Raw genomic sequence first — 142,251 nt, 5'->3', positions numbered from 1 at the left:
CGGTGTGGAGCGGTAATTTTATATATTATTAGGGTTTAACTGTTTTAATTTCCGCTTTTGGTTGAGGTGGTTCTCTCGCGTGTGGAATTTCAGCATATGGTATCGGGGAGCTAGGGTGAATTATTCATTCTTATAGCCAAAAAGGCATTCGACTATGGTGTGTATTATTAAGGTATAAAATCATTGATTGGACGGAATTAAATTATTGGAATTGGGTATTACTGGGTTTTAATGGCTGAAACTTGAAAATTTGGGATGTAATTCTGCTATTGTACCGACAAAGATCAGAACTTTTCAGTGTGGAGTGGTAATTTCGCTTTACCAGGGTTTAAGGGTTTTTAATTTCATGTTATTAGGCTTCTGGTTGAGATGGTTTGCTCATAAGTTGGGTTTCGTCACATGGTATGAGGAGGCTTGTGTATTATCCACTCTTTAGGTCCAAAAGGCGTTTGAGTGAGGGTTATTTTTTGGTTGAGATGGTCTTCTCACAAGTTTTGACTGCGTTATAGCATGAGCTGGTATAACAATTAGAAATCTAGGTTTAATCTGTTGTATAAGGATTTTATGCTTTTATGGTGAAATGGAGCTATTGTTCTTGTTTGAAACCAACAAAGACGAGGACTTTAGGTGGTTCTGATAATTTTGACTTAAATTTTTAGGACTCGGTTTTGATTTACTCTGACAGGAGTTAGGTTAGATGATCTTGCTCAAGTTGGGGAGAGTGTTTTTATTCCAGTGAATCGGGAATCAGTGTGAGTGTGTTCTATGATAGCGCTTACAAAAAATCTAACATACACTATGAGAATGTATCCCATATTGGATGTGGCATGTTGCTCATGACATATTACGCAACCATGTTGCTCATTTGTATATATATTCTATGTTAGGTACAAGAATCAAACCGCCTTCTTTTAGCCCCTAAATAATAACAGAATCATGCTCCCATTGCATTGGTTTATTTTGGTTGTTCTGAACATTATTTGGAGCTTAGGTCCCTTTAATGCATGCATATCGAATAAGATAATCGTAGAAAGACACTGAAGGACTTATAGATTCCTTGCAAGTGTTTGGTGCTGTATCTTGAGTCCACAGCAAACAGTGAAGTAAAGAAAATATATGTTGGTCTGAGAGGAAGATTAGAGCTTTCACAGCATTCTTGTGCTAACTAATACACAATTACCACTTTGTGCTAAGCACAGGATTAACTATTAAGGCATTCTTGTGTCTCCAATGCAATAACACGTTATTATGAACTTGACTCAGATGTTAAGATGTGAAGTTTGATAGCAAGCCTTACTAAATAGATTGCCGAGGCTGAGAGATTTGCCTCTTGGAAAAGCAGTCCTTTCTTCATCTTTCATTGGCAATTTGATATGCATTATGTGGTCCTTCGCATATTTCAGCGTAGTCCACGTAAATTAATTTCAACTGTACTTCTTTATAGGATGCCGTTTTGCCCTTAACTGGCTATTGCCTTAATTACTCATAACAGTTGGGACAATGTAGCTCTGAACTCTGCTTTGTGAATCTTATAGTCCAAGTTAGGGAGCATCTTTTAAAGTCTTCATAGACATACTATCGTCGGCAGGTTTCAAGATGAAACAAATTTTATATATTGGTTTATGTCACTTTGTCTCCGACCTTCTAAAAGCAAGTATTCCTTTCTCATGGTTCATCCGTTAGATATGTGGGAAGTTATCTTTTTCCGTTGTCTTAAAATTGGTGTGCTAGATGTGTTTTTCATTCATTAGGAATGCTATCCTTACTCTCTGTATGTTTAGAAAAGGCGTGAATGGCAGATTACTTTTGCAACAGGGTTATCTGTGAATATCAGTACATTACAGATGCTCCACACTTAGAATACTACGTATTTCATAAAATAGTTGTTGGTGGTATAGGTAACTTGTAGTGCATGTGGCATCTGACATAAACTTGGTTTTGTAAAATTTGCTCTGGATGCGCTTAGGCTCAATTTGTAGTGACTAGTGAGGTATAGCCCAAAACGCCACAAGATGCTTTCACTGCAGCTTGTACATAATGTGCAGTTAGCACTTCTATGCGATTAAAATATTTTTTTCTTCAGTTTCATACTTAAATACTTGTAAAACTATCCCTTTTTAACTTTTAACCCCATTATCCTTCTTTTCAAACTACCCTTTTACATGTTTTAAAATTTAAATGCCGAATTAGTGTGTCTCGTGTGCACTGCCTTTGCTTTGTGCCTTGCGCCTCATCTCCATAGGCCTCTGTTGCCTTTGTGTCACACCTTTTCAAAACTAAGGACAGGAACTTCTTGTGTGTTTCAGTATTTAAACGTCCTTGAACCTTTTGATACTTATTGTAAGTTCTCATTTTTCTCACAGATTATAAGAAAAAGATTGATGAGTGCAAGCTCAAAATAGAAACTGCAAGATCTGAAGTTGTTGGTGATGAAGATATAGACCGTCTTCAGAAAGACCTTGACGAGGAGTTAAAAAGAGAAGAGTTGCTTCGAGAGGAGCTCAGATAAGTACACTGCTTTGATTACCCTTGTCTATATGTCTGTTTCCAAGGGATTGATTTTTATCTTTTATTGAAACACAGCGCTTGTTGCCGAGATAGATGAGTTAGATGAACAACGGGTTTCAATAGAAAAACAAAGACAACGGCTGAAGAAACTTGAGGAAGAAGAAGAAAAAGAACAGTAAGTTTTGGATAGAAATGTACTGAATTCTGAAGTTTATAAAGCTCTTCTTGAACACACAAACTTATAGGAGTCGGTCTTACCTGTGAGACAAATCAATCAACTGTATAATTAAAGTCGAATGCATTAGTATTTTTGGGTAATAATTAGACTCACTTACATACAGTGATCATTTTACATTTATAAGCATGTTACTTTGTGTAGCAGTTATGAATATACATTTAGTTATCTACCAGGTTTTTTCTATTGAACTTGCTGTATGATTTCCCTTTACTGATTGGTTACTTTTTATGTAAGTTACCCATTCCTAATTTAGAACTTTGTGCTTTTGCAGGAGGAAGCTTTCATTCTATGCATCCGTGACGAAGATCATTCCTGATCTAGAGAGCAACTCAAAAATTTGTGGCCGTATCCTTGTTTATGCTTTAGCATTACTATCTCCTTACAAGTGTTAACATAATTTGTTTAGGCATGTGCTAACCCATTCTCCCTTTACCTGTTAAAATGTCCTCCGTTTGCTTGTTAAAATAGCTCATGTTGTATTAATGTGTATGGGTTTCCTCCTATATTGAGAAACCGTATTGTCAAGGCCCATATGCAAATCTTCAGAGGAAAGTACTAGTGCATGACCAAATTGGGTACAATATTTCTTTGTGTGTCTTATCTACAGTCTCATATATACAGGGGTATTCAGTTGCATAATCGTTAAGTTCCTTGGATGAGTATTGCTGACCCCTGCCTTATGGTTTCTCAGGATTATTCTGCTATTGTCAATTAGTTTTCGGACAGAACCTTCTCTTTGTAGGTGTGACCTGACCTATTCTCTGTGGGACTTGCATTTTACCCATTCCATGTTTTTGCCTCTTCTGTAACAGACAACTTTGTGTAATGTTACTGGCAAATGTGTTAATCCTTGATCTGGTACATAGATATTGTCAATCGAGATAAGAAAGTGGTGAAGAAGTTTGAATTTGATCCAGCGAAAGAAGATGCTTTCGACATTTGCAACAAGACTTGGAAGATGATAGATCAGTAACTAGGTCGAAATGTAGCTATGTAAGATAGTATGATTGTACCACGTTGAATTCAGTTCTGCATATCTGCGTTCTGTGTCATTTCTTTGATTGTGGTTTTGACTGATTTTGTTTCTCCATGTATTTCAAACTTTCATGTTTGAGTTCTGACTGAAAAATTCATTTTCGGAGCTTGTTGAAAGATTTTCTGAGATATAACATGAGGCAAACTCTTACATTTCGATTAGTTTCTGATTACACGACATTCAATTTCTGTCTGACATTAACGGTAGCTCTAGAATCCAGTTGTGGAGAAATAACTAATTTAAACTATAAACGCATACTCTTACGTTTGATCAGAATGCTATGACAACCTGTAAATTTGTAATATTGATTGTTGAATCTCAGGGATGTTGTGACCTTCAATTAAACACCTGCCTACTCTGCTTAAGTACTTCAGTTGGTGTAAATGATGTTAGATTCTTTGGAAGTCCTGCAGAGCAAACCGGGAGAGCCGCATCAGCAAATGAGTTGATCAGAAACTGAGAGGAAGCACACACAGCTGGAATTGATGTCCCTTTGTAAGCTCTGCAGACATGGGCAACGAAGTTCCGGTAGTCCTGCAACTAAACAACGTTAATTTGGAGACTTGGGTGGGAAGATGAAGAAACAAGAGATGTGGTGTAGGGTTTCAACTTGAAGCAGTACCTCTCGGAGTGGCTGATTGTTCACCACCACCCAAGGGACATATGCATGAGGTGGGTTTAGCTGTTTAGTTTCATATGCATTCTGTATTTCAAGCTGCATCAACATCCAAAATGTTTTGAACATAGTTGACATTAAAACCTTAACAATTTCATTTAGAATCAACGCGTAGAGAGCTCAGGTAAATGGTAGGATAGGTAGGACTTCTATATACGCAGCCTTCCCCGTCAACAGATAAATCTTATTCATGTTAGAGTGTATTTGTTTCTTTTTACAAGCATTTATGTTATGTTACTACATTTGACTGCATATGTGATGGGGAATTTGAAAAACATAGTGAATTGGATCGAACAGAAGGAAATGTATCAACAGAAAAGGGAAAGAAAGAGGGAAGACAAACCCTTCGACCATTTCCCTGATTGTAACAGTCAAAGATAGGCTGAGAGTTTAATGATACTCGACCGAAACAGCTTTGCCACTCTGCTTCTCTCTGTTGATAGGCCAGACTCTCAATGCATTGGATCAAGAAGTAGTGTTTGTACTGTCATACAATATACACAGCTTTTCATCAAAAATTTCAAATTTCAAAGGAATGTTGCACAAGAGTTTTTATGAGACAGTGGGGTAATGTCAACTAAGTCTTGATTACAGTTGATTCGCGCAATGTTGCTTGGTTCAGTTTTCTTTTAAGAAAAAACACAGCATAAATACGCGGTTTTATACAAGAATTTCTGCAAACTGAATGACATCTTGCTTATACTTCCTCCATTCCAATAAATTCTATACATTTGTTGAATATATGTGACTATGTGAGCTACTCGTATTTTTATCAAATGTACAGAATTGATTGGAATGGAGATTCTTTTAGAAAAAATATCTTTCTCAAGTTGATCCCAAGGATGTAAAGTAAATGAGGAAGTGACATAAGTACAGAGGGTAGGTTCTTACAGGTTCAGGGTATGCATTAACTGCACAAGCTTCAACAGTATTCAGCAAGCACTCTCCTGACCCATGCTGTACCAACATAATGAAAAAGGCAACAAAAAAAACAAGATTAAGACTATGAACTTTTATACATGTAAAGCGGTTTTACACAAACTTTGTAAAACGGTTATTTTTACAATTACCTGACAGTGGAAATAACCAGAAGGGTCCAAAGCAGCATTACCCCAAGGAACCAACCGAAGATTAACTATGTTAATGAGGTCATAACTGAACAGTTTAACCAAATCATGAGCTATAAAATAAGAGCAAAATGGGCAAAGTGCTTCATAATACACTGTGAGATCGACTTTCGGAGAAGAGTCGTAAACTTGAGCATAACATGAAGAAGAAGAGTGGTAATGAAGGAAAAATATAACGTGGAGTAGAAGAAAGATTTGGAGAGAATGATGGTGGTGTTGTAGAGAAGCCATTGTTGATTGTTGTTATTCTTGGTGTAATGTTGGAAGTTTAATGTGCTTTGGGATTGCAAAGAAGTGAAGAACTACTTGGTTTTCAAGGTAGGAACATAGATGTGCTTTAAATGCTTATTTCAGTGGTGTTGGGCATTTGGCATAGGCATGAGAGTATGAGACATGTACCATGTTTCATTTCAATTGCTTGGGCTAGAGGCGGTAATCGGATCACTGGGGTCGATTTAAGATGCGCCGGGTTATTTTGTGGTCTTGTTTTGTTGGATTTGTATATCTAGTCCGGTTAAGTTATCATCAAATAACAGGTAGAGTAAATTTTGGTAAGATCTGACATTGATCATTTTTGTATGTTATCAAATACGATGAAGTTACTCGTGTAAAAGCCAAAAAATATTTTACCCTATAGAAAAATTAAATATTCATTGAAGTAGGGTCGAATGAAACCAATTTAAAAGAATAAAGTTAAGAAGAAACACGTCATTTCCAATGTCGTTTCTCTGGTGTTTTTATCAAAAAATCAAAATACACCAAGTGAAAAGACGCGTTTCTTCTTAAGATCATCTCGCCATTTCGCTACATAAGTTTCATCTGACACGATTCTACTTATTTTTTACTTTAAAACCCCAATTTTTTTTTTAAAAAAAAAAATCAAGATAATGTTATGAAATATTATTGTATGGATGTTCATATCTTGAAATATTCTAGAGTGTATTATCTTATGGAAACTCTACCTCATTGTAATATGTATGTATATATACCTTCATAATGAAATAAGAATACAGTTTTGTCTCTCCTTTCTTATCTCTACCTTCTCTCTAGGGGCTTGCCTGGAATGGATGAAATAGTTATGGGGTAAATTTTAATTGGGTGGAGAAGTTAATTACTTGGTAATGAGTTCCTTGAAAATAAGTTGGCATAGGGTGGGTAATGTATTACCTCTTCATGAGGGTAATAGATTCGGTAAGATTCGGTAATTGAATAATTACTTCCATAGCAAACATGAAAAACGCACCGTACATTCCCTCTTTTACCCCCCAATGCAAGCAAGCCCACAATTATCTCGTCTCTTTATTTCACAACAGAAAAAACCGTGAATGAAATAGTAGCTCCGATTCGGATTCTTTTCCCTTTTCACACTTCACCCACCTTCAACTTAATCACCATTCACCACCTTCATTTCTCACACAAATACACAAACACTTTCCTCTCTCTCTCCTCTTTGCCTTCCTCTCCACGCCATTACCTTCATTCCTTCGTCTTCTCAATTCACGGTAATCAGCGTACGATTAACGAACTTACGAACGAACATTTTCAGTAAATCTCACACAAATTCATCAATCAAACAAATACGGAGTACTATTTCACTCGTAATTTGATTAATTTGATTAATTTTTTGTGTATTTGCAGGGAATTTGAAGAGGAGTGGAGCGAAGTACTATATGCTTCCTCTCAAACGACCGCTGGAAGGAGCACGTGACGCTGACATGGACGCCGAAGAAGTTACCGTTACTCCCGCCGCCATGGGAATCGGAGATGGTGAAGTTAACGGCGGAAGCAACATACCGTCGGAGAACAACAAACCGTCGGAGAACAACAAACCGTCGGAGGTTAACAAAGCGTCGGAAATTGACGAGGATTTACACAGTCGTCAGCTCGCTGTGTACGGTCGTGAGACGATGCGTCGTCTTTTTGCCTCGAATGTTATTGTTTCAGGATTGCAAGGCCTCGGTGCTGAAATCGGTAATTTCTTTGATTTCTGCGTTTTTTTATACGTTGATTTTGTTTTGACATATTGTTGTTTTTGAAAATCTGTGTATCTGATGAATGCAACATTTAGTTTGTCCTTAGTTTAATTGATGCTTCTAGCTTTGTAGCGATTCGCTTGAGTAGCACAATTAATTTCTTTTGATTGTGTATGGATTTTTGTGGTGAGAAGTATAATAATCTAACGTAAAGAATCAAATGAATCGGAGGAAGTATGATTGTTACAGCTTTCGGTATGTGATGTGATGTGATGTGTTTGATATTTTGTTTTGTTTGAGGCGAGATTGTTTGTCAAACGAGAGTAGTGATGTGATGTGTTTGATATTTCTGCGGAGTTGTGACGATAGAAACAACAAATGGATACTCCTAAGTTAAAACATCTTACGGAAGTGATTGGACATTGTTTTCGTGGTTTTGTTGTTTATTTTGGAGTGTCCGTGTCTTTTGGCGTAGGATAGATGCTATGCATGTAGGAGTTTTTAGTTATACAGAGTACATAGCTATTGCAACACATGAAATGGTCTGAAAAAACTTGCTGGAATTGAAGTGAGAATGAAGCATTCATCGCTTAAATGTTTATCACGTGTAAGTTAGAGTTGAATAAAATAGTGCTACTGTCGATTTTTAGGCTGGTTGTGGAAGATTGAAGTTGAATAAAATAGTTCTAAGTTCGTCGCTTAGAAATTGTGATGCATGTAGGAGTTTTTTTGTTTACACAGAGTAGATAACTCATTACTCATGTAAGCTACTATGGTATGGTACCATGGTGTATTGTCATATTGAAAATAAGTCATGGTTTAGCAGGATTTTTACACTTATTGGGGAAGATTGACATTGTAAGACTGCTAATCTTCTCTGATCTTTGCGAGTTCACTGAATAACTGAGTCATTTCAGGGACTGTTCTAAATTTGAATTCTAATGTTAGAGATGATTTCTATGGTTAACTGTTGTATAATAACTATTCAAAATCAGGGTTGCCTAATTCCATAAGTATAGGTAACATCGACTACATAACACACACTTTAATAGAGCATCTGGTACATTGATTTTAATTATACACTGTTATACAAAAACTTATGAACAAGTTTGTGGTTTGCAGTTTTGAGCGAATTCAGCAATCCGAATTATGTAGGTGTCCTGATATTGAAATGGATGCAGTCTGCTGTTTTTAATTATCTTCATTGAGTTATATAAATGATTTGATTCGTGGTGAAGTCTAGAATTTGTGTATGATTTCTGTGTTGTTTCAGGTGCTTGCTCTTGAAATATGTTGGCTATCGGCTTATTGGATTTCATGTTAGAGTGCCTGTTAATGTTAATTAGCTTGCTTCACGAGTTCTACTGTCCTCTATTTGAATACTTTTATGGCGAAGAGCTGTGAAGCATTAATTTTCTAAAAATCTGATTGTTGTATGAAACCAAGTTGTAGTTCATATAGTCTGGCTGCTCTGCTGCTCCATTTATTTTCTGCAGATAAGCATGGGGCTATGAAATATTGACTGGTTTCTTTCATTAGAAAATAGAAACTATGTAAAAAAAAGAATTTACTAATGCTAAACTTCTGTTTAAGTGAACCATGAACTGCTATTCACAGTATTCAGTATCGGCTAGTATATAGGTTATTAATGCGATGCTTCTTGAAATTTGCAGCAAAGAATCTTATCCTTGCTGGAGTTAAGTCTGTGACATTGCATGATGAAGGAGTTGTAGACCTGTGGGATTTGTCCAGCAACTTCATATTTTCAGAGGAAGATGTAGGAAAGAATCGTGCTCGGGTGTCTCTTCAGAAGCTACAAGAACTGAATAATTCTGTATCAGTTTCTACATTAACCACTGAGTTGACCAAAGAAATGCTTGCTGAATTTCAGGTTAACTATACTAAACTGCGTGCTCACCGTGTATTTACTTGTGCAGAATGCTATTTGACTGTTCTGGTCTATGAGATGAACAGTAATTTGGTCCATTTGTTACTTGCTACTGTACTACATTAGTCATTGTTAGAAGTGATCAAGAGAACAGAAATGTTATTGACTTATTGGAGAAAATTATAATTATACAATCGTCCAATCTTGGAATATTACAAATAGGAGGCTTGTGATTTTACATGATTTTAACAAGTTTCCTGTAAGTTAGAGTTTAGAGTAATTTAACTCAAATTATTAGCTAATCTGAAAAGAAATAGTATGTGAAATGTTGTAGTGTTAACTAACATATCTCCAGCACATCCACACAATAAAGGTAGCTGAACCACAAATTTTTACAACTTCCTAATTCTCTGCGCCTTTTCATTGTACCAACATCTCCCCCCTTCTTTAGTATGTTCTTGTATTTACATTTTCCTCTTCTACCTTGGTTATTTTTTAAACAATTGGCAAATTAGATAGATTTGATGATCTGATCCTCATTTAGATAATTATTATGTAGTGTAACTGTAGTTCAGAACTAGAAATAACTGTCCTTCTACACTCATTATTGCAGGCTGCCGTGTTCACTAATATTAGCTTGGATAAAGCAGTTGACTTTGATGAATATTGCCGCAACCATCAGCCTCCAATTGCTTTCATCAAGGCTGAAGTACGTGGCCTATTTGGTAGTATCTTCTGCGACTTTGGTCCTGCGTTTACTGTTGTTGATGTGGATGGTAACGATCCATACTCAGGGATAATTGCATCCATCAGTAATGATAACCCCGCTCTTATTACTTGTGTGGATGATGAGAGGCTTGAGTTTCAAGATGGCGATCTTGTCGTGTTCTCAGAAGTGTGCGGTATGACCGAATTAAACGACGGGAAGCCTAGAAAGGTTAAGAGTGCTCGGCCTTATTCTTTTACTCTTGATGAAGATACTACCAATTTTACCCCATATGAGAAAGGTGGTATCGTAACCCAGGTGAAACAGCCAAAGGTGTTGAATTTTAGATCATTACGGGAAGCACTAACAGACCCTGGTGATTTTCTGCTAAGTGACTTCGCCAAGTTTGACAGGCCACCTCTACTTCATCTAGCTTTCCAGGCATTGGACAAGTTTGTGTCAGAATTGGGTAGATTTCCTTTGGCTGGATCTGAGGAAGATGCTCAAAAATTAGTCTCTTTTGTTTCCGAAATTAATGATAGTTCATCTGATGGGAGACTTGAAGGTATTGATCAGAAGGTTCTTCGTCACTTCGCTTTCGGTGCAAAGGCTGTTTTGAACCCAATGGCTGCATTGTTTGGTGGCATTGTTGGCCAAGAAGTTATAAAGGCATGCTCTGGGAAGTTCCACCCACTCTTCCAGGTAAATCTTCAAAAAGATCTTGCTTGTAAATGAACTTAGAATCGCTGTAGAGATAGTTGGAACAGCAATCACTGTTTCTGACGGTTTTTTCTTAAGAATTACTCAGTGATTGCTATGATTATGCGCCCATTTGTGTGTATCTTTCCTCTTTTCTCTGTTTCTCTCACACCCAGAAAAGTGTGGTTCAATACATCAAATTATATCGCTGCTCATAGCTTGCCTGCTCTAAAATAGCCGTATCTGATGTAGCAGACTAGCAGGCACTGGTCTTCTACTCTGATTTGCATATTGCTGATGTCTTCTACTCTATTTATTGTTTGCTGGCAAGTGACGCTTGATAAAACCAAATACCAAACTCGAACCTTCAATTAGTAGTTGCTAGCCTCACGCTCCCTTACATCTGAAGCTTGTTGGTCTTACTTGAATGACAGGCAGAAAGAGGGGCTTTGAGGGAAAAGGGAGGGGGAAGGTCTTTCCTAATAGAATCCTCTTGTTTCTTGAGTTGTTTGCTTTGATGTTTGTTCCCTAGTTGCAACCCTTTTAAAATTTGTTGCTTTGCATTTCCAGTTCCACATTCCTTTTGAAGAAATTCGTGACAGTTCTTTAAATTTCAACATTTCTGAATCATATGCTGTCATCTGGTGCTTTTTTGCAGTTTTACTACTTCGACTCTGTGGAATCCCTTCCATCAGAGCCAGTAGATCCAAGTGATTTCAAACCCTTGAACAGTCGTTATGATGCTCAAATTTCTGTTTTCGGAGCCAAGCTTCAGAAAAAGCTTGAGGAGGCAAAATTGTTTGTGGTCGGCTCTGGTGCTCTGGGTTGTGAATTCCTAAAAAATCTTGCTTTGATGGGAGTTTCTTGTGGCAGTGAAGGGAAGTTAACTATTACCGATGATGATGTCATAGAGAAGAGTAACCTTAGCAGACAATTTCTTTTCCGTGATTGGAATATCGGGCAGTCAAAGTCAACTGTTGCTGCTACAGCAGCTGCTTCAATGAATCCCCGGCTTCGTATTGAAGCTCTTCAAAATCGTGCAAGCCCTGAGACTGAGAATGTTTTTGATGACACATTTTGGGAGAATCTCAGTGTTGTAATCAATGCACTTGATAACGTCAATGCTAGGCTCTACATTGATCAGAGGTGTGTATATTTCCAAAAACCTCTTCTGGAATCTGGAACCCTTGGGGCTAAGTGCAATACTCAGATGGTCATACCTCATCTGACTGAAAACTATGGGGCTTCACGTGATCCACCTGAGAAACAAGCACCCATGTGTACTTTACACTCTTTTCCACACAATATTGACCATTGCTTGACGTGGGCACGTTCAGAGTTTGAGGGACTCCTTGAAAAGACACCTGCTGAAGTAAATGCCTATCTGAGCAACCCTGGTGAATATGCAGCTGCCATGACAAAAGCTGGTGATGCACAGGCTAGGGATACTCTTGAGCGTGTTATCGAGTGCCTTGACACAGAGAGATGTGAGACATTCCAGGATTGCATCACGTGGGCTCGGTTAAGGTACATTTTTAGAGTTTTATGATTTAGGTCAATCGATGAGTGTTTTATCCTATATGTCTTGATATTTTACTTCTAGTATTTATGTAATTTGTCCACTGTCTAGGTTTGAAGACTATTTCTACAACCGTGTAAAGCAGTTGACATTTACATTTCCTGAGGATGCTGTGACTAGTTCTGGTGCATCATTCTGGTCAGCTCCAAAACGTTTCCCGCGCCCATTGCAGTTCTCTGTTGATGACCAGAGCCATCTCCTCTTTGTGACTGCAGCATCTATACTGCGTGCAGACACGTTTGGTATCCCTATACCTGACTGGGTGAAATCACCACAAAAAATGATGGATGCTGTTGGTAGGGTGATTGTTCCTGATTTTAAACCGAAGAAAGATGTGAAGATAGTTACTGACGAAAAAGAAACAAACCTTTCTAATGCTTCAATAGACGATGGTGAGGTGATTGAACAACTCATTGCCAGGTTAGAAAATTGCAGGAAACAACTTTCTAAAGGCTACAAGATGTGTCCAGTACAATTTGAGAAGGTATGTATTATTTAATCTTGGTTAGAAGATTGCAACTCTGTATAGTAAATATTAACTCTTAAGCGTTCCGTCATATTCTCTACGACATGTCTGCATGTGTCTTGCCACGAGTTTTAAAGCGACCATGTTTAGGCAATTGCCTTACCTTGGCAGAGTTTGGTACACCATATCTAATATCTATATGTTGTTTGACTGCGCATATTTTGTAAACTGGCATTTCCTTCCAATATTTGTTTATGCTCTTTAATTCTGTGCAAAATACATGTGGTTTTGATTGTGATTTCCTTCCAATACGTGTGGTTATGTTCTAATTTTGTACAAAATACACACAGTATTTTATGAACTGTCATCTCCTTCCAATATTTTATTGCTCCGTATCAGACAAGACAAATATTCCTTTTTTACTTGACTGATGTATACCACCAAAACATATGTGGTTTGATTGCTAATGGTGGTTTTTTTCAGGATGATGATACAAACTACCACATGGATATGATTGCTGGACTTGCCAACATGAGGGCTAGAAACTACAGCATCCCGGAAGTTGACAAACTGAAGGCCAAGTTCATTGCCGGGAGGATCATACCAGCCATTGCGACATCCACTGCCATGGCGACAGGTCTAGTCTGTCTTGAGCTCTACAAAGTCTTGGATGGAGGACATAACGTGGAGGCTTACCGCAACACTTTTGCTAATCTGGCACTTCCTCTCTTCTCAATGGCTGAGCCAGTCCCACCAAAAGTGATCAAGCACCGAGACATGAGCTGGACAGTTTGGGACCGTTGGATCCTGAAGGACAATCCAACATTGAAAGAGCTTCTGGATTGGCTCCGAAACAAAGGGCTCAACGCTTACAGTGTCTCATATGGCAGTTGCTTGCTGTACAATAGCATGTTCCCGAGACACAGAGACAGAATGGACAAGAAGCTGGTTGATCTTGCTAGGGATGTTGCTAAAGCGGAGCTCCCGACTAATCGTAGGCATTTTGATGTGGTGGTTGCTTGCGAAGATGACGAGGATAATGATGTCGATATTCCCCAGGTCTCAGTTTACTTCAAGTAGTTGTATTTCCTGCTCGTCGTACGGGAGCAAGGATCTTTGAATAGTACTAATAGAAGCAACAATCATGCAGTTTCAGTGAGGTTGTTAGCAATCATAACTTTCAGATAATATGTGCCGAGTTTTCCATTTTCGCCATTGTTTTACCACTGGCTAGGTTTGATATCTCTGATTCACGGTGCTCATTAGAACAGACTCGACACTTTTAAGTGTCATGGACTCGTAATCTTCACCCATGACTCGATATATACTGGAACATTTATGACCAGGTCCGGGTCAGGGGTTGAGCCTACGTTAACTCATATCTCGACTCGAATCCAACAAGAGTTGTATTGGCTTGTTGCCTACCAATAGTCTAACCTGGCCTAAGTTGTTCACATGTTCTGCCGGTAAGCCCATTTAACAATGCAAAATTAGCCAGTAAATGAAATCGAAAATTAGCCAGTAAATGCAACACATTTCCGAAAACTTAGGAAGGTTTTGGCTCGTGTCTAGCTCAAGTGTGCATTTGATCACCTCAACATCCTCATTGTCTCCGACACCCACGGCCACCCGATCCCATCACCTTCAAATTCAACACTCCCACAATTTCGCCACTAGTTACCGACCACAATATCCTCATTGACTTTTATAGGGTATATACATTCTTCTGCAACGATCACTACAAATTATTTGCATGCCGTCGATGTTAACTCCTTGTGGTTGAGTACGATCGGAGTGTGTTATGTAACCTTGGGAGAGGTAGTTAGCCTATATCAAATTAATACGGTCGTACGCATACCTTTTAATTAGACCTATCAAACGGGTCAAACGGACGGGTTACAAGTCAGGTACTTTTGGGTTCGGGTGTATTTCGGGTCGGGTAAAATACGGGTCGGTGTGCGGTTTTGGATCGGGTTTCAGGTGAAAAACGGGTCGATCACCAACTTCTCCTAGCATTTTTAAAAACTTCTTTTATGCCGTAATTCTTACCATTTATATGTTTTGTCTCATGTTGCTCATCTTAATCAACTTAATTGTCACCATTCTCGCCATCACCACCACCACCACCATCGTCATCAACATTATTACCTTCACTAACTCGCTAAGTACAAAACTAGGAAAGTGGGACTCAAAAAAGATGGCAATGATAACGTAGCATACGGTTCGAGGTGATAATACGGTGGCAGACTGGCAGTGATGCATGACATACGATTGAGGTAGTAGATGGCAATACGGGGTTTAAGATCATGACATGGCAATGTTGATTTGGATAACACGCAGTTCGAAGTGATGAGGAGGCACTGTTAACGTGGAATGCGATTCGACATAATACGGCAAAAGTAACGACGTGACACACACTTCGAGGTGATGATGTGGCATGTGATCCAAAGTGATGAGGTGGCAGTGATGACGTGGAATGTCATGATAGTGATGACATGCCACAAATTTCGAGGTTCAGGTTGAAAAACCCGGGTTGTTTGCAGGTTATTTACGGGTCGGGTTAAGGTCAGTTTTCGGGTTAAGACATGTATTAACATGTCTACTTGTTATTTAGGGAAGAAATCGAATACGGTAACTCATGAAGTGAACCCAAGACACGTGGTAGAAAAATTGGGAGAAAAAGAATCATGGCCTTACGACCTCCCAAACGACACAAATTTTAGTGTATAATATACACTTCAATTTGATCCGTTCCGGAGGTCGTACCGGTCCACGTTTCTATTTCTCCCGGTTTTTCTTCCACGTGTCCGAGGTCATTACAGGAGTTAACGTATTCGATTTCAGCCTAAAGAACGAGTATTATTCCATTTTTCACGATTATCCGAGATTCGACGAATACCGGTTTAACGCATACCAGCACCTCCAAATGTTTTCCGTTGCTCATCAAATTTTGTGTGGCCGATTTACCTGATCCGAGAAACCTTCTCTGTGATTTCCGTAGAATTTTGTTCTACGATCTAGGAATCTCGAAAACCGTGTATTCTATACTTCAATTTGATCCGTTTCGGAGGTCGTACTGGACCACGTTTCTTTTTCTCCCAGTTTTTACTCACCGCGTATCTGAGGTCACTTAAAGAGTTAACCAATTCGATTTCAGTCCCAAATAACGAGTATTATTTCATTTTTCGTGATTATCCGAGGTTCGAAGAAATGTTGGTTTATCGCATACCGGCACCCCAAATGTTCTTTGTTGCACCTCAAATTTTGTGTGGCCGCTTTATCTGACCCGAAGAACCTACAGTATGATTTCCGGATAATTTTATTCTAGGACCCTCGAATCTCGAAAACCGTGCATTATACACTTCAATTTGAGCTGTTCAAGAGGTAGTACCGGACCACGTTTCTTTTTCTCCCGATTTTTCTACCACGTGTCCGAGGTCATTAAAGGAGTTAACCTATTCGATTTCAGCTCCACATAACGAGTATTAATCCATTTTTCGGGATTATCCGAGATTCAAAGAATGCTGGTTTATCGCATACCAACACTTCCAAATGTCCTCTGTTGTCCTCAAATTTTGTGTGGCCGATTTACCTGATCCGAGGAACCTTCTGTATGATTTTCGTACAATTGTTTTTCGGGACCCGTAAATCTCGAAAACCATGTCTTATTCACTTTAGTTTGAGCCGTACGAAAGGTCGTACTGGACCATGTTTCTTTTTCTCCCGGTTTTTACCATGTGTCCGAGATCATTTTAGGAGTTAACCAATTCGATTTCAGGCCTAAATAACGAATATTAATCCATTTTACACGATTATCCTAGGTTCGACGAATGCTGGTACATATCTAAGTATTACTCTTGTTATTTAAGACGATGTTGCAAAAATCTGCTTAATTTGCTTTACGAGGCATATGATTATACTAATTTGATTTGAAATCTTCGACTGTTAATTACATTAAGTACGATGAAGTTTCGTACATCCGACTCCTCTATCAGAGGATTCTATATTTCTAGTAGATATCGCTACATGCAGCTTGTTTTTATATCCGACTAAATACCAAGATACAAAAACCAGTAAACTGTTGATTAATGCGTTACCAACAAATTTGGATCATTTCCATCTTCTTTCCTCTTTATTTCACCTCAATGATTTGGTAAGACGAAGAAAAATAACGATTAGAGGTAACAGCGGGAAAGGGAAATTTTGAGAACTCATAGTTACTGGGTTGCCAATTTAAGCCAACTTTTTGGCACTATAGTTCGCTGTTTATCAAAAGGCTTATACTTGATAAAATAGATATCTAAATTCACACATTCGACTGTGGCCCAATACAATAGGCCGTCGGTCCACAGCGTTGGTCGCAGCCCATTTTTAACAATGATCATGTCAATTAATTATCGATACAGAAACGGTCTTATAAAAGACTTGCTGCTGTATCGAAAGGCAACAAAGAGATAACACCCCTTGACCAATTCCAGCTGGGTTTTTCATTATAAGAGGTGGTCAAATGCAGGCTGGATCGGACATGGGCCGGGCTAGAATGATTTTTTTGGCCCACAGACATGCGGATTAGGGGGTTTTGGGCGGGTTAATAGGCTGGGCCTTTGTAAATTTTGCAAAATACGTTGTCCAAGCCCCGCTTTGTTAGCAAGCGGGACAGGACGGGCCTAACGGGTCGTCCCGTCCATGAACAGCTCTTATATTGGGACTACAATGTGGTCGATGATGATAAGCTCAGCAAAAAAAAAAGGAATAAATATAAACATGGAAAAGAGGAGACAATTAATGACATAAATATAGACCCAAACCACAAAAGTGGTTGATGCATAAAATTAATCGAAGTTTCATAAGTCTAAAGGAGGCCACCATTTATCCGGTGACCTAAACAGATAATTTCCTGTACCACAAAATAAGACGGCGGAATTGACACCTTGTGAACACCAAAACTTTATATATCCGCTAAAACATGAATTCCTGACTCCAGACTCTTTTCGACACCGACACGACCTGTAACCACAATGACGCTGACAGCACAGGCGACGACACATGGAGTATTCGACCCATAGAGATATGGCATATGACTTCATTTGCTTCACGATGAAACCATGATGCGGCCAATCATACCTTGAGTCCACATTGCAGTGTCTTTCAGCAGGGGATCCTCAGACTCCAGGCATTCATGGATGAACTCGATGTAGAATGAACACTCCTTCAGGAATATCTTTGCGTTTGGACCAAGTGAATCCGCAAGATCTCCCAATACTGCTATGGCAGCTTTTGTCACGCCTTCATCCCTGCAGTACAGGTTGAGAAGAGACATCAGAGAACGCCGAGTATGGTATGAAAGTAATGACACATCTTTAGGTGTGTGCCGTCAGAAGTCCTTGGTACGACTTTTAATTAATTAGAGGGCTATTTGGTTAGTCTCGTGTTTAACATCTCATGCAAGTCTTACAGTTTTCGTGTGAGAGAAAAGGAGAAGGAAAGATGGCGTACCTTTGTTTATCCCGGAAGACAAATTCAAGGAACTGCAAAAGATGTTTAGCATGAGGAACAAGCAGGTCCGTCTTCGCATCCTTAAAACCCTGCAGGATTCCCGAGTAAGCTTCAAAGATACTGCGTCTTAGAAGATTTCCATACTCCATGATCTCATCATCACTCGTGTCCATCTGAGCACACACCTCAGATGCACTCTGCATCATGGGAATAGCATAGGCGAGGTACTTTTCAAATTGTGGTCCGATGGCAAGAGCAATATCGCCAAAACATGAAAATATTGGCGGTTTGACTGAACGATGGAGTTCCCCGCTAGAGAGGTCCTTGAGAAGGAGAGCCATAATCCCATCACAGAATGGCAAGATTTTTTCCTCTAGTGCTCGGCAGATGTCACCAATTACCCCAACTGTGATCGAACAAACCTGGTACTCCTCGAGGTTTTGCAGACCCATTTCCAAATACTTGTAAAAATCAGGCATGTACTTCGCAAACCCGGGTCCGGTTGGATATGCCAATGCACCAATAGCAAGCATTGCCTCTTCATGGACAGTCGCACTACGACCAGCAAAGATTTTGAGGATCAACAGCATGATAGAATCAGAAGAATTGAGAATTATCTGCTTTGTGTCATCGGTATTAAGTTTCTGGATGATGACCTGAAGAACACCACATATAAGGGCTTGCAAATCTGCTTGCTTTTCTTTTTCAATTTGAAGCTCAAATGACTGTGACAGTTTGCTCAGCATAACATTAAGCAGTTGTTCAATAATTTGAGCAGTGTCGGGCATTTTGGCACACCTAACTGTCTCATTCAAAGTTTCATACGCAGCAGAACGCAATTTTGTGTCAGTGGCATCTGTTCTGTCAGCTGTTGCCATAAGAGAAGCTATAATATCACGAATAAAAGGTGTCAGGTCAAAGGAACTTGACTCGACATCCTCAAAACCCTGCGCAAGGTAATAGATAGCTCCGCAGATCTTCTCAGCCACATTTGGAGCATCCTTAAGACTCTCAAGAAGAACACCCAAAACTGGCTGAATGTTGGCAGCAGTGACCACAGAAAACCCAGAAACTGGAGAGTGCAGCAGCTCAAATATACGGCTCAACGTCCAAGCAGTGGTGTCCCTAACATGATTGTTTTGATCTTTGGTTGCTTTGAGTAAAAATTCCAAGCCTGAATGAACCAAAGGAGCGAGTGTCTCAACCTTGGGGCCATCAAGGATTGACCCAAAGGCAAATGTAGCTGACTCACGGCAACGCCATTCTTGACTCGATATGTTTGCTTCCACAAAAGGCATAACAAGTGGCACGACAGAATCTCCAACAGTCCTCGCAACCAAACCCAAACATGTCCCACCAGCCATGGATATATTCCAATTACTGTCATCCTGATCTTCATCCTCCTCTTGCTTTAATAAGGTTTCCAACAACATTGGCACCAAATATGCCAAGACCTTCTGAATGAAGCGAGAATGAGGAGCTTCAGACTGATCGCTATCCTCGCCATACGATTCCTGAATCTCAATCTCTTCATCACATATGGAGCTCCAGAATTCGATGGCCTGGAGAGCAACAGGCTCTTGGTCACCTTTAACAGCATTAGACGTAAGTTCATAAAGAGCTTGCATATAGGGTTCAAGCACTTCATAATACATTGATGCAATCGCGACGAGACACTCATAAGCTGCCTGCCTTATCTCTACCTCCTGAGAGGTCGCAGTATCACAAACCACCTTCATGATATAATTTCGCTCCATCTCATTCTCAAAATTGGTTTGGGCAAAAGCAAGAGCATTATATAGAGCCCTAGTAGCAGCAAGGCGAATCTCAGCGGTATTTTGAGCAAGATTCATACCCTGAGCTACAGCTGTTAGCACAGCATTCACTTCATTTTGCTCAAGCTCTTGATGGGATATCTCCTCACAAACGAACCCAAGGGTCTCCAAAGTTGCCTGCTTCAACGACGGCGGGCTATCTGGTTGTGTCATGTTAACAAGCAGTGAAGGAATCAAATCTGGCCACTGTTTCTTTGGAATCTCAATTGCGGCAACTTTAGCAATAACTTGCGCTGACGTGTGCCAAGCTTCCTGTACCTGGGATCTAAGTGTCCTGACAAGTGACTCCTTGATCTGAGACTTCACATTAGCATCTATTGCCACCCACTGTTGAGCTAAGTGTTCTTTCGTCGAAGCATCTTTCGCATCTAACGAGTTCTTCAGTACTATACCAGCAAGTCTACGTGACTCAATTGGCTTTCCATCATTTGATAGCTCGATGGCCAAGGACAGCAGAAAACCGGATGTGTTCTGCTCTTGGAATTGTTTCAAACCCGCCTCAGCCTCTGTTCTGATTTTTGCATCAGGAGATTGAGCAGACAAGAGATATGAAGTAATATCCAATGCCATTTTCTTTAAAATCTGCGTACAGACCCTCAATTAGTAAAAATTTACAGATTAAACAAACACATGTAACTAATAATCAATGCAATGCTAACAAAAATTTAGCTTAGTATGCGGCAGTCATGCCAGCCGAATAATATGTTGAATAAAACATGCCAAAGGTAGAACCAATTTGAACCACAACATAAACACGTAAACAGAAAAGTAGGGAAACATAGGTTTGGAAAAGAAGGGAACAACCAACGCCATTTTCCCAGAACAGCACGCACGCTACTAAACAGAAAAAACAACAAATCTTAAACTCGTAACTTCTGAACACAGCACAGCGGTGAAATCAAATACACAAATGAATCAGTTAAGTGGAACCCTTCAACTAGAATTCAATAACAAATATGAATAACCACAGACAACTTTCGCAATTGTTTATTCGAGCGAAATAGAGCACCAGAGGCCAAACTATGGTTTATAACATGCCAATTACAGGCAGATGCCGAACTAAGAGGACTAGCAGTAGCAGGGGCAGTATCCATGAAGAGAAATTTGGAACTTTTAGATAAAAAGTTCGAAACTTTTTCAGATTTACATGATTGCAGTATTACTGCACGCCTCAACTACAAATTCCAACTCCGACACTAGTACCGTACATAGTTAACATAGCACCAAAACCCTAAATTTGGTGAAATCAATCGATCAAACAAAACCCAACAATCAACTAATTCCACTAACAACACAGTAAACAAACAATCAATCAATCAAAAACCCTAAATAATCCGACAAGTGTAACGGTAACAAAAACCCTCAAACATGCATAAAACCCACAAAAATCAAAACCCTAAAACTAGAAATAATCACAAAAAAACACAAATTCAAAACCCTAAAACTAAATCAGATCTATAATCAAACACAAGAAAAACATAGAACACAAATTCAATTACAAATCAAACAAAACCAAACATAAAAATAACAAATAGATAAAACAGTGAGAAAAATTACCTAAGATGTTTAGGGTTTATAAACAGCAGAATAACGACTTCGATTGTTGTTCTTCCCCAAATCTCTGCTCTTCTCTGCTGTATATGTGAAGCAAAAGCAAGGAACTTGAAGGATCAACAATGGAAGAAAGAGAAAACAAAAATTAGGGTTTTGTAGAGGGAGATGAATGGAGAAAAGGGTAAGTGATGGAATTTCGAAAGAGATGAAGAAGCGGGAGAAATAAAGAGAGCAAGTGAGTTGAGTTGCAGGAAATGCGGTAGAGAGAGGAAGTAGAAACCCTAATTTTTTGAATTTTGGGGAACGTGTGTGAGAAGTGGAGAAGGGAGTTTTTGTGATTTTGAAAACTGTTTTTATGGGTTTTGTGAATGTGATTGAATGGGCCTCTTGTGCACTTTGAACTTTGATGATCATGATTTGGTTCATTGAATGTAAATTAGGGATTAACATCAAATCAAATCAAATCACCAATGATTTGGATCAAGTTTTATAATTTATATTTATATATAAATAATTATCCGGGGAAGTGGTAAACTAGTCCCTTAAGTTTGCATCAATGTGAGAATAACCCCTTAACTTTATTTTGGTGTAAATAATCTCCATAACTTTGCTCTAAAGTGAAATCAAGCCCCCTTCTACTTTTTCGGTCAAAATCTCGCTGGATTGCCAATTTCTCACCAATATCTCATATGTTGTACGTATTATGTATAATTTTCACCCTTTCTACTCTATATACTTATACAAATGCATGTATCCGCAAGATTTATACGCCTTATTTTAGCACATTATCCAACAATTCATATGTCCTACCACTTCTTCGAAGTGTCTTGCATAAGATTATACACCCGTTTCAAGGTGCCTTTTACACCTAATCGATTCATTCAAGATAATATTCTTTTAGCACACGAGATTTTCAACTCGTTTAAACGTAAAAAGGGCAAAGGAGGTTGGATTGCAATCAAACTTGATATGGAGAAAGCATACGTGATTTGGAATGGAATTTTATCGAGGAAACTTTTAAGCAAATGGGTTTTAATGCTAAGTGGATTTCATGGATTATGATATGTATAAACACTGTTTCTTACTCAGTGTTAGTAAATGGAACACCGGGAGACGTTTTTAGACCCACTCGAGGTATTCGACAAGGAGACCCACTTTCGCCATATATATTTATTATGTGCGCCGAGATTTTAGCAAGATCTCTACAAAAAAATAGTGATGTTAGTTCTAGTGATATTGGTATTAGAATTGGATCCGGGGTGGAGAAAATTCCGTTTCTCACTTTTGCGGATGACACTATCATTTTCGCTAAAGCCTCTAACCAGAGTTGTAGAACTATTAAGTCTATTTTGGATAAATTTTGCACGATTTCCGGACAATTTGTTAATTTTGACAAATCCACTTTTCAATGCACTAGAAATATTGAGCGTTCTCTTCGTGAATCCTTTAGAGGCATTCTTCATATGAACGAGGAAGCTCATTTGGGTAAGTATTTAGGATGTCCTATAATTGATAGCAGAGTGACTAAAAATACTTTCGAGAACATTATTCAATCCTCTTGCACTCAATTATCGAAATGGAAAGCGAATTCTCTATCTCAAGCAGGTAGACTAGTTCTTGTTAATGCTAATTTAGCCGCGAAGGGAACTTTTCAGATGCAAAGCTTCCTCCTCCCTTCATCGATCCATAATAGATTAGATAAAATTAATAGAGACTTTCTTTGGAATAAAAATACTTCCCAGCATTCTCCTAATTTGGTTGGTTGGCAAAAAGTTTGTTTACCAAAGTCGGTTGGTGGTTTAGGATTAAATCTTCAAGCTGACTAATAAAGCTCTTCAAATGAAACTTTTATGGAAAATTCTTATGGATAAGGAAAGTATTTGGGTCAAAGTGGTATCTAAAAAATATTTGAGAAATTGTTCGCTCTTTGATCATAAGCCTAATTCAGCCTCTTCTTGGCAATGGCGTAAACTAATGAGTCTTCGGACTCTATTTAGAAAAGGACTGAGATGGCAGGTAGGTAATGGTAGAAACATTAAGTTTTGGTCTGATAATTGAGTTTTTTCACACCCACTTACAAGCACTATGGTTGATGATGATAGTAACCGCGATCTTAATCTTTTGGTTAAATATTTCATAACCTCAGACAAGCAATGGGATGTTTGTAAATTATCCAATTTAGTGAATAACGATATTGTTAATCAGATTACTAACATTCCAGTGCCACATAATGATATTCCAGATACCCTTATTTGGGGGTTGTCCGTAGATGGAAATTTTTCTACCAAAACAGCAACTTGGTTAGCGCAAGGTTTGTTCGATCAAGCTCTTGTCAAATGTGAATTTCAGTGGATTTGGAAATTGAATATTCCTCCTAAATTGAAATTTTTTCTTTGGAAAGCCAGTGTTGACGGCCTTCCAACGAAAAGTAGACTTCTCAAGAGTCATATTGATGTCCCACCTCATTGTGTTCTGTGCAACAATCCTATTGAAAACAAAGATCATTTCTTTTACGAATGTCCCTTGATTGGGCCTGTCATCCAAAACCTGAACATTATTAGTTTTAACGAGTTTTTGTCAAATTATGATAATATTAAAAGTCAAAGTTTTCTAAATAAACTTAATTATCTCAAAGATTTAATTCCAAAAGATGATTTCATTAAGATTATTTTTATTTGGTGGAATGCATGGTTTCATAGAAATGATATTATATTTAATAATGTTAATTTAAGTATCAGCAAACTTATTACTTTATGTAATAATAGCACTAAGACCTGGAATGTGACTAGATTTAAGGATCTCAACAATCCCGAGATAGAAGAGTCAGCTAGAAACAACTCTAGTAAGGAAGAAATTTGGTGGGAAAAACCTAGAAACGGTTTCCTAAAGCTAAATTTTGACGGATCAAGAATAGAAGGTAATAAAGCTTCTTTATGATATTCTATAAGAGATCACAATGGTAAAGTCGTTTTGTTGGGAGCAAAAAAGTGCGGATCCAATAGTATCCTTGTTGCGGAAGCTCTCGCTTTAAAAGAAGGAATTTTAGCAGCTAAATACTTAGGAATCTCAAAGTTAATTGTGGAGGGTGATAATTTATGTGTTATTAACTCAATTCGAGGTACTTGGCAAATTCCTTGGGAAATTTCTAGTATTATCAAGGATGTGAAATTAGACCTTCATTTTTTCGATGAAGTGATAATTAAACATTACTTTCGTGAAGTCAACAAGGTTGCTGACTTCATGGCTACTATTGGACATTCATGTCCAAATCTTTCGAGGTGGTTTGATAGCCGGTGGCTTCAACTTACCTCCCTCATTCGAAAGGATGAGATAAGTTGGTCCTACCCTAGAGGATCAACCTAGTTTCTTTACCTAATCAAAAAAAAAAAAAAAAAAAAAAATAATATGTCCTACCACTTCTACCTCTGACTTTCTCTCTCCCTGGCGTCTTGTCTATCACCCAGAACACTCAACACCAACATTATCACTTCTTTTTTCCTTTTCTCAACTTTGCCAAATAAATAAATTTATTCTTAAAGAATCGAGCGAGGAGAGTTTCATTGTTGAAGATGATTCAGAGATTTAGACTAAATGATATGTCATTCTATTCTCAAAGAGGCGATAACAGTCTATGGTTTCCTTGTTTTCCCCGAGCTAGTTGTTTACGCACATAACAATTTAATTTTGTAAAAGTTGCACCCGAATCTCAGTGTTAAATTATGAGCAATTATACATAATATTGGTGAGATATTGGTGAGAAATTAACAATCCGGCGAGATTTTGACCGGAAAAGTGAAAGAGGCTTGATTTCACTTTATTACAAAGTTATGGGGGTTGTTTACACCAAAATAAAGTTAAGGGGGTTATTCTCACATTGATGCAAACTTAAGGGGCTAGTTTACCACTTCCCCGAATAATTATCGTTTTTGTTACTTTAATCTTGTTATTAAATTTTGATTTGCGGTTTAGGTAGGTATTGGTGTTCATTCCGTAGTTCAAATCAAAAAGTGAATTGGCTGGACCGGCCCAATTTTATCTGGATCACGGTCCATTTGTTTACGTTAATTTGTGTTTTGGTCATGTTCCTGATGAAATCGAATGGCTGAATTATTTTGTCTCAGAGGAAACTTTAGGTAAAAAAGTTGGTTGGCTTGGATTGTCGGATATAGGATGAATAAATTCAACTAAAACTTGAAGTAATAAGTTAACAACACGGTACTTTATTTGGTCCACATTAGTTCGTTTCATGCATTTTTGGGTCTAGGCCAGAACATATCAAAATAAATATGAAGTATGGTTCAATATGTTACCCTAATTTTTATATTTAGTTAATAAGTGCAGTCATGTCCAGTCCTGAATCGATGAATATTCTTTTATGTAGGTACGATAATGAGTTTTTTTAAAAGGTACTATGTCACTAATTCGGGATTTGACTAACTGAAAAGATTTTGCACTCGAATTGCGTTCTGCTGCATATTGAACCATAATTCATATTTATTTTGATATGTTAAAGTGACATGAAAATAACAAAGATTAGTAGATTTCTTATAAATTTCTATGATAGGTTGAAAGTTTATATCCCTTTTTCTTATATTATTATATTGTCGCTTGTATATTTGAGACTAGCAAGATTAGAAAAGTAGCCATAGGACATTTGAGAGATTAGACCTTAAACCTTATTTTTATTAAATTTTAAAATCAAAATAAATACGAATATTAAAATGGCTTAATGAAAAAGTCTTATGTCCAATAATTACCACCAATCCAACCCATATCTTACATAATGATATCGCCAGAAGCCCACAATCCAACCCATTTTTCACGTATTGTTATGAGTGAGTATATCTAATACGGAGTATAATTAATCCACCACATAAAATTATACGGATTACGAAATACGAAGTATCATATATGTACTCAAACTCAGGACTACTAGCTCGTCATTGCTAAAAACCGACGCTGTTTTATTACGAGTCCAGAGTCTCCAACAGATATATGTTCATTATTTATGACAATTAAATAAAGTGAGACATATAAAAGGATTCATTTGAAAAAAAAAAACCATAGGTGTACTTGGATGGTCCTGCACTGTGTGGGAGATGCAATTCGTATATGCAATGTTAAATTGAAATGAGCATTTAAGTGATACATTCATGTCATGGAAAATTGACAACTATTAACTCAAACCAAAGATGTTAAAAACTGCTACTTGAATTGGACCATTCAATATTTCAATCAACATCTCAAGATATACCCATTTGTCCGGATATCCAACATGCCCAACATAGTGACAGTTGGTGTGACAACTGATAAAACTGATAAACCATCTCAACCAAACATTATGATCAAGACACAAATACACAATCAATAATCAATAATTCTTAGTAAAGTTAATCCTACAAATCTCAAAAACAAATGCCTTTGCCCTTTCATCATAACATGCTAATAAATGCAAATTAATGTTGCTTCTCAAGATTATCTGACATACTTCCCGTCCAATTATTTACTTACCTTTTCTAATATTTGTAACGTGTATTTTGACTAATGGTAAACAAATCATTGGAATGGAAGGAATACATCACATCCACAAAACTAAGCACGAACAATGTTTAGTTATATTTAACCATAAAATTAAAAATGACAAACTCAATGTTTATTGACGAGAATCCAAGTTATCTATAATGATAACATAGTATGCCAGAAGATTACTGAGGGTTTGGGGGACGGCCGTTGGCGGCAGCAACTCGAGAACCAAATTCTAGCACCTCTTTGCTCGTGTCGTCCTTGTGCACAATAACTTCTATGAAGCATAGACTATCCTTCTGCGGTCCAGTCGCGGTTTGAATAGCATTCACAAGCTCCTCTTCACAAAAAACCTAATTACACTCTCAAACTTTAAGAACTAAACTAGCTGACGTATATAATAAACTAAAAATCCTTATATAATTTAGTTTAGAATCAACCTTGGTTGTCCAACATTTGCCTTCACCATTATGAATAGCGTCCACAAGAGCAGTATAGTTCCAGTTCTTAATAACATTGTATGGACCGTCATGAATCTCGACTTCAACCGTGTATCCACCGTTGTTGATCAGGAAAATGATGCTTTTCTGTTCACATCTTATCATAGTAGAAATGTCTTGGACTGTCATCTACAATACTCACCAATTACGCGACGACGTAAATTAGATACTTAAATTATGCTAGCAATTAGGATCAACAAAGGGTCAATTAACTTTTTAGTTCTTACCTGGAAACTACCATCACCAATGAATGCAAGCACTCGCTTCTCGGGGTCCGCTTGCGCATAGCCAAGCGTTGCGCCAACTGACCACCCAATTGACCCATACTGCATCTGAAACTCGTATCTAGAAATGATATACAAGCAAGATTCAGAGCTCGCGAATAATACCCTCTTTTAAACTACAAAAGCAGGACCTATACTATTAAGGCCTTAATCCTGACCTTGACGGGTCGACAATATGAACACGGACCCATACTACAGGAAACAGCTCTCTCATAACAACCGACTACAAATTTATTTGAAGTTTTAGCTTAAATGCGGTTGAAACCAAACTATTTAACAAAATAGGGCGGATTTCAAACTATTTACAAAAATAGGTCCACGTCATCATTTTCTAATTGTCGACCCGTCAAGCTCATGATTAAGGCCTTAACTTTTGGTAAATAGTTTGAAACCCGACCTATTTTATTAAGAAAAACTAGTGCAGATCCCGCGCGAAAGAGCGATTTTTTAGACAGTGTTTTTATAGAGAATTTAACAATTAAATTGATTGTAAAACAAATTTTAATAATGTGTATAGTTGATAGTAATTAATTAGATAGTCCATTCTTGATTGTTTTTATAGAGAATTTAACAATTAAATTGATTGTAAAAAATTTAGCAACTTATAGTTTATAGTTGAGTTAATTAGATTTTACTCCTTTTTAAAATCGACTTTTTTTAAAATTACTCCCTTTTGAAATTTTTCATGAAATTACTCCCTTAAGTTGCATTTTAACCTAAAATTGCTTCAAAACTCCAATTAAGTGACTTATTTTGTCAGTTGTTTAATTCTTCCTCTATTTGTCTACACGGTTATACTTTTCAAAATATAAATTGGCTAATCCACAAACGGAGGACTGTACTCCTTACACTCAATTGCAATCTACCAAATAGAATGTTATAATAACTTAGGTGTAAGGAGTAACGTCTTTCTTTTATTAAATATTTTGGGTTTCAACCCCATTTAAGCAAAAACTTCAATTTATTTACCCTTCTGAATTCAGTCGGTAACGTATATTACTGACTGAATTTGTGTCGGCCGGTTTATATCAATCAGCCGCAAGAATGTACAAAAACAGAATGAAACAGTAAGCATACCCGCATCCCTCCGGTAGCTTCAGCTTTTGACAGTTAAACCAAGAATCTCCGGCCTCAACAAGTACAGTAGTCTCACCGGAAAGCATATTCTGGACATGCTTGTAAAGAATATTAACTCTAAGAGATTCTTTCGGGGCGCATCGGAGAGGATGCCCATGAGGAACAAAAATCCTGCTATAGTTCACATGAGCTGTATTATTTATCTGAATCTTCTTAGCCAATGCGCTCAAGAAATCCTTCATCAGAACACCGCTAAAAGCGGGCCCACTACCGATAACAACCCTATTAGGTTGCAAAATGATGGCCTTTTCTTTCTTGAGAAGCAAGGAGTACCCGACTGAACTCAAGTCAGTGAAAATCGGACCTGCGAATATATAAGCATCGGCTGATTCAACAATCTCGGCACAGAAGGCAGTGCTTACTGCTCCCCAGTATGTGCCGATAAAATGAGGGTGGTGTTCTGGAACAAGCCCTTTTGCTGAAGGCATCGCGGCTAAAGCATATCCAGATGCATCGGCTAATTCAACAAAGGCCTCGGATGCCTTTGCAACCCGCATTTTTGGCCCTCCCACCATCACAGGCTTTACGGCCTTGTGTAGGAATACCGCTGCTGCTTCCACGGCCGCTTCTAAGGCTAACTTATTACTCAATCTGAAGCACAGAGAAATGTGCATAAAAAGTAAGACTCTAAAAGTATGTATTCTTTCCGAGTTAACTCAAAGTTCATGTAAAAGTATATATTCTTTCTGAGTTAATTCAAAGTTCATGTTTTTAATAAGTACTTTCTAATAAAGCTTATATTCTTTAACATAAAACTCGAATATTTTATCACAAAGCTCAGATTCTACACCGTACAACATATATAACTGGTTGTATAGTCCATGAATTGTTTTGGGCCGTGTATTTCATCAATTTCAGTTCGCTTTAGTTGAGTTCAGTTAAGACGACAATATATACCTTATGTAACGAGGTTAGGCACGTTATATAGACAATAATGCAATTGTGATGACCATGGCAATCACATTCACAAATTCTTGGTTAAAACCATTCTAAGTTAAGACGACATCCACAATCGTTTCAGTAAGGCAAAATTACCAATGAAACAGAGAGCGAGCAAGAAAATTACTTAGGGGTGAGAGAAAATGGCACAGGCTCACGACTGAAAGTAGGATGAGGAATCGTCGATAAATTACAAGCAATGCTAATATACACCGGCTTACTCTCCCTCAACGCTGTTGATATCGCCTCGTCGATTAGCTCATGTGCATCCTCCAGAATACTCACCACCGCCTACATGTATCATTTTCATTAAACCTTTGATCAAAATACCGCTCACACAAAAAAAAAAAAAAAAAAAAAAAAAAAACCGGGAATATAAATAAATGACCAAAAAGAAGGGAGTATATGTAATTTCAAAATTTTATATTTTTTCAACATATTTACGGTTAAAGTATACAAAATTTTGAAGCGCGTACCTGATAACAAGTGACGGTCTGAAAACAACGTAATTCTTGGCTAAAATCAGGCAAACCAACAGTATGATGCAAAATTCTGTTAGTCCCATGATCATTAGAGTTGGGCCCACCAACAATACAAATAACCGGGAGATTCTCACTATAAGCACCAGCAATAGCATTGAGTACACTCAACCCACCAACCGTAAACGTGACAGCACACGCGCCAACGCCTCGAGACCGTGCATACCCGTCAGCTGCGTAACCAGCATTAAGCTCGTTGCAGCAGCCGATCAGGTTAAGCTCTGGTTCAGCTACGAAGTGGTCTAGGAGGGCGAGGTTAAAGTCGCCTGGGACCGTGAACACGTCGCTCACGCCTATCTCGACTAGCCGACGAGCCAAGTGTCGGCCTAATGTGGCTTCCGGCGTTAGGTGAGACGGTGCTGCGGTGTTGGCATTGGATATGCTACATATGGTGTTGCTTGATGGCCCACAAGTGTTCATTTTTTTTTGATGTGAAAAATAAGGAAATTAAATGCGGGGATTTATCTTTTTATGTAAAGGGAGTCAGAAGGGCGATTTTGATATGGAAAATAAGGAAATGCGAGGGATTTATATAGGGATTTCTGGAAGAGTTGAAGATTAAAATAAATAAGGTGTGTTTTGGGTTTTTTTTGTAAAATATTATGTTTACTTTTGTTAATTAATAATTCGTAATTCATTTAATCAATAAATATTGCAAAAACTTGTTCCTACAAGCAATGTTACGATCATGCATCCTTGTAATAACTACGTAAAATGCTAAGATATTGAGAAATCACAAATAATGATATAGTACTCAACTTGCTAAACATTATGATAATTGATAGATGTACTTAAATAGAATATATGAACTACTATTTTATTGGCAAAGAAATCATTCATTCACACATTTAGTGATTGTGATGCCAAGGAAATATTCTGTATGGTTCAGTCCAGTTACATACGTTTGATTAAAATACATTTCGTATATATGAACAAACGTTGAACGAAGGGAGTAAGTCGTTCTGAGTCTAGTGATTGTGAATTTGTGATGCCTATGAAGCCCAAAGAGGATAGGCATAATAAGCAAAACGTTGATACAATGTGCGAGGTTGATGCACATAAACCGTCACATTAAGATAAGTGTATGGGTAATAGGAATAAATATAATATTTTTTTTTTATTTTTTTTGGGTTACCCAAGGGAACACCCGGATACCCATACCCTGCAAACCCGGGGACCAGGTAAGTCATCAAGGTTGCCCTTGATGACAGGTGGATACCGCAGCACTCCCGTGTAGAGAGTCGAACCCGGGACCTCTCAATTCGTTGCCATTTTGCAACGCTTTGAGGCACTCCGCGTTCCACTACACTCAAGCCACTTTGGTATAAATATAATAGTTGGGCTTCAACCATCACCTCAAGATTTTGGTTGAGATGGTTCATCTATCAAAAAACATTTTTCATGTCGAGTTGATGAAGATTTGGACAAGGCAGAGTTGAGTATGGTCTGAATAGTAGCAGGTTTTACTACGGCGCTCAAGGTCTCGTCCGAGTCGTCCCAAATCACTTGATCGTGTTTTGAGTCCTACCATTACAAACAAGTCCGGCCTTGTACCGTTCAAAAGAACAGTCGAAATTCTTTCTACGACTGAAACTACACATCGATTAAATTAAATATATAATTAGATCGAGAGAATTAAACAACATGGTTTCTCAAATTCAACTATAGGCTGTCTAGCATGAAGAGGAATGTGATTCTGCGTAACTTATTAATTATGTCTTAGAAAGTCAGACGAAAATTTATATCAAGATGTTAACTCTGTTATTATCACTAAGAGAGATCGATGTACAGCTTAGCAAACAGATTTGTAACGATCCTCGTTTCTATTTAATTTAGGCGTTTCTCAATGATCGAATAATGAAGTATTTTCTCCGTTTCAATCACTTGTTTATTTTTTTCCTTTGGCACAATGTTCAAAGGATATTGAGAAAAAAGGATACTATTTGCGGTTATTTTTATGAACTTTTTATCGAATTGGGGTTATTTACCAAACTATTTCTCGCTTTAGGGCTCATTTGAAACTATTTCTTTCAAATGGGTCCACGTCATCACTTAATTTTTTTTCACTGCTCTCTCACAAAGCCGTTGCCTGCGGTAGCGGTTTTATATGATTTTCTTGAAGCTGAACATCCAGTACCCATTGTAAAGTTTGTATCCCATATTTCTAGAAAAGCCGTGACCCTTACCCACGGCCTTTCCTACTCGACCGAAAACCGCTGGCCTTGACCACGGCTTAAAGCTTAGTATATATATAAAACAAAAACCCGACATTTATCATTCACAATCCCGAAACCCTAAAAGACGAGAACCCAAATTCCCAGCCTAATTCCTACCAAATCTCAATTAATCAGTTCGTAATCAATCTCAATTCATCCTATTTTATGATAAGGTACTAATTATTGAAGCTTTTAATTATCAATCTTCCTTTATTTTAGCTGTAAGCTTATTTAGTTTTACAATTAGCATTGTTTTTTATATAGTTAGTTTAATCTAGTAGTTTCTAGTTAGTTTAGTAATTTATAGTAATGGAGATTAATAATTTCCCCTTAACTTGTTGGTGGAATGGAGAAATTGTTGTTGATGGTGAAATTGTTTAGATTCGGTGGTTCTACTACATTTTCACCATCAACAACAATTTCTCCATTCCACCAACAAGTTAAGGGGAAATTATTAATCTCCATTACTATAAATTACTAAACTAACTAGAAACTACTAGATTAAACTAACTATATAAAAAACAATGCTAATTGTAAAACTAAATAAGCTTACAGCTAAAATAAAGGAAGATTGATAATTAAAAGCTTCAATAATTAGTACCTTATCATAAAATAGGATGAATTGAGATTGATTACGAACTGATTAATTGAGATTTGGTAGGAATTAGGCTGGGAATTTGGGTTCTCGTCTTTTAGGGTTTCGGGATTGTGAATGATAAATGTCGGGTTTTTGTTTTATATATATACTAAGCTTTAAGCCGTGGTCAAGGCCAGCGGTTTTCGGTCGAGTAGGAAAGGCCGCGGGTAAGGGTCACGGCTTTTCTAGAAATATGGGATACAAACTTTGCAATGGGTACTGGATGTTCAGCTTCAAGAAAATCATATAAAACCGCTACCGCAGGCAACGGCTTTGTGTGAGAGCAGTGAAAAAAAATTAAGTGATGACGTGGACCCATTTGAAAGAAATAGTTTCAAATGAGCCCTAAAGCGAGAAATAGTTTGGTAAATAACCCCAATTCGATAAAAAGTTCTATTTTTATTGGATGACAAGTAGACAATAAAAGTTGTTTATGATCAAATTACGAAGATCTAACTAAAAAAAATACGAAACCGGAAATTGGACCGAATGACAACCACTCTGGTCCGGTCCGACACGGCTGATCCAATCCGGTCCAATTTAGGGAGTTCGGACCACGTTTTTACACCAAGGTTTTGCTTGGACCGGAGCTGACCAAACTGAAGATCAGATGACTGAAATTTACGGACCCGTAGACCAAACCGAAAAGAAACCGGCCAGGTTTGATTTGAATCTACTGGTCCGGTCCAGTTAATCGGATCGACATGGATTTTTTAACATCCCTACTTATACAACACAAATTATTATAAAACGACAGTGTGTAGTTAAAACGGGTCAACTATTACTCACTAGCATAGACGAGACAAAAGAAAATATAGGAAATAACAAAAGTATATCCCTTCTATCTAAATAGTGTAATACTCAATCCGTTTTATCTATAAAACCAATACCTCCTTAAGAGTAACAAAGCGCCTTGCTTGTGACGGACAATATCCGACAAGCTGAAGACCTCTCACAATAAAGCAAGTGGGTTGGCAAGTGGGAGGGAAAATTGAGCACCCATGCATATTGTCACTTGCATCTTGTGAGAGGAGCACTATCCGTCTTCAGCTTGTGACGGATAGTGTCCGTCTTCAGTGAGATTTTGTGGAAGAGCAAATGTATGTATAGTTGCTTTCTAGTTTGAAGTTATCACGTATTGATAAGGAGATTGATTAAAATTGGGCCTAGATTCTATGTTGGGCCAATTCTATATGCAAATATTCAGGGCAATCTCTGAGACTTCACCGACCCACTGCAAAACTGCAAACGTCTAAAATGGTGCCCAAGCCAATACATTGTACTCCGAAGAAAATATGTGCAATGGCCAATGGATAAACCTAGACTTGGCAAAATTGATTTGGTTCGAATGATCCGAACCGAATTTGACCAACACTCGAATTAAAGACTTAAATATGACCCGTAAACCGGATTGACCCGACCTTATTCAACCCGACTCGAATGTTTGATATCGGATATCCCAAAAAAACTTGATAATAACCCATCCGAAAATTACCCGAATTGACCCAGCTCGTTCGTGCAAACCTGAACAACCTGAACCCAAATTGACCCAACCCAAACCCAACCCGATTAACCAGTTTGCCAACTTTAGATAAATCCCTAAGTACAGGTGATAAGCTGCAAACCACTATACCAGGTCAAGTACCCGGAAATGACAGACTCAAAAGTCTAAAAGACATGGTTTCATGCTATAAATAACCTTCAAGATTGCTCATTGAGAAACTTAAACATAAATTTCTTGATTTCACCCAAATTTTAATCACTAGACTCCACCCTTACGTGCATACCCTTTAAATATTGTACATTTATCAAAGTCCACAACATATTAACACTATATGATACTCCCTCCTATTCTATATAACTCTCCCCTTTCATGGAGGGCACGAGAATTAAGGTAGGGGAGTATTATATGATAAAGTATTGGAGTGGGGTAGGAGATTGGAGAGAGGGAAGGTATTGTGTGATTAAAATAAGTATTGTTGTGGGGTAAGGTGATTAAAATAAGGATTGTTGTGGGGTAAGATGATTAAAGTAAGATAAAGTATGAGTATTGTGGGGTATTGTTGTGGGGTGAAGTGATTAAAATAAATATAAATGTTTGCCAAATAAGGAAATAGGGAGAGTATTGTGAATAGACGAAAATGGAAATAGGGAGAGTTATTTAGAATAGGAGGGAGTATTCTGAAATCAACTAATACACCCTTTCGCAAGAGTTTTATTGGTAGTTAAACAAGTGAAGGGACGCATTAGTTGGTTTTATTGGTAGTTAAATAAGAGTTTGGAGTATTTTGAGCAGCACTCACATAGTTCAGAGTAGTCCCATTAAATAACCCAAAAATATAACAAAGATTCAACTGGAAAAAAAATACTTGTAATATACAAAAAATAAGATATACTCCGTATATTCTCATTGAAGTTGAATTTTGATTCTCCGAAGCAATAGTACACAGTAGGGTGAGTAACACAACGGTTGAAAGTTGAAACGTTGGAAAAAAAAACACAATGAATATAAATGTGTAGTACAATATTTTTGTATATTTAAACTTTACTAGAAAATTCAATTCCACAAACTCAATGTTTACAGACGGAAATCCAGCAAGTTATCTATGCTGAAAACTTGAGTATGCCAGTAATGCCACTATGCCGAGGAGTTACTGAGGGTTCGGTGGGCGGCCATTGGCCGCAGCAACACGAGAACCCCATTCTAGAAGTTCTTTGCTCGTGTCGTGTTTGTGCACTATCACTTCTATGAAACATAGACTATCCTTCCTTGGTCCGGTCGCAATTTGAATAGCATTCACAAGCTCCTCTTCGCAAAAAACCTGTTTACACGCAAACTTTAACAACTAAACTAGCTGACGTATAAAAATCCTTTTATAATTTAGTTTAGAAAATCAACCTTGGTTGTCCAACAATTGCCTTCCCCATTGTGGATAGCGTCCACTATACCCGTGTAGTTCCAGTTTTTAATAACATTGTATGGACCGTCATGAATCTCGACTTCAATGGTGTATCCACCATTGTTAATCAGGAAAATGATACTTTTCTGACCGCATCTCAGCATAGTCGAGATGTCTTGGACTGTCACCTGCAATATCCGTCAGCAAATGCAGTGACTTGAGTTTCTTCCTAGGAAATAAATCGAGATAGTTCAACTAGCAAGTCGGAAACTTGGTTCTTACCTGGAAACTACCGTCACCAATGAATGCAAGAACCCGCTTCTCAGGGATGGCTTGCGCATAACCAAGAGTCGCGCCAACAGACCACCCAATTGACCCATACTGCATCTGGAACTCGTATCTGGTAACCAAATAGACATTTACTTAGTTTTCGTATAATTTTTTTTTTTTTTTTTTGGATAAAATGTAAGTATATACATAAAAAATATACTCCCTCCTAAGTCTGATTGTTGGTCCTCTTTCCTTTTCGATGCTAGTCAGGTGTTGGTTCCCCTTTCTTTTTTTGGTATGTTTTGTGTGAACGTGTGGTCCAAATTCAATTTCATGTGGGGTAGGGTGTTTTGTGTGGTCCAAATTCATTTCTTTAATATTGATTTCCAAAAGAAAGGGAACCAACAATTAGACTAGCTGGGAGTAGATCGTTACCATACAAATTTTCATTTTCGTATATTTGGGTCTCAGCTTAACAGTTCAAATAGAGATGCACAAATTAATTAAAAAAACGCGGAAAAAATGTACAAAAACAGTACAGTAAGATTAAGCATACCCGCATCCTTCAGGTAATTTTAACTTCTGACAGTTAAACCAAGAATCGCCGGTCTCAGCAATGACAGCGGTATCACCAGAAAGCATATTCTGAACATGCTGGAAAAGAACATTCACTCTAAGAGGTTCTTTCGGGACGCATTTATGAGGCGTCCCTGAAGGAACAAATATCCTACGATAGTTCTCATAGGCTGTATTATTTTTCTTAACTTTCTTAGCCAAAGCGCTCAAGAAGTCCTTCATCATAACACACCCAAAAGCGGGCCCATTACCGATAACAACCCTGTCAGGCTGCACAATGATGGCCTTCTCCTTCTTGAGAAGCAAGGAGTACCCGACTGAGCTGAAGTCATTGAAAATTGGTCCTGCAAATAGATAAGCATCGGCTGATTCGACAATCTCAGAGCAGAATGCAGTGCTTACTGCTCCCCAGTAGGTGCCTATAAAGTGTGGGTGGTGTTCCGGAACTATCCCTTTGCCTGCTGGCTTAACTGCTAAAGCATATCCAGATGCATCAGCTAACTCGACAAAGGCTTCAGCTGCCTTTGCAACCCGGATATTCGGCCCACCCACCATGACGGGTTTTACGGCCTTGTTTAGGAATTCAGCTGCTGCTTCTACTGCTGCCTCTAGGCATAACTCATTACTCAATCTGAAACACAAATTATTGAGTCGACAATGACCGCATTTAACAAGATTTCAAATTTGCAGTTGTCATACTATAATCGCGACTGACAATCAATATTTAGGGTAGGTCGTCTGAGAGACGGTCTTTCAATAAGTTTATTGAGAGACTATTTTACAATTTTAAGAAAAAGTGTTACTAAAGATAATAAAATAGGTACAAATCCTGAATAACGATAAAATGGGTACATTTATTATGTAAATAGGTACGAAATTACTATGTCACGATTAACGACAAAAAGGTCACGAAATACAAATAAAAGGGTACGGAAAACTGGTCTCTTAATAACTTATTGAAAGACTTTCTCTCCAAAATTTTAGTGCAATATTTATTACTCGTATTATGCAAATGTTGTAATAATAATGAAAAAAAAGGAAAAGTAAAACAAAATGATAGGATTCAGGTATTGTTTATCAAATACCAAAAACTTAAGCTGATGGTTACACGCCTTGAGATCAAATTATTTGTAAAATTACCTGGTACGGCGAGAAAAAGGCACAGGCAGATGACTGAAAGTAGGGTGAGGAATCCCTGATAAATTACAGGCAATGCTAATATACACTGGCTTACTCTCCTTCAATGCAGTCGATATGGCCCTATCGATTTCCTCATGTGCATCCTCCATATTATTCACCACGGCCTACACACACCATTTTCATATTTTTTACGTGCATATAATTTTATATATTTTTCAATATATTTACGTTCAAAGTTTTCAAACCTTTATGTCAAAAAATCAAATACCGAAGCACATGACATTACGGACATTAGTGGATTATTCATCTGATGTATTAACAATTTTGAGTTTTAATTTAAAAAATTTGAGTTTTATTATAACTAAAAAAAATTACATATAAACTCGGAAAAATTTGATTTTTAACATAAAACTAAAATGTAATTTATAAACTATAAAACTCAAATAAAAAATACGCAAAAAACTCAAAAACTCATTAAGTGTGAGGTAGTACATCTGATGTACAATCCGTTTTCTCCATTACGGGGAGCGTACCTGATAACAAGTGACGGTCTGAAAACAACGTAATTCTTGGCTAAAATCCGGCAAACCAACAGTATGATGCAAAACTCGATTAGTCCCATGATCATTAGAGTTGGGCCCACCAACAATACAAATAACCGGAAGATTCTCACTGTAAGCCCCAGCAATAGCGTTGAGTACACTCAACCCACCAACAGTAAACGTGACAGCACACGCGCCAACGCCACGTGAGCGTGCATACCCGTCAGCTGCGTAACCAGCATTGAGCTCGTTACAGCAGCCGATCAGGTTAAGTCCTGGTTCTGCTAAGAGGTGGTCAAGGAGGGCGAGGTTGAAGTCACCGGGTACTGAGAACACGTCGTTTACGCCTAGTTGGACTAACCGTCTAGCTAAGTGTCGGCCCAATGTGGCTACTGGCGCGGATACCGTCGATGGCGGGAGGAAGTGGGTTGTGGTGTTGGTGTTGACTGGGCTGCATAGGTCGTTGTTTGATGGGCCATTTGAGTCCACTGATCCTATTTTGGTGTCCATTTTTGGGTCTGTTTGAGACAAGGGAATGTTTAGAGATTTTGTTTTTGTTTTTTGAGAAAAACACCCAAAGGGCATTAGTGCATTACTATAATATTGATTTTGTTGTCCCTCAAAAAAAATAATAACGATTTTGATTTTGAATTTTTTTTTTTGTTTTTGTTTTTGTTTTGGTGTGATTGAAAAAAGTAGGAAATGTCGGGGGATTTATATAAGGAGTCTTCTTAGACCAATAAGTCTTACATTGGGGATTTGGGGGTGATAACTGATAACGAGACGAGTCGAGTTGAGTAAGAGCTTGGTCTTGCTTGGCTTGTTCTCATAATGTTAAACTTGTGCTCAAGCCAATCTCGGGTTCATCCGAGCATAAAAAAATTGTGTTTATATCGAGCTTGCGAGCTTAACTCGAACGAGCCTATGTATATTTAAATTTCCGTTATTTTGTTTCTTATTTTCATTAACTTGGAATTTGATGGTTATATATATAAAAGTATTGGGTAAACTAATAAGAACATTTGATATGGTGAAATAAAGATATAATCTCAATAAATATTTTTATAAAATAAGATTATAAGATCAATATATTATCTAATTACAGGACTTCGATCTGAGCTAACTGTAACTCTGCTAGACTTGCTAAAATCTTGAGCTGAGTTACAAGTGTCTCGTCTCATCATCCCTCTAATCCTGCATTAATTAGTAAGTCTTCTTAAGTGTGATTTGTGAATCGGACGGGTCTATATCTCTAACATCAAACAATACTCATCATTACCACAACAATTTGTTATATGAGTAACGAGATGTTTTAGATTTATTTCAGTCTTATAAGTTATAACCGTATTAAATAAGTACAATAATTCTCATCTTGTGTAAACTGGTTTTACACGATAAAAGACAACTACATCCCTACAATGTGGGAGCAAGTTATTGCCGGTATCTTGAAGAATTCAAAGAATCGAAAGCTCAGTTTAGGAATATATATACGAGTTTTTTATTTTTTTAAGAATTTCAAATTTTACACAAATACGTGCTAACACAGTCTTCGTGCTTATCTTCTTAGAGAGGATGGGATTTAAATAAACTAGGCGCGGTTTTGCTCCCTATTAAATAAATAAATAAATATAGATTACGTGTGTGTTTGGCCTATCTTGTGTGTTTTTACACTTAAAAACACATTTTGGCAAACACAACATTTTCTAAAAGTTAAACAAAAATTTCTCAAAAAATAAAAATCCGTATTTTTACCCATAGAAATAGAAACAACAATTTGATGTTTCTGCTTTTAAAAAACACTTTTAGAAAATTAAGCCTGAAAAACAAAAACTCATTTTTAAGAACCAGGGCCAACATGCTCTACGTCTGTATCATTCTCGAGTAATTTATTAACTCCCTCTGTCCCGGTCATTTATTATCCTATTTCATTTTTCAGTGTCTTAATCATTTTTTTAAGCTAGCCAAGTTTCAAGTCGAAACCGAGCCCAGTCTCAATTGGCCGAGGCAACTTGGAGCCTTTCGAGTTTGAGCTAAAGTTGACTTTGACTCGGTTACAAAACTAATTATACAATACTCTGTTCATGTGCATGAAGAAGGTATACAGTTACTGTACTATTTATTCATTTTATTGTATATATAGTCTAAATTAAAATGCCTGCAGATTTCACTGATTGATAATTGAATTAATTATACAGCAGATATAGTCTCAACTAATATCAACAATTAAGGCTAGATCGTGTAATGATCCGTATAAGTGTATAACCACTACGATGATCAAGATAGTCAATGGAACGATACACAGATAACAGCAGCATACAGCTGCCAAACATTATGATACATGTGCATAAATAATGTATAATACTCGCTACATCCCAACTTTGATTAAAATACTATTCACAAAGAAGACTAAGCGTCTAAGACGGAACCAGTCCTCGTAGTGAAAGGTTGTAGAATGCTAAGATTGTCTAGGAAATCATTGAATAGTATCTGCGAAAGATCTTAGTAAGATACTAAGATATCGACAATTTGGTAGCAGGCCAGGATGTGCAGACTTACATGCACAAAATGAAAGAATATCGCAATATAGTTCTTTGACGTCGGACAAGGTTAGGAAATAAGTAAATAACGCTAACGGCTAACACGGTCACAATAAACTAGAGCGGCCTTCTTCGACGAGCAATGTAGCTCAAGAAGGAGATTCTGAATCTAACATGACTCGATCAGAAACGACATTGGCCACTCCTCTGTGTTCCGTCTTTCCGTCTTATTATTGTCTACATGGCTTAACTGAACTACATTTAACAAGTAACTGAACTACGGTATCATGATTCATCATTCATGTCCTCAAAAATATTAGGCCTACTGTTACAAATGACTGCACATTTCCGAGCCCTGCAATCCTAACCCGAAATTGGAATATAAAGAAGAAAAGAAATGATTTTCCAATGCTTTAATGATTCTCGCCTATAGCGTATGAGTGATTTTTACAAATCATATCATCTGTATGAAAATCCATAAATAAAAACAAATAGACCTGGCATGGTAAGAAATTCCAAACTTGGAGCAAATATAACGATTAGCTACACATCATGCAAACATTTCCCACCATCAGAAGAAAATTCTTCAAGAATGAAGGACTTTTTTTTTTTTTTTTTTTGACAAAGAATAAATAAAGATAGCTTACAACAAGCTTCTTCGAAAAGATTATGAGCTATCCTATTCACTCCCCTAGGACAGAAACTAAGAGAGCAACAATGGAAATTAGACGCAATAGACTTAATATCCTTGATAATGCACCTAATAGACGCGATCGCCTTTTCCGCTCCAGCAACCTGCATAACCAAGTTAAGACAGTCCGTAACAAGCCTAACATGAAGAATTAAGGACTGTTACAAGCCATTCTTGCGAGCTTGATGATGCATATAACGGAAATGAAAAGGGGCTTTGAACAAACCATCGAGAGTGAACAGAATCAATCAGCTTGATGCTCTATCAGTGTAACTATGACAATAGACTGATCATCACCTAGAACACTTACGCTGCCTGATCTGACCATACAATATAGGTAACAAGAAAGCGGACATCACGAGTAGAAGTAAATTGGCAATGCTGCCTTCTCCAGGTGAGATTATTTTCATTCAAAACATTTCCCACCATCACATTTCATTTTGACACAAAAAGAAAACACACTACCCCACCATATAAATAAATTTGGACCACACAAATACACTACCCACCATACAATTAAATTTGGACCACACAAACACTTACCAAAAAAGGAAATATGGAAGTTATTGTGAATAGACGGAAAAAGAAATAGTGAAGTTTATGTGTTGAATAGGAGGGAGTATAAGGCAGCAAATCAACAAAAGTCGGCTTGCAGAAAAGGCCCATATATCTGGACATACAATTTAGGCGACAGGAAAGCGGGTAATCAGAATAAGAGTTGATCACCTCGGCAAAGTTGCCTTTTGCAGTGTAAATATGACAATAGAGCTTTATATGAAGCAATACTTGTGAGCTTTACATGAAGCAATACCAGGAAGATGAGAAGGGGGACTTCTGAACAAACAACAGACACTGAAAAGACTCAGCTTGATGCTCTATCAGTGTAACACATAATACAACATTTCCTACAATCGAGAATGTTTACATACATGAAATATAGGCCCCACAAGGCAGCATATCCACAAACAAAAAATGTGATTTGCAAAAAAGCCTCACAACTGACAATACAATATAGGCAACAGGAAAGCGGGCAATCAGAATAGAAGGAATTGATCACCCCGGCAAAGTTGCCTGCAAAACACTACAAAATCATTCCTATAATAGAGACTATTTTCATTCATTAACATATAGACCAAGAAAGGCAGCGTATCCACACAGTCCGACAGACAAATGTGGATCCACAGAAAAGCCATGCATCAGGTCAAACAATATAGGCAACAGGAAAGCGGGTAATCATAATAAAAAGAGTTGATCACCTCGGCAAAGTTGCCAGCAAAACACTACAAAATCATTCCTAAAATAGAGACTACTTTCATTGATTAACATATAGCACAGAGATAAAGGTGGATCCACAGAAAAGCCACACTTCAGGTCAAACAATATATGCAGCAGGAAAGCGGGCAATCAGAACAGAAAAAATTGATCACCTCGGCAAAAATTATAGGTCCCACAAGGCAGCGTATACAAGGTAAAGGTGGATCCACTAATGACCTCACATTTGACCATACAATATAGGGAGGAGGAAAGCGGGCAATTAGAATAGAAACAATTGATCACCTCGGCAAAGTTACCTTCTACAGTTCTACACACAAAATAAATCTTCCGGCAAAGTTGCCTTTCACACAATGTATAACAGTTTCGACAATTGAGACTATTTCATTCATAAGACATGATTAAAGCAAGAAAATAGGGGGGGAACAGATAAAGCAACACAGCATGAGTGGATAACCCTTAAAAAAATACCCTTCACATTTAAGAACAACCAAGTACCAACACAGTGATTATGTAGCCAAACAAATATACACTGACTTCCAGAGTAATGAAACTAGATGGACAAAGCTCAAATTTAGGTTGATCTCAGTACTCCCACAGGAAAGACTATAATGAACACCGAAAACTGAAAAATATATTTTTGGACCACATAAATAAGCTAAACTCATAGAACACCATTTGAACAATATTGCCAAAACCAAGCAAGAATCACCATCATGCAATGAATCTTCGAAGTCAGCATCACGAACATTTCCCTCAACTAACAATTATAGAAAAGGCCAGAGGTGCCTGTTTATATACCTTATTTCCAGGCCTCACAAGTCTCAGAGAGACTTCAGCAACAGTGCTGGTTGCCGCAGTGACATCTGTATGAGTGTGTCCCACAATAGCTATAAAACCATTAATATGACAACCCATATCCCTAAAACCAAGCAGGCAACGACATCTCTTTAGATGAAGATTCAAACTTTTAAAAATAACATAACTAAAACAGGCTGATGATGTCACAAGGATCTAACTAATGTATGAGATATCATCTCTTACATACCATCAGGCATCAATAATACGAATGCCGATGCCAGTACTGCTATGCCCTTTAGAAGGTTCGCTAATAAAACCAGTTGCATTCACAAAATTCTTGATTTACATAAAACATCCCTATCTAGATATTGCTCTACTCCAATGAAACAAATTTTGATTCAGATCGCAAAGCATCTATTACATCACTAAATAACCGGCAACCAAGTCAAAAGCCAAAACTAACCCCAGCAACTCCAACCAGTAGCTCAACATTAGCTTGCACAACTTTTCGACTAACCTTCCCCTCAGCCTAGCCATGAAATCGAAGAGAAGAATAAACTCAAGCAGAGCAGAAAAGAAAAGAAAAAATGTGAATGAAACGGTAAATTTGTGAAATAAAGCTTTCCTGGAGGACTTTTCTCTTCATACAATGAGCTAGGGCACATATACTGATAATGTATCATAGCATCAATACAACCACTGAGCTTACAAAAATAGATATCTGAAATTATTATATCTTGAAGTGCAGCAATACAACCAACTTATTGATAAAACACACAAAGAGAAAGACAACACCCAGAAAATAAGGAAAAAAAGACTTTTCATGGCTAGGTTCCTTCCTTAAATGACCAAGTCTTTTAAGACGATAATAGACAGTGCAGTCAAATTAATCTTGGTAAAATTAAGGGTAATTTCATGATGCACATAATCTGCTAAAATATCTTGGACTCCAGAATGCATGTGCCACACCAAAGAGGACAAGAGAACAAACTGGGCAGCATTAGAAGGCATTGTCGAATAGTCAATAACGGGCTGCATATTAGTAACCTTGTCAGCCATGTCAATCAGGGCCGACGTGCTATTATACCTCACAGGAACCCCACGCACGTGACTCCCCTCTCCATTCACATGACCTGCTGAACCCAAAATCTTGCTCAATGCCGATGTTCCAAGGATGCCGGAGGAGGTTGCTGGCGTGGTGGAGGACAAGTAGCGTGGGACTACGGACCGTGCAGCTCTCGTTGCGCTTCGTGCTAGCATCATGTTAACCTAACAAAATGTTTGGAATTATTTACTCCTACTTTTTATCTTTTGATTGAAAATATGGGATGCTAATCTACATATTAACATCAAGAAACTCCAAATCGAAACATAATCAAATTAGCAAATCGTATTCCTACTTCCTAGTATACCGAATAATTTTAAATCCGAGATGGATACACCAAAATAACTCGAACAACAATTGGTTGATACTGAGTATCGAATATCAAAATAATCAACAATCAAATCAAACAAACAAATTGTATTCTTAATACACAGATTAAACCTAACTCAAAATAGTTTGATTCAGCAATTAGTTGATACGGAATATTGAATATCAGAAGATGATCGACAATCAAATCAAATTTACAATCGTATTCCTGATATCCGGATTAAACATAAACCCTAGATCGAAACACAAGCAAAATAATTCGATTCAACGATTTTTTTAATAACTTAACATCGCATAACCGAATAAAAAAAATCAACAATCAAATGAAATCAGATCGACATAAACCCTAGATAGATACAAAAGCTAAATTATTCGATTCAACAATTAATTAATATCAAAGGTCAGGAAATAATAAGAGATTGAAGATTATACCTTCTATTGAATTGGGGGAGGAAAGCTGAAATTAGTTTGGGAGAACTGGTTGAAAGTGACGACGACGATGAGGAAATGACGAAATTGTGAAAAAATGCGAGTAAAAAAATAGTCTTGAGTATATAAAAAGTAGGTATGACGGGTCCGGGTAATAGCGAATCCGAATCAAACTCGACCCGTGGTCAACCCTAGCTGGACTACATAATACCGACTAACAATACGACCTGGCAGAATTGACTCGATTTGAATTACCCGATCCGAACCCGACTAAAACCCGAACATCACCCGACTCGAATTGAATCAATCCAGTTTAACCTATTCTGAAAGTTTATTGTTGCAAACTGATTATTATCCATAAATAACTTGTTAATAGCTAGCCCGAACACGAAATGACGCGGCCCGACCCAACCCGAAGTATACATGCCCATAATGATTCGGTCGAACCCGCCCGATTGACAGCGATTTACCATGTCCAGAATAACCGATTTTTGCCCGCGCAAAACTTCACCAGTTCCTTTTAACATCTATAATCTTTTTGAGGAAAACATCTACAATGTTAATAGGGTAAACTAGTTTAGATCCCGCACAATGAATGCACAGTGTTTGTCGAGTTTTTATTTTTGTATCACTTAATCATACTAAATTAACACCTCATTAATTTTTCATATTTCACGTCATTATATTTTGATATCAAAAAAAATTGAACTCTAAAAGTAATCAAGAAAACTAAAAAAAATTGAACATATAAATAATAATGATTCCAATTTATAGATTCTCTCAAAAAAAACTTTATTATGAAATTAATCAAAACGATTTATAGTTTTGTTTATACATAGTATTCGTCTATAAATTCTCGGGTAATAGCATCAATAAAAGATTTAATAGTTTATTGTTTTATATTATTTATACTTTAATTAAAATATTATAATTCAGTCTTTAGTGAAAATTATTTAATCTGATGAAAAGATTAATTTTAATGATAATAATTATATAATCAAATGCACTATAACTATTATTTTCTTATTTAGTGAATACAATCTCCTATATACTAAAAGAATAGGAAAAGTTTTAAGTTTTCCCGCCTAAAACATATTTCCTATTTTTATAAAATCTCTTATTTATTTTCCTATTTTGATATAATCCCTTATTTAAAATTCGTCTCTAAGACTTTTGTGATAAAAAAATTCGTTCTTTGTATGCTAAATCGTACCTAAAAGATATGCTAATAAAAAATTTATAAACAATTTCATTAATTTTGTTTAGAAATATACACATTTCATGAAATTACTTAATTTTTTGGATTAGTTTTATAGTTAGTTTTTTTTTCTAAAAATAAAAATTCTATAAATACCGCGCATTCATTGCGCGGTATCTGAACTCGTTCAATTATCAATAATCTATAAATATTATTAAAAGGGTAGACAATAAACGTCACGTAGACAAATGTGACATGACAATAATTTATTGTGACGTGGTAAAATATAGTCCACGTGGAAATACTAGCATAATAGTACACATGAGAAAAAAAATTACCAATTCCACATTTAAAAGTTACTCTCGTAATTAATGGTAAAAAACTAAATTTAGATAATTTTAATTTCATAGGATAATTTTTAAATCATTCTCATGCAAAGTGGATTTAATAATAATAATAATAATAATAATAATAATCTATAAATATAATTAAAAAGTAAGTCAAACTATCAACCATTAACTATATGTCTTATTTTAATTTCATAAGATAATTTATAAACCACTCTCATGCAAACCTTTTACATTACATTTCTCCTTGCTCCATTTTTATGTATGTAAAATCAATAACTCGATAATCTAAATACAAATCTATATGTCATATCTATATACTAATATAAAAAAGCTACCTTGAGCATATGTATAAAACATGCGACAGCGTATAATCACTAAGAAACTTTCATTTGATAGTACGTGACTAATTAATAATATTCATTCATAAAATTAAGATAGAATACTTATTATCATGTTTATGACCCCTTATTCATCTCTAAGTCTTCATTTTCTCTTTAGCTCTTACTTTTCCTTTTCCTTTTTGATGATTCATTTCTCCTCCTAAAATTTAACTCTTTATTTGATGCTAAGTTAATATAAATAAAGTCTTTAAAATAAGCACTTTTATTTTTTACCCTCTTTTTCTAACCTTTTGGCATATTCATATGTTATTGAAACTTTTCATTGCATATAATTTTTATTAATCATTTGCATTTGTGAAAAAGATAAAGTTATATCATACATAAGATTTGTGTTTTATTTGGTATTGTTTAAATAACTTTTATTGATGTCAATTTGTATTTCTCACATTGATTTATTTTTGCAGAGGGAATGGTACAATTTTCTTATTATTGTTAAGTTGGATTTTGCAGTTAATTACGTTATACATAAGGTATGTTCTACGAGTTTTATTTGTGTAATTTATATAATCTTATTGTAAAAGGCAGATTTTTTTGTAATTTATCCACTAATATCGTTTTGTGGTAGAATTAGTTTATATTATCTTTATGTAAACCCTCTTACAAGATTAATTGAATTATCGTTAAATATATGTTTGTTTCTTATTCTATTTTTGTAGGTGATGCTTCCTTTGTCTTCTCATAATATTAACATAGTGTGTTAAAAAAAACTACATGGGAAATGTGTAGGCAAGAGAAGGATTTAGTTGAACAAAAACTTGATATCCGTCCTTGAACCATGTTCTAATAATATTAAAACTTATTTGGTACGTAATTGTCTCATTTGATACAAAAACAAAACATTTTTAGTTTTTAATTCGAATTTAGAGGATCTTAGTAAATTGTTTTTTTTTATAACTGTTTTTGTAAAAAAAAAAAAAAATACAATATAGTTAAAAGGCTACTTAAAACATCTAATTTTAATTCACATGTCATTTTTACATTGGTTAATATTAAGGCTACATCAGACGTATTTATTAAAATTATTCATAATATTTACTAATATTTTTTTATGGAAATCATAATACCGATCATGATTTAAATTATAAAAATTAATTAACAATTTATTCTAATCGCTTATGTTCCGGGTGTAGATTCCGGAGCAGTATTGTTTACCACGTAAGCTTGGTGAATGGATGTCCTTCCTTGCTTTGACTCTTCCTTTCGGTCTCTCCTTAAACGATGAACAAACTGAGGGCTCGGCTTTGTACCGAGCGTACTCACTCCGACGCTCAAGTCAGTAAACTTAAAGTGATTAAGTTGTGTGTTACTTGACGAAGTATATTGTAGAGAGATAAGGGAGTTTATACCAGATGAATAGTGAGTTTTAGGTTAGATTGTGGATCCCCTTCTAAATGAGAGAAGTGGAGTATTTATAGACTTTCACCTTTTGTCACGTAGTGGCCAAGTGGCTAGCAGGTGGAAAGACTGTTCTACCCTCGGCCGAGGGACCCATGGCAGGCCGGCTGACTCCATGCCGAGGGGTCTTGGATATGAGTACGCGGATATGTCTCTTTTTGTTGGTTGCCAGTACCGAGACCCAGTGACCGGCCGACAGTGCGTCGATTAGGGGCGGTCTAACATGTTGACTTGCTGTCTTTTGATCTTTGACCTTGTTCAATATGTTGACTCGGTCAGCGGGTGCAGAATATGCCCCATCAATTTGCCCCCAGCGTAGTCTATGCCGTGGTATGGACCTTCGATGAGTGTTGAGCGTATTCTGCGCAAGTTGAATTTTCTTCCCCAGCTTCCTCTTCCTCGGCTTGCTTCTGTTCAGGCCGTACCATATCCCCCCTCCACATGGATGTGTAATGGACATCAAATGTGGAAAAGAAGATGTCGATGGCCGGCGGGTCCAAGGCTGAGAGTGCTGGATGCTTTGATTGCTCCCGGCCGGTGCTGCCAAGCTTGGTTGATCAGCTGGTCGTTTGGCAAGTAGATAACAAGGAGCGTGTTGAAGAAAATACGTCGATTGGCATTCCGCCAAGTAGCGTGTCAAAGAATATTGGTAACTGTTGCGATGATTGACATTCCGTGGCTGCATGTCTGACACGTGTCTCGTTGCTGATTTGTTGACGCTTCATGGGCTTTGCCCTGATTGGTCGGATTGAGTGGGCTTTGCCCTATAAATAGGGCAGTTAGCCCCTGAATTTGGCCTTCCAAATTCATTTTCTCAAAAAAAATTTCTTCTTGCTTAGTTTTCTTTGACGAAACTTCTCTCTAGTCTTCGAAGCGTTACTCGGCGTAACACTCTTCCCAAGGTAAACAAACAAATTTTCCAATTTTTAATTGTTTAAGTTTTTGTTGTGAACATGTCTTCTGCTGATGCCGGACCTAGTAATCCTGCGCCGGGGGGTTCCCCGTCGCGCCTTGATGAAGAGGAGGCACTGGCCGCCGTCCCGATAAGGTCCGGGGGCCCTAGGTCTCCTTCTCCTGAGGTTGATCCCAAATATTTGGAGGATTTCGAGGATGATGATGATGATGATGATGTTGATGATGATGTTGATGATGACGGTGATGATGAGGAAAAGACTCATTCCGATGGGGAAAAGCCTCATTCCGATGAGGAGAGGCCGCATCTCCTGGATCACGGCGACGCCTGCAAGATCGGCCCTGATCGTGTTTGGACCAACAAGTTCGCCAGTTGTTCTGGTCCTAACTTTTTCGAACATCATTTCTCCTTCGGCAGGGAGTATAGGATTGTTATTCCTAAAGAGGGTCAGGCCGTCTGTTGCCCTCCCCCGGGTTGTATCGGCGTATATATGAGACACCTGGAGTATGGGCTCCGGTTTCCTCTCAATGCATACGTTGCTGCCATAATTAAAGCAATGAACGTCGCTGTGGCACAGTTGCATCCGTTGGCCATCCGGACGATTGTTGGCTTTGTGTGGCTATGCCAGTTTAGGGGGGAGGCCCCAACGGTGAACCTATTCCGCCGGCTTCATCACCTTCGACTGAATGTTCAAGGTGGCAGGGGGTGGTATAGCGTACAGACCGAGCCAGGTTATATCACCGTCCCTAATCTTACCTCCTGCAAGGACTGGAAGGCACGGTGGGTATATGTTGAGGTTCCAGGGGATTATCCACTGCCTCGGTCCTTCCAGCACCGCGTCAATTTGCGGTGCGAGAGCAAAGGGGAGCGTGAGAAATATGTCTCCCGGGGCAAGCTTAAGATGGACGCCTTGAAGGTCCCTCTTAATGCGGACGAACGGCGGGCAATGAAGCTGTTTGAGACTGAGAAGGATGGGTCGCCGAAGGGATGGATGCCCTCGACGCAGATCATTCTTCAAGATGAGCCGCTCTGCCACGTCGGCCTCATACCGGCCCTAGCACAGGGTGAGTGGGGTCGGTGTGAGGCCCATCTCTACTTTTAATGTTTCTGTTTTTGAACCTTGATTTATTTCTTTTGTTTAACTCTTGCTTCGTTTCTTTTACAGACCGTTTTGGCCCGGATCTGTCTGAGGAAATCCTCAAGAAGATGGGACTTGACAAAGACAAGAACGTTGTCGAGATGCATCCGAAGGCCGATACACGTGATCGCAGACCGGCGCCAAACGATCTCATGGACCAGCAGTTGAAGGTCCTAGATGTGACGGCGGCCCAGGCGAAGGTTGCCGGTAACATACCGCGCCGAAAACGAAAAGCAATGTCTTCGGCGGCGACGGCGTCAACTTCAGTTCAACCTCCAATCCCTTCAGTCCAAAAGGAGACGGTGGTGATCGTCGATATTACCGATGAGGAGGTCACCTTGGCGGAGGAATCTCCTCTCTTACGTAAGAGAAAAGAGACTGCTGTTGCCGCTGCTGCTGCTACTACCGCTGCTATTGCTACCGAGGCCGACAAAGAAATGGGTCCTCCGGCCAAGAAGGCCAAGCCTGGTACAGATCTAACCTGTGGCTCAGACTTAGCCGGTTCATTAGGCGTTCCTGATGCAGGCTCTCTGGTATGTCCATGAATGTTGACATGGATGCTTTGATTGAATTTTTTGTAGATCAACCGCCGTCGTCACGGTCTTTGAAGCAGCGTCGAGAAGCGACCTGCGCAGACGGGTGGTAAAGATGCCACCGTCGTTTCCTCCTTCCCGAAGCCTACCCCGCCTTGATTAGGTCGGAGGGCCTAAGTTTGTCCAGGATCTTTGGCGAAGTGGGCCGATGTGGTCGGTGCTCATATTATGGAGCAAGAAAAGGTCATGGCTGAAGTTGCCCCACGGCTTGAGCGGCTCAGCTTGAGCTCGTTGCGCGAAGAAGGAAGCCGAGAGGGCCAAGGCCGAGGCCGAAAAGGCGGTCCTTCGAGCGAAAACTTAGGAGGACGCTGAAAAGGCGGTCCTTGCTGAGAGAGCTAAGGTTGAGGCTACGGGGGCCGAAGCTGCTAAGCTGCTGGAAGAGCGTGACAAGCTTCAGGCTGTCGTCAACTTCACTGCTGAGAAGAGGGACGAATGGAAGTCCATGTTTAAGGCCTAGGGGAAGGTGCTTCGGAATACGAAGGCTATCATCGCCCAGAGGGAGTTGGACATTGAGACGCTCCAAAGCGTCATTCTTCCTAACATGTGCGCCCAATCTAGGGACTGGCCGAAGAAGCCGCGGGGAAGTGATCGGGGAGCTCTTTCTGAAGGCTCCTTCCGTGGCGAGAGATTTGTGAGCCGCTTGATGACAAGCTTGATGCTAAGGCGAAGGCCGCGGAGGCGAAGGCCGCTGAGGAGGCAAAGGTGAAGAAGGAGGAGGAGGAGGCTGCAGAAAAGGCGGCCCGGGATGCCAAGGCGAAGGAGGCCAAAGGAGAGTCCGAGAGGGCAAGGGCACGCGAAGCTGCCGGATCTCCTTCTGGGCCGCCTATCAAAGATGATGCTGCTGCAGCTGCCAGTGGTGAGCAGCAACAGGCATAGGGAGACGGGCGGCCGTTACCAGACTCACCCGGCATCTCGGATAGCTTTAGTTGTTCGGGGGCCAACTATTGAGCCTTTCCTCCCTGCCATCTTTTGGCACTTCAAAGTTTTATGTCTGTACCCTTTTGCTGTTCCTTTTTTTTTGTAAACTTTGGTAGGTAGTGTTTAGGCTATCCCTATGGGGACGGCCGTCGACTTCTTCCTTGTAACCTGTAAACATTTTTAATAAGAGTTTGTTTACTTTGCCTCTGGCTTGGCCGAGGTCTTTTTGTCATTTTTGTCTGAGTTGTCTTCTTACGTTATTAATTGAGCGCTTCTTTTCTGTTTCTACCTTCGGCCACGGGCGGTTAGAATGCGTATCTCAACTGTACTTAACGTTTTTAAACATGTTGGCGTGTCGGTCGCTTCCTCCACCGCCCGAGGCGGTCAGATTTGCGTGCCCCAACCGCCGCTGTGAACATGTTAGCGTATCGGTCGTTGTGTCCCCGCTGCTTCCCGGCCTTGGCCGAGGTAATCGGGGTTACGGCGCGACAGCGTTCGTATCTATAGACGATTATTGATTGCGTCCTCGTCCACGCCCGGTCTTAATTTGCCGAGGTGTCAGATTTGCGTCTCAACGGTACTTATACGTTCTTAAGCTCGGTCTTAATTAGCCGAGGGCAAGTCGTGGTTCCCTCGTTTCTTCCCGGCATTGGCGCGGCAACCGAGTTAACGTTTTTTTGCTCTTTGTTGTATATATGTTAGCATTTTGGCTCGTTCCCCCGTCACTCCCGGTTAGCGGCCGAGGTGATCGAGGTTTTGGCGCTGTCTGCTGTGTACATATGTCTTCTTTTGTAGGACTATGGGAGGGACACTCCATTTTGATGGAAAACTTGGAACACTCTTCATTAGAAATAATCATGCATTGGGGTGCCCACAACGGTCTCGGATACCTCCGCCGCTATATGAAGTATTTTCTGAGGTTGTCTGTGTTCCAGTGGCTCATTAGAGGCACTCCCTCCATCTCGGTTAGCCGGTATGTACCCGGCCTCATTTCCTCAACCACTTTGTAGGGTCCTTCCCAGTTGGCCGTCATTTTGCCATGGATGTTTCCTTTGTTGGTGGCGGCCGACTTTCTTAGGACTAGATCTCCTACTTTTAAGTCCCTTTTGTAGACCCTTCGGTTGTATGCTCTTCTCATTCTGTTTTGGTAAACGGCCAAGTTGAGCCGTGCCGTATCTTGACTTTCTTCAACCAGGTCTAGGGAGGCTCTCAGGCCTTCCTCATTTTGGACTGGGTTAAAGGTTTGCGTTCTGAATGTCGGCACCATTGCTTCAATTGGCAGGACGCCTCAGACCCATAGACAAGGTGGAATGGACTGTACCTCGTTGCTTCTTTCTCCGTGGTTCGTAGTGACCATAGGACGCCGGGTAGTTCATCAGCCCATCTCCCCTTTAGATCTTCAACCTTCTTTTTCAAACCGTTCAAAATTGTCTTGTTAGCCTCCGCTTTGCCCGTTGCTCGAGGGTGGGGACGGAGGAGTATGCGAACTTGATGCCGAGCTCTTCTAGCCAGTTCATCACCAAGTCACTCCAAAATTCTCGGCCATGGTCAAATACCATGACTTGGGGTAACCCAAAACGAGTTATGATGTTTTCCCAGATTACCTTTCTCACGGCCGCCGTGGTCTTGGCAGGTACTGCGACAGCTTCGACCCATTGGTTGAAGTAGTCAACGGCGACTATTAGGTACTTTCTTCCTCCGGAGGCCGTCGGAAATAGCCCCAGTAAATCCATCCCCCATTGTGCAAATGGTAACGGATCGAAATGCGGTTGCGGGTCTCGGGAAGGTGCATGTATCACGGAGCATGCATCGGCGTTCTTGCACTCTTTGGTCTTAGTTCTGGAATCTTCCAGCATGGTAGGCCAGAAGTAGCCGGCTCGGAGAGCTTTGTGGGCTAGCGTTCTTGCCCCCATGTGGTGTCCACATATGCCTTCGTGAATCTCTGTCAGAATGAGCTCCGCGTCGGCTGGGCCGACACATTTCAAGAGTGGTCTTATCACAGACCTTCTGTATAGTTCTCCTTCGAACACCAGGTACCTTGCGGCGATCCTTTTTATCTTCTGGGAGAGACTGCGGTTCTCCGACAACTCTTTTGTAAGTTTGTATTTAATTATCGGAGTCATCCACGTCGTCTCGGCTTCTGTGTCGCCCACCATGCCAACGGTCTCAGTGATGCTTTTAGCATTCCTGATATCCACCAGCACGGTTCGACTGACATTCTTGATGGTTGAACTGGCAAGTTTCGAGAGAGCGTCGGCTCGGTTGTTCTCGGACCTGGGGATGCATTGGATTTGGAAAGATTTCAATTTTGCTGTGTCAGCCTTTACCTTTTCCAGGTACCTTACCATCCCGTCGTCTCGAGCCTCATACTTTCCTCTGATTTGGTTAGTAACCAATAGTGAGTCCGTCTTCAACACAATGTGTTCTGCCCCGGCTGCTCTAGCTAACTCGACTCCGGTTATCACCGCCTCGTATTCGAATTCGTTGTTTGAGGCCGAGAAGGTAAACTTCAAGGCGTACTCAAATTCGTCCCCGTTTGGGTGTAGACACCTCGTTTCTGCACCTCTCGCAAACCACCCGGTGATGATTGGGCCGCATGTTTGATTCGCGGAACGATTAGTGACAGTTCGTAAGATTATCGTCAAGTGATTGCTCAAATATTAATGTCAACCTCTTAAATGTCATCTACGTGCCGATGCGGTCGTTTTGGCAGTAATTAGAGTACATTCGGAGTCCGGGTCAAAAACCGTCTCCATTTTCTGATAACTGTTAAATCCCGAGTCAGAATGTTCTGGAATGTTCCGGATATTTCTATTCCATATTTCTCAAATTTTATCTTTTGGGAAATAATATCCCGTAATATTCATCTAAAATATTTAAAGATAAATCGAATTATTTCCGTCCTACCATAACTTAAACACGGAAATCTTTCTTAAAGCAGGAGGAAACCTCCTGGGAATAGACACAGCAGGTGCTGCGCCTCTTCCAAGAGACGCAGTGGCTGCTGCGCCTCTTCCCAGGCCCTTCTTTGCATGATTTACGTATCTTTTTTTATATCTTTCCGAGATTCACTTCCAAAGAGTCTCCGAAACCCTATTCCTTCACGTGATTAGTATAAATAGGAGCTTTCGTTCCTCATATTTCTCACGCGAGTGTCCGCCCTTCTCTTCTCCCTTTGCATTCTAGACTTCGTTCTTACTAATTGGCGCCTACGTGCTTGGACTTCCGACCACGTAAGCTCGGATCTTTCCGGGTACCAGCCTCTCCGTTGCATGACCGACCAATTTGACCAACTACACTCAATCAATCTAATTAATTAATCTGTTTTAATCGTTTTCCTCTTACGAGGGCACTCTTTCCTTGCATTCGCGTCGAGCATTCACTAATCGATCTTCTTAGTTCTTCTCGTTCCGTCAACATGTAAGTCTGAGGGTGTATTAATCTCTCTTTTATTTATTGTATTTTAATTATTGTATAACGATTGTAAGGTTTATGTCGAAAACACCATTAAAATCGATTTCTAAAACCGTCTTTAAAACCTGTTTTGCGAAATTCCAGTAGACAGACGTCGAGAAAAGACGCAGCAACCGCTGCGCCTCTTCGAAGGAGCGCGCGCGCGCCGCCGCGCCTCTTCGTGTGATTGCCGCAGATTCTCGCTTCTTTTCTTCTTCCTCCGTCCTCTGCAATTCGTATCAAACTTATTTCCTTTGTTTGTTCGTCTGTTAATTCTTCATCATGATAGTTTGATAATTCGCATGTACATATTATCCATCATCATTAACATGTTTAATTCATCATAAAACCGACTTAAATCCCTAATAATCAATATTTGCGGGTTTTCGTCATTAAATTCAATTCGAGTTTTAGGGATTCAATTCGTTCATATTGAGTTTCTGGGATTCATTGGTGATATGTTTTCATCTGTTTAGTCATTAATTCATTGTACATTCATCATGTTTAGTCTAATTCGTTTAGTTAGTTAGTTTAATTAATCATTCATTAACATCGACCCTTCACATAATTAATCCGTCTTATTTCCGTCTTAACCATGTTTTACTGTTTTATGACCTCAATCATATGTAAATAATCTGCTAATCACTTTCATCCGAGTCTAATATCGAAACCAATCCTTAAAATTAACAAATAACATTAACGGTTTGCCGTTCCGGCTTCACAGCCAGAACTCACCCTTGGAACAGACGCAGCAAAGAATCGCGCGCCTCTTCCAAAGGCGCGATGCACTCATTGCGCTGTTCAGGGTGAATTCTGTCCCTGAACTCCTTTTCTGCCTTGACGTAGTTTAATTAGTAAGCGTATTAATCAACTAATATCTGTATTATCACCTTCTGATCTGTCGTGTTTTATTCTTATCTCTTTTTCTCAAATTATCCGTTTTAAAGGTATTTCCGACATAAATCGCCTATTCCAATGTAATTATTGTAGTTTATATTTGTTATTGTATTTTGTATCATTTGTATGTTTTCACATGTAAATCAACATTAAATCCTATTTCGACCCAATTGTTTGCTAATTACATGTCAACCAACTTAGTCTAATTCTCACATGCTAGGATTAATCTATGGATGTTGCATTGCATGCATATAATCGACGATATATCGAGTACGAATAACTTCCCTAATCATTAGTAGAGGCCGCTATCGAGGCGGGCGGGATTAGGTGTTCGATCAAAAGAGCTTCCTAATACGTACCCTCACCCCTTACTCCAGATCTCCGTGAGCACCCGTGTTCATTGGCATCCACGAGAGTCATTCTAGACATAGAATGCTAAGGGTAACGATTGCTTAGTGTTCATGTCACTACTTTGTGTCTTGACATGACACGAGGTATTCGAACGGTTCCAATTTCCCATAAAAATTGGTGGCGACTCCATACAAAATGCAAACGCTTGTTTTCGAGCCCCTTCACCAAGCGCCCCCGTGGGCAGCCCGCTGTCCACATTGGGCTGATGATAAGGATGCCGGCTCCTGAGCTGTTCGTCGTGGAGGACCCGTCGGTGTATACCTCCCATACACCGGGGTGTGATTCTTCTTGGTATGTGCACTCGGCAAGGAAGTCTGCAAGTGCTTGCCCCTTTATCGAGGGCCTCGGCCTGTATTGAATGCCGAAGCCGGATAGCTCTACTGCCCATTTGATGAGCCTGCCGGATTGTTCAAATTTTTCCAATGCTTTCTCCAATGGCTGGTCGGTTAAGACCGTTACGGGATGTGCGTCGAAGTAAGGTTTTAGTTTCCTTGCGGCAACGACGACAGCAAAGGCTGCTTTTTCAATCAGTGGGTAATTTCTTTCGGCGGGCAACAGTGTATGGCTGATGAAGTAGATTGAGTCTGCTTGCTTGTTTTCTTTCTCGACGATTACGACGGACCGTGGCCGAGGTAAATGCTAAGTATAGATATAGAGTTTCCCCGGCGTCGGTGCAGACGGGGGGAGAGTTTGTAGATGAGCTTTCAGTTGCCTGAAAGTTGTGCTCTGTTCCTCCCCCCAGCAAAAGTCTTTATTCCCCTTCAACACTTTGAAGAATGGGGGTGCTCTTATCGACTGACCGAGAGATAAAGCGGGCAAGAGCCGCCATCCTCCCGGTCAGCATCATAACCTCTTTGCGATTCCTCGGCTCCGGCAGGTCTAGAATTGCTTTGATTTTCTCTGGATTGGCATCAATTCCCCTGGCGCTGACAAGCACGCCGAGGAACTTGCCGGCCCGGACACCGAAGTTGCATTTCATTGGGTTAAGTTTCATCTTGTATTTCCTTAGTAAACAAAATGTTTCGCTCAAGTCGGCCAGGTGCTCGCCGTCAGACTTGCTCTTTACAATAGCATCGTCGACGTAAGCCTCGATATTTCGCCCTTTTTTGTCTTGAAACACTTTGTCTACCAGCCTAGTGTAAGTTGCGCCAGCGTTTTTCAAACCGAACGGCATCATTTTGTACATGTATGTGCCGTGTATGGTGATGAATGCGCACTTAGGCATGTCTTCTTCGGCCATGAATACCTGATGGTACCCAGAAAAGGCGTCGAGCAGGCTCAGCATAGTGTAGTCTGCCGTTGCGTCTATTAAGCTATCTATTCGAGGCAAGGGATAGCAATCTTTAGGGCATGCTTTATTAAGATTTGTAAAATCAACACACATCCTCCACCCCCCTGATGACTTCTTCACCATTACAACGTTTGCTAGCCACTCAGGGTAAGTACAAGGCATGATAAAGCCCGCCTCTAACAATTTATCTACCTCGGCCTTGATGGCATCATCTTTTTCGGCCGAGGAGTTCCTCATCTTACGCTTCACTGGGGGCGGCGGCGGGGAGTACGTTCACTTGTGAACGATAACCTCTCGGCTCACACCTGGCATCTCGGCGGCTGAGTACGCGAAGACGTCTTTGTTCCTCCTTAGCAGGTCTAGGAGATTGGCTCTGAACTTTGGCTCCAGGCCGACACCGATAGTTACGGTGCGTCCCGGGTCAATCTCTATCTGCTCGGTCTCGGCTCCTTCGACCACGCCGACGTGGTTGGTGCTCATCGGATCACCCTCCTGTCGTAAGGATGGGCTCTTCCCTTTCTCTGACTTTTTCGCCACTTTGAGGGACTGCATGTTGCACCCTCTGGCGGATATCTGGACATTGACAACTTCGTCCCTCTCGTCCTTTGAGACGAGCTTTTGCAATTCCCCCCGGTCCGAGACATACATCAATGTCAGGGCCCGGATGGACATCACAGCATCGGCCTCACTCAAGGTGACTCGACCTATGAGGACGTTGTAGGCGGACGAACCGTCAATGACCACGAACTCAGAAAAAACATTCTTGGCCGCATCGTCTTGGCCAAACATCACCGGCAGTCTAATAGACCCCAGGGGTACCAGGCCGGCCCCGGAGAAGCTGTACAGTGGGTTGGTGCAGGTGCTCAGGTCCTCAATCTTCAGACCGAGGTTGAGAAAGCATTCCCTGAACATGATGTTGGTATAGGCGCCTGTATCAATTAGGCACCTCTTCACCAGGTGGTTGGCTATGTCTAGGTGGACCACCAGCGGGTCGCTGTGTGGGGCTACGACTCCTTCGTAGTCTTTCCTTCCGATGGTTATATCGGGGACGGTGTGAGCGGGGGTCGCTGTGGTGGGCACAAAGTTGATGGCTTGGTAAAGCTCGTTTAGGTGCCGTTTGTGCCCATTAGCGGACCCGCCGTTCTCGTTTCCGCCGATGACAACCTGGATCACTCCCATCCTGTGGAATACTGATTTCCTCTTTTCCCCGCCGGAGCTGGATTCTGGGTTCCCAGCTACGTACTTGCTGAGGGCCCCCTTTTGGATCAGCTCCTCAATGGCGTTCTTCAGTTGCCGACAGTCGTCGGTCTTATGGCCGGTCTGGTCGTGATAATCGCAAAATTGACTTGCGTCGCCTTCCCTCTTCATCTTGGGGGGCCTTGTCCACTTCTGCCCTTCGCTCTTGCTCAAGGCGAAGACCTCGGCCGGTGTTTTGACCAGAGGGGTGGGACCGCTGTACCGCTTATGGGTGTATGGTCCCGAACTCCCCCGGCGTCCGCCGAGTTTTGCTTCCTGCTGGATTTTTCCGGCCGTGACCTATTGCTATCACGGCGTCCTTCATCCTCGTTGTCTCGGCGGCTCCTCCTTCCTGAGTGCCCAGATTCACTGTGGCCTACCCAGGTCTTGTGGTAGTCCTCCACCTTTATGGCCTGGTCGGCCATCCTTCTGGCGTAGTCCAGGTTGAGGTCCCCGCACTTGATCAGCTCATCTTTGAGCTCGCCTTTCGGGAGGCCCTTCATCAGTGCGAAGGCCCCCAGCTCGGTATTCAGCTCACAGATCTGCTGAGCTTTCGCGTCGAACCTCTTCACGTAGCTCCGGAGGGACTCGTCCTCCCCTGTCGGATAGTGAGGAGATCGGATGTCTCCACGGCCCTTCTCTTGTTGCAAGAGTACTGGGCTATGAACTTGTCTCTTATGTCGGCGTAGTAATACACCGAGCCATTGGGCAGCCCCTTGTACCAGCTTTGGGCCATCCCGTGAAGGGTTGTTGAGAAGATTCGGCACCAAACCTCATCGGGTTGCTCCCACACCGACATGTAAGACTCGAAAGCCTCGGCGTGGCCGGTCGGGTCGCTATCCCCTTTGTAGGATAGGGGTGGCAGCTTTAGTTTGGTTGGCACCGGAACCTCGAGGACGTAGGTGCTGAGGGGCTGTCTGACCACGTGCCGAGTGACACGTGGTGATCGGCTCCTCGTGGACCTAGTTCGGCTTCTCTCCCCGTGGCGGGAAGGGCTTCTTGTTGTCCGACTTTGGAGAGTCGGACTTCTGTCTTCATTTCTTCGGGGGTGGCCTCTTTGATGCCGCGGCGACTCTGTCCTCCCTCGCGTGGGGGAAGGACTTTGGTCGGCCACTGACACCACGGGCACCGCCGGCGTCCTAGTATGCTCCACTCCTTGCATTGCCCCGGACAAGTTGTTCGGGGTCACTTTATGGGCCCTGGTCACCTGCGGGTGTGCTGCCGTTACCGGCGTTGCGGCGGGGGTGATCGGCGTATTACCCATTAGGTCCAGGAGTAGCTTCAGCTTTGCTGCATCGACCACATGTCCCATGATAGTGACTTGGCCGGTAAGTAGTGGTGTTTCTGGTTGTATCGGCATCCCGTACGCCGGTTGAATTACTCGGCCGGTGGAGGACGGCCCGATCTCGGAATTAAGGACTGTGTCATCCTGATAGAATGCAGTTTCGTCAGTCACAACTATTTCTTGTTGCTTTGACATTTTCTTAGCTTGTTGGGTGGGTTTTGTTTTGTGTTTTTTTTTGTAAGGGATTTGACTAGCTTCTAGTATCTATTTCCCACAGACGGCTCCAATTGTTCCGGGTGTAGATTCCGGAGCAGTATTGTTTACCACGTAAGCTTGGTGAATGGATGTCCTTCCTTGCTTTGACTCTTCCTTTCGGTCTCTCCTGAAACGATGAACAAACTGAGGGCTCGGCTTTGTACCGAGCGTATTCACTCCGACGCTCAAGTCAGTAAACTTAAAGGGATTAAGTTGTGTGTTACTTGACGAAGTATATTGTAGAGAGATAAGGGAGTTTATACCAGATGAATAGTGAGTTTTAGGTTAGATTGTGGATCCCCTTCTAAATGAGAGAAGTGGAGTATTTATAGACTTTCACCTTTTGTCACGTAGTGGCCAAGTGGCCAAGTGGCTAGCAGGTGGAAAGACTGTTCTACCCTCGGCCGAGGGACCCATGGCAGGCCGGCTGACTCCATGCCGAGGGGTCTTGGATACGAGTACGCGGATATGTCTCCCGACTGGCTGGTTGCCCAGCCGAGACCCAAGTGACCGGCCGACAGGCGGCGTCGGTTAGGCGGTCTAACATGTTGACTTGCTGTCTTTTGATCTTTGACCTTGTTCAATATGTTGTCTCGGTCAGCGGGTGCAGAATATGCCCCATCAGCTTAAATCGTCCAATTTGTCCATCTAACTCTTCATTAACCAAAGAGATAGTAATTAAAAGGTCTTATATTAGTAAATAAAAAGTCTAATAATTTGGATTATAAAGCAACTGATATTATTTTTTAGTGGAAACCATATGATCATGTACTAAATTACAAAAATAAATTAAAAATATACTTATTTAATTGAATTAAAATCATGTTTATTTAATTTTAATTTTAATTTTAATTTTAACTATCTCAATTTGCAGATTATTGATTGCGAGGAGGCTACTAAAAATTGGAGATTACATGTTTGGATCTAAATGTGAAAAACGAAAACATATTTTTTACTCTTTTTGTTGGCTTACAAAGCATCATCATTCATTATCGGCGAGATTCTCTATTTTAAATGTATATTTTTTACTATTTTATTTTCTTAAAAAAACCTATCAGATATGTAAACGCAATTTTGGAGTGCTTTGTTTATCGACCTAATGACGCAGCCGTTCTTAGCTTAATTATTTATGACGTACACTATAAATACATAAAAATAACAAATTTGCAAAAAATTTAAACAAACATTTATAGTTATAAAATTAGTTACATTAAATTGTTGACTACAAAATATTCATGAATAATATTAACATGTATTAAAATATATGGAAATAAAATTCAAATTAAAAAATCTATCTATATTACTATGATCATGAAAAATAATGTAAAAGAAAAAAACATTTACAAATATTTGGTTTATAGCTTATTCGCGATAAAAAAAAATATTTTATATTTTAGTTAAAGATGGACGTCAACAAAAGCAAATAAATGGGACAAATAGAACAAGTCTGCGATTTTCGCGGGTACAAAAGTAGTTCTCATTTAAATTATTTTTACTTAATTAAACGTTACAACGGTTAATAGAAAATGAGGGAAAATAATAATTTACTTTATAAAATATCATTGTTATTTCCAAACGTACAGAAAAAAATAAAAATAAGTATATAATATGATTAATACTTCTTATTATCATTTTGATAGAGTTGGATTAAGAAAAATATAATTCAGTCATCGAGCGAAATTGATATAATTCTGTAACAAAAGCCAAATTATAATAAAAGAATAATAGGTTACAATAACAACCACAAAAAAAAACTCAACATAATTATGTGAATACCAAGCCATTACAAAAGTAATAAAAAACAATTTACGTGATTTTCACGAGAAATTAAATTAGTATATACTAAAAAAGGCATGACAAAGCATCACATTCCCTTTGACAGAATTTTTGCAAACCACATCCTTATGCATTTATTTTAATAAAAAAAAAAAGATAAATTGTTGAATGAGTTTGTAGGATTAAACACAATCATTAAAATTGACTTTTCTTTTTCAAAGTAATTAAACAATCGTTAAACATTAAAATAAATACTAAATAAATTTTGAAATGTTAGAATAAATTTTACGGATAAAATAATCTTTATTCTTTCAACGTTTATAATCCGCACCATATTCTTTCAATACAATTGATATGTTCATTTTATATATACTTTTACCCCTCATTTAGCTCAGTTTCTATTGATTATCATACTTTAATTAGTATATTTTTGAGCTAATTTTGTGTTCTAGATGTATCGTTGTGTTTGTTACGGTTTTGTAGGAATCTAAGCATTTAGAGGTTTTTTCCTATGATTTTGTACACCAAGTTCATTAAGCTAAACAAGGCCAAATATTGGACTAAGTGTGTGAAGATTTATTGGGTTTTGCATGAAGATTAGTGGATTGAAGTAAGGAATTACAAATGAAGCCAAATGCAAAGTCAAGCCCAAAATGAAGGTCCATATCAAGGTGCAAGCATTAGATGCCAAGAGAGCTTAGGATGCTAGGAATTTAGAACATTAACCGGGTGATTAATCGCACAATTAGTCACCAACATTGGACACCCTTTGCAATTAAGAGGAGAATTAAGAGAATTAACCGAGGAACACACGACCCCGGTCGGGGTTGGTGGCCCCGATCGGGGTTGCATGCTCGTTGGTTCTTACGTTTTTCTCCTCCTCTCCTATAAATAGGAGAGGTATTCCTAGGTTTTAGGCATCCGATTTTACGTCCAAGTTTACTACAATAAGCCTTAAGCATTATAAGTTTTCTCTCATTAGTTTTCATTTCAAGTTTAAGTTGTTTAAGCATTCCTTAGTTAATCTTTCAACAATTTGTATTTCAAGAGATTCTCAAGCATTTGTTATTCAATCCTTTGGTTTTTAGTTATTTGTTCTTCCATACAAGTCTTCCTTTATAAGGTATTTCTTATTACAAGTTTACAATTTACATCATTGCTTTAGTTATCACATAGTTATTATAATCAAGTATTTCATATTTATTTTAGCTTTGTTCTTTTCGTATGTTATATCACTTAACTAATATAATTCATATAACCATGTTCAACATTCCTTGCGATTTAGTTTACATTTTACATCTTAGTATGAGTAGCTAAATTCTCTAGTCTAAAGGTTAGGGGAGCCATGCAAAATCAAACATATAATATGATTAAATAAAGTTCCTAATAATATTGATCAATTGTTTCCATCACATGCTTGTTTTGTTACGCTTAATCTTTGATTATCGGCCGTAGTCGTAGATTATATTTGTTCATTCGTTCTAAAGTCGAGAGGCACGGAATTGAATTAGACTAAGCATGTGTGGTAGGACGACGTAGTCATGGACGAGAGTTTCTCTAGGACCCGGTCTATGGTTGACACTAATGCCGTAAGGTGGGTGTCTTTAAGCCTAAGCAATTGACAAGATTATTACTATCAAGTTTATCATATTATTATGTTTACCTTTGCATGAGTGACCCGACCCCTTTAGACTACCTTTCATCATATTATTTACATTGCATTTTTATTAATCATCAACCAAACAAATCAAACCCAAATCGTAATCGATTGATAAAAATCTACCCATAGCAATTCACGACGTAATTCTCGTTTCCTTGTGTTCGACCCCTATTACTACATTAAATTGTGTCTAGGGAAATTATCTTTGCATAGGTACGCGATAAAACCTATCAACAATGTTAACCGATTAATTTACCTTAAATTATAGTTCGCAAATAAAAATATAAAAATTTCTATTTTAAAAAAAAAATATTTTTGGTTGAATTAATTACGTAACTCAAATGTTTTTAATAAAAGAACAATAAAATAAAACAAATGACTGGAATGAAGGGACTATAATAAAAAAAAAGACATAAAAAAAAATCAAAGACAACAAGAATAATAACAATAATCGTGGCAAAACACTAATAAACTTAGCAATATTAGTGGCATTATACAAATATACGTATTGATTAATAGTCAATGTTACCATTGGTGTGGTATGAAGGGAGTAGTAGATAGGGGATTGATAATTTATACCGTAGGTAACACAACTTTTCAAATATTATACCTAACATAATTTATTTTTTAAATTTATACCAGAAATACCTAAATCTTAAGTGACTAATTCAAATGCAACCTCTAGTTCTAGCACAAACTATGGAATAAAAGACAGTTATGCGACATAAATTTGCTTTGCCGCGGGAAATCTGATTTCTGTCCCTGAAAATTAATTGGGATGAAAAACTATGCCACGGGAAAAAACAAAATTGTGGCAAATAATTGGTTTTAGTAACGAATTAAGCTATAGCCGTGGCTAATAAATATAATTAGCCGTGAAGTAAGCCACGACCGTAACTAAAAATTATGATTAGCGACAAAGTAGGATATGACCGTGGCTAGCTAACAAATGTGATTATTAATGAAATAAGCCACGTCTGTGGCTAATAATTGTTTTTAGTCACGATCGTGGCTAACTATTGTTTTTTGCCACGAGTAGAAGTATATCGTTTCTAATTATTGCTCATAACCACGAGTAAAAGTATACCGTGCCAAAGTAGTTTTTTTGTATTAGAGGTTTCTCAGTTAGTTGAATTGGTAAGGGTTCCATGTATGGCGGTAAACCAGGGGTTAATACTCAATCAGGTTCATGTGATGATCTGTTTCTTTTCACACTTGTCAATCATGGCTCTGAAATTGAGTTATTGATTGGGTTGCACGACATTTACCTCTACGGTTTTCGGGCTAATGGGGTATGGTTCTATTTCCGGGAAACTCGCTACACCATAAAAGGTGGGCGTCCTTCTCCATTTTCTGAGAAGTATCCTGACATAAAAGAATTTAGGGTTGGGCTTAGGGTTTTACATCAAGCAGTAAACACGTTGCATAATGATGACGAAACAAATTGGTGTAAAGCATACTATTCCTTAGCAGTTAATATAGCTGAATCAGTTAGGTTTGATGGTATTTTAGAGATGGTTATAAAATCTAATTATCTAGTTTTATTTATTTTAAAATTCATTGTGTTTCTAAAATGAAAACTTTACGAGGTAGTAGGTACCTAAGTTTTCTTAATTTAAACGTGGTACCTTTTTTTTTTACACCAAAAAACTTCGACATACGGAAAAATCCTCGCACATACGATGCAACGATATTTTTTTTTTCAAACTATAATTTCATAAATACAACTATTTAAAAGATGAAGTCCTCATTTTTCAATAAGGTCAGTCAAAGCTTATTCAATAACATCCATTTTTATTTCAATACGTTCGTTAAATTCAGTCGAATTCATTGAAAGTATACTTGACAAACGGGTTACCATTTTGGTGAGATTAGTTTTGATTTGGTCATAACGGTTTTGCAATAAACGAGTCATTATTCTGTATTATCTTAGTTGTGAACTACGTGTGAAAACTGAGGGACATTCTACAAATCTACCATTAGTCTTAACCCGACCAAAAATGTCAAATTGCAACTAGATGCAAAACTAAGGCGAAATTCTAATATTCAACTCTTATCACAGCCAAAAATGTCAATTTGCAAATATGTTCGAAAACTTAGGCACATTCTTATTGTTAGTCTTATTTCGGCCAAAAATGTCAATTGCAACTAGTTGCGAAAACCGAGGGGTATTTTAATCTTTTCCCGGCCAAAAATGTGAAATTGCAACTAGGTGTGTAAATCGAGGGGTATTTTAGTGTTTTTCCGGTGGAAAATGTTCTTACAAATAGGTGCGAAAAACGAGAGGTATTTTAATCTTTTTTCGGCCGAAGATTTGAAAGTGCAAATAGGTGCGAAAACCGAGAGGCATTTTAGTTTTTTTCCGGCCAATAATGTGAAATTGCAAGTAGGTACGAAAACCGAGGGGTATTTTAGTCTTTTTCCGACTAAAAATGTCGTTACAACTAGCTGTGGAAATCTAGTTGTATTTTAGTCTTTTCCGGCCGAAAATCAACATTCGAAAACTTGAACCAAACTTAGCATTTCCTATGGTTTACAATTTGTAAATAACAAACAAACACACCCACAACTAATAGCTCTGAATGTCATTGCATTACATGTACAAAAATCCAGTAAGTCTTTCTTAGAACGGTTCAATTATGCTTTCACTTGTCCATAGGCATTCTCTTCTGTATCTTCCACCATATTTTACCTGTTTTAAGTTTAAAACTGAAAATTGGCGTATTAAACAAGAATTTGTGGACGTGGTTAGCGACTAGGTTCCACAATTGTTGCATTAATATGAGAGGACGATGGAATTGTTGGAGACCATAATTTTGCAGTTTTGACTTTGGAAATACTTGCTAATACTTGTAATGGTGTCACATCTCCTACTACTGTCACTTTCTTTGCTGCAAAATCTATATTGAAAGATGTCACACCTGCCCATGTCCAAAATTTACATATTAAATCCAAGGATTTATAAATTATAATGGTTGAAATGAATCACGAAGTCGTGCTCGTGACGATCACAAGCTTGTAATCTTTCATAACCTCTTTTACTTTTCAACATTAGTTTAATCAGGTGTGTGTCGTCACAACTTGTGAACGTTACCAGTAAGAATTTGTGGAATTGGAAAACAAGAGATGAATTCAAGTTTTTAAACCAAACAATTGAAATCTCACATCATTTACGAAATTATAGATGATTAATTAAAGGTCGCCGATAACCTTTCCATTGGTGTGTCAATCAAACTAATACAAATACTTATATAAGACAGTCTTCTATAAATGTTACTCCGTATTATAAAGGTATAACTTTCAGTGACATATATAACGTGAACATTAGCGTTATAACTCGAAAGAGAGATTTTTACCGTCTTTATAACTCTATTCGATTCGATCTTGGCACCAGATAATAGCAAAATAGTTTGATTTCTATATCAAGGGACTGCAATAGTGCAATAGTATTATTGTCTACATAGCTTCACTGACCAACATTTAATAGGTAAAGTCATTCAATTTGATGGGGGCAAAGACAATTGAAGGCCCAAAACAGTATCATGATTCATAATTCATGTCCTTAGAATGGCATTTATGATGTCTTCAATAGTACTAGGCCCACTATTTAACCCGAAACACGAAATTAAGGGAAAAAGAAATAAGGGAAAATGCACGCGGTGCCCTTCAACTTTGATGTTTTGCCCGAAATACCCAATTTTTTTATCTAGAGAACTTTAAGAGTCTATAACTCGTGTTTACGAACTCAGAAAGTGACGATTTTTTTTTCAAATTGATTATCATTTCGAGAACTACGACTTTAAAAAAAAATTGTCGAGTTTGGAATTCGTGAGCGAGAGATATGGTCACTCAAAGTTTGTTCATTAAAAAAAACTTTGACGTACAAAAACTCCCAGCCACGGGATCCAAATACGATAATTTTTTTTTTCAAATCGTAATTCTCGAAAAGATAATCGATTTGAAAAAAAAAAATTATCATTTTCTGAACTCGTAGACACGAATTATAGCCTCTTAAAGATTTCCGGAACATAAAATTGGGTATTTCGAGCAAAAATCGAAACTTCAAGGCACCACGTGCATTTTCCCAAGAAATAATTTCCATGAAAATGCTTTAATGATTCTCGCCTATAAGCACATCTGAGCGATTTTTAAAGAACATATCCTTTATAAAAAAAATAAATAAATAAAAACACAGACATGGAAAATGGGGTTAACTAGGTCGGGTTCAGGTCAGGTTAGTGCAAGGCGAGTCTGTTCGTGTTTGCGAAAATTCGGGATAGATCGGGTTGGGTTGGATCCATCGAGTTCAGGTCATTTTCGAGTCTGTTATTATTAAGATATTTAGAGATAATGGTCTATTTGTGACAAGAAGCATTTGGGCCGGGTCATATTACTTCTTATCCATTCGGGTTACGGATTGTCAGTTCGGATGTCGAAATCGGTTATGGGTAGAGTTATTTGATTTACTAATTGAAGGTACTACTAGACAGTTTTGAAAGAAAAATATGTACTCGTAACAGAAAATAAGTGTAATTTTCTGAAAATAATGCAAACTGAGGGAGAATATTAAAAAGCAAACCTGACATTCTGGAGAGATGCTTTTTCATTTTTCTTTCACAACCTCTGCAATGGAGTGACACCCTCAGCACCACCACCTGCAACATTAATTTTACCATTTATATTCACACCTACCATTTTTGTTCTTTACTTTTTACTTGTAACAAATCATCATTATTGCACCTAAATTGAATGTAAATTTTTAATTATTGTTTGTTATATATTCTATGACATTTTGAACTCACAAACTGTATACTCCCTCCATTCAATTCCACTTTACATGTATTCTTTTTTCGTCAATTCAACTCCACTTTACATGTTTCTTTTTTAGGCCAAGAAAATGACTATTCTATCTTTATTCACACTTCATATTTACAAAAAAAGTCATCCATACCCCACACTAATCCACCATAAAACCCCACCTTATATTTTTTTTAACATTTTTAATCCCACTATTCTCTTTCCCTATGTACTTTTTATAATTTTTTTAAGAAAAATGAGATGGCGCCACCCGTTGGCGCTCAATTTGAGCGTCACCGGGGTTATTATTGTAAATTCATTAGTTATTTTGCTTTCCTTCCATCTAAATTTGAAATTCAAACTAAATAGTAATAAAGGGTAATTTAGGAATTTAGCATTATTAAATAATTGTAACAATAATGATTTTCTTTATTATTCGGGAACATCGTTTTAATACCTTGAACGAATGAGGGTGTTACATCGTGGTATCAAAAATAGGATTTTTACGATTTTCTTTCTTATAATTGAATTGTTACTACTATTTGATGATGACATTTCATAGAAAGATGAAAGCAAGATATTACAAATTCTAAATCACATCATCTTATGTTAGACTGATTTAGCATTGATTTATGATTTAAAATTAGCAGATCATTGATTCATAGGTGCTGTGTGTATCTAATGTCGAACCTGCAAATGCAAATTCATCAAAGAAGTAGGCAAGTAGCTGATTGGTGCAAATATGCAATTCATGTGTCACGTATTGCGTTATACCGTAGATAATTTGGTTAAGAGTTTGATTGCAGATGAATACCTATTAGACAAGGTAAAATTACATGTCTATCCTTCAATATTTGGCGCAAAAACGAAAACCACCATTTTATTTATTTTTATTTTCTTTTTTTTTAATTAAGGTGGCGCCGAGATTCAACGTCACCGGGTGGCGCCCTATCGCCATCCTTTTTTTAATTCGCTCCTTAATACCCACGCTAAAAGCAAACATGCGAAGTGGAGTTGAATGGAGGGAGTATCATGAAAGACTTGTAAGTGGTCGGATGTACAACGCCCTTGTAATGCTTGTGCACTTCATTTATTGGCATCGTTAAATGAATTGTAGAAGGTATTATTTTTTTTTTGGTGCTAATTGTAGAAGGTATTATAAGGTGGTTGTATATGTGTTGACGAGATTTGAACTCAGCTCATAAATATCACCTTTTATAACTTTGTCAGCTAAACTAGCTAATTTATGTAGCTTTGGACGCGTACTTTATAAAAATAGATGTGACCACTTGATTTCTAAAACAATCTTAAATTACAATAAATATTGCAACGAAAAACACGTGATACCTATAACAACCATTGATTGGTTTTTATATTTTTTCCGTATAGGGAGTCACAAGAACATATATAACAATAAAATCAGATGGAAATTAAAATCTACTATACATCAATCAGGGTACTTCCGTTTTAACAACTAAATCAAAACCATTGTAATAAGTATTATTTACATGTCACAATTGATCAATAATAAAGGTCAAATGCATTCAACCCGTCAAGTAATCTTTTAAGAGACCATCTCACATTAATATAAATACGCGACTAACTAATTTAATTAAAACGTACAATTAAAGGATATGTAAATAATTTTACGAATTGATTTCACGATAATATTATAAGACCATCTTATACAAGAATTTCCGTGTAACAACAAATGAAATAAGCAATTCAACAAAGAAAGAGCACACACAAACCTGGTCTGACGATGGACAAACAGACGAAGAATTCTTAGTCGGTTTAGACAAACCATCAAACTCATGAGATACCTCAACATTATTGTCGGAATTCTTAGTATCATTATCCGGGTCCAATTTCAGAACCGGGTCGAAACCCGACAAAACATCCAAGAAAGAAGTATCATCCAAGAGATACCTAGATGACTCTGGTGGACTTACATAGTCCACACTTGGCCTACTAATCTCTATCGCCGCCGCCTTCATAATCGATTCAGACAGGTCATCATCGTCGTCATTATTATTACTATTATTATTACTATTACTATTGTTATTATAATCAACGACGACTTCAGGTTCCAGAATAGTGACTTTGGTAGTGTTTTTGTTCAGGTTAAGACGCGAGTCACGCGACGTCGTTTTATTTTTCTTTTTACGGGTAGTTGGTGTAGAAATTGGTGAAGTGGGTGTTTTAGGTTTTTGTTGGAGGACATGATGAGTACGTGGTGTTCCGATAGGGGTACCGGGGTTACTACTAATTCCACTTCTTTTTTCGTCGGTTATTATAGGGTTGTGGCGGTCTAAGGTGCGACCGCCAGCCATAAATGTCGAGGACGAGGACGAGGAAGAGGAAGGAATGTCCATGGTTGAAGAGAATATTGAAGTTGAGTTTTGGGAAGTGCAAGGTGTAATGTTGAGCATTTCTTTAGGGAATATTGTGCATGGATGTGTATTGTGTAAGAGAGAAATGAAATGGAATTTTTGGTTATGAAAAGTTTGGGAAGAATCAAAATTGTTGTTAACAAAAGGAGTGGATAGTAGTTGGCTATGTGGTGGGAATTGAAAGAGGTTTAATAATGGAGTAGTAATATTTGAATAATTTTGAATAATTTTGTTTCGTTTGGATTTGAGTTGGTTAAGATTATAAAAGACGAGAAAATGTGATTTTTAAGATCATATTTATTGGTAGGTTGTGAAATGCAAATATGTCAAACAACCTAAATCATCATAAAAACAAGTAAATAAAGGAACTCAGTTGATCTGTTTTTCATTTGTAGTGGATTGGTTGCGAATTAATAAGTGCTTTTAAAATCCTACTTAATTTAATAGCTTTAGTGTTCAAATTTAAAATATACTCTTTTAACATTTAAAACAGAATTTGGATGTATCCTTGTGTTTCTTCAGTCCAATATTATAAAACAAAAAATACATAATTATAGTAGGTTTTGTTCTGATTTCATGTTTTCAATGGAGTCAAAGATTCATTACTCTTTGGTTCTGAATTATGATGGAATAAAGCAAAATGGCTCACTAAAGTGGTTACACTTCTTTCTCTTGTGAAGTAGTGGTCCTTCGATGCAGTTCTCGAAACAATTTTCATCTCGGGTCATTCGAAAACAGTCTCTTTGTGTTGCTAACACATGGGTAAGGCTGCGTACATCCGACCCCCCTTACCCCGCAATTTGCGGGAGCCATTGAGACATTGGGATAATGTTGTTGTATAGTAGGTTTTGTTCTAAGATTGTAGATGAATTTAATATTTCAGCTGTTGATCACGGTTAAGCCAACGTACCGATAAATGTAGTCGATTAAACTCAACCTTACAAGATAAATCGGTAAACATTGAATCTAGTGAATTTAAATCGAGACCGAGTACATTGTCATTCCGACTAACACCAAAACCATCCACCCCGAAAATAAACTATGCAATTGAAAAGGGGCAATTATGAAGGAATAGGATTCCATATATTGCTTAAAGATCAAGGTAATACAACTCTTAACGAATTTTTCATCTAATAGTGGGCTTCATGGAATAAGAGACAAAGGTGCTTTTCTATCAAAAAAAATGTTGTTCTATTCACTCATTTATGCCATATACTCCATAACACTTTCACTATCAGAATCAGATGCCATTTTTGTTTCGCTGTGTAGGGTTCGCCTTTTCGTTTTCTTATCTTCTTTTTTTCCGCTCTCTCGTTTCAAAACCTATTTACCAGTTACTGTTTTGTTCATTCTTGAAACATTTTTCTAAACACTACTCGTATATTATGAATAAACGTATGAACCGAGACAAACGGAGAATGTATTACCTAATCTTTGAACCACCTTCTACAACCCAATTGATTCTCTATACTCAACTTTTCTTCTCATAAGATGCCAAGATCATTTTTGCTGTATATTTTTGAATAATAAACAAAATAAATATGACAGTCAGTTACAGCCAGTTTCTCATTTCAGAAAATAATTTCACTAAAGTACTATACAGAGTATTACACTTCCTCTTTCTGTTTGGGACTTTATTGACGACATAACAATAAACATTTTCCCCGTAAAAGAGGTTCAAACAACAACCAGTAAGTGAATTATACATCTGATGTAATACATCAGATGGTATAGGTTTTTGAGCATTAAGAAAAAGATTTTGGGTTTTAATTTAAAAAAATTTGAGTTTTTTTTATAAAGTTTTTGAGTTCAATTACTTAAACATTAATCTCAAAAAGTTACATTATAACTCAAAAAAGTTACATATAAGCTCAGAAAAATTTGATTTTTGACGTCATAAAACCAAAATGTAATTTATAAGCTTTATACAACTCAAAAAAATACACAAAAACTCAAAAAATCATTAAGTATGAGGTAATACATCTAATGTACAATCCTTTTTTCTCAACAACCCGTCAAACCGACATTAATGCGCATTTGCACATACTGGTGCTAACTGCTAAGCTCTTTAAAGAGTCTGACAAATGTATATCGACGAGAACATGCACAAGCTCGAATCCAGTTTCAATCAAAGACGAACTAGAACCAGAGCCAAACTATCGGTCCATCACATTCACCTGTACCCTAGTAGGCTAGTACCTAATTGAGACTTGCCTACAAGTTACGATGAGGCAACTTTGGGCATTGAATCAACATAACTAAGCTAATCTAAATTATTCCGTCAAGGCTCAAAACAACAGAATTGTGATTCTCCGGGTCACATTTGCAAAGGAGTTTAATGAACCATTGTGGTTTATCTCATCCAAGTTTCAAAACCAATCTAATATTTGCAGATTACTTTGTTTAACGTGCAAATAGAGTTAAGAAATGCACAAATCCACGCCTTTACAGAGAAAATGAGCGAGTGTAAGTCAGTATTAAGTTTGTAAAAAGGTCAAAAATCTAACATGCTCAAATTGCCCATCAACAAGCAAATACCAAAAGTGATTCGCCATAATTAAGTTAACAGAAAGCGGTGACTGACATTCTAACTCTCAGCTGTTGCACCGTTGGTAGAGACATCCATTGGCTCCGCTGCAGCAGACTCATCCTCGGGTTTGTCACCTTTCTTGCCTGGAAGAAACGGAGTTGAAAATTAAATACTCGTCAAAACAAATATTGGGACAACAAGAGATACTCCGTAAGAAGTACTCGAGTAAAGTAAAACCGATGACCGATCAACTGACCTTTCTTCTTTTTGCCGCCACCTTTCTTCTTGGTCTTAGTGGCCAAAGCCAACCATGCCTTGATTTCAGGATCCTCGACTGTTTTTGTTGGCTGCAGCTCTTGCAAAGGGTGAGACGTTATACGATCCGACCCATTTGGCATGAGCAGAACAGTGAACTTTATATGAGCAACAAATTCACCTGCAGAAGATCAACGTGCTTGTTCCATGAGATTCCGGAAAAAGTATTAAAAGTAGGATTACAAGCCAGCAAATATTCATTATTTTCTGTACCGTTCCAACACAGAGGTTTCCCATAGAAACGTTTTTAATTCCTCAGGGCTGTAAATGATCCGAGCCGGCTCGACAAGCCCTCGGAATCGGCTCGGTCAAAGCTCGGCTCGAGCTCGGTCAAAACGAGCTCGAGCTCGAACTCGAGCCGAGCTTGGCTAAATACGAGCCGAGCTCGAGCTCAGCAAGGCTCGGCTCGGAAGCTCGTTTATAGTTTTTTTTGTACAATATTTATATTTTTAATATTAATTTTATTATAAATTATATGTTATTTAGTCATGTATAATTATATTATATTATAATAATTTTTAGAATTTTATAATCTTATTTATTATTTAAAAAATTTTATATTTAGTTAGATTAAAAAAGGTTAGAAAGTGAAAATAATATAAAGACAAAACGAGCTCGATTCGAACCCGAGCCGATCTCGAGCTTTTTCCGAGCCGATCTCGAGCTTTAATTTTTTAAGCTCGACGAGCTTCGAGTCGAGCCCGAGCTCGAGCTAAAAAATTCGAGCCGAGCCCGAGCTCACCCGAGCTCGAGCTCAGATCGGCTTGTTTACACCCCTATGTGACACTCGTCCACTTCCCATTTTTTTCCTTTTGCTAATACAATGTGGTAAACTAGAAGTACTCGGCAATCCATCCAGTTCAGATGAGAATGTACTTACCATTCTTCTCATGCAAGACGGGGTAAGGCTGCAATAGGTCGTGGGTAACACATTCAACAAGCCCAAGTCGTGCCCGCTTTTCTTCCAATGCCCTGTCAGACAGAGCAATTTACGGTTTCACAAAGTAGCAAAAATAAATAAATACTCGTAAATAAATAAAGATGTGAAACGAAACAGCACATACCTAGCAGTAAAAGGCATTATAGGAAACTTTTGGTTTATCTCACTGAATATGAACCTTGATGCCTTCATTTTTAGGTGATAATTTTTATCCACAGCTCTTTTGTAGATAGTTGTTTGTTTTTCATCCAACATTCTAGGCTACACAAACAAAAGAAAATTGTTTAGGTGAATACGAGATATTCTTAACCCAAAGTCCTCGATCAAAAAGGAACTTAGACCGTTACCTTTCCCTCTCCTGTACTTGCAAGTATATCAACAGCATAGACTTCATTCTCTTCAAATTCAGCCTCGTCAACCCTCATTTCAGGACTTGCGACTGATAACACAACCTTGTTGCCATCGATCACAAATTGTTTTAACTGATGACTAAGCACACCCTCTACAATTTTGCAGTCGTATGCTGCAGCAACTTTCTGGATGGCATCAGTCACATCTTTGTTCTGTGATAATCAAGACATACATGAGGTATATCACTATATCATATAAGATTTATCATTGAATCTGCAAAAGCCACTGAAAATAAAATCCAGAACTAACATGAAACAATAAGGAAGCAAACAAAGGCCCTCCAACTGGAATAGGTTGAGCAGAACTCAGTATTTTTTCGACATTTATCATGTCATCTGTCATCATGACACATATTAAATCAGACATAGACAGAACTTATCGCAGTTACATTATAAAAGACCATAGAAAGGATTGTGCTAGCTTAAGCCACGCGAACAGGATCACAGGAAAGCAGCATACTAGATCCAAATGTGATATACATTACAAAGAGTGACTCAAGAACAGCTCTATCAGTGTAACTATGACTATAAAGCTTCATTGGATGATAATCCTTAGCCAAAATTCTCTTCATCATGTAGAGCCAAAATTCTCTTCATCAAGTAGAGCAATAATCTTTTAAGTAATTTAAGATATAAAATAAAAACTTGGAGGGAATATAACGCTTAGCTACACATCGTGCAAACACTTTGCATCAACAGAAGAAAATTCTTCAAGGATCAAGGACCTTTAAGATGCATAAAAGAGAAATGAAACGGGGCTTTTGAAAAAACCATTGAGAGTGAACAGCTCTATCAGTGTAACTATGACAATAAAGCTTCATTGAATTAAAATTCAAATAGCACATAGACTGATCATCACCTAGAGCAGTCACACCCCCTGATAGGCAACAAGAAAATGGGTAACACGAGTACAAGTAAATTGGCAAAGCTGCCTTGTCCAAACAACTTAATATAATACTCCTACAAATGAGATTTTCATTGAAAACATATAGGCTTCACAAGGCAGCAAATCAACAAAGGTCAACTCGCAGAAAAGCCTTATTTCTGGCCGTGCAATTTAGGCAACAGGAAAGCGGGTAATCAGATTAAGAGTTGAACACCTCGGCAAAGTTGCCTTCTACTCATCACATAATACAACATTTCCTACAATCGAGAATGTTCACATACATGAAATATAGGCCCCACAAGGCAGTATATCCACAAACAAAAAATGTGATTTGCAAAAAAACCTCATAGCTGACCATACAATATAGGCAACAGGAAAGCGGGCAATCAGAATAGAAGGAATTGATCACCTCGGCAAAGTTGCCTGCGAAACACTACAAAATCATTCCTATAATACAGACTAGTTTCATTCATTAACATATAGACCACGCAAGGCAGCGTATCCACACAGACAAATGTGGGTACACAGAAAAGCCATGCTTTAGGTCAAATAATATAGGCAACAGGAAAGCGGGTAATCAGAATAAAAAGAGTTGATCACCTCGGCAAAGTTGCCTACTACACACAAAAAATATATCGTTACATTAGAGAATATTTTCACTCATCATTTATAGGCCCAAGAAGGCAGTGTATCCAAGTTAAAGCTGAATCCACTAATGACCTCACATTTGGCGGTACAATAAGCAGCAGGAAAGCGGGCAATCAGAATAGAAAAATTGATCACCTCGGCAAAGTTACCTTCTACACACATAATAAATATTGGCAGCAGGAAAGCGGGCAATCAGAATAGAAAGAATTTATCACCTCGGCAAAGTTGCCCTTCAAACAAGGTTATAACAGTTTCGACAATTGAGACTATTTTATTCATAACACGTGATTAAAGCAAGAAATTAGGAAAAAAAGGAGAGCAGATAAAGCAACACAGCATGAGCAGATAACCATAAAAAATTGCCTTAATATTTAAGAACCAACACAATTATAATGTAGCCCAAGAAATACACAGTGACTCCCAGAGTAATGAAAATAGAAGGACAAAGCTCAAGTTAAGGTTGCTCTCAGTACTCTTATGGTTGTGCACCTCATAGGACTGCATAAATAAGCTAAACTCATAGTTCACCATTTAAACAATATTGTCACAACCACACCCAAGAATCACCATCATGCAATGAAAATTCAGTCAACATGAAAATTTCTCTCAACTAACAGTCGTGGAAAAGGAAATGGTGTCCGTTTATATACCTTCTTTCCAGGCCTCACAAGTCTCAGAGCGACTTCAGCAGCAGTGTTGGTCGCAGCAATGACATCTGCCTTCCTTCCAATCACCGGGCCTTCTTGAATTACATGAGTGTGTGCCACAGTAGCGATGAAACCATCAATATGACAACCCATATCCCTAAAACCAAGCAAGCAATGAAGTCTAGTTAGCTGGAGATCCAAAATTCTAAAAATAGCCTCACCAAAACAGGCTAATGATGTACAAGGATTTAGAAACTCACACTTTAACGACGTCACCTTCTTCAAGCACTGACTCATCATTAGGAAGTGGTGAATAATGACAAACAACATTGTTGACGGATATGCAAGTAGGAAAAGCAACACCTTTCTCAATCTTCTTCTTCGCATTCTTATACATATTCCCGGTTTGCCTAAACATTAAACAGTGCATCAGAAGGAAGTAAAACAATACATCCTATCCAGTATCCACTACAAGCAATGTCTCCACTGAAGAAAGAAGGCTCATTCCTAATCTCAAAGTTAATGCCGTATTAACTACAAACTAATACGACAGAAAGGTACATATCACTGGTTTACTGGATTCACTAGGGTACCCCACAAATAGCTAATTGTTAAGAGTGAATTCTATCTTGTTGCTTACTAAAAATACATATAACGCACATTCTATAAAGAGCGTTTTCGTAGCGAATCCCTTATCCATATTTCAACATTGACATACCCCACCCCCAAGACACTGTCACAGCACTTTGTCAATCATTTCAATGGCATATGGAAATATGAATAGCCCTATGATCAAAATAACACCTAATTTACGAGTAACTGCATTACTAACACCAGCTAGCTATCACACCCCAGGACCCACAAAACCTACATACTCCAGGAACATATAACTGATAACCCATTTTCAAATATATGATTGAATTCTAATAAACCCCAATAATTCGACCATATCACATGAATCATCATTGAAATCAAGCATACATTAGTAACAATACTTTACATTCACAAATTACTGTAAAAAAATGAAGGACTCACTCTCTAATATAGGCATCGCCCTTCTCACATAAGTCAACAATCTTAGCTTTCGGTTTGCATTCCGATACAACTAAATGTAATGCCTCTGCAAAAATCACCCACGTAAAAAAAAAAATCACACATTTATTCAACAACACCAATTATATCAACACTCTCCCTCTGTCCCAATCATTTGTTTACCTTTTATATTCTCTATGACGGGTATTTTAATCAAACGTGAACAAACTATTGGGACAGAGGGAATATTATGCAGAAAACAATAACAAATACGGTGACCTGTGTTTACACAATATTAGTGTAAAACCGCCTTACAAAAGACTAACATCGCAAACGTAAAACGTAAAGCTTATTGAGTCGAAAAAATAGAAAATGTCAATACAAAGTAACATACTATTGAGAATTTCAGCAGCACATTTATACTTCGTGACAACTTCAGAAGAAGTTAGATCCAATTCCTTCTCATCTCTTTCATCATCCGACATTTTTCCTTATTTCTTCGAAAAAATCCCAGAAAATATATTACTGTAGAACTGAAAGTAAGTTTATCTGCAAATTAATGAAATACCCAGAAATTAAAACAGTAAAAAGATTGAAACTTTGATAATTAATTAAAAAAATACGTGAATTAGCAATGCAATCAAAAATTAGGGTTTCAGATAGAAGAGAGAAAAGGGGGAGAAAAGAGGAGGTACCAGTGGAGTGAAGAAGTGGGCGGTCGATTGTTCGAAGTGAGGGGAAATGTTTTAGGGTTTTAGAAGATGGGATCGATTTTTGGGTTTTATAAGATTGATTGAATAATTCTTGTCACAAATGGGGTATGCGTTTGATGTAGAGGTGAAATGGACTCGTCGGATTGGGTTCATGTCGGGTTGCGAATTTACGTGGTCTAATTGTAGTTTATACGAGTTTTAAGTATATTTCTTTTGGTAAATGTCGAATATTAAAGGGATGATTGATTGAACGTTTGTTTATAGGAAAGGTAACGGAGATATTAATAGACATTTTATTAACTGTACTTTTTTTTTATAGAAAAAGCTAGGGATTAGCCGAAGTGCGAACTTGAGAGCAAGTCAAGCTAGGAACGGGTTGAAGGCCTAGTCTTTGTATCTCATCGACTCATTCACCGTGTCGCTAACGCTACTGTGACTTTCCAACCTCCGTACGGGTCATTGTGGGTACCTATTATTCGTCGGTGGCCCGGTGCCAAATAGGAGGACAACATAAAGATAGGGTGAATAAACCTATAGCTTTAACTTTGACTCTGGACCGGGGTCTAACATCTTGTAGCTCACTTCGCTAACGTGAAAGTAAATCTATATTTAAAGTCTTTTTGAAGCATAAGTTATATATCCAAGTGGTTCCCCGAATGAAGAGTCAGTCTAATCATTTAATCTATTTAGAGTTGCGAAATTAAGGATAATTTGCTGAAAGCTCGATATAAGGACAACCTCTTCTCCGACTAGAGCACACTATCTAAAAACATGATAATGCGCGACGATATTTCCCCCACACTTCCCATGAAAAATGCCACTACACACCGTCACTAAACATGTAAATAACATCTTCCACAATCAAACCCTACGACCACTTAGTTGGTGAGCTACTACAAACGACCATTACAAGCGTTTGAACATCGCAATTCACAAAGGGTCACAAGGCCAATATCTTGTTGGCATGATTTGAACTCCAGTTATGTGTATTACTAGTTTACCACTCATAAGTCATAACTTTACTAGATCCACTAACTAGCATCTGTAGATAAAATTAGGCCCATTATTTAGCACAACATACTTAAGACACCTAGTACACCTATAGAAGAAAGTCAAAAACTACACAAATGAGGCTCAATTGTAAACTTTAATGTTTAGACTTGAAAATTTAAGCATCTCTTATTCTTTTAGTAGGCAGGAGATTTATTAACTTTTCTATGGTATTCAAAAAACGTGACACCCGTAACACCCTATTGCCCTCCTTTTAACCTAACCCTGCTAATTCACCACATGGGCACATATTTTTTTTTTTTTTTTTTTTAGCTTTTACGTACAACATTACATATAAAGGTCAAACAGAGCTCCTCCTTTGACATACTCCGTACAAGCCAAGGCAACAAGACCTAACATAGCAAGCCTACCATTCAACAACTCTGCATTAGAGTTCATTAACCCTTCCGTCTTTGATTCTGCTGTCTCCCCTTTAAACAATGGCACCAACGACGCTATTGATATCAAGGTGCTTGTTCCTAGGAACCATAGCACCCCGCCATCAGATATTTGCGTAAACAAGTCGGTTCCTTTTGATACCTCAACCGCAACTGCTGCTACAAACCCGATCATGGCTAGTCGACCGTTGATCCTCTCCGGTGCTGGACCATTGAAGGCAAATATTTCATTAATGGTTGTGCTTACCTATAAAAGAAAGAGTAACATTGACTTTTTAGCTGAGTTTATGTGAATTTCTTCGGAGTATTTCAAAGTTTTCGAATTTATGTAATTATTTTTTGACGTCAAAATTAAAATATAATCGACAGTACATGTATTGTTTGTGAGTTACATTGTAGGAGTAAATTTTCGATCTAAATATTTAGGGATATTCTACGGTGTACCCCTGAACTTTTCACAAATACTATCCTACAACCAGTTGTATAGTAGCATTGTACAACCGCCTCAAAATTGTTGAGCTCTTGTTATTTTACAAGTTATTGAGCTATTTTACAAAGTTCTTGAGTTTAATAATTATTCTGTTAAGCTCAATTACTTTGTATCCTAACTCGGTAATTTTGTTAGTAGAGCTCGATAACTTTATAACAAAGCTTAATTACATTGAATAAGTTGTATATACAACCAGTTGTATAATACATTAACTGTGAGCTTTTTGGCTTTCTATGTTGTACCCCTCCTTTTTTTATATTCTACATTATAGCCTTAAACTTTTTACTTATTTCTCCATCATGACCTCGTTGAACTCTCAATTAACTTTATCACTATCGAACAACCGTACTTTGACCTTTATTCGGACTCATTAATGTTGTATCACCATCCTATATGAGAAGTATCACAAATCACTTTATATAAGCACAAGCTACTATTAAAAACATCCGTTATGATTCATGATACGATAATGGAGATTTGATCAATTTTTATTTAGATTCGTATTATTGTATTTGGTGGGTTAATGGGTAATTCGGCGAACTAATAAGTAAATGGGTAGGTTATGGAGTAATTGAAATGATAAATAGATGGTTCAATAGGTCAATTAAGAAGTTAAGTTAGCAAAGACAATAATTAAGGTCATGGTATAGAATAATGTATAGAATTCAGGGGTACACCATAGAATTTCAAAAATGTAGGGATACAACATAGAAAACCGAAAAACTCGAGGGTGCACCGTAGAATATCCCAAATATTTATACCACAAGTGGTTATACAACTGGTGATATAGTTTACAAATCGTTTCCTTCCAGTCAGTTATTTAATTTTTTTTCTATTCTCTATAAGTGACATTTTAATTAAAGATAAATAAATAATTGAAACGGAGCGAGTGGTTTAGAAAAATAGTCATTCACTATTGGTAGTGGAATAGGAGTTGACAAAAAAGGATTAGCATTAGGCTTAGGAGAAGAATAAGGCACCTCATCCTCTGCTTCATTCTCAGCACTCTTTTTAGCCATACACTTCACTTGCACGCCCACTTGTTTCGACATGCGGGTCATAAACCCGGCCGAGTAAACCACACGAGACGAACTTGAGCCGAACCTTAGTCTGAGAATCGGGCTTGTTACAAGGGATTGCATTTGCATGGCCATTACTTATCCTTAAAGATTACAGAGATGCTAAGTAATTGGATTTTTGTGTTGAATCTGTTGATGATGGTAAAAGTTGGTGTAATGCATTGAATTTATACAAGTGGTTATAGGTCACGTAGATCCGCATGGGTACACATAATTGAAATTAGCCAAATTCTCATTTAAGATGGTGGATACTCGTCTTAAGCTTAACACGGTTAAATAGTCCATGTAGGATGAATAAGACAAAAACAAGATGTCTAGGGAAATGAAAAAATTTGTCCTATATATCATATCGTATAATATTCGACCCGTTTTTATATTAAGACGAATATCTCTGTCCTAAGAAAAGATAGCTGAATTGTAATTATGTTATGTGGATTCTTCATTAGCCACAAACATAATGGGTGCTTTCATGTGTGTTATTGTAGGAGACTAGTAGGCTAGTAGCCAATATTGTAGGAAGTTTGTGTACGTTTGCCAAAATTGTTTGAAGTTTGTGTACCTTTTCCACTTCTCCGACTTTCTGGTTGATAGAATGGACTATGGAGCCCTTTACGTTCCCAATTAGTCTCTCTTAACATCGAAATATCCGTCTTAGAATTTGCACGTACAGGCCAAATAAAATTCCACTTGCATAGATAGGAGCATAGGAAAAGTTTTTTTTGGCTAATATCAAAACATTCTACTTTTGTCCTATCTATACTATTTGACATTTTGACCTGTTTAAATTTAAAAAGGATAATCTCATATTTTTGTGTTACATTCGAGAAGTACGTAGTTACGTAGGTAGGAAAAATCAAACTTGAATAATCTTCAAGTGAAACGGTTTTATATTAACTCATTGTAACACCATCTCCTAATTCCTAAACCTTTAATTTGCACCAAAATTTAGTATGCAGATGTCATTAAGCTTTGGCTAATTAGTAGATCTTGTTTAAGACGGTATTAAGGTACGACCTCTCATAATTCCTTTATCGATTTTAACATTATTTAAATAAATTATAACTTTGTAAGTTGCTCTTAATTTAAGACTGTCTGAAACAATTATTTGTGTTGACTAATTAAGTTGGAGGATAATGTCAATGTTAATTGCGTTAGAGCTCAATAATTTACCTCATAAAACAGAGGAAATGAAAAATCCTTCATAGTCTTCGGAACATAATTTACCTCATGCAGTCATGCCCAAAGGAGCTTTATCTTAGCCATATATGTTTACCTTTTTTATTTTCTGTTAGAAAGATTTAATCGTAGATAAATAAATGATTAAGACGTAGCCAATCGATATTTCTCAAATTCTCAACGATATCATTATACTAGTGTATGCATTCCTAACCAACATACTTAAGAAATTACCTAAAACAACACTAAGTTATCACACGGTAATTTTTATATACAACATTACAACGAATAATTTCGTCTTAAGGGAGATTAACCGTAAAACATATAGCTCAAACAAGAGCTCCGCCTTTAACATACTCAGTAAAAGCCAAAGCAACCAGACCTAACATAGCAAGTCTACCATTCAAAAGTTCAGCATTAGAATTCATGATCCCTTTTGTTATTGATTCAGCTCTCTCCCCTTTAAACAACGGCACCAACGACGCGACCGAGAGCAAAATGCTTGTTCCTAGGAACCATTGCCCACCACCATCTGAAATTTGAGCAAAAATGTCAGTTCCCTTGGATAGCTCAACCGCGATTGCTGCTACAAACCCGATCATGGCTAGTCGGCCGTTGATTCTCTCGGGTGCTGGACCGCTGAATGCAAATAAGTCTCCAAAGTTTGTGCTTACCTATAAAGGAAAAATTACCAACTCATTTACTTTCCCCGTTTACACATAAAGGATTATACCTCCAGATATATAAGAGCGTTGCTCAATCATGTTAATTTTTTGTTGCAAAAAAATAAAAATTGGACCGTTTCTCAATTTATGCGTGCCATGTTTGCGCAGGTACAGAGAAGATTAGCAATCATGTTAATTTTAATTGAGCTTATTATGAATTTTTTTTTCCAAACATTTCAAAGTTTATGAATTACATAAACTAGAGAATTTTTTTGATGTCAAAATTAAAATAAATTTTCTAAACAGTTAAAGAAAACTTACAAACTTAACAATTAAACTCGAGAACAGGTTAGAAACCCCCAGAACTATACCACCAGCTGTAGTACAACTAGCCTAGTGATATTTAATCAAAGATTAAATAATTAAAACGGAGAAATTCGTTTAAGAAAATAGTAACTCACCTTTGGTAGTGGCTTAGGAGTTGGAGTAGGGCTAGGAGTTGACAAAGGAGTAGTAGTAGGCTTAGGAGTAGAAGAAGGAGGCACTCCTCCAGCCTTAACTTCATTCTCACCACCCTCTTCAGCCAGACACTTCACTTGTACACCAACCCGTCTCGACATCTGGGTTCTAAACCCGGTCGAGTAAACCAGACGAGTCGAGCTTGAACCGAACCCAAGTCCGGAAATTGGACTTGCTACAAGGGATTGCATTTGCATGGCCATTACTTATCTTACAATTATCAAAACTCACTAATTAACACAAAAGTATTAGAATTGAAATGGTGATTTAAATGTAGGAAGATTGGTAATTGATTAGTTGGTTGATGATGGTAATTGCTGGTGCAATGCATTGAATTTATATTATGGTTAAGGTAAAAATTGAGGGACATTTTGGTTCCACGTAGTGTTTTTTTTTTTTTGTCTAAACCATCCGGTAATTCGAACTACATTGGGCTGACTAATCCGGATTTCGGGGCGTGTCCAAGGATTACGGTATTTAAACCCCTCCCAATCGCAATTATGGGGGATCGATCCGCAGACCTCCCTACCAAGCGCGGCCCCATGCTACCACTACACATTGGTTGGTTCCACGTACTGTAGTATAAGTTATGGGGTCACGTAGATACGCATGGGAACACATAATACAATTATGTTATGTGGAGTCTCGTTGAGCCACAAGACATAAAAGATGCTTTCATGTGTGGTCATTGATGTTGTTCTTGTGGCCAAAATTATTGGAAGTTTTTGTTCCTTTTTGCACTTTATTTCTTGAATTTTCGGGTTATTAGGGTCGGCCTATACATTCGAGAAGTATGTTCGTAGGAAAATTAAATTCTAATAATAAGTAAATAGATTTCTATAATGGATTACGAAGGGTAAGAGGGGAGGAGGTGAATTAGTTGTCTATTAAAAAATTTAAGTTTAATGAAAGTTTCTTTTAAAACTCTTCAACACTTTAAACAATGCTTAGATGAAAGGAGAAGTCGATAATTAGAACTAGAGAGTTAGAAGGAATCAACAACGATTCAGCAAGTAGAAGTTACAATTTACTCAACTGTTGATTCTGAAGATAAAAACGTGAGTTTAGAGTGGCAATGGAAATATAACGAAATAGAAATGACAAACGATGTTTTTAAAACTGGTTCGGTCACTACTCCGCGACCTACGTCTAACGTTATTTTATTAAACGTCTTAGAAGTAAACTCATACAAACTAAGACCACCCTGAATAATAAAACAACTCCCCAACCTACTCTGGTTGCTAATGCTTAAAAGCTACTCCGCTTCCAAGACTTATGCTTTGGGCTACTCCGCCGAAAGACTCCGTGCTCAAAAGCTACTCCGTTTCTAAGACTTCATGTAAGATAACTCTATCCTAAGACGTTGGTTTGGTTCTACCCGTTTATTAAAAGACTTCACTTATCTCAATGTTATTCACACAATCGAACGGACGAGGTAATGTTTAAGTACAAAACACGGTATCCTTGAACTCAATTAAACGACTAGTTGCAACACAATAAATCAATAAAAAGACTCAAAGATAACTAAACAAACTTGCAAAATGACTCAATGATTTTGAAATGATAAAAGATTTTGCAAAGTTATTTTACTCGATAAAGCATAAGTCTTTTTTCGGTTTTAAACTCGTTGTTGCACACTTGTAAAAATGAATTAAGTAAGGTATTTATAATGTCCAAGTAGTATACTTTACACATTAAAATATCTCACACTCATAAGCACATGTGATTAAAAATAATGTAAATAGTTTACTTGGACAACATGCACAAGACAACTGAATCCTTCATCAAGCAATCGAGTATTCTTCTTCAAGAAATCGGTGCACACTAATGCAAGAAATCAGATTTGAGCACACACAAATATGGGTTGAGTTTTTTCAACAAGAAACAAGCATAAATAGTTATGTTTATGAGAACCATAAACATTTCCATAAATGTAAAAAGCAAACAACTCATTTATAGAAAGTGTCTTATTGTGCAAACAAACTCTTTAGCAAGACATTGAAATCTTTATTTTCTTCAAAGACATCTAAGCATTTTCAGAAAACTATCTGTGAACACTGAAAGCATGTTAATAATGGTTCAAATATTTTCGAAATAATTCTTTGAAAAACGAGTCAGAAGTAACAGCTGACTGAACTATTGTTTTTGCACCTAAATGTAAATTCGAGTAAAATATCTCCTTACAACACATGCATGACTTTAACACTAATGACAATCTTCATCACTGATATTCATGATGACTTTCTTGATAACCTTAAATTGATAATTGTAGCTTCATGCTACATGGTTAAAACTTAAGAGGCACACAATTAAATAAACAATAAGATTAATTTGTCTTAAGGCGTCATCAACATTAACTAATCAAATTGGGTCTTTTCAAACTTCACCTCCTCTCCTACTCGTTTCGACATGCGGGTCATAAACCCAGCCGGGTAGACCACATGAGAAGAACTTGAGCCGAACCTAAGTTCCTCTCTTTTTGGCCATACACTTCAATTTATTTCTCTTTTTATTTTTTGTTAGATATACAAAGGGGATGTTTGGTAATAGTAGATTGCAAAAAAAAAATTAGCATATTTAGAGCTTTTAACATATTTGACCAATCAATATGTTGTTTGGATGTTTGGTAAACAACATATTGAAATTGTAAATTAGAACCCAATCTACTATTTTACAACATGCTCCTCCCCCAGCATATTATATCAGTAGATTAGGAAAAAAGTATTTTTACCCTTTACCCCTTAAAAAATGGTAACTCTACCTTCATTATAGAGTAAATACTTTATTCAATAATTTATTTATATCCTTATTTGTCATTTTATAAAGGATTAAGATAATCTGTTAATTTAAATATGCTAATTACCAAACATGCACCTTCAACAAAATTTGCTAATTGAATAGGCTAGTCAAACATGTCAATAAATTCTGCTAATTATAATCTGCTTTCACAATCTGTTTCTACCACTATTAATCCGAAGTTTACCAAACATGGTCTTAATTGTCGATAAATAAATGGATAAGGCAGAGTCGATATTTCACAAATTCTCAACAATCTCATAACTCCAAAATAGTTTTGATGGCCTACACGACTACACACTTTTCTCATTATCATATATCATATATTATATTAAAGCAACAACCGTCAGCCCCGTTGATCGTCACGTCTCACAACTCCTTCAAACGCCACGTGTCATTCTCTATTTAAAAAAAATATAAGATGAGCAATCAGGTAAACATGAAAACAAAAAATAAGGAAGTTGCTAGTTTTGAAGATTATTTGGGTGCAATTTTAGGAGTTATTTTCGGTAGAATATTTCAACAAATCAACTTAAAAAAATTTTAGGTGATATTTTCAGTATCATTTTTTAACATATTTTCGGCATAATTTTTTAGGAGATATTTGTGCTATTTTTTAGGAGATATTTTCGGTATAAGTTGCTAATTTTAAGTTGATTTGGGGTGATTAGAAAAGAATTTGGGTACAATATTAACCTAACAAAAACAATATTCAGAGTATAATTTAGCATAACAAATATGGCCTATCAATATAATATTTTCTTAAGTTGTGATGGAATATAACGCAAAAATGACAAATAAGAAAATTAGTTTTATAATTTAGCCTTTATTCGGAGTATTTTCTATGTTCATAATGTATATATACAATAAAATAAAGTCGAAAAATATCATACCAATAAAATTCGAATAATATCGTAATGCATATAATTAACATTAACATACCGAAAGTATCATAAAATTCGAAAAAAATATTAGCACTATACAAGGCAACAATCTCGCACCATAATTTCAAATAGTTAGCATAACAAATATATCCAATAATCTCACACCATAATATATGATTAGCATAACAAAAATATCACAACAATCTCTATCAAATTACTTTTTAATTTTCTCTAGAGTAAATTATCAATAACTCCCTTTTAAAATACACTTTTTAAAATTTACTCCCTTTTAAAAAAAAGTTTAAAAATTACACCCATAATATTGCAAAAATTTAGAAATTGCTCCCAAACCCCTACTTTTACATTTTTATGACAAAAATGCCCCTTATTTTATTTCTTATATGACGAGTACGGTGGTGAAGTTTGGCGGAGGATTGTGGTGGTTAGCTGTGGAGTCCTTGGGTGGTTGAAGGGTGGGCATAGTTGTAATGGAGTTGGGTAGTAATATGAAAATTTTTAAAAAAATAAGGGGTATTTTTGTCATAAAAATGCAAATATAGGGGTTTGGTAGCAATTTTTAAATTTTTGCAATATTTTGGGTGTAATTTTTAATTTTTTTTTTAAAAGGGAGTAAGTTTTAAAAAGTGTATTTTAAAACAAAGTTATTAATAATTTACTCAATTATTTATTCTAAGTTAGAATAAAATAATAATCGCAAATCCCCCTCATATCTCCCTCATATCACTTTAGCTGATTTATCGAAATATTATAAAGCAAAAATATTCTACAGAATAAAACATATGCAACAACCATGATCTCAACCTAAACACAAATCTCACTCATATCATTTAAAAAAAAAAACAATATTGTTACAGAATTTTAATAAACCTAAAATTGTACTCCCTCCAATTCTATATTTTCTTCCCTTTGTTAGTGGGAACAAATATTAAGGAGGGGAATAAAATAAGAGTAAAAGAGCTGGGTGAGATTTGGTGATAGGAGAGAGGATGAATAATTAGGAGTTAAATATAGAATTGTGGGGCCAAAACATTAAAAAAAAAATAATAAAATATGAGTAAAAGAGTTGGGTGGGGTTTTGTGATAGGAGAGAGGGATGAATAAAATAATAGTAAAAGTTTCCAAAATAAAAAAGGGAAAAAAAACATGAGTAATCCGTTTTAGGAAATAAGTAAGAAAATATAGAATATGAGGGAGTATAACTTATATAAATATGCCAAATTTTATTCCATTTTTCCACCATTTATTCATCTTTTTCCAAACTAGAACTAAACTTTACAACAATTCATTTCTCTCAACCATGGCACAAAGCATGCTTCACCAGGTTTAACGAAATCAAAGTTGAGGACGAGTACATCAATGTTCGGGCTAAGGTGATCCGCAAATAGGAACGGCCAGATTTATATAGCAAGAAATTCGCATTATTTCCAATAGACATGATTCTACTGGATGATCAATTTTATTCTCATTTACAAAATTATTGTTCTACACAATAACCTAAAATAAATTTCTTATTGCTGATTCTCTCTATTGCTAAACATATACTCCCTCCTATCCATGGTTTTTTTCCCCTTTGAGGTGGGCACGGGGATTAAGGGTGGGGAGTATAATATTGATAAATATATGAGTGAGGTTTGGTAATTGGAGAGAGGTATGAATAATTATGATTAAATATTAATAAAGGTGATGGGTGGGGTTTGATTATTGGAGAGAGGTAGGAATAATTGGAATTAAATATTAATAAAGTATATAGTGGGGTTTGGTGAGTGGAAAGAGGTAAGAGTATAATATTAATAAAAACTTTCTCAAAAAGGAAAGGGGAAGAAAACCTGAATAATCCGTTTTAGGAAATAGGGAAGAAAAGAGTGGATAGGAGGGAGTATCATTTAAAAATTAACAAATTTGTTCAATTCTAAATGGATAATTTAAACGTAAAACATATAATTAGTATATTAATGGTTTAATTGTGAATCAATTTGATGGTTTTCTTTCATTTATTGGATTTTTGTAAAATTTAAGGTTTGTGTTTATGAATTACAACTATTGTTCAATAGCCTGGTTGTTTGATGGCGGTCGGCCGATAACGTTGGTGGAGGGCGGCAGAGGAAAGACGATGCAGGTAAAGGGCGACGTGAATAGTGAAGGGTTTAGACCGTGATCAACCGAGTGAATAGTGAAGGGTTTAGACTATGATCAAACGAGTGAATAGTGAAAGGTTTAGACTGTGATCAAACGAGTTGACGGGTTAAGTCAAGGTTTGACCGGTCTATTTGAAATCACTCCGTTTTTCTAATATCATAGAATCGAGTTACAACTTGCCCGAGTTTATTCGTTCAAGAAATTTTGACTATTTTTTTTTTTCATAATGATTGTCTTTTCGAGATCTAGAATTTTGGAAAAAAAAACGCGCTTTTGTAAAATTTTGACTAAGAGATACGAGCACTTGAAGTAATTTTTGAGAAAAGTATTGGCATTTGAGGAAAAAAAATGCAAACTTCAGGGGTATCATAAGAGTTATCCGTATAATGCAATTTTGAAGATCACCCGTACGGACACGGGTTCAAAAATTAGTACTAGTGTATACATGCATTCCTAACCAAAATACTCAAAACAATTACCTAAAACCATACTAATTTACCACACGGTAATTTTTACATACACCAAAAAAACATAAAGCTTAAACAAGAGCTCCTCCTTTAACATACTCGGTAATAGCCAAGGCAACAAGGCCTAACATAGCAAGTCTACCATTCAAAAGTTCAGCATTAGAATTCATGATCCCTTTTGTTATTGATTCAGCTCTCTCCCCTTTAAACAACGGCACCAACGAGGCGACCGAGAGCAAGATGCTTGTTCCTAGGAACCATGGCGCACCACCATCCGAAATTTGAGCAAAAATGTCAGTTCCCTTGGATAGCTCAACCGCGATTGCTGCTACAAACCCGATCATGGCTAGTCGGCCGTTGATCCTCTCTGGTGCTGGACCGCTGAATGCAAATAAGTCTCCAAAGTTTGTGCTTACCTATGAAACAAATATTACCAACTCATTTACTTTCCCGTCTACACATAAAAGGATTATACCTCCAGATATATCAAAGCGTTGCTCAATCAAGTAAATTTTACTTATATTGAGTTATGTATTTTTTCACGAACATTTCAAACTTATTGAATTACATAATACGGAGTAATTTTTTTTATGTCAATATCAAAATAAATTTTCTGAATTGTTAAAAAAAGCTTACAAACTTAACAATTAAATTCGAGAACATTTTACAAAATCTCAAAAACTTTACCACCAGCGGTAGTACAACTAGCTTAATGATATAATCTACTAAATCTCAGTCAATTATTTACATTTTTTTTTGTCGTTAATATTTAATCAAAGATAAATAAATAATTGAATGTAAGAAAGTGGTTTAAGAAAATAGTAACTCACCTTTGGTAGTGGCTTAGGAGTTGGAGTAGGGCTAGGAGTTGACAAAGGAGTAGTGGTAGGCTTAGGAGTAGAAGGAGGCACTCCTCCAGCCTTAACTTCATTCTCACCACCTTCTTCAGCCACACACTTCACTTGCACACCAACTCGTCTCGACATCCGGGTCGAGTAAACCATACGGGTCGAACTTGAACAGAACCCTAGTCCAGAAATTGGACTCGCTACAAGGGATTGCATTTGCATGGCCATTATTACTTATCTTAAAATTATAAAAAGGTATAAAAACTCACAAATTTGATTCTGCTGTATTAGATTAGAAAAGATGATTAAAATGTAGGAAGATTGGTAATTGAATTGTTGGTTGATGATGGTTAAAGTTGGGTGCAATGCATTTGAATTTATATTATGATTAGGGTAAAAATTGAGGGACATTTTGGTTCCACGTAGTGTACTAAGAGTTATGGGCTCACGTAGATACGCATGGGAACACATAATACAATTATGTTATGTGGAGTCTTCTTGAGCCACAAGACATAAAAGATGCTTTCATGTGTGGTCATTGATGTTGTTTTTGTGGCCAAAATTCTTGGAAGTTTGTGTTCCTTTTTGCACTTTATTTCTCGAATTTTCGGGTTATTAGGGTCGGCCTATACATTCGAGAAGTATGTTCGTAGGAAAATCAAATTTGAATAATAAGTAAATAGATTTCTATAATGGATTACGAACGGTAAGAGGGGAAGGGGGGTGAATTAGGTGTCTATTTAAAAATTTAAGTTTAATAAAAGCTTCTTTTAAAACTCTACAACGCTTTAAACAATGCTTAGATGAAAGGAGAAGTCGATATTTAGAACTAGAGAGTTAGAAGTAATCAACAACGATTCAGCAAGCAGAAGTTACAGTGTACTAATCAACTGTTAATTCTGAAGATAAAAATGTCAGTTTAGAGTGGCAACGGAAATAAAATGAAATAGACATGACAAACGATGTTTTTAAAACTGGTTCGGTCACTACTCCGCGACCTACGTCATTCGCTATTTTATTAAACGTCTTAGAAGTAAACTCATACAAACAAAGACCACCCCGAATAATAAAACAACTAACTCCCCAACCTACTCTGGTTGCTAATGCTTAAAAGCTACTCCGCTTTCAAGACTTTTGCTTTGGGCTACTCAGCCGAAAGACTCCATGCTCAAAAGCTACTCCGTTTCTAGGGCTTCATGCTTAAGATAACTCTATCCTAAGACTTTGGTTTGGTTCTACCCGGTTATTACAAGACTCCACTTATCTCAATGTTGTTCACACAACTGAACGGAGGAGGTAAAGTTTAAGTACAAAACACGGGATCCTTGAACTCAATTAAACGACTAGGTGCAACACAATAACTCAATAAAAAGACTCAAAGATAACTAAACAAACTTGCAAAATGACTCAATGATTTTGAAATGATAAAACGATTTTGCAAAGTTAATTTACTCGATAAAGCCTAAGTTTTTTTTCGGTTTTAAACTCGTTGTTGCACACTTGTAAAAATGAATTAAGTAAGGTATTTATAATGTCCAAGTAGTATACTTTACACATTAAAATATCTCACACATATAAGCACAAGTGATTAAAAATAATGTAAATAGTTTACTTGGACAACATGCACAAGACAACCGAATCCTTCAACAAGCAATCGAGTATTCTTCTTCAAGAAATCGGTGCACACTAATGCAAGAAATCAGATTTGAGCACACACAAATATGGGTTGAGTTTTTTCAACAAGAAACAAGCATAAATAGTTATGTTTATGGAAACCATAAACATTTCCATAAATGTAAAAAGCAAACAACCCATTTATAGAAAGTGTCTTATTGTGCAAACAAATTCTTTAGCAAGACATTGAAATCTTTATTTTCTTCAAAGCAATTTAAGCATTTTCAGAAAACTATCTATGAACACTGAAAGCATGTTAATAATGGTTCAAATATTTTCGAAATAATTCTTTGAAGAACGAGTCAGGAGTAACAGTTGACTGAACTATTGTTTTTGCACCTAAATGTAAATTCGAGTTAAATATCTCCTTACAACACATGCATGACTTTAACACTAATGACAATCTTCATCATTGATATTCATGATGACTTTCTTGATAACCTTGAATTGATAATTGTAGCTTCATGCTACATGATAATTGTAGCACAAGTGATTAAATTATTTATTCTAAGTTAGAATAAAACAATAATCACAAATCCCCCTCATATCTCCCTCATATCAGTTTAGTGATTTATCGAAATATTATAAAGCAAAAATGTTTTACAGAATAAAACATATGCAACAACCATGACCTCAACCTAATCACAAATCTCACTCATATCATTTAAAAAAAAAACAATATTGTTACAGAATTTTAATAAACCTAAAATTGTACTCCCTCCAATTCTATATTTTTTTTCCTTTGTTAGTGGGAACAAATATTAAGGAGGGGAATAAAATAAGAGTAAAAGAGTTGGGTGGGGTTTGGTGATAGGAGAGAGGATGAATAATTATGAGTTAAATAAAGAATTGTGGGTTCAAAACATTAAAAAAAATTAATAAAATATGAATAAAAGAGTTGGGTGGGGTTTGGTGATAGAAGAGAGAGGGATGAATAAAATAATAGTAAAAGTTCCAAAATAAAAAAGAATAAGAGGGAGTATAACTTATATAAATATGCCAAATTTTATTCCATTTTTCCACCATTTATTCATCTTTTTCCAAACTAGAACTAAACTTTACAACAATTCATTTCTCTCAACCATGGCACAAAGCATGCTGATCACCAGGTTCAACGAAATCAAAGTCGAGGACGAGTACATAAATGTTCGGGCTAAGGTGATCCGCAAATAGGAACGGCCAGATTTATACAGCAAGAAATTCGCATTATTTCCAATAAACATGATTCTACTGGATGATCAGGTTTGTTCTCATTTACAAAATTATTGTTCTACTCAATAACCTAAAATAAATTTCCTATTGCTGATTCTCTCTATTGCTAAACATATATCATTTAAAAAACGTAAAACATATAATTAGTATATTAATGGTTTAATTGTGAATCAATTTGATGGTTTTCTTTCATTTATTGGATTTTTGTAAAATTTAAGGTTTTTGTTTATGAATTACAACTATTGTTCAATAGCCTGGTTGTTTGATGGCGGTCGGCCGACAACGTTGGTGGAGGGCGGCAGAGGAACGACGATGCAGGTAGAGGGCAACGTGAATAGTGAATGGTTTAGACCGTGATCAAACGAGTTAATAGTGAAGGGTTTAGACTGTGATCAAACGAGTTGACGGGTGAAGTCAAGGTTTGACCGGTCTATTTGAAATCACTCCATTTTTCTAATATCATACAACCGAGTTACAACTTGCCCGAGTTTATTCGTTCAAGAAATTTTGACTATTTTTTTTTTCATAATGATTGTCTTTTCGAGATCTAGAATTTTGGAAAAAAACGCGCTTTTGTAAAATTTCGACTAAGAGATACGAGCACTTGAAGTAATTTTTGAGAAAAGTATTGGCATTTGAGGAAAAAAAATGCAAACTTCAGGGGTATTATAAGAGTTATCCGTATAATGCAATTTTGAAGATCACCCGTACGGACACGGGTTCAAAAATTAGTCCTAGTGTATACATGCATTCCTAACCAAAATACTCAAAACAATTACCTAAAACCATACTAATTTACCACACGGTAATTTTTACATACACCAAAAAAACATAAAGCTTAAACAAGAGCTCCTCCTTTAACATACTCGGTAAAAGCCAAAGCAACAAGCCCTAACATAGCAAGTCTACCATTCAAAAGTTCAGCATTAGAGTTCATGATCCCTTTTGTAATTGATTCAGCTCTCTCCCCTTTAAACAACGGCACCAACGACGCGACCGAGAGCAAAATGCTTGTTCCTAGGAACCATTGCGCACCACCATCTGATATTTGAGCAAAGATGTCAGTTCCCTTGGATAGCTCAACCGCGACTGCTGCTACAAACCCGATCATGGCTAGTCGGCCGTTGATCCTCTCTGGTGCTGGGCCGCTGAAGGCAAATAAGTCTCCAAAGTTTGTGCTTACCTATAAAACAAATATTACCAACTCATTTACTTTCCCCGTCTACACATAAAGGATTATACCTCCAGATATATATATAAGAGCGTTGGTCAATCATGTTAATTTTTTATTGCAAAAAAAAAAATTGGACCATTTCTCGATTTATGCGTACCATCCTTGCGCAGGTACAGAGAAGATTAGCAATCATGTTAATTTTAATTGAGCTTATTATGAATATTTTTACCAAACATTTCAAAGTTTATGAATTGCATAAACTGGAGAAATTTTTTGATGACAAAATTAAAATAAATGTTCTAAACAATTAGAGAAAATTACAAACTTAACAATTAAACTCAAGAACAGTTTACAAAACCCCGGAACTATACCACCAGCTGTAGTACAACTGGCCTACTGATATAATCTACTAATTAATACAGTAAGTAAAAACTACCTTGTCCCAGTCAATTATTTACTTTTTTTTTTCTTTGTAACTGATATTTAATCAAAGATAAATAAATAATTGAAACGGAGATAGTCGTTTAAGAAAATAGTCACTCACCTTTGGTAGTGGCTTAGGAGTTGGAGTAGGGCTAGGAGTTGACAAAGGAGTAGTAGTAGGCTTAGGAGTAGAAGAAGGAGGCACTCCTCCAGCCTTAACTTCATTCTCACCACCCTCTTCAGCTAGACACTTCACTTGTACACTAACCCGTCTCGACATCTGGGTTCTAAACCCGGTCGAGTAGACCACACGAGTCGAGCTTGAACCGAACCCAAGTCCGGAAATGGGACTTGCTACAAGGGATTGCATTTGCATGGCCATTACTTATCTTAAAATTATGAAAGCTCACAAATTAACACTAAAGTATTAGAATTGAAATGATGATTTAAATGTAGGAAGATTGGTAATTGATTAGTTGGTTGATGGTGGTAAATGGCTGGTGCAATGTATTGAATTTATATTATGGTTAGGGTAAAAATTGAGGGACATTTTGGTTCCACGTAGTGTACTAAAAGTTATGGGTTCACGCATGGGAACACATAATACAATTATGTTATGTGGAGTCTTGTTGAGCCACAAGACATAAAAGATGCTTTCATATGTGGTCATTGATGTTGTTCTTGTGGCCAAAATTGTTGGAAGTTTGTGTTCCTTTTTGCACTTTATTTCTCGAAATTTCGGGTTATTAGGGTCGGCCTATACATTCGAGAAGTATGTTCGTAGGAAAATCAAATTCGAATAATAAGTAAATAGATTTCAATAATGGATTACGAATCGTAACAGGGGGAGGGAGTGAATTATGTGTCTATTTAAAAATCTAAGTTTAATGAAAGTTTCTTTTAAAACTCTTCAACACTTTAAACAATGTTTAGATGAAAGAAGAAGTCGATACTAGAACTAGAGAGTTAGAAATAATCAACAACGATTCAGCAAGCAGAAATTACATTGTACTCAACTGTTGATTTTCAAGATAAAAACGTGAGTTTAGAGTGCCAACGGAAATAAAACAAAATAGACATGACAAAAGATGTTTTTAAAACTGGTTCAGTCACTACTCCGCGACCTACGTCTAGCGCTATTTTATTAAACGTCTTAGAAGTAAACTCATACAAACTATGACCACCCCGAATAATAAAACAACTCCCCAAATTACTCAGGTTGGTAATGCTTAAAAGCTACTCCGCTTCCAAGACTTTTGCTTTGGGCTACTCCGCCGAAAGACTCAGGGCTCAAAAGTTACTCTGTTTTTAAGACTTCATGCTTAAGATAACTCTATCCTAAGATTTTGGTTTGGTTCTACCCGGTTATTACAAGACTCCACTTATCTCAATGTTGTTCACACAATTGAACGGAGGAGATAAAGTTTAAGTACAAAACACGGGATATTTGAACTCAATTAAACGACTAGGTGAAGCACAATAACTCAATAAAAAGACTCAAATATAACTAAACAAACTTGCAAAATGACTCAATGATTTTGAAATGATAAACGATTTTGCAAAGTTAATTTACTCGATAAAGCATAAGTCTTTTTTCGGTTTTAAACTCGTTGTTGCACACTTATAAAAATGAATTAAGTAAGGTATTTATAATGTCCAAGTAGTATACTTTACACATTAAAACATCTCACACTCAGAAGCACAAGTGATTAAAAATAATGTAAATAGTTTGCTTGGGCAACATGCACAAGACAACCGAATTCTTCATTAAGCAACCGAGTATTCTTCTTCAAGAAATCGGTGCACACTAATGCAAACAATCAGATTTGAGCACACACCATTGTTGTCAGAATCGCGATTCGATCCAACGATTCTGCGATTTTACGATCCAAAAATGTTTGACCGATCCTGGATCTTACGATTCTATAATAGTTATAGAATCTTACGATCCTATTAATTTGAAAATTTCTAGAGATGTGATCATAATACGATCCTACGATTTTACGATCCTACGATCCGATTCCATAATAAAAAAATAATATATATTTTTATATAATGACACCGTAAAACCCAAATTTCGTGTAAGTTGTTCATACAATGATACTAAAATCATTAATTACCAATATTTTATGAATAACTATTAATAAATAAGTGTTTTGATTTTCAATTATATGTTTTTACCAAATAAAAAATTATATTTAGTGAGTTTATAGAATCTTCCGATTCTACGATCCGATTCTACCGATTCGATCCTACCCTTCCTATCGATCCAAAGTAGAATCCCGATCCTGACAACATTGGCACACACAAATGTGGGTTGGGTTTTTTCAACAAGAAACAAGCATAAATGGTTGTATTTATGGGAATCATAAACATTTCCATAAATGTAAAAAACAAACAACCCATTTATAAAAAGTGTCTTACCTCATTGTGCAAACAAACTCTTTAGCGTGACACTGAAAGCTTTATTTTCTTCAAAGACATCTAAGCATTTTTAGAAAACTATATGTGAACATTGTAAGCATTTTAACAATGGTTCAAATATTTTCGAAATAATTCTTTGAAGAACGAGTCAGAAGTAACGGTTGACTGAACTGTTGTTTTTGCACCAAACGTAAATTCGAGTTAAAGATCTCCTTACAACACATGACTTTAACACTAATGACAATTTTCATCTTTGATCTTCATGATGACTTTCTTGATAAACTTGAATTGATAATTAGAGCTTCATGCTACATGGTTAAAACTTAAGAGACGCAATTAAATAAATAATAAGATTAATTTGTCTTAAGGCAATATCAACATTAACTAATCAAATTGGGTCTCTTCACACTTCACCTCCACTCCTACTCGTTTCGACATGCAGGTCATAAACCCGGTCGGGTAGACCACATGAGAGGAACTTGAACCGAACCTAAGTTCCTCTCTTTTTAGCCATACACTTCAATTTGTTTCTCTTTTTATTTTTTGTTAGAAATACAAAGGGGATGTTTAGTAATAGTAGATTGTAAAAAAAAATTAGCATACTTAGAATTTTTAACATATTTGACCAATCAATATGCTATTTGAATGTTTGGTAAACAACATATTGAAATAATAAACCAACCTACTAAAGATCGTCGACACATTACTAATTATCGTCGACAATTATTAATGAACTTCCTAAACTACCCCTCCCTCACACTCCCCCTTATATTTTTCATTTTCTCCAAAAATCACCATTTCACACTTAAAATTTAAAGAAAAAAAAAACCGTCTCACATAACAACGAAAACACCGTCTTCAACCACATCATTTACGTCATCAAATTCAAACATTCAACAAGGTATGTATTCCTTTATTAATTGTTTTTTTTAATATTTTCTTAGTTTGTATGTTTGTAACGGAATTACGATAAATGCCTTTATTGGAGACGGAATTAGAATAGATGCCTTCATTTGAGACGGAATTAGTCGGATTTGCAACATTGTAATCATTTTTTTTCAAAAAAAAGAAGTAAAAAAAAAAACACGAATTGGGCTTTGGACGAAGAACATTTTTGTCGAAAACCTGGCCCATACGAAAATGTTTTTCGTCCAGTATGCTAGTACAAAAAGTAGATTAGGCTAGTAGATAAGGCTACGGTTCCTAGGGTTTTCTAGCAATCATCATGATATTATTACCATACTAATATATCATTCGAGTTTTCTAGGGTTTTAACGACGTGGAACTGACCAATCGGATGGTGGTGTAACCTTTGGCGTCGCTGGGTACCGGCAAAATATATCAACACACCCAAGTGCATTATTTTAGAGGGAATATCCATTTTCGGCGGTAGAATTGGGGGTCCTGTGTAAAAAAAATTCGAGAGACCCCTTCAATTTCATATATTTTCGTCATGAAAATAGTAAAAAAATACAATACAATGGGAGAGAACTGTATATCTATTCCATTATGAAAGGTATATATATATATATATATATACAATACAATGGGAGAAAGTTTCCATAAGACAAGATATTCTAGAATATTCTAAGATATGGACATCCATATAATAATATTTCGTAACACTCCCCCTTGGATGTCCATTACTGAAGAAAATGCCTCGTTAAAAACCTTCCTAGAAAAACCCTGTGGGAAAAACACTAGTGAAGGAAAAGAGTACACTAATCTTCAAACACGCATAATAATTGCTGCCTCGTTAAAACCTTTCCATGGAAAACCCAGTGGGACAAAACCATGGATAAGGAAAAAGAGTACAGCGCGTGTCAACTCCCCCTGATGATTACATAACTTGATAAATCTTGAAATGAACCATGCTTTGGCATAACTTCTCGAACGTTGAATAAAATCCATTGTAGATTTGTAGTTGATAAACTTGATATCTCCAAATCCTTGATAATTTCAATCTTCATATTTCTTTAATTCTCACAATTTAGGTGTAGTCATTTGTGATGACTCTTGGATCTTCATTTCAAATAATATTTTTCACAATAGTGATAGGGAACTTCTTGATAGATGACATAACATTATAGGTTAAGAATAACTCATCTTAATAATCATAGCGTATCAATGCGCTTATTGTGCTACCTCGTTAAAAACCTTGTTAGGAAAAATCCATTTGGGATAAAAAACCTAGTCGAAGGGAAAAAGAGCGTAGCCATCATTCCTTAATTTTCTGTCTTAAGGAGAATCAATCCGATAATTATTGAATAAATCATCCAATACCTTTGAGCGATTTTCTTTGCTAAACCACATATGTATGAATTGACTTTTTCATTGTAGACTTTGACTACATTTTTTCAATTATGGTACTTCTGAACCATAAACTAATTCCACATGTTTAGCATGAAGCTCATTTAAACCATTATTCTCATACGCTCAAACTTCAGGTTGAGACAATAATAATTTCCAAATAAACTCTATAGGAGTTTTGATGTTCCATTTTGGAACTAATCACGATATCTTTCAATCGTATAGTAGAGGTTTATATATCATGAGTTTTCAATAACTCAATTGATCAACCATTAATAATTGATGATCATTTATAAGAGGCTCCTACAGGGAGCTATCCTCATAGGAGTAAAATATATTTCTCCTTTCCATCATTAGCCATTCAAAATTATATATTATTAAATATGTGCATGCATATGATATGAAACTAAGTTCAAAATAACATATTCTAATAATAATGCAATAATAATGTATATATTAAAACTAAGATGCAATGATGAACTTACTCTCTATATGCACATGATGATGACTCAAAATGCAAACTGATCAGTTTTCTATCCATTCATAATTTGGATTGACTTCAGGTCAATAACTGGATTTCTAGTCCATGAGCTCATTTATAATCATTGATTATATGTCGACAACCAAAATGGACTTAATTAAATTTACAATCCCCATTATAAAGTCCATAAAATATCGCGCGCAAATGCATATAGGTTCCATAAATATATCGATATAATTTCATCATCTCTTGATGATATCAGTACTGTTTAATGATATCTGAATCTGAATATGTATGTGGTACCCTTATATTCATTTAAGCCATCTATTATCTTTCAGATATCGCGTCACTTCAGGGACACTTCAAATATAGAAATTATATGTCATACCAACTGCTTAAACTTGCTATTTCACATTCATTGGAACCGTCAATTCATATTGACTTTTATTATAATACACTTCAAGTGTATATACTTGTGTTAATCTGGTAAAACATATGGTTATATCAAATTCAAAAACCTCTACTCAATGGATTTAACGTATAACCTTCTCTGAACGTTTGGTTCATTATGGGATCAATTTTGTTTTTACCAGCTTTAACTCACTTTTCTCCCCCTAAGGTGGTAAAAACTATAACCAATGTATAGTCTAAATATTTATCATAACCACCTTAGATCTCAATTTCTCATATCATCGATGAGAATTTATATGGGCATATTTGTATCATGAATGAGATATTTCGGAAGAAATGTGTAATGCGATTGGATTTTTAATGTCTTTGATTTACAATGCCCAATTTAAGAGATCAACGATTTTATATAAAAATCTGAATGTGATTTTTAATCACGGGAACTACTCAGAAAAATCATTATGTGATTACACTCTATATAATGTCAATTCATACACGAACATTTAAGTTCTTTATTCAATATCGAGTACTGTTTAGATCTCCAACATCATACATACTCAATCTCAGTGTAGTGTCTTGCCTTTAATAAAATTTCTACACGAGAGAATTTCAGCACTTATCTTTTCTTGAAGATAAACTCAAGGTTTATCAAAACGGGTATAGTAAGAACCCGGATGGCTTTAATTTGTCACATCTGAACATTTCATGTCAACTTTCTTAGTTTGCCAAAAATACACGGCAATTTTTAATAAGAATTGGATATATCTCAATAATTTCACTTATCACATGCCATAATTTAGTTGACTATATTCATCATGCTAATCCTTTAGCAATACTTGTATCAGTAAATCTCATTAAAAATTTATATCCGGCCAGATAAATGATGTGACATCTGACATAGGACACAATAAGTGTCTCATATATGTAAGCAAGACTCATCAATATTCCAATAGGGAATATATTACTCTTTGAGTATTTTCATATGACTTTTCATGAAATATTCACTTTCATGAGATATTTTCATTTCTTTCAATGAACAAATTTGGCTCAATAAGGCCACATGATTAAGCTCAATTAAGGCCTTTTTTTTTTACTTGGCTCAATAAGGCCACATCATTAGGCTCAATTAAGGCCGCAACATTAGGCTTATCATAACGCCATATTCTCGATCTCTGCTACAAACAGAGTCTTTATGAGATGTCACATTCACTTTAAGGAATGAATCAAATTTTATATCTCATTATACTGTTCAACTTCAGGTGAACAAGAACCAATTAGCAAATAAATTTGCCTTTTATAAAGACCGCTTTAAATTGAACAGCGGCTCATATATACTCATAGACGTGGACTTCTGGCCACTTACACTTGAATATATTGTACTGATGAGACGGTGTTAAATTATTACACACCTTTCAAACTTTGAACTTCAGGCAAAGTCATAATATGGACATATCTCTCATCTTTATAATATAAATCTTTTGAAATACAGAGCCAAAGAAACATATAAATTCAATAAAAATTGTACGAGAAAAACGTACCTTTTAGGCTTTTAACTTGAACTCACCAGCTAGACATAGTATATCCCAAGCTCTTGATTATTCACGAGTTTATTTTTGTACTAACTAATACTTAAAGATTACCCAAAGACTTAAACACTTAATGCATCAGTCATTGCTGATTTCATATACCATTATAAAAACCCTCCGAATGGACTAAAGGTCCGAAATATATTAATTCACTTAAAGGACAATAATTTCGTAAAATAAGTGTATTCATTAACTATAATTTACAAATTGCTTATGTATAACAGTATAACAGATAAATTAATGACCCATTCTGTACACTCACAGTATAAGATCACACGATTTGCATTATTAATAACTTTATTTGTCCACTAAATAGATAAGATTGTTACCAAATTTTCTTCCGTTAACATAATTACGATGAGAGTTGGTGGTAATATATGGAAAGACTAAGTTGTACTGCATGCCTTTATACAAATATAACATCATACAAATAAAACAAGTGAGAGTCACGATTTACATAAACAAGCGAGAGTCGTATGATTATTTTTTACTATTTACTAAGTATTGAAAGTCCCAAACTGTATTGAGATAGATCAACAATATAGTCAAGATAATTGCAATGATATACCCTCTAAATGAAGTAACCGCAACCCATGATTATTATTACTAAGTATTTTATTCACTTTTTTTTTTTTTCCGGATGTCATCAAATTTCAATAAAGAAATATGAAATATAACGAAAACATACCTTGATTAACGAGAAATAAAATAACAAGATCTGATATGAACCTCCTGATTATCAGATCTTAATAAACATGAATTATATACAAATTAAGAATGTAATTCCTTATCGCTCATTAGTTGAGACTCGTGCTGATAACGTGTTGTGAAATAAAGAGGAGAGAATTGTAGAGAGAAGGTATAGGGAGACAGAACTGTATATCTATTCCATTATGAAAGGTATATATATATATATATACAATACAATGGGAGAAAGTTTCCATAAGACAAGATATTCTAGAATATTCTAAGATATGGACATCCATATAATAATATTTCGTAACAACCAAAGAGTACCATAATCTTTATTTATAAGACAGTGGGAAATTTTACATGGAACTACTTCTAAAAGTGTATAATTCTATAGATATAAAAATATATATGCTTAACAAACAATATTAGTATGCAATTGGTGTGTTGGACAATCTATATCTATATATAAAAGAGAGTTTTTTCGAGCGATTCTAGAGCGTCCACATCATCAAAAATAAATTTTGGAAAGTTTTATAAATAATATTTTCTACATAAAAAATAAAGGGGAGGATCTTTTAACTATTATAATATGTATATTTCCTATTTTGTATTCATGAGAAGTTTCTAATTTTTAAATAAAAACTTTGACATTTCATTTGGCAAAAAAATGTTGTTATAAAAATTATGAAAATAATATAATTAGATTCGTGGTAAAAAAATGCTTTTATTAGAGTATAGATTTCATATGATTTGCACATACGAGTATTAAAGATGGTGCACTTCTTAATATGTTATATGTCCCACATTGAAAAACAATGTTAGTGTGGTGATTATAATACGTATAAATTATAGAATTGTCCCATATCGAAAGATTAACATAAGGTAGGTGATCCTATGATTATAAATAAGAGTCATCATTGGAACCTATATACCAACCAAAAACCTTTTGAGTCTCTTAAGTATTGTTTTGGAGAGCTCTTAAGAGTTTATATCATTAGCTTCACAGTATGATATATACATATTTTTTTATATTATGTATTATATTCAAGTGATGTTTATAATATTTATATAAAAACTTATACATCTCATTTGCCAAAAAAAATATTATAAAAAAACGTACGAATATTAATAAATAGTACTCCCTCCATTCAAGACCAAATACAACATTTTCATTTACACACTTGTCAAGACATAAATTACAACGTAAATATCTTTAAGTTTATATCATAAAAAAATTAAAAATTTGATATTCTCATTGTACTTTATAGGTGAATCAAATAAGATCTCACATAACCATATTTTGTCTTACATATTGCAAAGAATCGTAAAATCGATTTGTTCATGAATAGTGTAAAAAAATGAATGTTGTATTTGGTCTTGAATCGAGGGAGTATGGTATTTGCTCATTATTACTAACCTAGATTAGATGTCGAATTATGTGCGAAAAAAATGGTGTATTTCTAAGTATATTATTTGTCCCACATTGAAAAATATGTTGGTGTGGTGAATATATTACGTATAAATAATAGAATTGTCCCACATCGAAAGTTTAGCATAAGGTGGGTGATCATATGATTATAAATACAAGGCGTCCTTAGAACCTAAATACCAACCGAAAACCTTCTGAGTCTCTTAAGCATTGTCTTGGAGAGCTCTTAAGAGTTTATATCATTATCTCCACGATATGATATATATATTTTTTTATATTATGTCCAAGTGATTTTTATAATTTTTATATAAAAACTTATACATCTCATTTTTTTTTTTTGAAAAATTATATAATTAGATTCGTGCTAAATAAATGCTAGCATTAGAATATAACATCATATTATTTAATTTGCGCATATGATAAGAAGTTACAAAAAAAAATTGTACTATACGAATATTCATAAATAGTATAGTATTTACTTATTATTACGGAGTATTAAACTGGGTTAGATGTCAAATTAGGTGCGAAAAAATGGTGTATTTCTAAGTATATTGTTTGTCCCACATTGAAAAATAATGTAGGTGTGGTAAATATATTACATATAAATAGTTGAATTATCCCACATTAGAAGATTATCATGAGGTGAGGTATCATATGATTATAAATATGAGTCATATTTGAAACTTAAGGGTATCAACCCAAAATCTTTTGAATCGCTTAAAAATTATCTTAGAGTGTTCTTATAAGAGTTTATATTAACGGCAAACCTTAATTACAACAATACCATACAAATATTAATCACGTAGATATTTAAAAAGCGATTATATATTAGGATTTTTTGATAACTTATACTTCGAATACCTCACTTTTTCAAATCTTATATCTAAGATAACATTCGTTAAAATCTTATACCTAAAATAACATTTTCTTTCAAACTTGATACCAAATCTTAAAAAAAAGCCAGAAATTGACGAATTTTCTCTTACTAATTTGAGGGTTTTTAGTGGTGGCAATTGTGGATGTGTGGGTTAATAGGTGGGGGTAAGGATGATGATATTTTATTAATAAGGACATGATCGTCAATTAAGGGCTTTTTTTAGATTTGGTATTATGTTTGGAAGAAAATGTAATTTTAGGTATAAGATTTTAAAGAAATTTATCTTAGATATAAGATTTGAAAAAGTGACTTATTCAAGGTATAAGTTATCTAAAAACCCTATATATTACTACATTACTGATATTATAATGTTTATTTTAAGACAATCGATAGTATAATACTTAAGACAAAATCATAATTAAAAAATAAAATGGGTGCTAAATATACATAAATTGGTTATTAATGGGTCATATAATGATAATCTCTACACTAAAATAGAAAATTTATGAATTATAATAAAACAAGTGTTGCATAAAAAGATCTTGAATCCACAAATAAATCAATAATGAACTTTTTTACTTTGATAAATATTAGAATTAAATCTTTTTAACTTTCAAATATAGGTAATTATTATGCCTCATTACATTTGAGTAACTAAAACACATCATAATTTTTAACCATTAATCAAAATCGCACCAGGAAAAGAAAATATTTTGCATTTGCTTATACATTTTATTGCTCCCTCAAATACATCTTAAAAGTCGTGTTAGGAAAAAAAATGTAATTTAAATCATATCATTTGTACATATTTTAATTATAAAAAAAATGGAAAAAAACGTACGAATATAAATAGATAGTATAATATTTTCTCATTATTAAATTGGGTTGGATATCGAAATATGTGCAAAAAAGATGGTATACTTTTTCGTGTGTTATTTGTCCTACATTGAAAAATAATGTAGGTGTGGTAAATATACTACATATAAATAGTTGAATTGTCCCACATCAGAAAATTATCATAAGGTGGGGTGATCTTAAAAATTAATTTAGGAAAGTATTATAAATAATATCTTTTGATGTAAAAAATAAAGTAGATAATCTTTTAATTATTATAATTTTTATTTCCTATATTATATTCACTTTGATGTTTCTAATTTTTATATAAAAAATTTATATTTCATTTGCCAAAAAAATATCGTTAAGAAAATTATGAAAATAACATAATTTCATTCGTGGTAAAAATGATATCATTAGCGTATAGATTTCATATAATTTGTACATATATAAAATTGTGTACTTCTTAGTATGTTATATGTCCACATTGAAAAATAATGTAGGATTATATAAAAATAATATAATTGTCCCACATCGAAAGATTTACATAAGATGTAGTGGTCTTATGATTATAAATATGAGGCATCCTTAGAACCTAACATCTTTTGCGTCTCTTAAATAAGATGTTTAGACTTTTGATCATATCTAAATAAATGATTAGACATAAGATGTAAATATTAAGACCTTATAACCAATTTTTTTACTAAGTTAATTACCCCGTTGCAACGCACGGGTATCCAAACTAGTTATTGAATATACTAGCCTAACGTCCCAGGTTCGAACCCTAGTAGCATCATTTTGAAATTCATTAACTTATGCAAGGCCTTTGTATCAGTGTGCTCCACAAAAAGACAAGTGAATTCAGGACATCATTCTATTTGATACCAGACATTTTGGAAAGGTTAAATCTAATTGGTTTCAATAAATTTCATGTTCTTTTGTTAATCCAAGTGATTTTGCTTCTATTGGTGATTATATATAAATTGTATTTGAGATTTGTATTTGCTATCATGGCTTCTATTTGCGACTACCGTATTGCTGAAAAGTGGGAAAAAATGGGCGCTTTTTATATAAAAAGGCATATGGTTTTGGTTACGGTTGTGCTCCTGTAACCGTAGCCTTTTAGATAGTTATGGCTACGGTTAATTGGTTAGAACCGTGGCCTTTTGTATACTTTTGGTTACGGTTCACAACCGTAGCCTTTTCTTCCCCACTTAAGGCTACCCCCTGATTTGCTACGGTTGTAGAACCGTAGCCTTATGTCAAATTTAACCGTGGCCGTATGTCATTTTTGTACTAGATATGGGGGTTGGACGAAGAACATTTTCGTCTGGGCCAGGTTTTGGACGGAAATGTTCTTTGTCCAAAGCCCACTTCGTGTTTTTTTTTAAAACTTATTTTTCCGTCTTATTTTGTTTTTGTTAAAAAATAATTAATTATTAATAATAAAGCTTTAGATAATTAGTTGGTCCTGTTTAAGACGGTGGTGATAAGGTACACAAAGATCTCTGGCAATCATTTTTTATTTTACTATTTAAATCGGTTGCATATACTCGTATGTCTTAACTTAAAACGTTCTATAACAAGAATTTGTGTTGACTAATAGAGTTGGAGGATGTCAATGTTAATGATTGAACTATTATGTTGGAACATAATTTACCTCATGCAGTCATGCCCAAAGGAGCTTTTTATCTTAGCCATCTATGCTTACCTTTTTTTAATTTTCTGTTAGAAAAATTTAATTGTCGATAAATAAATGATTAAGACTTAGCGAATCGATATTTCTCAAATTCTCAACGATATCATTACTCCAAAATAGTTTTGATGGCCTACACACACTTCATTATACTAGTGTATACATTCCTAACCAAAATACTTCAGAAATTACCTAAAACGACACTAAGTTATCACACGGTAATTTTTATATACAACATTCCAACGAATAATTTCGTCTTAAAGGAGATTAACTGTGAAACATATAGCTTAAACAAGAGCTCCTCCTTTAACATACTCAGTAAAAGCCAAGGCAACAAGCCCTAACATAGCAAGTCTACCATTCAAAAGTTCAGCATTAGAGTTCATGATCCCTTTTGTAATTGATTCAGCTCTCTCCCCTTTAAACAACGGCACCAACGACGCGACCGAGAGCAAAATGCTTGTTCCTAGAAACCATTGCCCACCACCATCTGAAATTTGAGCAAAGATGTCAGTTCCCTTGGATAGCTCAACCGCGATTGCTGCCACAAACCCGATCATGGCTAGTCGGCCGTTGATTCTCTCGGGTGCTGGACCGCTGAATGCAAATAAGTCTCCAAAGTTTGTGCTTGCCTATAAAAGAAAGATTAACAACTCATTTACTTTCCCCGTTTCCATATAAAGGATTATACCTTCAATATATAGGGGTGTTACAGCGTTACTCAATTATGTTAATTTTAATTATATTATATTGAGCTTATGTAAAACCCAAAGTTCCCACATGTGAGGGTTGTCCCACATTGATAAAAGAGGAGAAGAATTACCACCTTATAAGGCAAGGGGCTACTCCCTCTATCGCCAATTGGTTTTAGAGTGGAACCCTCTTGGGCCTAAGTTGTGGACTCTTTCTCCTCCGTTTGGGTGCGGCCCAGACCCGTTGTTAAATTTAACAAAGTGGTTTAAGAAAATAGTCACCCACCTTTGGTAGTGGCTTAGGAGTTGGAATAGGGCTAGGAGTTGACAAAGGAGTAGTAGTAGGCTTAGGAGTAGAAGGAGTCACTCCTCCAGCCTTAACTTCATTCTCACCACCCTCTTCAGCCACACACTTCACTTGCACACCAACTCGTCTCGACATCCGGGTCCTAAACCCGGTCGAGTAAACCTTACGGGTCGAACTTGAACAGAACCCTAGTCCAGAAATTGGACTCGCTACAAGGGATTGCATTTGCATGGCCATTACTTATCTTAAAATTATCAAAACTCACTAATTAATAACACTAAAGTATTAGATATGAAAAGATAATGATTAAAATGTAGGAAAACTATTAATTGAAATGTTGGTTGATGATGGTAAAAGATGGGTGCAATGCATTGCATTTATATTATGGTTAGGGTAAAAATTGAGGGACATTTTGGTTCCACGTAGTGTACTAAAAGTTATGGGGTTACGTAGATACGCATGGGAACACATAATAGAATTATGTTATGTGGAGTCTACTTGAGCCACAAGACATAAAAGATGCTTTCATGTGTGGTCACTGGTGTTGTTCTTGTGGCCAAAATTGTTGGAAGTTTGTGTTCCTTTTTGCACTTTATTTCTCTAATTTTCGGGTTATTAGGGTCGGCCTATACATTCGAGAAGTATGTTCGTAGGAAAATCAAATTCGAATAATAAGTAAATAGATTTCTATAATGGATTACGAATGGTAAGAGGGGAAGGGGGGTGTATTAGGTGTCTATTTAAAAATTTAAGTTTAATGAAAGTTTCTTTTAAAACTCTTCAACACTTTAAACAATGCTTAGATGAAAGGAGAAGTCGATATTTAGAACTAGAGAGTTAGAAGTAATCAACAACGATTCAGCAAGCAGAAGTTACAATTTACTCAACTGTTGATTCTGAAGATAAAAACGTGAGTTTAGAGTGGCAAAGGAAATAAAACGAAATACAAATGACAAACGATGTTTTTAAAACTGGTTCGGTCACTACTCCGCGACCTACGTCTAACGTTATTTTATTAAACGTCTTACAAACTAAGACCACCCTGAATAATAAAACAATTCCCCAACCTACTCCGGTTGCTAATGCTTAAAAGCTATTCCGCTTCCAAGACTTATGCTTTGGGCTACTCCGCCGAAAGACTCCGTGCTCAAAAGCTACTCCGTTTCTAAGACTTCATGTAAGATAACTCTATCCTACGACGTTGGTTTGGTTCTACCCGTTTATTAAAAGACTCCACTTATCTCAATGTTGTTCACCAATCGAACGGATGAGGTAATGTTTAAGTACAAAACACGGTATCCTTGAACTCAATTAAACGACTAGGTGCAACACAATAACTCAATAAAAAGACTCAAAGATAACTAAACAAACTTGCAAAATGACTCAATGATTTTGAAATGATAAAAGAATTTGCAAAGTTATTTTACTCGATAAAGCATAAGTCTTTTTTCGGTTTTAAACTCGTTGTTGCACACTTGTAAAAATGAATTAAGTAAGTTATTTATAATGTCCAAGTAGTATACTTTACACATTAAAATATCTCACACTCATAAGCACGTGTGATTAAAAATAATCTAAATAGTTTACTTGGACAACATGCACAAGACAACCGAATCCTTCATCAAGCAATCGAGTATTCTTCTTCAAGAAATCGGTGCACACTAATGCAAGAAATCACACACAAATATGGGTTGAGTTTTTTCAACAAGAAACAAGCATAAATAGTTATGTTTATGGGAACCATAAACATTTCCATAAATATAAAAAACAAACAACCCATTTATAGAAAGTGTCTTATTGTGCAAACAAACTCTTTAGCAAGACATTGAAATCTTTATTTTCTTCAAAGACATCTAAGCATTTTCAGAAAACTATCTTTGAACACTGAAAGCATGTCAATAATGGTTCAAATATTTTCAAAATAATTCTTTGAAGAACGAGTCAGAAGTAACAGTTGACTGAACTATTGTTTTTGCACCTAAATGTAAATTCGAGTTAAATATCTCCTTACAACACATGCATGACTTTAACATTAATGACAATTTTCATCATTGATATTCATGATGACTTTCTTGATAACCTTGAATTGATAATTGTAGCTTCATGCTACATGGTTAAAACTTAAGAGGCACACAATTAAATAAACAATAAGATTAATTTGTCTTAAGGCGTCATCAACATTAACTAATCAAATTGGGTCTTTTCACACTTCACCTCCACTCCTAATCGTTTCGACATGCGGGTCATAAACCGAGCCGGGTAGACCACATGAGAAGAACTTGAGCCGAACCTAAGTTCCTCTCTTTTTAGCCATACGCTTCAATTTGTTTCTCTTTTTATTTTTTGTTAGATATACAAAGGGGGTGTTTAGTAATAGTAGATTGCAAAAAAAAAAAAAATTAGCATATTTAGAGTTTTTAACATATTTGACCAATCAATATGTTGTTTGGATGTTTGGTAAACAACATATTGAAATTGTAAATTGGAACCCAATCTACTATTTTACAACATGCTCCTCCCCCAGCATATTATATCAGTAGATTAGGAAAAAAGTATTTTTACCCTTTACCCCTTAAAGAATGGTAACTCTACCTTCATTATAGAGTAAATAATTTAGTCAATAATTTATTTATATCCTTATTTGTCATTTTACAAAGGATTAAGATAATCTGCTAATTTAAATATGCTAATTACCAAACACGCACCTTCAACAAAATTTGCTAATTGAATAGGCTAATCAAACATGTCAATAAATTCTGCTAATTATAATCTGCTTTCACAATCTGTTTCTACCACTATTAATCCGAAGTTTACCAAACAGGGTCTTAATTGTCGATAAATAAATGGATAAGGCAGAGTCGATATTTCACAAATTCTCAACAATCTCATAACTCCAAAATTGTTTTGATGGCCTACACGACTACACACTTTTCTCATTATCATATATCATATCATATATTATATTAAAGCAACAACCGCCAGCCCCGTTGATCGCCACGTGTCACAACTCCTTCAAACGCCACGTGTCATTCTCTATTTAAAAAAAATATATAAGATGAGCAATCAGGTAAACATGAAAACAAAAAATAAGGAAGTTGCTAGTTTTGAAGTTTATTTGTGTGCAATTTTAGGAGTTATTTTCGGAAGAATATTTCAACAAATCAACTTAAAAAAATTTTAGTTGATATTTTCAGTATCATTTTTTAACATATTTTCGGCATAATTTTTTAGGAGATATTTGCGCTATCTTTTAGGAGATATTTTCGGTATAAGTTGCTAATTTTAAGTTGATTTGGGGTGATTAGAAAAGAATTTGGGTACAATATTAACCTAACAAAAACAATATTCAGAGTATAATTTAGCATAACAAATATGGCCTATCAATATAATATTTTCTTAAGTTGTGATGGAATATACCGCAAAAATGACAAATAAGAAAATTAAATTTATAATTTAGCATTTATTCGGAGTATTTTCTATGTTCATAATGTATATATACAATAAAATAAAGTCGAAAAATATCATACCAATAAAATTCGAATAATATCGTAATGCATATAATTAACATTAACATACCGAAAGTATCATAAAATTCGAAAAAAATATTAGCACTATACAAGGCAACAATCTCGCACCATAATTTCAAATAGTTAGCATAACAAATATATCCAATAATCTCACACCATAATATATGATTAGCATAACAAAAATATCACAACAATCTCTATCAAATTACTTTGTCAAATTATTTATTCTAAGTTAGAATAAAATAATAATCAAAAATCCCCCTCATATCTCCCTCATATCAGTTTAGCTGATTTATCGAAATATTATAAAGCAAAAATATTCTACAGAATAAAACATATGCAACAACCATGATCTCAACCTAATCACAAATCTCACTCATATCATTTAAAAAAAAAACAATATTGTTACAGAATTTTAACAAACCTAAAATTGTACTCCCTCTAATTCGATATTTTCTTCCCTTTGTTAGTAGGAACAAATATTAAGGAGGAGAATAAAATAAGAGTAAAAGAGCTGGGTGGGGTTTGGTGATAGGAGAGATGATGAGGAGTTAAATAAAGAATTTGGAGCCAAAACATTAAAAAAATTAATAAAATATGAGTAAAAGAGTTGGGTGGGGTTTGGTGATAGGAGAGAGGGATGAATAAAATAATAGTAAAAGTTTCCAAAATAAAAAAAGGAAAGAAAACATGAATAATCCGTTTTAGGAAATAAGTAGAAAATATAGAATATGAGGGAGTATAACTTATATAAATATGCCAAATTTTATTCCATTTTTCCACCATTTATTCATCTTTTTCCAAACTAGAACTAAACTTTACAACAATTCATTTCTATCAACCATGGCACAATCATGGCACAAAGCATGCTGATCACCAGGTTCAACGAAATCAAAGTCGAGGACGAGTACATCAATGTTCGGGCTAAGGTGATCCGCAAATAGGAACGGCCAGATTTATACAGCAAGAAATTCGCATTATTTCCAATAGACATGATTCTACTGGATGATCAGGTTTGTTCTCATTTACAAAATTATTGTTCTACACAATAACCTAAAATAAATTTCCTATTGCTGATTCTCTCTATTGCTAAACATATATAATTTAAAAATTAACAAATTTGTTCAATTCTAAATGGATAATTTAAACGTAAAACATATAATTAGTATATTAATGGTTTAATTGTGAATCAATTTGATGTTTTCTTTCATTTATTGGATTTTTGTAAAATTTAAGGTTTGTGTTTATGAATTACAACTATTGTTCAATAGCCTGGTTGTTTGATGGCGGTCGGCCGACAACGTTGGTGGAGGGCGGCAGAGGAACGACGATGCAGGTAGAGGGCGACGTGAATAGTGAAGGGTTTAGACCGTGATCAAACGAGTGAATAGTGAAGGGTTTTGACTGTGATCAAACGAGTGAATAGTGAAGGGTTTAGACCGTGATCAAAACGAGTTGACGGGTTAAGTCAAGGTTTGACCGGTCTATTTGAAATCACTCCGTTTTTCTAATACCATAGAACCGAGTTACAACTTGCCCAAGTTTATTCGTTCAAGAAATTTTGACAAATTTTTTTTTTTCATAATGATTGTCTTTTCGAGATCTAAAATTTTGGGAAAAAAACGCGCTTTTGTAAAATTTTGACTAAGAGATACGAGCACTTGAAGTAATTTTTGAGAAAAGTATTGGCATTTGAGGAAAAAAAATGCAAACTTCAGGGGTATCATAAGAGTTATCCGTATAATGCAATTTTGAAGATCACCCGTACAGACACGGGTTCAAAAATTAGTACTAGTGTATACATGCATTCCTAACCAAAATACTCAAAACAATTACCTAAAACCATACTAATTTACCACACGGTAATTTTTACATTCTCCAAAAAAACATAAAGCTTAAACAAGAGCTCCTCCTTTAACATACTCAGTAAAAGCCAAAGCAACAAGCCCTAACATAGCAAGTCTACCATTCAAAAGTTCAGCATTAGAATTCATGATCCCTTTTGTTATTGATTCAGCTCTCTCCCCTTTAAACAACGGCACCAACGAGGCGACCGAGAGCAAGATGCTTGTTCCTAGGAACCATGGCGCACCACCATCCGAAATTTGAGAAAAAATGTCAGTTCCCTTGGATAGCTCAACCGCAATTGCTGCTACAAACCCGATCATGGCTAGTCGGCCGTTGATCCTCTCTGGTGCTGGGCCGCTGAATGCAAATAAGTCTCCAAAGTTTGTGCTTACCTATAAAACAAATATTACCAACTCATTTACTTTTCCGTCTACACATAAAAGGATTATACCTCCAGATATATCAGAGCGTTGCTCAATCAAGTTAATTTTACTTATATTGAGTTATGTAATTTTTCCCGAACATTTCAAACTTATTGAATTACATAATACGGAGTAATTTTTTGATGTCAATATGAATAGTTAAAAAAACCTTACAAACTTAACAATTAAATTCGAGAACATTTTACAAAATCTCAAAATTGTACCACCAGCTGTAGTACAATTAGCTTAATGATATAATCTACTATATTATTTACTTTTTTTTTTGTCGCTGATATTTAATTAAAGATAAATAAATAATTGAAATTAAGAAAGTGGTTTAAGAAAATAGCAACTCACCTTTGGTAGTGGCTTAGGAGTTGGAGTAGGGTTAGGAGTTGACAAAGGAGTAGAAGGAGGCACTCCTCCAGCCTTAACTTCGTTCTCACCACCCTCTTCAGCCATACACTTAACTTGGACACCAACTCGTTTCGACATCCGGCTCATAAACCCGCCCGGGTAAACCATACGGGTCGAACTTGAACAGAACCCTAGTCCAGAAATTGGACTCGCTACAAGGGATTGCATTTGCATGGCCATTACTAATCTTAAAATTATAAAAACTCACAAATTTGATTCTGCTGTATTAGATTTGAAAAAATGATTTAAATGTAGGAAGATTGGTAATTGAATTGTTGGTTGATGATGGTAAAAGATGGGTGCAATGCATTGAATTTATATTATGGTTAGGGTAAAAATTGAGGGACATTTTGGTTCCACGTAGTGTACTAAAAGTTATGGGGTTACGTAGTTGGCATGGGAACACACAGTAGAATTATGCTATGTGGAGTCTTGTTGAGCCACAAGACATAAAAGGTGCTTTCATGTGTGGTCATTGATATTGTTCTTGTGGCCAAAATTGTTGGAAGTTTGTGTTTCTTTTTGCACTTTATTTCTCGAATCTTCGGGTTATTAGGGTCTGCCTATACGTTCGAGAAGTATGTTAGTCAAAAATTCAAATTCAAATAATAAGTAAAACCCGATTTTATAATAAGTCATTGTAGAATCATTTGCGATAGGTATATTCTAGAGTTGCACATAATTTGTGCAACTCTGGTGGATTACAATTGATAAGAGCTGGAATGACGAGTTTGACGAAATCATATTACATACTCTCTTATAGTGTGTCTGTCTGTCTAACGTTTTCCTTATTCATGTTAGTTGGGTTTTGTTCAATTTTTTTTTTTATTTAGAAACCTTTGTGGTAACTAGCAATAGAACTAGGCGTAAATGACCATGATAACCAGCAATAGAACATATGTGTAGGCGTAAATTTATTTACATCGATACGTCCCTCGCAATCAATTGTGTATCTTTGTGAGCAAGATTTGAAACTAACGTAAACAAATGATTACTAATTAACATGGATGGAGTAATAATATCATAATATATTTCACTAATCCAATTTACCACATAAACCACAATGTCAAATAGCGCATAAAAACCCATCAATTACGTAAATAAGAGTAAGTCTTTTAAGAGCTCGTGACTCGTCTCATATTAACTTAATCAATTAATCCCAATACAGTTTACAAATAGATAAAAAAAGTTCAGAAAAATGAATTCACGTATACATGTTCAAAATTCGATGGCCCTAGATGTAATTGCCAAATAATCACTTATCTACTAAAAATAATAGGTAAACTCTACCATTTTTCCGCCAAAAAAGGAAAACTAATGATAATTATGTTCATTCACTAAATAAGGAAAACTAACAATTACAATTTAATTCATCATCTATTATAATTTCATTAAAATTAATCTTTTCATCAAATTATATTATTTTCACTAAACTCTAAACTATATTATTTTAACTAAAATAAAAAAAAATTGAGATAAAGTTATAAATTGCTAATAAATCTTTTATTGATCCCATTATTAGATGATGAGTTGACCATATGCTGTATAAAACTATACGATCGTTGTTATTACTTTCGCGATAAAGAAAATTGAAAAAAAAAATATATAAATTGAAACTCATTAGTTTTATGCTATAGAAATATTTTCACTAAAATATATCAACTCATTACTCAGTTCTCTTAATTATTCAGTTCTCGCTTTTATTTATCCAAGCAAAATACAACGATGACAAATGTAAACAATTATAAGGTATCAATATTATATAAATAATTTTATAAAAATATTAAACTTTAAATACCGTGTATATAATGTACGAGGTCTAAACTAATTGAAGAATTAAGAAATTAGACTAGCAAACTTTTGAGTTTCTTACACCGTCACACGCCATTTTGAAGGAAAAGAGATGATAAAGGGCTTGAAAAGTTAGAGGTAATTGCAACGAGGTTCGTTGGACTGGTAATGAGTTGGGTTGGGCCTACTTTACATCTAGTCCAATCTACTCAATTATTTCTACGGATTTTCAGATCATATTTTCATTGAAAATTTATTTTGTAAAAAAAAAAGGACTTCCAAACTACATCTATAAAAGGTAAATAAGTATAATGGATTTGATTAAAGGCAATACGACTATTACGTTTTATTCTTAATTTTTTTGAGACGGAAATGATTTTCTAGTTGTACACCGTATAATGTATACTTATGTCTGCTCCCTCTATTTTAACTACGGAGTATTTGTTACATATCCTACATAAAAGAAAATTGTTCACAAATTAAGTGAACTATTATTCATATGCTAAAAGAATAATGAAATACCGTTTATATATAACATTTTGTCTCTTTTAAGATAGATATAATATGTTACATTAAACTGGTTAAATAACATCCAATTTATATACATAAACGGTAATTTTCTATCCTAAATGACATTGTGAATATAAAAACTTGTTGTGAAACCCTCTTTTTTTATAAAATACTTGGAAGATATGATATTTTTAGAGACAAAAGATGCCTTTCCCCCTTTCAATTGGAATCCTCATAAAGTCAGTACATAGATTTCACAAAATAAAAATAGAAATAAATAAAGTTGGTACATGTATGGATGCGGCGATGCGTATGGAAATGTGATTCAAAAACCCAATCATGTAGTCTATCTACGCCGGCTCTGCCCATGTCCCATCATATAACGATAATAATCATAGGAACGTATACCCTTCGGTTTACGGCAAAGCTAGTAAAATGCCTGCCAAATAGCTGGATATTTAAAGAAAAAAAAATTACTCCGTAGAAGTTTATTCGATAAGTTTTACTTGTGATAGTTTTACTTGTGAGTTGTGATAGGTTAAATATTTATTTGACCCGTTAGAAACGAGATTTGTGAAATTTAGTTAATATCAAATTGGTAAAAAGAAATTGGTATGAAAAAAGTGATTAATATCGTCAACAAAATGAAAGAGTAAATAATATGAGTAAATACAATCAATAGCGTTCATTCACAAAACAAATTACGAAAAAAAAAATCCAAATCGAGTCATCTTGAACGTAGGACTCTTCATATCAAATCAGGCACGAGACGAATCAATTTTGACCACTTTGCTAACTTTAGTTTAAACCGTCACTATATCTATCTAGAGGCAGTCAACTATGCGGACCAGCTCGACCTAGCACTCCCAAGTGGCCAAAAACTGATAACTCATCATTGGCAGTTCACAAATGTCTAGCTAGCCAACCAAGCCCAACCCGCCTCCGCCCTAGTGTCGGGTCCATGTTAGACTCCTCCAACCCAGAAACTCTTGGTACTCTCTGAAGAATCTCATATTATCCTACATGTGAGTGTCCCACATTGAAGGAGAAAGAGAGATTGTACCACTTTATAACCAAGGGGGCTACTCCTTCTATTGTCAATTGGTTTTAGGATGGAACCTCCCTTTTGTTGTTAAGTGGTCCGTCTCTTCTCCATTCGGCTATCAAGGTGTTTGAATCATATATATCACCTTACACTCTAATCAATTGGTATTTGTGAATTTTCCAATTTAGAAAATGTGGAAGATGTTAGTAGATAGGAGGGAGTAATAATAAAGCATTTTCTAATGAAACGTTGGTTGGCGCAGTGGTAGCATGGGGCTACGCTTGGTAGGGAGGTCTGCGGATCGATCCCCCACAACTGCGATTGGGAGGGATTTAAATACCGTAATCCTTGGACACGCCCCGAAATCCGGATTAATCGGCCCAATGTGGTTTGGATTACCAGATGGTTTAGACCAAAAAAAAAATGAAATAAATAAGGCGTGTTTTTCCCTTAATTTATTAGGGTATACAAATAACGTACATATCGACTGTAGCTTAGACTTTCTTTTATCTTTAACTTAGTGGACAAGCTATCTTATTAAGAGCAAAAGACACAAGTGATGAAGTCTAGAAGCATACAAGAAAGGATGGAGGACATGATTACACGAAGGCTGCACATAATTAAAAAAGAAAAAGAGGGAAGGTGGTGTGAAATGAAAACAAATCAGCAAATCCAAATAAGATAGGATGCTTACTAAATCAGGTACCGCTATACTAAAATTCAGTACTCTGTTCACAGGTTTAATTTTGCTTCTTGGCTAAGTTTATTTAACACTCACATGCACATGCATCAGTGCATCACTAATACTATACGACAATTCTCGCCGATATTCCTGCCTTTTTTATTTCACGCTTTTTATATCACAAATTCTGATTGAAGACGGACACTATTTGTCATAAGCTGAAGACGGATAGTGTCATCTCACACTATGCAAGTGATATTATCTATTGGGTGCTCTATTTCTCTCCCACTTGACCTTCCACTTGCCTTATTGTGAGAGAGTCAATAGTATCCGTCACAAGCAAGACGCTTTGTTTGTTTTTATATGCATCACCTATATTATCTTTCACATGGTATTAGAACTAGGAGGTTAGTAAAAGACCTATGCAACTTTCATTTTATTGATTGATTGTTTGGAGGAAAGACATTTTTAGGATTGTTATAATTAATTGAACTTGATAATCTTATATGATACACACAAACTCCGCATTTACTTAAGTATTTTATTTGAAATATATTTCTACTCCGTATTATTTAGTGGCAACAATGTCGACGACTTGATCAAGTCAAGATCCATGATTTTCAAGGCAAAGGAAGGGATTCCTAGTATGCAAATTTTAGAGATAAAAAGGGTTATAAATGGAGTATATTTCATAATTTGTGTACAAGATTACAAGTTGATTACAAGGGTTATAAATGGGCAAATGGACCTAGGCCTTACCCGAATGGAGGAGAGACGGACTACTTAACAACACAAGAGAGGTTTCATCCTAAAACCAATTGGCAATAGAGGGAGTAGCCCCTTGCCTTATAAAGTGGTTACTCCCATCCTCTTTTATCAATGTGGGACACTCACATGTGGGAATATATGGGTGGTTTTCTTCACAGATAGACACTAAGTTGGTTGGATCTAACTAGGTTAAATTATGTATTTATATGTGTACATTTCCGTATTGTTTCTCTTAGAGCTATCAATTAGTCTCATTATAAACGGATATATCCGTTTAAAATGAATAACGGGTCAAAACAAGAATTTGTGTACAGTTACACCTATGGACGAATTATACTCCCTCCTATCCACCCTTTTTTTCCCCTTTGAAGTGGGCACGGAGATTAAGGGTGGGGAGTATAATATTGATAAATATATGAGTGGAGTTTGGTAATTGGAGAGAGGTATGAATAATTATGATTAAATATTAATAAAGGAGATGAGTGGGGTTTGGTTATTGGAGAGAGGTAGGAATAATTAGAATTAAATATTAATAAAGTATATAGTGGGGTTTGATGAGTGGAAAGAGGTAAGAGTATAATATTAATAAAAACTTTCTCAAAAAGGAAAGGGGAAGAAAACCTGAATAATCCGTTTTAGGAAATAGGGAAGAAAAGAGTGGATAGGAGGGAGTATGACATGTTTTGATATGAATGAATGAAGTTAATGGAATCCATATCTCCTCGTTTTTCACAACTTTTACATAGTCGCCTTGTCGATGTGCATGTACACTTGTTGCCTTCTTAGCTGATAAATCATGCAAATGGGCCTGAATTTTACCCGAATGGAGGAGAGACGGACCACTTAACAACACAAGGAAGGTTTCATCCTAAAACCAATTGGCAATAGAAGGGGTATCCCCCTTAATTATAAAGTGGTACAATCTCTCTTTCTCCTTCAATATGGAACACTCACATGTGGGTTAATATAGAATTCTTCCCATTCACCCTTGTTTCAGTCCCCACCATTTTTATCCAATAACATTACTTAATTACTTTCCTCTTTTTTTGTTTTTTTCTTTCTATACTTGCTTTATAAAATCTTTCCTAATTTATCCCTATCACCAACCCAACAATAACTACTCATTTTGTCTTTGTCTTGTTGTTGGTAAATTTAGTGTTCAAACAAAATATCGGTTTACAATATTTTTTTACTATAGATTTTTAAAGTGGTTGTAATTTAATGGGAGAAAAAATAAGATGACAAGAAATAATACAAGAACACATTGTATAAATTCAAAAAAAAAATCATCATGTTAAATGGGAGAGATGATGAAAGATTGAACACGGACCGTTTCTTTTAAAAGCCATTTTTTCAACAACTGTGCCAGGAGTTCCATAGTGTCTTTCTATGCGTTAAATTGTAAATGTTTTTGGATGCTAAAGAGAATTGGGCCCCCACAAATTTGGGGCCTTGTGCGGCGGCACGGGTTGCACACCCACATGGTCGGTCCTGTAAATCATCCTTTAGAACCGTACATGAGCAATACCAATATCCAAAAAATAATATAGAGAATTTCATTATTCAAAACTAATTGACTAATACTCTATTTAATACTAGAATGAGTGAATAAACTCATCTCGGGTTATTAATTCGACTAAATAAGAGATAAAACGTGAGTTAAAAATAGGTAAAATAAAGCGTTATCAAACGCACACCTCAAAATGTGAAAATATAGAGAAGAAAAATCGAAGTCCGGATTTCTTTTATAAAAACTTAGAATTTAAATTTCCGAGTTTTTTTCGAATGTATCTTATGAAATTAGTCGTTCGCCCCCCCTAAAATTTTTCGCCCCCCAAGTTCAAATCCTGGTTCTGCCTCTGGCTACATCTTAATATGTGCTTTAAAGACATTTATTATACTCGACTACGAGAACGATAAAAATATCCCAAAATACTTGTACAAAAATATCTAAAGACATACAAACAATAATATAATCATGGCAACTATCCCACACTATCTCAGATGCATAATCCTTTTTCTCCGAACCACACCCCTCGCAATATATATATGTATATATATTTCGTTACACATACGCACACACGTACATTTTCCCAACTTTACAACAACCCACTCCACTTCTAGTACACTACATCGATCTACTTGGGATTCTTTTATAAAACCTCGTTACTGACTCGCATAAAATACATAAAACACATAAAATGACAAGTGGAGGTCCATCACATAGCTCTACATCTAATTCTGTATACTCCTTTGAAGGCTTCCTCCGTGATTGGCACCACCAACAAGACGAGGTTTTAGCCAAAATCACGGCCGCGCTTGGTGACGGTAAGCGCGGCCAGGAGGCGGTGACGGCCGAGGTGGCTGAGGAGCTCATAGCACGTGCTCTTGGACATTTTGAGGAGTATTATGAGCATAAGTCACGTGCTGCACATGATAATGTTTTGTCTATGTTTTCACCACCTTGGTGTTCCTCGTTTGAATGTGCTTTTCTTTGGGTTGCCGGGTTTCGACCTTGTGTGCTTCTTCAACTCGTAACCGACTCGGTTGGTGACCTCTCCGCACGACAAATTCAAGCTATTGATAGGTAACCTTGTTAATTACAAGTACGAGTAATTTTATGTTACATACATTCATTTATTTACATTTGTTTAAATTTTTTTATTTCGCTTATACTTTCTCTGTTTAGGCTAATTTTTTTTTACGTTCGATTAAAATATATCCCACATAATTAAATGTATGAAATTGGCTTCAACAAAGGTTTTAAGGATGAGTTAGTAATGCAAATATGCAATCGAAAATTTTAACTCAGAAATTTCGCTAGTGCATCTCTATTACGGTTTATCAGTTACTCCTATTGTCCTGGTCATTTGTTTATGTTTGGTTTTGGTACAAAAGACAACGAAAACGAGACAATAGGTAGAATACTAGAATTAAATTATCTTTTAAGAAAACTCCAAATATAGAAAGGTAAACAGATGAGTGAGACGCCATAAATAGAAAGAGAATTGCTATATACCTTCTCTTTTCTAACTTTTACTCTAATAATTGGTTTAAATATAATATATTTGGCTTCATCGACTTGTCATTCGACCCCACTCGATATATATTAACTTAATCGATTATAAGAGGTGGAATAGAAGGTGGAAGAGAAGGTGAGAGGGAGAAGGTAGATAGCATTGTTTAAATAGAAAAGATAAAAAAATGACTGGAATGGAAGAAGTATTCTGCTTAATTGAACTTAGATAGATAATTAGAAGCCGTGACACGATTCTTTCCTCTTAATTTGAATTGATTTTAAAGTATTAGAAACATCTAATTGTTGAAGCATGTAGAAGAAGTATGCACTGCACTTTTAAGACCCTCTATCCAGTAATATAAATTGGTTATGATTAGATCATTAGAATCAATTTCATCTCTCAATTGAATTTAGACAATCTCAACATTCCCTTCTATTGATGAACAACCAGTTAGAGCTCCTGCCATAAACACACGGTATATAGAGTTTTTTTTTTTAATAAATTACTTCGTACTTATATAATAGTTGTAACTCATTAATTGTTCGCATTTATTATTATTATTGTATTTCACTTTGAGAAAAAAAAGCTGAAAATTAATCAAGAGAATTGATTAATGTACTAAAATGTATTTTACATAATATTTTACGCAAATTCTCATTTGTGACGGCTAACCTTGTGACGGGTCAAATAAAACCCATTTGCATAGATAAAGACAAGCCTTTTGTAATTCCCAAGTTACCTTTACTTTTATCTTTTCTAACCATGTAAGTGGTACTTGACCCGTCACAAGTTTGTGACGGATATATCCGTCTTAAGAGAGATCTATTGAATATTTTTATATCACAAAGTTAATGATTTTAATTTATAAGTATTTTTTTGCCCCGAAAGTAATAATAACGATTTATAATTTTGTTTTATACATAATAGGGTTGAAGTCATTGTCGAATAAAAATATCAATAAAAGATTTAACATTCTATAGTTTTATGTAAATTTTATTTATAATTAAAATATTATAGTTTATAAGTGAAAATAATATAATTTGATGAAAATTATATTTAATGAAAAAAATAATAATTTAATAAAATAAGTTTCCATATTTAATGAATGCAATCAATTATAATTAGCTTTCTTATTAAAAAAATCCTTTTAAAGGGAAAAATTGTGAAATACCTATTCTCTTAGTTAGATCGGGGACACTTTGCGTTTATTTATTTGGATAACGACGGAATTCTCAGCCGCGAATCGTCAATCACTTTTTGAAGCGTACTACATAACTTCCGTGTATACGTGATAACCAGTAAACCATGTATATCAAGTGAGACCGTATAACCCACGCTCACACCTAATTCCTCTTCATGAGGGTTGGATTTGAGACCTTCGGAAAATTAACGGAAGTTTTAATCACTAAACTTCACTCTTCTAGCTTTTTGAAAAAAAACATTATTATAAAACTAATGTACTCCCTTGCGTCACTCTCGTGACGTCATTAGCTCAAATTAATGAAATAAAATATTCCAAAGGTAGCATGGTAGGTCCTTTGTCAATGCTGCCATATAGGCTGTCGCCTTCATTGTACACAGTTCATTGTACATAGCCCGCTTTAAGTATTCACTCAGACTCTTCAAAACGGTTTTTAAGGGTAAAACAAATCAAATACTCCCTCCTATTCAGGGTTTTCTTCCCTATTTCCTCATTCGGTTATTCGGTTTTTCTTCCCTATTTTCTTTTTTGGGTTGATTTGTGTGGTCCAAATTCAATGACATGTGGGGTAATGTGCTTTGTGTGGTCCAAATTCATTTTCTTATTTCTTGTGTAAAAAATAAAGGGGAAAAATATAACGAATAGGAGGGAGTACTAAGTAGATAAGTTTAAAAGTTTATTATTTTCTAGGCATTTTATTATTTGTCTCGTCTATTTATTTAACCTGTTTTATGGTGTACTCCCTCCGTCCCGGTCATTTGTTGTCCTTTTCTATTTTGGGGTGTCTCGGTCATTTGTTGTCCTTTCTATTTTAAGAATGAATTGATGAGTAATTTGATCATTCTCATTCAATTTGTTCCACTTGTCATTTAGTTATTGGCCTTCTCCTGTTTCCTTGGTATTTGTGCCAAAACAAAAGGACAACAATTGACCGGGACAAAGGGATTATTATTTAAGGTAGGTATGTCCATCTTTAACAAAAATATGTGTTAATCCGAGTGATGTTAATATGTTATGACCACCTTAAACAATTGATCTTCACCGTCCCGTGAGACGGTACAGTTGGATTTGCCAATATAGTATAATACGAATGTAATATACAGCATTTAAATAAGTATAAATGTAGAATATTATGTTGAATCTCATGAATATTTTAAATCTTGTAGTACTAAATACTGAGTATATTGTCTAATACTACCTTGTACGACATAGGTACGACTCTATGATACAGAGTAGTTTACATACAATTATACAAATATACTTTTTTAATGATAAAAACAAAATGATCTGAATGATGAACTCACTAGAGAACACAACTTGTTAGTTTGTTACGGATTTGGATCCTCTCTATTTCCTTTCTCTCCATTTCCTCTCACAATCTATTTTAATAATATTTACCCTTTCCACTCTCATTTTTCCTTTACTTTTATGCGTAAATTGAGAATCGTTAGATGTTGTCAAGATGCGATCCGGATCACTAATAGGAACTTGCCTCTCCATTTCTTTTTAGGAAATGGAGAGAAATTGAGCTCGTTTGTTACCTAGACGTATATCAATTATCCCCGTTCTCAGCAATTGTGTCACTGAACTTATTCGACAGCCGAGTCAACATGTATGGCAAAGTATCACAAGCGCCTTGTACTGCATGCTATCCAAATTTTCCCTGATTTTTGTGGGAGATGATCCCTTTATATAAAAAACTTTCATTTACTAATAGCAATAACTGTTTAGTTTTTTTTTTTCGCAAAAGGATTGTCTTATATGTGTGGGACCGTACAATGAAATTGTTAGTTACGAGTAATTTATTACCGAGAAGGGTATTAATTATTGGTAGTGTTAGTCGTTGACAGTGTTGAGTATATTAAATGTATGTAACGACGATTGAGTAGTCGATTGTTGAATTTTTTTAGCGTCTAATCATGTGCGTTGAGGTCATAGTCTACCAGGGGCGTTTCCAAGGGGGTTCATGGGGTTCCATTAAACCCCCATTGAAAAAGAGAAGAACAATTTAGTGTAGTGTTATATCATTATTCAGAAAGTAGTGTAGTGGTAAAGTATTAGTTTTTTTTTGTTTTGAAGGTCATGGGTTCGACTCCCATGACTGCATTTTCCCTTTATATGGGTTTTAATTTTTTTTGTGTTATTGACTTCAATAATATTTTCCGTAGTTAATTTCATCTACTGCATTTTTTTTTTTTCAGAACTTACCTAAAATAAAATTTAGAATAATCAACATTATAGCTACATTATCAATAAGAAAATTACGGTGTTAGTTTTTAAAAAAAATTGTGTGTAAAATTGAACCCCCATTGTACCGGTCCTAGAAACGCCACTGTAGTCTAGTGGTCAAGATCGAGAATAAGTCACTTGTCGGAGTATTCCTTCAATTTTCATGTCCTTTGAACCCTCTTGATTAATGACGAGTTGACGACCTCAACATAACAAACAGGTTGAAACGAGAGACAAGAGTGGAGGAGAAAAACATAGCAGACGATCTTGCAAAGATACAAGAGAACACGGCGGCTCCACCAATGATACACGCCTTAAAGAGTGCTCCTACAAGGTCCGATGAAGAGCAATCCACTAGACCGGCAACAAACGAGGCGTTGGAACAATTGCAGGTAGTGCTAGAGGAGGTGGTTGCCAATGCTGACATCCTGAGGGTGAACACGGCTGCCCGAGTTGCTGAAATTCTAACGCCTCCTCAAGGTTTAAGGTTTCTGGCGGCTGTTATCCGACAGCAACAAAGCATGAGGAGATTAGGAATTGAAAGAAATAATCGTCCGTGTAGAGGGAGATCATCGTAATTCGTTTAATTTTATGGGGAATTGGGTTTTAAAGGTGTTTTGGATACAAGTTCCTCAGGTTAGTTTGGAGGAAGGACACTGACAGCTCGCGTGGTATTGAGTTTCACTATCATCGTGTATTGAGGTCAGTGTTTATGGGTGTGACACAAACCCGTAGTGCTAATATAGTAGTCATGCAATATGTTTTACGGTTACATGGTTATGTCGAAGCGTTTGGATTTTCTGTGTAGGTTCAATATCACCGGTTTGAAGTGCACCCGAAGAAGGTGCAATATTTGGTATTGATATGATATATTAGTATGAGATTATGTAAGGATTATGTTTTATGGTTTGATTTGATACAAGTCATTAGAGCGTTTTGATTTTGATTTTTATATAAAGAGCTACATTGTAGAATAATGTTTTTTATAAGCAATTAAGCACGTAACTTAACAGTTTCCATTATCGAGTATAGAGATATTGCATTATTCAGATAATCACGTACGGAGTACATAAGTTTTTATATACTACAGAATTCAGGTATGAGTGACTAGAAAAACCCCAAAAAAAGAAAAAGAAAAAAATGGAGATGCGGGGTATCGATCCCCGTACCTCTCGCATGCTAAGCGAGCGCTCTACCATCTGAGCTACATCCCCTGATTGTTATAACAATGGCTTCTTTTATTATGAATACGTACAGAGCCAGCACACGATACACAACAATACAATTTTGTAATTTATACGGTTACAGTATAGAACTTTTGTCCTTGGGCTTAACAGTTAACAACATCGACACTCAAGTATTAAATTCAACTTATACGGGTACGTAAAACACATTGACACCGGTACGTACTTGGCCCATTCGTAACTCATGCATACATTAGTTACTAATTTCCAATCAAAACTGGTTGAATCGAGTTCATAAAATGACCGTAGTCACATCAAAAAAAAAAAAAAAAAAAGATTTATCGACCATCGAAAAAATTGCACCTGATTTTGTAAAATGATGACTTTGTCGAAATGACACTTCAACCCGTAGACCGTAGTAACTATCAGACCCTCTAGTATCGATGGAAGTGGGCAAGCATGCCTAAGCATGGCCCATGAGTCCATGACCCATTTTAGCACGACACTGGATTGTCATAGCCCAACATGGTATGACACACAATGGATCATGAGCTGTGCCTGAGCTGAAATTTGAAAAAAAAGACGCGTCTATCCACGACACACCTAGTAATACATGACACACTTATTTTAATCACCCCACCTCTACAACAATACTCCACAATACTCCTACTTTATCTTATTTTATTCACCTTAGCTCACAACAATACTTATTTTAATCATCTTACACCACAACAATACTTATTTTAATCACACAATACCTTCCCTCTCTCCAATCTCCTACCCCACTACAATACTTTATTATATAATACTCCCCTCCCTTAATTCCCGTGCCCTCCATGAAAGGGGAGGGTTATTAAGAATACGAGGGAGTACATTTTAATAAAAATATTTTCTTACACAAAAATAATGATAATATTATTTTATAAGTTTTTAAATAACATACTCCGTAGATTTTAACTACGATAACGAAATTTTTATCACAAAAAACTTACAACAAATAATTTTCTGCTCCTCAAAAGAGCAAAGTATATAAGGGATTATATCAAAATAGGAAAGTATATAGGGGATTATCTAAATTGAAGTTTTTCATATTCTTTTAGTATATATAGGACATGTTAATATAAGATTCGACCACAAACAACATACTCCCTCCTATTCACTATTTTCTTCCCTATTTCCTTAAACGGATTATTTAGGTTTTCTTCCTCTTTCTTATTTTGGAAACTTTTACTCTTATTTTATTTACCCCTCTCTCCTATCACCAAACCCCACCCAACTTTTAATCTTATTTTATTTATCTCTCTCCTATCACCAAACCCAGCTGACCCACAATTGCTTATTTAATTTCTAATTATTCATTCATCCGTCCAATACACAAACCCCATCATTTTCCTTTATTAATTCTTTAATCATCTCCTAAAATCTTGTGTCCACATCAAAGGGGAAGAACTCAAAGGGGAAGAAAACTCCGACTAGGAGAGAGTATAAGATTGCCCTAAACGTCTGTAGGGGATTCTCTGATAAGCATGAAAAGGAAAAAAAATAAAACACATATGACGAAAAGACGTAAGGTTAACAACGACGGTGATGGTAATTCAACGACAATCGACGATTTGGATGACAATATGTTAACTCAAATATTATTTAGACTTCCGTCTTGTACAACTGTACTATCATGTAGTCTTGTAAACAAACGTTGGTATTCTTTGATCTCCGACCCTGGATTTGCGCCTCACTTCTCGAATCACAAGAAGGAAAGTCCTGATATTGATGACGATGACTACAAGCTACTACCATGGACAATTATTACAACTAGAATGATGGACGATGTTACCCTACCTACTCCTTTCAATGTTGTGGCAACATTCATGGACTTGGTCTTATGTTCTAGTCTGATTATCAGTCCAGGTGGCGTTCGGGTTTATTACATTACCAATCCACTAACCAAGCAATGGGTTGCTCTGCCACCATGCCATGTGTTTTCGAAGCCGTGGGTTGGTTTAGTATGCCAAGAGCCTTCTGACTTTACCCAAAATTACAAGTTTCGGGTTGTTGTCATTAATCAAAGCGTAGCATCACTGCATTCACCGGTTTTCAAATTGGCGGTCTATTGTTCAGAGATTGGCGAGTGGAAGAAAGGTAATTTGAGTGTATCGATTAAATCAGAGGTAGCGGTTCATGAGTCGGTTTACCGTGAATGTTTCAAGGGTGTTGTTTGTAATGGAATCGTCTACCTTCACCATAGGTTATATTTGGCCGCGTTTAATCCGTTTGATGTAGACGAAACGACTGATATTATTACCATTGAGGCTAACGTTCTCCCTATGTTACCAGTTTACGGGTATCTACGAGAGTCTTCAGGGAAATTGTTTGTCACGCATACTTCGGGTCATACGGTGCGCTACAATTGCGAGGAAAATACAAGGGACGTCGAATTGGAGTTGATAGTTTGGAAATTGGACCCGAGTCAAGTACCACTCGTATGGAACCAAAGTTTTGAAGGTAAATGCATCGGTAATGTGAACATAATTGAATCAACCCGTGCTACGAGTAAAAGTTTATATACATCTTTGTGGGATGACGTGGACGATGAAATTGGCGTCTATTTTTGTGGAATTCACCCGAATAATGATAATTTTATTTATATGGCTCTTTTCTTTGACAGACAATTAGTGTTGTGCGATACACGGTCAAGATTGATAAAGCCTTTAGAAAGCCTGCGACAATATGATTTCAGGGCGTTTCATAGACTCGAATTCAAATGGTGGCCCACCTCAGTTCCAAGGCTTCACATGTCAAATGCCTCTTAATTTTATTTTATTTTAATATAGTGATTGTAGTTGCTTAAAGTTTTACTTCGTATCTCTTAACATAATATTCTTAGTTATGGTATATGACCTGTCTGCACCGAAACTTGAATAACTCGTAGACCGTGTAATGTTTTTTCATTGTTCTAATTGAATATGAAAGCTAACTCATCTCGCTTCGATTGCATATATGGTAGGCATCGTAGGTCAGTTTGATAAGACGGATACGAAGACTATATATGTGACTGTTCTGGAGTAAATAAGTTTTGACCTGTCAGTAACAAATTATAAATATCTTGAACTACGGACCATATTTTTGGTTGATTACAGTCAACAATGAAAGCTAACTCAACTAGTTTTATTTTGGTATATCAGTCATGGCCGAGTACCATATGGGTTTTTGATGTCCACACTCCACAGTTACTGACAATTGTCCGTGAGACGGTCTCATACAAAATTTACTAACTTTGTCACATAAGCCTTCAAACAGCAGCAACTAATCAGTGTCGACTCAAATTATGGTATACACAAACAAAATTAAAGTTAAGGAAAAAGTACAGCCACGTTCATAATTGGAAATTAAAGAGACCCAATTTGATTAGTTAATGTTGATGATGTCTTAACACAAATTAATCTCATTGTTATTTAATTGTGTGCCTCTTAAGTTTTAACCATGTAGCATGAAACTTCAATTATCAATTCGAGGTTATCAAGAAAGTCATCATGAAGATCAAAGATGAAGATTGTCATTAATGTTAAAGTCATGTGTTGTAAGGAGATCTTTAACTCGAATTTACGTTTAGGTGCAAAAACAATAATTCAGTCAACTGTTACTTCTGACTCGTTCTTCAAAGAATTATTTCGAAAATATTTGAACTATTGTTAAAATGCTTTCAATGTTCACAAATAGTTTTCTGAAAATGTTTTAATGTCTTTGAAGAAAATAGAGCTTTCAATGTATTGCTAAAGATTTTGCTTGCACAATAAGACACTTTCTATAAAAGGGTTGTTTCATTTTTACATTTATGAAAATGTTTATGATTCCCATAAACACAACCATTTATGCTTATTTCTTGACGAAAAACCCAACCCATATTTGTGTGTGCACTAACCTGATTTCTTGCTTGAGTATACACCGATTTCTTGAGGAAGAATACTCGGTTTACTTGGAGAAGAATTTCGATTGTCTTGTGCATGTTGCCCAAGCAAACTATTTACAATATTTTAATCACTTGTGCTTATGAGTTTAAGATATTTTAATGTGTAAAGTATTCTACTTGGACATTATAAATACCTTGCTTAATTTATTTTTACAAGTGTGCAACAAACGAGTTTTAAACTGAAAAAGACTTAAGCTTTATCGAGTAAATTAACTTTGCAAAATCGTTTATCACTTACAAATCTTTGAGTTACATTTTGCAAGTTTGTTTTTCTTGGAGTCTTTGATTGAGTTTGTTGTGTGGCACCTAGTCGTTTAGTCGAGTTCGAGGATCCCGTGTTTTGTACTTAAACTTTATCTGCTCCGATCAATTGAGTGAACAACATTGAGATAAGTGGAGTCTTGTAACAACCGGGTAGAACCAAACTAAAGTCTTAGGATAGAGTTATCTTAAGCACGAAGTCTTCGAAGCGGAGTAGCTTTTGAGCACGGAGTCTTTCGGCGGAGTAGCCCAAAGCAAAAGTCTTGGAAGCGGAGTAGCTTTTAAGCATTAGCAACCGGAGTAAGTTGAGGAGTTGTTTTATTATTCGGGGTGGTCTTAGTTTGTATGAGTTTATTTCTAAGACGTTTAATAAAATAGCGATGGACGTAAATCGCGGAGCAGTGACCGAACCAGTTTTAAAAATATCGTTTGTCGTGTCTATTTCCGCTGCCACTCTAAACTCACGTTTATATCTTCAGAAATCAACAGTTGAGTACACTGTAACTTCTGTTTGCTTAATCGTTGTTGATTACTTCTAACTCTCTAGTTCTAAATATCAACTTCTCTTTTCATCTAAGCACTGTTTATAGTGTTTAGTTATAAAAGAAGCTTTCATTAAGCTTAAATTTTAAATAGACACCTAATTCACCGTCTCCCCTTCTTAGGTGCTCTCGCTCGTGACTCTTCAGAAATTCTAGTAAATGTCTAAAACTGGAGAGAATGCGCAATTCCTTGCAGAATCACACAGCATTATGAATAAAATCACACATTATGTGAAAGCCATGTCTGCGGCTTATGACGATAATAGCCGCTTGATACCCGATTTCTGCTATAAAACTGACGAGTGCTTGCACAGTTGTAATTTATCAAAATAAAACAAAGGAAATATAATTTTAATTTTAATAGGAAAAAGAAAAGGAAAGCTATGAAGGATACATTGCTTTCCAATCGCCTAAATATTACTCTGCATATCACGAATTCTTATTTAAGACGGGTATATATATCTGTCTTAAGCTTATATATATTGTTGATGCAACACACGGGTCTCGTAAGACCTCAAAAAAATCGTACAAATGATGAATGACGGTGCTGGTAATGCAACAACAACAATTGACGATTTGGATGACAATATATTAACTCAAATATTATTTAGACTTCCCTTGGTGCAACAGTACTATCATGCAGTCCTGTAAACAAGCGTTGGTGTTCTTTAATTTCCGACTCCAAATTCGCAGCCCACTTCACTGATCACAAAAAGAAAAGCACCACCCTTTCTCGCTCGGGTTCTGATATTGATGCTGATGATCAGCAACAGTGGACCTTCATTACAACCATGATCTTGAGCGGAACCTTTTACCCCTATGTTGGAAGAATCGAATCCATACTCAGGTTGCCGAAATTCTCGCTGACGTTCCTACCTTATTTCAGGGTAGAGGCCACATTCAAGGACTTGGTGTTATGCCGTAGTTCTAGAACCAATAAAGAAGGCGACCGACTTTATTACATTACCAATCCAATAACCAAGCAATGGACGGCTCTGCCACGGTGCCCTAAAAATCTCCAACTTTATTATGATGTGGAAGCCGATTTTCCAAGGTTCATGTGCAGGTATTCTCCTGACAGATAGTATCAAACCACCCTGGTACAGATTAGATCACGACATCAGGGACATCGGGGTACACCCATACGATGACAGATTGATTTTTATGTATCTCAGGGACGAACGACATTATATTTTGTGCGACACACGAACGGGATGTATAAAGCCTTTAGATAGTTTCCTTGAATTTGAAGCCTATGGATTTCATAGGCTCGAGATTCAATGGTGGCCCACCTCAGTCCCTAAGCTTTTGCAATGCCTCACAGAGTCGGAGCGACCTAGACTTTCATAGACTCGATCTCGTAACCTTCACGGTTCTTCAAAAGTCACTATTCTTCTCTTATCTTATACTCCTTTAGTCTATGTATATATAGAGTACAATTTTTTGATGCAAAAGTTACTAAGTTATTCAACATAAAGCAAACAGTATGTAGTTACGTCTTTTTTACCGTCTGTCCAAAAAATAAATGTTGCAACAGTTTATTGGCACTTGCTTCACGTATAAGAACGTCTCGTACAAAACTCAATAACAATATTTTGAACGAAAACCAATTTAATGTCGTGCGACACACGAATATAGGATGTAAAAAGTCTTAAACAGTTTGCCTCGCTATTATGTCAACAGATTTCACAGACTCCAGCATTCATTAAAACTGTCACATAAGCCTTCAATGAGCAGCAACTAGGTCAGTGGCGACTCAAAAGCCAAACCGACTCGTTCATCAATAGTAAATAAAACTCACTCTGTCAGGAAAGAATCAAAGTTTCAAGGGGCGCGTTATTCATCGATAGAAATCAAAACCGCTAGTGAAATGATAATAGGCAACCTTACATAAATCATTTATGGTACACAAATAAAATTAAAGTTAAGAAGAAAGTACAGCCTCATTCATACTTGAAAATTCTAGTAAATGTCTAAAACTGAAGAGAGTGCGCAATTCCGTGCAGAGAATCAAACAGCAGTATGAATAGAATCACACATTATGTGAAAGCCATGACTGCGACTTATGAAGATAACAACCGCTTGATACCTGATTTCTGCTCTTGAGTAAGCCTCGTGGGAAACTTGATGTTAAACTTGATCCTCAAGTTACCTTTTTTTGATGGTTCTTTCGGGATAGGCATCCCTTCTCCTTTAACCACCTCTTCATAAGATGGACTAATGACAGAGTTGATGGGTACCGTTAGAGTACGACCATCGAGGGTTGTTATTTGTGCTGTATAACCGGTTAGGGATTCAACGAGGGAAATTTTCTGAGTGATAACAAGATCATTACCGTCCCTTTTAAATACGGTATGAGGCTTCTCATCGATAATGAAGACCAGGTCTGAGGGTATAATGCCACGGTGCTCATTACCCTTTTCTGGATACGTGATTTTTGTGCCCTTCTTCCAGCCAGGTTTGATATCAATGGTGAGGATTTCCTCCACAGTTGTTGGCCGCCTACATAAGAGAAACAAAACATAAGATTATTAGGTAACGACTTAGAAACTGACTTGAGATAACTTAGGATTATCGATAAAATACACCAAAAATTTCCTCTTTTTTCTATCCTTCTGTAGGGATGGAAAAAGGCCATTTGACCTACACAAAATCTCATTTGTGACGGCACGTATCCGTCACTCGTCACTTTGGAGTGACGGATACCATTTTTCCTCACAAATGACCCAAATAGAGGAGAGAGGGAAGCACATGGGGGTGCCCCCACCTTGTCCCCCCTATCCGTTTTGTGAGTGGTATTATCCGTCACTTGCTCCGACCCGTCTTCAGCAAGACTAATTGTTTGACCTATTGTGCTTTGAAGCAGTCCACTTACAGGCATGGACACAGATAGCAATAAGATTATTCTAGAAGCGGACCACCAAGCAGCAACTATGGACATTGCACGAAGGAGAAAGTAATAGTCATGAACTCATGGCATACGACATTCTGATTTAAAGTAAAAACTGGTTGAACGTGTAACAGGCATACACTGATTTTGAAACCCAACTTCTAAAATTTGATTACAGTAAACATATGCATCAACTAGGTTCAAGTGGTGATTGGTGAACACAGAAGTACCGAATCAACAATTCCTCAAACTGAGCCAAAAATAGATGAAAACAATCTCAATGGACAAAATAAAACCAAAGAAGTTACTAACACTACTACAGGCAAGAAAGGACCTAATAATCTCTGTTTCTCTGTTACACGTATCTCAACTTCAACTCTAGAAAAACTTTTAACACACTTGTAGATGCAGTGACTCAGTGAGCAATGCCTCGACATGGCAAGGTAGTATCTAATAAGGCATTAAATTGCAAGGCAAAAGTATCAGAGATGTAGAATGCCATATTGCCATTCAATAGGACAAAATTTTAAAAAAAAAAAATTCAAAAAAAAAACACTATTTTTGTCATTGAAAATGGTAAGAATAATTGCCAGAGGAAATAATACAGTACTGCAAGTTTAGTATATTCTCCACGCTTAAGTTTTGGGTTTCAGATATTTGGGAAAAGATTTCAGATACACTGACCGGCATCTAATGAAAAATAGAAAGGTAGATGGTCATCACAAAAGCAGATAGAACCATGCTAGCATATGCAACTAGTCAACTACTAATTGCTGAATGCCATGAAGTTGGTTTATAGACCTCGTGTTTTAAGTTATAGGCTTCTGGCCAATAGGTACAGATAACAGAGATGCAGAACAAGCAAGTTTATATACTCCGTAGTAAAGATCTTAAAATTCTCTACATCCATGATAGAACAAGAAATTCTATCCATCCAACTAGCTACTAGTCAACTAATAAACAGAACATCTATATCCGCATAAGTCACAAGAAACTACTCACACAAACAAGTACATGACCACAAAGGTCAAAACTTGGATATTAGTCCGTGAAACCATCACAATCATGGTACTAAATCAAGTAATAAAATCTTCATGGTCATCACAACCGCAATTTGAGGCAGCAACAGCCGTTTCTGTGGTGTAGTGACCATCATCAACATTAAAAATACTCATACATAATCCAAATTCTAACAAATGCTCAACCTCGTCAAGTGATTGCCTAGGGAGCACAATGTCACGGACTAACGTTTGACTTCTCACCGCATCAACCATAGTTGTCTCAAAGGCTAAAAGGACGTACAACAGTCTCCAGAATTTTTATAAATACATTTGAGTTCTACTAGAATAAACTAGAGCATTCTAGAGTTCTCTTGCGTCATAATCATGAACGCTTTAGTGCAAGTTTGGAATGTTCAAGAACTGGGTCTAGAATGCCAGTTATTTCTAGGACATACATCTGTGCACTGGGTTCTGGTATAGGGAGTTAGAAGTAGGAGTGGTTAACTTAAAATATTTATATCAAGGCTTGTAGGTTTTTTTTTTCAAAAATGATATGAATGCTCACTTCACTTCAACCTTAGTCCTAAGCACTTGGCCAAAGAGAGTGAGCGTGAGGGAAGATCGAGTGAGTATGCACAGCTAGCATCAATATTACGATACATAGCACAAAACAATTAGATTTGAGCCGCTTGGGAAGTCAGGCTCATTGATGACAGACTATTGACTAGTGGCTTAGGAGACGCGACACTTGTATTAAGAGAAGTCAACCCGTGATAACATGCTAGGATTTGACCTCAATAGAAGAGAAGCAGTTAAATGACAACAAAAAAATACAAATCTCAAAAAAAAAAAAAAAGTCTAAAAGAACATCATCTGAAACAGTAATCACATCCTTACACTGCTTACTGCAGCAAAATGTGTCATCGAGACATCGAGTATAATAACATGACAAAGAGGTTTCACATGCAGAGAGAGACGTGTGATATGAAAACTTAGTTTACTACCTGCCTAACACTTCGAAAAAAGTATTTCAAAGGAAAGTAACCCATATTATTGAGCTCGCAAACACCAAACAACACACTGAACGTGACCAAGATATAGCAGAATAATAATCGAAGTATGCGAAGAGCAGAAATAAAAGCATCATCACTAACATTAGCGACAGCATAGTCAACTGCAATAAATTATTCAGAAAATACTGAGAACCGAACATTCATAAGAGTACTAAGAAACATTACCCAGAAGCATCAACTACATCCCTTGAAATCTTCATCTTCTTCGTAGTCCCCCTATACAAATCCTCCAAACTACATGGCAATGTCCGTTCAATAGCAGCTGCCTTACGAGGCATACTCGATGCCTCAGCACCTCCACCACCACCACCACGACTAAACTGATGGAAGATATCATCGCCAAACATTCCTCCTCTACCAAATCCACTCGGTCCCCCGCCTCTAGATCCTCCCATTTCCCCTGGTCCTCCTCCAAAGGGACTTGAAAACCCGAAAAACTCAGAGAAAATATCATCCGCACTACGAGTATTGAATCGGAATGACGTGAAACCACTTCCTCCGTCTGAACCACCAGGGTATCCTGCCCCTGGTGGTGGCACCTGCCCCTTCAAGCCCTCCTCACCATATTGATCGTACACAGCTCGTTTTTGTGGATCGCTTAAAACCTATACCAACAGAAAGTATTAAAAACGTATCATATCATAGGAGCCTAGCTCGAATCCTATCAAAAAAAAATCGACAAAATGAAGAAACCATAAAATGCAAACATGTCATCAAGTTGACCTGATCAAACAGCAATATTTCAAGCTTTACAAATCAACATAAGAATCATAGCAAGTTGATTATCAACTAAAGTTTTAAACTTTATACCAATTACAATTGATTGCTACTTAATTTAACCTAATTAAACATTGAAGTTCGATGATTTGGAGGAACTAATGTAGCATTGCCAGATCATTATGGACTAACAATAAATACAATTAACAAATTCGCAAACACATCGAAATCACTCAATTAATTACAATCTCTTAACAAAATTACAACAAAAGACCTCCAATTAAAGTTCAAAATTTCAAACAACAGAAATCAAACAATGAAATTACAGTGAATAGATAAGATTAGGAATAACTGATCGCATCATCTGATTAAGGATAAAACACAATCAACAAATTCGCAAACACACCAAAAAATCATCCATAGATCATAGACGAAACGAATCACGCTTAATTAACTCCAATATCTAGACAAAATTACATCAAAATACAGAAAGTTAAAGTTCAAACCATCGATTAAAGGATAAACACAATCAACAAATTCGAAAACACAACAAAATTACATCAAAAGACCACAAACTAAAGTTCAAAACTATCAATTAAACAAAGAAATTACAGTAAATAGATAAGATTAACAATAACTGATAGTATAACATTGCCTAATCATCGATTAAGGATAAACACAATCAACAAAACTAATCATACTCAATTAATCCCAATCTATAAACAAAATTACATCAAAAGACTGCAAATTAAAGCTCAAAACAATCAAAAACAGAAATTAAACAATGAAATTAGAGTAAATAGATGAAATTAAATCAAACAAAGAGAATAATTACATCGTAAGCTTCGGAGATTTGCTTGAATTTAGCTTCAGCTTCTTTCTTATTATTAGGGTTTTTGTCGGGATGCCATTTCATAGCAAGTTTGCGATAAGCTTTCTTGAGATCATCTTCTTTTGCGTTTCGATCAACTTGAAGAATCTTGTAGTAATCTACTGCCATTGTTCAATTCAATTATTACGATGATGATGACGATGAAGAAGAGGAAAACGGTATTATTGTCGAGAGAGACGGTTTCTCGCTAAGTTATTGAAAAACGGTCGAGTTTGTAAATTAGGTTTGTCGGTAAGGTGAGGTTTATCGCCGGAAATAATATTCCAAGGGTGGTAGATTTTATGTTATTTATGTTGTGTGATATGTTCTCGATAATTGGTTTAGGAGAAGATGGTTCTCGCAAACTTTGTTTTCCTAAAATGAGATGTGATTAGGATTTCTTTTTATGAAATTCACTTTTTTCTTTTTGGGAGCAAAAAAAAAAGGTCAATAGATTTTGGTAAGGAGGAAATTACATGAAAAACTTATTTTTATTTAATTTTGGACTTTATTTAAATATTTTATTTAAATATTTTACTTGTATAACTTAATTTGTCTTCACGACTTTGATCACTCTTAGTGAGCACATCGTAGCGTTGTACACTACTTGTATTGACTATCATATCGGTCTTAGTGGACTGATAAACTGAATTGGAAATTGTTTTTCCGGTCTTTCTGGGGATGAAAATGGGCTATTTAAGAGCATTCACCGCGACACTTCTAAATTAAATAGGTTATGATCTTCTTTAGATTTATGACATAGTCAACTCAAACTATCCATATTAGTTAAAATAGTACAAAGAAAAAAAGAAGTATAATGCTATAAGAACTATGGATGTAAAGAATAACCATAAAAGTATTTATAATTTGCTTGACGACTTTTTGATCACTCTTAATTTTATACTCGAT

At 36.3% G+C, this 142,251-nt stretch overlaps 16 protein-coding genes, 1 long non-coding RNA gene and 1 other non-coding gene across 18 annotated transcripts in view; 3 read left to right on the top strand and 15 right to left on the bottom strand.

The window, feature by feature from the left end:
- LOC141594596 (kinetochore protein SPC24 homolog) overlaps positions 1-4,733 on the top strand; it is a 5,262-nt gene extending 529 nt beyond the window's left edge. The window contains exons 2-6 of the mRNA XM_074414605.1: positions 2,364-2,506; positions 2,583-2,683; positions 3,018-3,091; positions 3,613-3,739; positions 4,105-4,733. Of these exons, the coding sequence (XP_074270706.1) occupies positions 2,364-2,506; positions 2,583-2,683; positions 3,018-3,091; positions 3,613-3,719 (425 nt within the window). The 3' untranslated portion in view covers positions 3,720-3,739; positions 4,105-4,733. The remainder of the gene's footprint in view (positions 1-2,363; positions 2,507-2,582; positions 2,684-3,017; positions 3,092-3,612; positions 3,740-4,104) is intronic.
- LOC141594588 (gamma-interferon-responsive lysosomal thiol protein-like) lies at positions 3,868-6,005 on the bottom strand. The gene is made up of 5 exons (XM_074414599.1): positions 5,529-6,005; positions 5,350-5,415; positions 4,802-4,942; positions 4,405-4,497; positions 3,868-4,316 (listed from the first exon to the last, which is right to left on the bottom strand). The coding sequence occupies exons 1-5, from the start codon at positions 5,814-5,816 to the stop codon at positions 4,119-4,121; spliced, it is 786 nt and encodes a 261-aa protein (XP_074270700.1). The 5' UTR covers positions 5,817-6,005; the 3' UTR covers positions 3,868-4,118.
- An 848-nt stretch (positions 6,006-6,853) lies between these two features.
- Positions 6,854-14,217, top strand: LOC141594582 (ubiquitin-activating enzyme E1 1-like). The gene is made up of 7 exons (XM_074414593.1): positions 6,854-7,087; positions 7,224-7,556; positions 9,232-9,449; positions 10,060-10,854; positions 11,510-12,378; positions 12,482-12,914; positions 13,380-14,217. Exons 2-7 carry the CDS (start codon positions 7,256-7,258, stop codon positions 13,974-13,976), a joined length of 3,213 nt encoding a protein of 1,070 aa, XP_074270694.1. The 5' UTR covers positions 6,854-7,087; positions 7,224-7,255; the 3' UTR covers positions 13,977-14,217.
- A 3,476-nt stretch (positions 14,218-17,693) lies between these two features.
- On the bottom strand, positions 17,694-22,158 carry LOC141594572 (importin subunit beta-1-like). The gene is made up of 3 exons (XM_074414584.1): positions 21,785-22,158; positions 18,393-20,809; positions 17,694-18,190 (listed from the first exon to the last, which is right to left on the bottom strand). The coding sequence occupies exons 2-3, from the start codon at positions 20,795-20,797 to the stop codon at positions 17,989-17,991; spliced, it is 2,607 nt and encodes an 868-aa protein (XP_074270685.1). The 5' UTR covers positions 20,798-20,809; positions 21,785-22,158; the 3' UTR covers positions 17,694-17,988.
- A 5,055-nt stretch (positions 22,159-27,213) lies between these two features.
- LOC141624731 (pyruvate decarboxylase 2-like) lies at positions 27,214-31,123 on the bottom strand. The gene is made up of 6 exons (XM_074440144.1): positions 30,641-31,123; positions 30,292-30,455; positions 29,166-29,816; positions 28,032-28,149; positions 27,745-27,933; positions 27,214-27,657 (listed from the first exon to the last, which is right to left on the bottom strand). The coding sequence occupies exons 1-6, from the start codon at positions 31,121-31,123 to the stop codon at positions 27,487-27,489; spliced, it is 1,776 nt and encodes a 591-aa protein (XP_074296245.1). The 3' UTR covers positions 27,214-27,486.
- A 5,084-nt stretch (positions 31,124-36,207) lies between these two features.
- On the bottom strand, positions 36,208-39,500 carry LOC141624565 (pyruvate decarboxylase 2-like). Its single transcript, XM_074440143.1, has 6 exons — positions 38,976-39,500; positions 38,443-38,606; positions 37,283-37,933; positions 36,739-36,856; positions 36,456-36,644; positions 36,208-36,378 (listed from the first exon to the last, which is right to left on the bottom strand). Exons 1-6 carry the CDS (start codon positions 39,492-39,494, stop codon positions 36,208-36,210), a joined length of 1,812 nt encoding a protein of 603 aa, XP_074296244.1. The 5' UTR covers positions 39,495-39,500.
- A 5,625-nt stretch (positions 39,501-45,125) lies between these two features.
- Positions 45,126-46,255, bottom strand: LOC141594565 (uncharacterized). Its single transcript, XR_012522222.1, has 2 exons — positions 46,150-46,255; positions 45,126-45,554 (listed from the first exon to the last, which is right to left on the bottom strand). It is a non-coding gene; the product is annotated as an uncharacterized LOC141594565 (long non-coding RNA).
- Positions 46,256-67,783: 21,528 nt separating this feature from the next.
- On the bottom strand, positions 67,784-72,829 carry LOC141594554 (protein SODIUM POTASSIUM ROOT DEFECTIVE 1-like). The gene is made up of 3 exons (XM_074414568.1): positions 71,865-72,829; positions 69,896-69,971; positions 67,784-68,237 (listed from the first exon to the last, which is right to left on the bottom strand). The coding sequence occupies exons 1-3, from the start codon at positions 72,543-72,545 to the stop codon at positions 68,065-68,067; spliced, it is 930 nt and encodes a 309-aa protein (XP_074270669.1). The 5' UTR covers positions 72,546-72,829; the 3' UTR covers positions 67,784-68,064.
- Positions 72,830-74,873: 2,044 nt separating this feature from the next.
- LOC141594603 (ERBB-3 BINDING PROTEIN 1-like) lies at positions 74,874-80,764 on the bottom strand. The gene is made up of 10 exons (XM_074414612.1): positions 80,610-80,764; positions 80,309-80,463; positions 79,918-80,002; positions 79,143-79,292; positions 78,886-79,039; positions 76,639-76,854; positions 76,416-76,552; positions 76,232-76,323; positions 75,293-75,472; positions 74,874-75,179 (listed from the first exon to the last, which is right to left on the bottom strand). The coding sequence occupies exons 2-10, from the start codon at positions 80,397-80,399 to the stop codon at positions 75,094-75,096; spliced, it is 1,191 nt and encodes a 396-aa protein (XP_074270713.1). The 5' UTR covers positions 80,400-80,463; positions 80,610-80,764; the 3' UTR covers positions 74,874-75,093.
- Positions 80,765-81,709: 945 nt separating this feature from the next.
- LOC141645826 (early light-induced protein 1, chloroplastic-like) lies at positions 81,710-83,795 on the bottom strand. The gene is made up of 2 exons (XM_074454041.1): positions 83,546-83,795; positions 81,710-82,322 (listed from the first exon to the last, which is right to left on the bottom strand). Exons 1-2 carry the CDS (start codon positions 83,717-83,719, stop codon positions 81,966-81,968), a joined length of 531 nt encoding a protein of 176 aa, XP_074310142.1. The 5' UTR covers positions 83,720-83,795; the 3' UTR covers positions 81,710-81,965.
- Positions 83,796-84,985: 1,190 nt separating this feature from the next.
- Positions 84,986-86,314, bottom strand: LOC141594544 (early light-induced protein 1, chloroplastic-like). The gene is made up of 2 exons (XM_074414557.1): positions 85,947-86,314; positions 84,986-85,494 (listed from the first exon to the last, which is right to left on the bottom strand). The coding sequence occupies exons 1-2, from the start codon at positions 86,205-86,207 to the stop codon at positions 85,150-85,152; spliced, it is 606 nt and encodes a 201-aa protein (XP_074270658.1). The 5' UTR covers positions 86,208-86,314; the 3' UTR covers positions 84,986-85,149.
- A 5,840-nt stretch (positions 86,315-92,154) lies between these two features.
- LOC141594534 (early light-induced protein 1, chloroplastic-like) lies at positions 92,155-93,508 on the bottom strand. The gene is made up of 2 exons (XM_074414548.1): positions 93,139-93,508; positions 92,155-92,724 (listed from the first exon to the last, which is right to left on the bottom strand). The coding sequence occupies exons 1-2, from the start codon at positions 93,382-93,384 to the stop codon at positions 92,380-92,382; spliced, it is 591 nt and encodes a 196-aa protein (XP_074270649.1). The 5' UTR covers positions 93,385-93,508; the 3' UTR covers positions 92,155-92,379.
- Positions 93,509-96,790: 3,282 nt separating this feature from the next.
- LOC141594529 (early light-induced protein 1, chloroplastic-like) lies at positions 96,791-98,123 on the bottom strand. Its single transcript, XM_074414540.1, has 2 exons — positions 97,761-98,123; positions 96,791-97,225 (listed from the first exon to the last, which is right to left on the bottom strand). Exons 1-2 carry the CDS (start codon positions 98,019-98,021, stop codon positions 96,881-96,883), a joined length of 606 nt encoding a protein of 201 aa, XP_074270641.1. The 5' UTR covers positions 98,022-98,123; the 3' UTR covers positions 96,791-96,880.
- A 12,339-nt stretch (positions 98,124-110,462) lies between these two features.
- LOC141594521 (early light-induced protein 1, chloroplastic-like) lies at positions 110,463-111,729 on the bottom strand. The gene is made up of 2 exons (XM_074414537.1): positions 111,356-111,729; positions 110,463-111,009 (listed from the first exon to the last, which is right to left on the bottom strand). The coding sequence occupies exons 1-2, from the start codon at positions 111,611-111,613 to the stop codon at positions 110,665-110,667; spliced, it is 603 nt and encodes a 200-aa protein (XP_074270638.1). The 5' UTR covers positions 111,614-111,729; the 3' UTR covers positions 110,463-110,664.
- Positions 111,730-116,573: 4,844 nt separating this feature from the next.
- LOC141594511 (early light-induced protein 1, chloroplastic-like) lies at positions 116,574-117,878 on the bottom strand. Its single transcript, XM_074414529.1, has 2 exons — positions 117,531-117,878; positions 116,574-117,143 (listed from the first exon to the last, which is right to left on the bottom strand). Exons 1-2 carry the CDS (start codon positions 117,768-117,770, stop codon positions 116,799-116,801), a joined length of 585 nt encoding a protein of 194 aa, XP_074270630.1. The 5' UTR covers positions 117,771-117,878; the 3' UTR covers positions 116,574-116,798.
- Positions 117,879-124,463: 6,585 nt separating this feature from the next.
- LOC141594500 (protein ZW2-like) lies at positions 124,464-129,784 on the top strand. The gene is made up of 2 exons (XM_074414519.1): positions 124,464-124,973; positions 129,057-129,784. Exons 1-2 carry the CDS (start codon positions 124,588-124,590, stop codon positions 129,412-129,414), a joined length of 744 nt encoding a protein of 247 aa, XP_074270620.1. The 5' UTR covers positions 124,464-124,587; the 3' UTR covers positions 129,415-129,784.
- A 193-nt stretch (positions 129,785-129,977) lies between these two features.
- TRNAA-AGC (transfer RNA alanine (anticodon AGC)) lies at positions 129,978-130,050 on the bottom strand. The gene has a single exon. It is a non-coding gene; the product is annotated as a tRNA-Ala (tRNA).
- Positions 130,051-136,633: 6,583 nt separating this feature from the next.
- On the bottom strand, positions 136,634-141,735 carry LOC141594491 (uncharacterized). The gene is made up of 3 exons (XM_074414508.1): positions 141,307-141,735; positions 139,920-140,359; positions 136,634-137,292 (listed from the first exon to the last, which is right to left on the bottom strand). Exons 1-3 carry the CDS (start codon positions 141,469-141,471, stop codon positions 136,854-136,856), a joined length of 1,044 nt encoding a protein of 347 aa, XP_074270609.1. The 5' UTR covers positions 141,472-141,735; the 3' UTR covers positions 136,634-136,853.
- Positions 141,736-142,251: the final 516 nt, after the last annotated feature.

The sequence above is a fragment of the Silene latifolia genome, chromosome 1 (assembly GCF_048544455.1).
Source record: "Silene latifolia isolate original U9 population chromosome 1, ASM4854445v1, whole genome shotgun sequence".
In the NCBI taxonomy this organism is placed as follows: Eukaryota; Viridiplantae; Streptophyta; class Magnoliopsida; order Caryophyllales; family Caryophyllaceae; genus Silene; species Silene latifolia.
This window is presented reverse-complemented; position numbering and strand designations above follow the sequence as displayed.

Excerpts from the sequence above, each read along its gene's own strand:
- LOC141594588 (XM_074414599.1), bottom strand. The coding sequence starts at position 5,816 with ATGGCTTCTCTACAACACCACCATCATTCTCTCCAAATCTTTCTTCTA. Across the intron at positions 4,498-4,801 it reads ATCAGGGAAATGGTCGAAGG|CTTGAAATACAGAATGCATA; the intron begins GTTTGTCTTCCC and ends ATGTTGATGCAG. Across the intron at positions 4,317-4,404 it reads ACAATCAGCCACTCCGAGAG|GACTACCGGAACTTCGTTGC; the intron begins GTACTGCTTCAA and ends GTTTAGTTGCAG.
- LOC141594582 (XM_074414593.1), top strand. The coding sequence starts at position 7,256 with ATGCTTCCTCTCAAACGACCGCTGGAAGGAGCACGTGACGCTGACATG. Across the intron at positions 7,557-9,231 it reads AGGCCTCGGTGCTGAAATCG|CAAAGAATCTTATCCTTGCT; the intron begins GTAATTTCTTTG and ends TGAAATTTGCAG. Across the intron at positions 9,450-10,059 it reads AAATGCTTGCTGAATTTCAG|GCTGCCGTGTTCACTAATAT; the intron begins GTTAACTATACT and ends TCATTATTGCAG.
- LOC141594572 (XM_074414584.1), bottom strand. The coding sequence starts at position 20,797 with ATGGCATTGGATATTACTTCATATCTCTTGTCTGCTCAATCTCCTGAT. Across the intron at positions 18,191-18,392 it reads GTCTTCCGGGATAAACAAAG|GGATGAAGGCGTGACAAAAG; the intron begins GTACGCCATCTT and ends CCTGTACTGCAG.
- LOC141624731 (XM_074440144.1), bottom strand. The coding sequence starts at position 31,123 with ATGAACACTTGTGGGCCATCAAGCAACACCATATGTAGCATATCCAAT. Across the intron at positions 30,456-30,640 it reads AGACCGTCACTTGTTATCAG|GCGGTGGTGAGTATTCTGGA; the intron begins GTACGCGCTTCA and ends TGATACATGTAG. Across the intron at positions 27,658-27,744 it reads GCAAATGTTGGACAACCAAG|GTTTTTTGTGAAGAGGAGCT; the intron begins GTTGATTCTAAA and ends GAGTGTAATTAG.
- LOC141624565 (XM_074440143.1), bottom strand. The coding sequence starts at position 39,494 with ATGGACACCAAAATAGGATCAGTGGACTCAAATGGCCCATCAAACAAC. Across the intron at positions 38,607-38,975 it reads AGACCGTCACTTGTTATCAG|GCCGTGGTGAATAATATGGA; the intron begins GTACGCTCCCCG and ends TGGTGTGTGTAG. Across the intron at positions 36,379-36,455 it reads GCAATTGTTGGACAACCAAG|GTTTTTTGCGAAGAGGAGCT; the intron begins GTTGATTTTCTA and ends GCGTGTAAACAG.
- LOC141594554 (XM_074414568.1), bottom strand. The coding sequence starts at position 72,545 with ATGCTCAACATTACACCTTGCACTTCCCAAAACTCAACTTCAATATTC. Across the intron at positions 69,972-71,864 it reads TTTGTCCATCGTCAGACCAG|GTGGTGGTGCTGAGGGTGTC; the intron begins GTTTGTGTGTGC and ends TTAATGTTGCAG. Across the intron at positions 68,238-69,895 it reads GCATCTCTCCAGAATGTCAG|GTGTGACATCTTTCAATATA; the intron begins GTTTGCTTTTTA and ends GGACATGGGCAG.
- LOC141594603 (XM_074414612.1), bottom strand. The coding sequence starts at position 80,399 with ATGTCGGATGATGAAAGAGATGAGAAGGAATTGGATCTAACTTCTTCT. Across the intron at positions 79,293-79,917 it reads GGCGATGCCTATATTAGAGA|GCAAACCGGGAATATGTATA; the intron begins GTGAGTCCTTCA and ends TTTAATGTTTAG. Across the intron at positions 76,855-78,885 it reads TTGTGAGGCCTGGAAAGAAG|AACAAAGATGTGACTGATGC; the intron begins GTATATAAACGG and ends TGATTATCACAG.
- LOC141645826 (XM_074454041.1), bottom strand. The coding sequence starts at position 83,719 with ATGGCCATGCAAATGCAATCCCTTGTAACAAGCCCGATTCTCAGACTA. Across the intron at positions 82,323-83,545 it reads AGAATGAAGCAGAGGATGAG|GTAAGCACAACCATTAATGA; the intron begins GTGCCTTATTCT and ends TTTCTTTTATAG.
- LOC141594544 (XM_074414557.1), bottom strand. The coding sequence starts at position 86,207 with ATGGCCATGCAAATGCAATCCCTTGTAGCAAGTCCAATTTCCGGACTT. Across the intron at positions 85,495-85,946 it reads CTCCTAAGCCACTACCAAAG|GTAAGCACAAACTTTGGAGA; the intron begins GTGAGTTACTAT and ends TTTCCTTTATAG.
- LOC141594534 (XM_074414548.1), bottom strand. The coding sequence starts at position 93,384 with ATGGCCATGCAAATGCAATCCCTTGTAGCGAGTCCAATTTCTGGACTA. Across the intron at positions 92,725-93,138 it reads CTCCTAAGCCACTACCAAAG|GTAAGCACAAACTTTGGAGA; the intron begins GTGAGTTACTAT and ends TTTGTTTCATAG.
- LOC141594529 (XM_074414540.1), bottom strand. The coding sequence starts at position 98,021 with ATGGCCATGCAAATGCAATCCCTTGTAGCAAGTCCCATTTCCGGACTT. Across the intron at positions 97,226-97,760 it reads CTCCTAAGCCACTACCAAAG|GTAAGCACAAACTTTGGAGA; the intron begins GTGAGTGACTAT and ends TTTGTTTTATAG.
- LOC141594521 (XM_074414537.1), bottom strand. The coding sequence starts at position 111,613 with ATGGCCATGCAAATGCAATCCCTTGTAGCGAGTCCAATTTCTGGACTA. Across the intron at positions 111,010-111,355 it reads CTCCTAAGCCACTACCAAAG|GCAAGCACAAACTTTGGAGA; the intron begins GTGGGTGACTAT and ends TTTCTTTTATAG.
- LOC141594511 (XM_074414529.1), bottom strand. The coding sequence starts at position 117,770 with ATGGCCATGCAAATGCAATCCCTTGTAGCGAGTCCAATTTCTGGACTA. Across the intron at positions 117,144-117,530 it reads CTCCTAAGCCACTACCAAAG|GTAAGCACAAACTTTGGAGA; the intron begins GTGAGTTGCTAT and ends TTTGTTTTATAG.
- LOC141594500 (XM_074414519.1), top strand. The coding sequence starts at position 124,588 with ATGACAAGTGGAGGTCCATCACATAGCTCTACATCTAATTCTGTATAC. Across the intron at positions 124,974-129,056 it reads CAAATTCAAGCTATTGATAG|GTTGAAACGAGAGACAAGAG; the intron begins GTAACCTTGTTA and ends CATAACAAACAG.
- LOC141594491 (XM_074414508.1), bottom strand. The coding sequence starts at position 141,471 with ATGGCAGTAGATTACTACAAGATTCTTCAAGTTGATCGAAACGCAAAA. Across the intron at positions 140,360-141,306 it reads AAATCTCCGAAGCTTACGAT|GTTTTAAGCGATCCACAAAA; the intron begins GTAATTATTCTC and ends CTGTTGGTATAG. Across the intron at positions 137,293-139,919 it reads GATGTAGTTGATGCTTCTGG|GCGGCCAACAACTGTGGAGG; the intron begins GTAATGTTTCTT and ends TCTCTTATGTAG.